Source organism: Genypterus blacodes, unplaced genomic scaffold (genome assembly GCF_046128005.1).
Source record: "Genypterus blacodes isolate CSIRO-AG114 ecotype Tasmania unplaced genomic scaffold, CSIRO-AGI_Gbla_v1 ptg000128l_1, whole genome shotgun sequence".
Classification (NCBI taxonomy): domain Eukaryota; kingdom Metazoa; phylum Chordata; class Actinopteri; order Ophidiiformes; family Ophidiidae; genus Genypterus; species Genypterus blacodes.
The window spans coordinates 65234-206708 of NW_027466930.1; the positions used below are offsets into that span (position 1 = coordinate 65234).

General features: G+C 44.9%; 9 protein-coding genes and 1 long non-coding RNA gene across 15 annotated transcripts; 5 read left to right on the forward strand and 5 right to left on the reverse strand.

Moving 5' to 3' along the window:
- Nucleotides 1–37713: 37713 nt before the first annotated feature.
- Nucleotides 37714–58944, reverse strand: LOC143010421 (uncharacterized). 3 transcript variants are annotated; one of them, XR_012964799.1, is made up of 5 exons: nucleotides 58853–58944; nucleotides 45245–45389; nucleotides 43992–44959; nucleotides 40649–43820; nucleotides 37715–38899 (listed from the first exon to the last, which is right to left on the reverse strand). It is a non-coding gene; the product is annotated as an uncharacterized LOC143010421 (long non-coding RNA). The 3 variants fall into 3 exon arrangements; XR_012964800.1 differs by having other exon boundaries at nucleotides 37715–38372; nucleotides 38646–38899; nucleotides 43992–45389; XR_012964798.1 differs by having other exon boundaries at nucleotides 37714–38899; nucleotides 43992–45389.
- nexmifb (neurite extension and migration factor b) lies at nucleotides 42927–52336 on the forward strand. Its single transcript, XM_076162724.1, has 2 exons — nucleotides 42927–43008; nucleotides 48132–52336. The coding sequence occupies exons 1-2, from the start codon at nucleotides 42927–42929 to the stop codon at nucleotides 52334–52336; spliced, it is 4287 nt and encodes a 1428-aa protein (XP_076018839.1).
- rlim (ring finger protein, LIM domain interacting) lies at nucleotides 58942–64164 on the forward strand. 2 transcript variants are annotated; one of them, XM_076162727.1, is made up of 4 exons: nucleotides 59022–59110; nucleotides 59360–59474; nucleotides 59770–59874; nucleotides 59962–64164. In XM_076162727.1, exons 2-4 carry the CDS (start codon nucleotides 59384–59386, stop codon nucleotides 61833–61835), a joined length of 2070 nt encoding a protein of 689 aa, XP_076018842.1. In that variant the 5' UTR covers nucleotides 59022–59110; nucleotides 59360–59383; the 3' UTR covers nucleotides 61836–64164. The 2 variants fall into 2 exon arrangements, with proteins under 2 accessions (XP_076018841.1, XP_076018842.1); XM_076162726.1 differs by lacking the exon at nucleotides 59360–59474 and having other exon boundaries at nucleotides 58942–59110.
- Nucleotides 64165–65356: 1192 nt separating this feature from the next.
- Nucleotides 65357–67247, forward strand: glod5 (glyoxalase domain containing 5). Its single transcript, XM_076162699.1, has 4 exons — nucleotides 65357–65496; nucleotides 65877–66035; nucleotides 66212–66367; nucleotides 66484–67247. The coding sequence occupies exons 1-4, from the start codon at nucleotides 65440–65442 to the stop codon at nucleotides 66625–66627; spliced, it is 516 nt and encodes a 171-aa protein (XP_076018814.1). The 5' UTR covers nucleotides 65357–65439; the 3' UTR covers nucleotides 66628–67247.
- A 4848-nt stretch (nucleotides 67248–72095) lies between these two features.
- Nucleotides 72096–76045, reverse strand: irg1l (immunoresponsive gene 1, like). 2 transcript variants are annotated; one of them, XM_076162744.1, is made up of 6 exons: nucleotides 75733–76045; nucleotides 75571–75625; nucleotides 75208–75395; nucleotides 74703–74795; nucleotides 74066–74271; nucleotides 72096–73421 (listed from the first exon to the last, which is right to left on the reverse strand). In XM_076162744.1, the coding sequence occupies exons 1-6, from the start codon at nucleotides 75748–75750 to the stop codon at nucleotides 72494–72496; spliced, it is 1488 nt and encodes a 495-aa protein (XP_076018859.1). In that variant the 5' UTR covers nucleotides 75751–76045; the 3' UTR covers nucleotides 72096–72493. The 2 variants fall into 2 exon arrangements, with proteins under 2 accessions (XP_076018859.1, XP_076018860.1); XM_076162745.1 differs by lacking the exon at nucleotides 75571–75625.
- Nucleotides 76046–76068: 23 nt separating this feature from the next.
- Nucleotides 76069–81158, forward strand: LOC143010435 (uncharacterized). Of its 2 annotated transcripts, none has more exons than XM_076162741.1 (11): nucleotides 76069–76179; nucleotides 76790–76975; nucleotides 77081–78583; nucleotides 78670–78762; nucleotides 78852–78956; nucleotides 79078–79187; nucleotides 79297–79488; nucleotides 79602–79764; nucleotides 80055–80220; nucleotides 80344–80438; nucleotides 80524–81158. In XM_076162741.1, the coding sequence occupies exons 2-11, from the start codon at nucleotides 76819–76821 to the stop codon at nucleotides 80607–80609; spliced, it is 2670 nt and encodes an 889-aa protein (XP_076018856.1). In that variant the 5' UTR covers nucleotides 76069–76179; nucleotides 76790–76818; the 3' UTR covers nucleotides 80610–81158. The 2 variants fall into 2 exon arrangements, with proteins under 2 accessions (XP_076018856.1, XP_076018857.1); XM_076162742.1 differs by having other exon boundaries at nucleotides 76076–76179; nucleotides 76793–76975.
- A 2766-nt stretch (nucleotides 81159–83924) lies between these two features.
- On the reverse strand, nucleotides 83925–88778 carry LOC143010443 (uncharacterized). The gene is made up of 9 exons (XM_076162757.1): nucleotides 88662–88778; nucleotides 87768–87881; nucleotides 86002–87678; nucleotides 85814–85913; nucleotides 85582–85730; nucleotides 85388–85500; nucleotides 85206–85295; nucleotides 85004–85126; nucleotides 83925–84917 (listed from the first exon to the last, which is right to left on the reverse strand). The coding sequence occupies exons 1-9, from the start codon at nucleotides 88714–88716 to the stop codon at nucleotides 84717–84719; spliced, it is 2622 nt and encodes an 873-aa protein (XP_076018872.1). The 5' UTR covers nucleotides 88717–88778; the 3' UTR covers nucleotides 83925–84716.
- Nucleotides 88779–89190: 412 nt separating this feature from the next.
- On the forward strand, nucleotides 89191–91184 carry LOC143010444 (glutamine amidotransferase-like class 1 domain-containing protein 3, mitochondrial). The gene is made up of 5 exons (XM_076162758.1): nucleotides 89191–89323; nucleotides 89945–90057; nucleotides 90237–90408; nucleotides 90511–90712; nucleotides 90805–91184. The coding sequence occupies exons 2-5, from the start codon at nucleotides 89950–89952 to the stop codon at nucleotides 90995–90997; spliced, it is 675 nt and encodes a 224-aa protein (XP_076018873.1). The 5' UTR covers nucleotides 89191–89323; nucleotides 89945–89949; the 3' UTR covers nucleotides 90998–91184.
- A 486-nt stretch (nucleotides 91185–91670) lies between these two features.
- LOC143010469 (putative alpha-ketoglutarate-dependent hypophosphite dioxygenase) lies at nucleotides 91671–93896 on the reverse strand. The gene is made up of 7 exons (XM_076162800.1): nucleotides 93783–93896; nucleotides 93186–93368; nucleotides 92620–92857; nucleotides 92442–92533; nucleotides 92211–92350; nucleotides 92023–92127; nucleotides 91671–91933 (listed from the first exon to the last, which is right to left on the reverse strand). The coding sequence occupies exons 1-7, from the start codon at nucleotides 93865–93867 to the stop codon at nucleotides 91853–91855; spliced, it is 924 nt and encodes a 307-aa protein (XP_076018915.1). The 5' UTR covers nucleotides 93868–93896; the 3' UTR covers nucleotides 91671–91852.
- Nucleotides 93897–94360: 464 nt separating this feature from the next.
- Nucleotides 94361–99831, reverse strand: LOC143010523 (uncharacterized). Its single transcript, XM_076162870.1, has 7 exons — nucleotides 99468–99831; nucleotides 97479–97626; nucleotides 96905–97048; nucleotides 96231–96359; nucleotides 95899–96150; nucleotides 95540–95665; nucleotides 94361–95283 (listed from the first exon to the last, which is right to left on the reverse strand). The coding sequence occupies exons 1-7, from the start codon at nucleotides 99614–99616 to the stop codon at nucleotides 95041–95043; spliced, it is 1191 nt and encodes a 396-aa protein (XP_076018985.1). The 5' UTR covers nucleotides 99617–99831; the 3' UTR covers nucleotides 94361–95040.
- Nucleotides 99832–141475: the final 41644 nt, after the last annotated feature.

Genomic DNA, 141475 nt, shown 5'->3' on the forward strand with positions numbered 1-141475 from the left:
CAAACAGATCCGACCGCTTCGTCTCTGTGAACCCTTTCAGCCGGATCGTGATTGAAGCAGACAATAAAATAAAAAAAACCCCATTCCTGTAACGTGACAGCCGAAAGCCCCCCCGCTGCGCTGCCTAGTGTGGCCTCCACCACCTCCCGACCAAGTCACACATTAGAGATGAAAGTCCACTTTGATAGAGGCCTGCTTAAAAGGAAGCCAACTGGATGATTGCTGGTTGGACGAGGCTCCTTTCATGCGTCAGATATCCGGGCAGATGAGTTGATGTTAATGGCGTCCTTCTAATCTAACCTAGGAAGGAGATTAGGAGACTATTCATTAGCGTCTCCCAACAATGTTCAGCTGCTGCATCGGAACAGGTGATTTGCTAATTATTCAGGGAACATAATTCACTCTGATCTGCTCCGTGTGTGAGAGAGAGAGGGCATTAGATGTTCCACAGAGGAGAGTTTTAGCATTTTTATCGTCTTTGCTCAGACAAAGCCCTGTGTGTGTGTGTGTGTGTGTGTGTGTGTGTGTGTGAGAGAGTGATGCGGTCAAGGACGTAACACTCTCAAGCATTGAAGTTACTGTTCAATAGAAATGGATTCACACAGGGATGGTATTTGCTTTCTGGCCTGTTATGTTCTAAACTGCAACACCAAATCTGTTGCTCTGTGACTTTCATTCTCCTGTGGTGTGTGTGCGCTTGTGTGTGTGTGTTATTAGTGCTGTTGTGCGCTGTTTGTCTATTTCTTCAGGAGGTAATGAGGGAGCCATCTCCTTGTTTACCATGCAGCATGATGCAGGGAGGCGCACAAAGGCCCCTAATAATGTCCTTAATATGGACCACCGCAGGATCGTCAGCTCTGATGCAAACCACGACCTTCAGATCTCTCATCCACGAAGGGAATTTACAAAGAATACGCTGCTGATGTCTGGATGGAAACGATACCTTCATGTTACACCCACTGATGTGCTGCATCTGTCTGTGCCGACTGAACGTTTGAGCGCTCTGCAATGAGTTAGATATGTAGATGGTGTAAACACGCCCGAGGAGCTGCGTCTGTGCTCCCACGGAAGCTGTCCACAGTGCACAGGTGAGTTTAGCCACACACTTCAAATCCCCCGGTGAAGCTTCCGCGGCCCACTGATCAAGTCCGACACACTGTTTTGTTTTGTTATGATGGTGATAACAGATGCAGCCGGCTGGTCCCTCTGCAACACACAGTCAGCTCTCTGCCATCCCACTACAATGGATGGAGTATGATGCCCCAGGGCGCCTGTGCCTTGATAAATATGCATTGATGCCTCAGAGAAGATGTAGTTATTTCCACAGTTTTGTGTGGGAGTGTTAATTTATGTGCGTAATCCCTGTGTGCTATATCAATGCTCCTGGTCAGAAGCAGAATGAATATTCACACATGCATGCTCTTGCACACACTGCTGATCCTTTAAAGTCAATAATGCGGGTCTAGCAGTATTTCCAGTAGATGTTTACAGTATGCAGCAGATGATGCAACGTCGCAGCAGCAGCAGAGCCTGGATGATGCAGGACACAGAGCTGTGAGACGGAGGCTTGCTCGCCGCAGACAGGTTTATGTTTCTCTTCTGAGGGGAAGTTGCGTGTGTCATGGCTTTTTTGAATTGTGCTGCGTAACCTGATTTTAACATTGCGGTTTGGGTGAGACCTCTTTGTTGTGTTTTCCAAACACTATAAGCAGCTACAGGCGGGCTTAGAACTTTGCACAGACACGGAGAGAGAAGCCAGTTTGGCTGGTATAGACTGCAGATTGTAAACGGGGAGTAAAGGCCACTCTGAAGGAAATCCACCCACAGGATTTATACGCTGCTTCTAGTGATTTTATAATAAAAAACGTTCCAGAAACAGAAATCAGAGAGCTGAAAGTTTAATGGATTGGTGGTTCTCAAACTGTGGCAGGTGTACGCCAGTAACCACAGCAACCCCGTGGTGGCATGACAGAGAACTCTGGAATATTCGGCAAAGACTCGAAATTGAATTCAGTGGAAAGTCGGTTTGTTGTTGTGGCAAATTATTCTCACACAAAGAATTCCAAAATGTTTTTCAAATTGATTATTTTTCTCTATTAATAAGAAAATAGATTGTGTCTTTCAACACAATTTTCAATACAGCGATAACTAACTAGCTTGTAACTTTGGATGGAACTTGGCAGCTAGGTTGTGTTTGGCAGGACTGTAGTCGGTTGATCTACTGAAACGTGAAGGATTTGTATTGGAATATTCTGCATTATATTTGGTCAAACTCTAATTCCGCTATCAAAGTGCGGCTCGTCTCTGAGAGCATCTCTAATGGGCACTTGGATGTTTTTCCCCTTTTACTCGCAGGGGGAATCTTGGTTCAAAATAAACCTCATAAAAGATGATGTCATCAGGTGTAATCTGGACTTGGCCACTGTCTGAAGTGGTGAATTAGTGATTCTGTGAGCTTTTTAAGTGTTTATCTCTCCTGTGTGAAGCAGAAAATGTCTTTGTGTTCCACATCATTACCACAGCCTCCCTGAACAAAGAGATTTGTTCACATTCCCAAACCAAACTCAGCTTACTTGTGAATTCTGTCTTAAACATTTGAAAGGAAAACTTACTTTGTAGACTGTTGGAATCCTTATCACGCCGTGATATGAATCCATCAAGGCAGTGTGCTATTAAAAAACACACATGTCCTTAAAGCGCCTCCTTCTGATGGAGTCTGACTTTGCCGGGAAAACCTACAACTGCAACAAATACCAACTTTAACATCTAGGGGGCAGGCAATATCAAGTGTCAATCATTTCCCCATGATACCAGATGGGAGGAGACAGACGAGGAGCTAAAAAGCTTCAGTAAATCTCACACACTGCAGTAGAAAACATCTGGGTCTTTTTTTTCATCCATACCAAACAAAGCAGTCATGGAAACTTCAAAGAGTCACACATCTGTGTTACAAGAACTTAGAACTTCCAGCTTCCAGCTGTTTGGATGTTAATACAGTGTTAGTGATGCTGGGCAGAATCACATCAATATATCAGGAGTTTTTACTCATCTTTACTAAAAACAATATAATGCTTAAAGTTTAACAAGGTCACTTTTATGTGTGTGGCCCAGTATCCCATACTACGTCTCAAAGGGCTTTACAGGCCCACACATCAACGGTTCTGACCCAAAAAAAAGGCAAAAACTCCCTCAACAGTAGATTGATTTTGTAGGATCAGTTGGAGTCCATTTCTTTAGTTAACATTCCATTTACAAGTAATGAAACTACACATACTGAAGGTGTTTTGTGTCATAGAGGTGAAACACATTTACAAAATCATCCACACTGAACAGTCTCTTCAAAACTGCATGAAATATAGTTAACTCCTACCAAACTGTAAAATACAGCAAAGTATATTAAAACTCAAAAATTATGCTTTGGTGACATAATTCATCTTAATAACATAGAGTTTATTCTCTTATACTTTAAAATATTCAATCAGACATTCTCTATTGTCTGGTTTGTCCCTTTGTTATTGGCTTACACATGCATTCATTAAGTCGTTTATTCAGCTCAACATAAATAAACCTGCATCGTGTCACTCTAATGACAAAAGGAGACAAATATCTGCCAAACACAAAGTGGTTGGTTGAGCTTACAGCTGCCCAATTCATCTCCCGGCCGTGCAAAGCTTCAGAACGTGCACAGCGTTTGTTGACACAAATAGCCTGGCCTTTATGATAATGACATTATCCTTACTGATCGATGCTTCATATCATTCACATGATGAATGGCTGCAATCCTTGTAGATTAGCTTTTTGACATTTAAACCTTTTAACTCTTCAATTCGAATTCAAACCCATATGCTTAAATATCAGAACATGTAAAAGCCTCTGCGTGTGTTATTTAACCTTGAACATCCAGTGTGAGTGTATAGACATGAAGAAGCTATGATAATGTTCTGCTCATGTCAGAGAGGAGAGGAGTTTGTTATTGCCGTGCAGGGCTAAAACAAACTGAGCCAATTTGTCTCCCATCTTTGTGGAAAACATCTGTAATGATCATTGCGGAGGGAAAATGTATCGCCAGAAACGTGGATATAATTTCTGTTACTATGGAGATCAGAAGCATAAGTCTTATTGTGATTTGTGAAAAAAGAAAGCATCGCTAATATAAAATAGGTGCTACTTATATCGCTACAAGATTCTAAGGTAAGGTACTGAGAGTGTGTGTGTGGATGTGTGTGTTTGTACTGTATGTATGTGTGTGTGCGTGTGTGCGTGTTTCAGGGAGATAACTAGATAAAGACAGAGAGATCATACGTGCTTCCCAGTCATGTTGCATGTATTTGTGTGTGTGTGTGTGTGTGTGTGTGTGTGTGTGTGTGTGTGTGTGTCAGACAGAATAAGACAGCGGTTTAATAACTGGAAATATCAATTTGCTTTTACATATAATACCCATAATGAGATCTGTGGTGGCGTCTGGGTAGGTGGGCAATTTCCCTTTGTGTTTGGCTGAAGGCCGTGATAGTTCAATCATCTACGGACAGCAAACAGCAAATGAAATGTGTTCCTCCTCCTCTTCTTTCTGTTACTTCTCTGTGTAATGTTTTGCCTTCGTTAGGCTGCGTGCCTCCTCAGGATTGATGAAGGGAAAGGAGGAAGCTTCACTCTGCCTATTTAAGGACACAAAGGCTCGTACCTGCAGATGGATCTGTGCCCTGTTTGATTATGTTTGTGTCGTATTTGTGTGTGTGTGTGTGTAGGCTGAGGTGAAGCTGTGAGCTGTCACACCATGTCACTGTGTCACATACATTCAGGAGACCTCATGTTTTAGTTCACATACTGTACTTAAAGGGGCATGACACTGATTTACACATCACATTTGGTTCGTTGACCTTAGGGATCTGACCTCTATGACATCACAAAGTTTATCTCCTATTGGTTTTACTCCCAAGATAGACCCCCCGAGTTTGATCGCTCCTTTAAGTTGAATTCAGGGCCTATTTGTGTACAAATGATCGTAAACATGAGAGTAAGTAAGGAGAAGAACACATTAACTGAGTTCTCTACATCTTATTCAAACTGAGCTCAAGTCCAAGAGCTGTTTTCTGCCTTCTGATTCCTCTGAAGCAGCTCCTGCAGCCTTGTGTGTGTGTGTCTGTGCGTCACCATTTTCCTCCGGCATAGCAGTGAGGTCGCTCTCATGATGCACTGTCCCTGGTTTCATCAGCAGGTGTAGTAATGGCATCAAACACAACTCTAATGTATATATGGCGGAATCTTTCTTTCCTCCCCGTCGATTCCTCATTTACACCGACAACGCATGGGGAAACCTGCAATCCTTGTGAAAGAGCCTCCAGCTCTCTAACGCTTACTGCTACAGACATGACATTTACTCCTAATTGTAAGAAAAGGAGCTAAGTTGCATCAGTCATAGAATTCTGACACATTTATATCTGAACATTCACTCTGAACGGCTTTCTACTGATCACTTCTGCATAAAGGTCGAGGAGTGAGCACCGAGCTGTGATGTCATAACACACAGAAAGTTCCGAACAAAATGACCCCATTCTTCAATACCTCACTCATTTAACTCTTACTGTGTTTATCGCCGCCTGATGATGATATTATGTCAATTTATTACATTATAGGCATAAGGGCCCTGTTATTTCAGTTTCTAGGGGCAGAAATGTAGAATATAGGGGTGATTTTGACCTTTGCCCCTGCACATCCTGCTGATTCTCGACTCCCGCAGTGAGACAGGCGAGGTCATCCTTCATGACTGTGCACATCTCCCTCTGCAGACACAAATACCTTCACACACTTACACAGACCAATGAAGTGAAGTGGTGGATTAGGTCACTCTCAAGTCACTCTGTCTGGATATCTGCCAGATAGTCGGACTAAAAGTGTCTACATATATAAGACTGAATTATATAGGGAGAGAGAGGGAGAGACGGAGAGAGAGAGAGAGAGAGAGAGACCCTCAAGTCTATCCCAAAAAATGCTCCCATTCCGTTAAGTGCTATGAGTGGCCTATCATCCAGCGCAGGCATACATGAGTAGCCTATTCATTATTCATGTCATTGCAGTTGCCCTGTTATGATCCAGTCCTGTTTGGAGTGGGCCACCTGATTTGCTCCGCGCGTCCGTCAGCCAGTGCGTGGCCCTGCGTCGGCTGGCTGAGCGCGCTCATAGGTCGGGCCGAGGAGGAGCGGAGGGGGAGCCGCGGAGTGCGCGCCTACGAGACTGCGCGCCGCAAGGAGGGGGAGAGGTCCAGCTGCAAAAAAAGAGAAAAAAAAAAAAGAAAAAAAAAAAAAAAAGGAAGAGAAAATACGCCGTGACAATGGCAACATCAAGCATCTCGTAAAAGGCAGAAAGCAGGCGAGGGGGGCGCCGCCAATCGGGGAGTTTGGAGACGCGACGTCCCCGGTTTTGTCCAGAGAGGAAAAAAGCGGCCGACAGCGCGGACATGCTGGCCGCCCGATAGCGCGTTTCCTGGAATACGAATTCTTCCGTAATTGAAAATGGAGCGGCGGGGGAGCGGAGAGTCGCGCTGTCTCCATCATTGAGAGGCGCGTCCACCTGCTGTATTACTGGAGGCCCGGAGCTGCCGCCGCCGCTGCTGCTGCCGCTGCTGCTGCCGCTGCCGCTGCTGCTGGAGGTGGCGGGGAGGGCGGGAGGGGGGGCATGCAGGGGAAGTGTTTGCGTTTCTGGGGAAAGACGCATCTCCAACGCCGCTGAGACGGAGCCCATTGCGACGGGGGAGAAAAACGCAGTTCGGGCGCACTCGCTCCGGAGGTAGGAACCGAGGCGTTATTATGCTGCTATCGGCGTGTGTGTGTTGTGTCTGTCTCTGCGTGCGTCTGTGTGTGTGAGTGTGTGTGCAAGGGGACAGGGATGCATGCACATGACAGCCTGATTTACACACAATCCCGCTTTTAGCCTCTTTCCTCCACCGTTTGATAGGACATTTTTTATTCCGAGGCAGAGCCCAGTGAGCGTGTATGCGGTGTAGTAAGCAGCCTCACCTCCTCGGGACAGCTGGCGGAGACATTCTACATTCGCTCGTCTCTGCTTCATCGATTACACACACATTCCCTGCGAAAAAATACCCCCAGTGATGCCCCGCACCGCCCGGACCTGCTAGCTTTAGGCTCGCAAATACAACACAAATACAGATGCCACGTGTGGTGCTTCGTAAAGCTCATTTCCACTCTGTGTGTATGTGTGTATGTGTGTGTGTGTATGTGTGTGTATGTGTGTGTGTTTTGTAGACAAACACTGGCCTATGGACGTCATTTTGAATCAACGTTATGCATCCCGAGCAGTGCCGCTCCAAAAATGAATAAGAGATGAATAAAGGAGAATAATCTATAGTCTAAACTAATCAATGATTCATGAATGGGTTATTGAAACCCAATGGGATAACACATCATCTTACAGCATAGGCCCCTCCACTGTGAGATGGCTAATAAATGATTCATAAACGATTTATACATACAAATTCCTCAAATTGGTCTAAACATGAGGGTCTGCGGGCGCTCACAGGTGTGTTTGTGTGTGTGTGTGTGTGTGGATGTGCACCCTGGGGTCACCGGATCAGCCGCTCACTCTGCTCCCTGTAAGGATTCCTCCTGACAGATGTTTACTGGGTGTCCCAGTCAGCCACACTGCAAGCCAGACAAGCCGCGCTGCAAAATAATGAGCCGCAGCCCCATAATAACAGCCTCTGTGCTCGGCTCTGTGGAGGTGTTTGAATTAGTTGTTAACTTTGTCTTAAAGAGGGTTTTAATTGGATTAAAATTTAACAAGATAGACATTTGCCCGGCTGGTGTTTATTGGAATGGGGGCTTTTACAAATAAGACTCCTGGCTTGATCGCCAAAGTAACAATGGGCTCAGCGTGCAGCTATTGACCTGAGATGACTTGATTTGATTTGTGTTTTGGTGCTTTTATAAGCTTCCATAAGAGGCAGTTACAGTTTCTTTCAGCGCTCATGGCAACTTCTTGGAGGATTCCTCGCTCAGGATTGGAAAATGTGAAATGTGACGATAACCTGACGAGGGCCAGAGGGCAGGAAGAGCCAGATGTAAATGCCTGTCAATGCCTTCTTGAAATCTTCCTCGTCTCCCTCTTCTCCATCTCTAATGTGAAGACAGCAGTGGAAACCAGATGGAAGGCCATGCGTTGATTGAGTCAAAGAGAGGCTTTAGGAGGGCCAAATTGAGTTGACACGTTGATGTGGGTGTCATTATCATGTGTGACGGCACAGTGTGCCATTGGGCCCCGAGGCTGGGTGACGTGTGGAGGGGAGAGGGCCTCCTCGGTCTGGCCGCCTGGCCTTGTTTGAAGATCATAGATGCGGAAACTGACTGAAGCCATCATATCAAACCGTGTCTTCATTCTGCGATGCACCGAGCGCACAATGGAGGTTTGTCTCTACCAACGTTTCGCCGCTCGCGTCTCCTCCCGGTCATTCTTCATCGCCTCTACCAAACTGTTATTCTTCTGTTCACTTTAAATTGGGTGAGAAATGGAGCATAATGACACATTTCAACATCTTGGCCCTGTGCCATAGAAGCAAGGACAGAGCTGGCAGGTTTTCTGAAAATGTGTTTAAAATGCTATCCCAGCGTTATGTTGCAGCAATAAAATCAGCAGCTTGTGTACATAGTCTCTTATCTTCTCCTGCCCATGTGTGCTCTGTGGCTGCTCCTCTGCCTCAGCCTCAGGCACATGTGCTGGGCCTCTACTACCCAGGCTGCCGTATGGACCAGCATCTGAATCATACAAAATGAATTGATCCTCCATCGATCATTCTATTCCTCACCCAGGAGTTGCGGCTATTATGAAGCCCTGATGAAGCTTCTGATTATTATTTTACACACACAGATTCACAATGGAGAAAGAAGAAGAGTTAGTAAAGTAAAGTTTCCCTTATAGCTTTCTTTTATCCCAGACTCATACTTTAACATATAAGGGTTATCCTGGTTTGTACGGAGCCCTGCTGAGCTTCCTCTCTCTCTCGGCGCATTCTAACCTCACATTATAGAATCACCTTCGTTCCATGTAGAAGCCCGCTGAGCCTTATCTGGGCCCGATGTAAGTTTAAGCACACTGTGTCGGTGTCAGGGCCGCTTGTATGCAGAGGCCCGCTGCGTCGACCTGAGCCCCGCGTCTGGGCTGTGACACGCTGGCTGTGGCCCAGCAGAGGCCCGTCTTCCTCTCTGCCACCCAGTTCTGTAATTAAAGGCAGAGGTAAGTCCAGGGGAGAAGGCTGGGCTCTGATTGCTTTTCATGGCTGCAAGGAGAGAGCTGCACCGTGTCCTGAGGGACTGAGGCGCTGCTGAGCTCTTTGCTGCCTCCTCTGCCCCCCCCACACACACCCTCCCTCCCTCCCAGACGAGAGCTATTCCAGGAAGACACACTCATTTGTACACGCATGCTACTGGTATATACACACACACACACAGACGCGTAAACATAGCACACACTCGTATGAAACATAGTCGCTGAGAGAGGCAAAAATTGCATCTGTAGCCGACAGGCAAACTGTGCTAATCTAATCTGAAGAATGTGCGGCTTTAGAACAGAGGAGGCAAAAGTTTTACAGTCTGCCCCTGTAATGAATAAAAAAACCCAATTAGAGACAAATTACGGGTCGCTCCCTCGTCTGGTGCATGGTCGGCTCTGACACAGCCGACGATTGTGATTGGGGTGATGTGAGCGTGGGGGGGGGGGGGGGCTGCCTGTGGTTGGCTGGGCCGGGCTGGGCGCTCTGCAGGGGGAGCTGTGCATAACCCCAGCAGCAGCCAAACTGGCAAGAGCTGTTTTGCACTCTAAGTGCCTGGCAGACAGGGGTGTGCTCACATATACTGTATGGTCTGGGTGGGCCCCAGTGCTTTTAGAGAAAATGGCCTCAGTGCTTAGCTCCTGTGATTCTCTGGTTTCATTCATGCAGCTGGCTGGTTAAAGCACACTGAGGGTTTAAATCACCGGGCTTATCGCCTCCTATATCAATGCCATTCTCTCAGAAAGCCCAAGCAACGACGGGAGATTTAAAATAACGAGTGAGCGGCAGTTAGTTGGATGCTGTTGGAATTCAACTTTTTCTCCGCCGTGTTCATGAATTAGTTCAGTCAGGATAATGAAGAAAATGCAGCAGGATTCCTGCCATTAGCAAATAAAAGTCCAATCATACTGGGGTCTATTAAGCCATTTTCCATGTTGTCTGCTTGATCTCAGTCTGTAGGATGGTGGCCAGTGGGAGCGTGAGTATGCAGGCCTGGCGTTCATCGCTCATTTCCCTCTTTCACATCAGTCTCTTATATTGCAGATGGATAGATAATGTGAAATTTCCCCTGTTCTGCCTTTATTCTCCCGGGCAATTCTTGAGACAGAACATGAGATCTGATGCTGGGAAATCTGAGAAGGAGTTGAAGGAGGCGGAGATTTAATGCAGTGGACACAGGTGCAGTGACATGAATGGTGTGAAAGCAGCATATTCACAACATGACTCGGGAGAGAGGACGCTATATGACAGAGCTGGATTTTAATTGGTTTCACACAGTGTGCTCCCATGTATTGTTCCCTTTGTAATGGCACACACAGTGGCAATAACAGCTCTGGTTTTGGTTATATAATAACCCTAATAGATTCATCACCCCTTGTCTAATTTGAACATGTTTCTTTTTGAATTCTTCCTGTTGGGACCAGAGGAGCAACATATCTGTGTTATGTTGTATATATATATAAACACTGTCCGCGTCCTGAAGGCTGGGATAATAAGCCACCTTCGTTAGCCTTAGCTTTGATTCAGGGGGCGGAAGGGGGAAGGGTTTAGATGAAGAAGAGGGGGCTGATGATGAGAAAGGGAGCACAACACAGAGTCGGATGTACAGTTAGAGGTACAAACAGAGGAGCTGCTGGAGAGAGGGGGAGGAACGCAGGAGTAAGATTACAGGAAGGTGCGGACACATAACGGGGCGAGTTCAGAGACACGAGAGGGGATAGAACAGGCAAAAGCGCGGTTGTTGTCAGCCGGTGGGGGGGTTCAGGGAGCGTCCTCCCAGCACAGCCAGTCAGAACAAACGCTTTGCCGTACAGACGCCGTCGTTTTCTAATGGGAGAGAAGCTCCTTGTGCCCTGGATGTTTCCCTGCACCTTTCATTTTCTAAATGCTGTTTTGTCTGTTCACCACTTAACAAGCCACCAGTGCCTCAGAAAAGGAACCACGCTTTATTTGCTGCTGTACATAATTACCAGCCATTCAAGACAGGCTTGTTTGCTACTCTAAATGATGTTGTGAATCTATGTGGAATGAACGGACAGGCCATATTTCCCTGTAAATCTTTTCACGGCATAGACGGCATGGATGTTTATGTCAGTGCAGTGTTCAGTCTCCGATTCATTTCAATCTAATTGTGCTGCTGTTTGCGGAGACTGCACCATTTCTGCCCCCCAATCAAACATTAGTGATAATTGAATGGAATAGCTGTTTTATCATACGCTGCAGTTCAGCTGCATGGTGTTGAGAATAGAATGACAAAACCCCGCTGAGCAGATGCAATAGTCTCTCTGTCAGATAGTCAGCTGACAAATAGTGCTTTACTTTTCATTTACCGTAGTGCGCCAGAGGCAAAACATAATCCAGGCTCCACACATTGAGGCACAAGTCAAATGAAAAATGTTCTTGAATTTCTGAATGCAGAGAATGCGAATTGGATTGCATACATGAATTTCAAGTCAGATTTGACCCTGATCGTCGGATGATGTTGCTGATGATACAACAGCATGACTGCTATTCTACTACGGGTAATAATTATAATCATTCACAGTTAGTGGTCCTTGTCACAGGAGTGGGGCACAATGGAAATAATAATTAGGACTTCTCATTTCTCATGCATCACAGAAGAGTGTATGGAGTGTGTTCTGTGCCTCTTTGACTTCTAGGATGTACAGCTGTGTGTATGTTTGCTTGTTTCCCTCTGTGTGTTTTCTCCTCTGTTCATAAGAATTTGTGCCGGCTCTGGATTTCCTTCAGCTCTGTGACTTCCGCACGTGTCGTTTCTGACAATGCATGTGTACCGCTCTCACACACATGCACATGTTTTGTTTTTGACACTGACCCAGCCTTCCCTGTCATAAACAAGTGTCTAATTGTAACATTAGGAGACATGAAGGGCAGGATGCCTGCTTGGCATTTATTTTTGGCAAGACCATGACAGCAGCATTCAGTGATGTACTGAGGCTCTGTCATGCACAAATAGACATTTTTCAACCCGCTATCTCTTGGCACTCTTGTACCCCATTTCCCAAAGTCATCATTCACTGACACTGTGACAATACAGCCCACATACATCAGGTCGGGCAAGTGAAATGCCTTCTAGAAAGAGTCAGATAGGCACCTTAGTGTGCCCACCGTCAATAAAAAAGAAGAAATAACTCATCAATCATTCTCTCAGAGGCTCACAGATTCTTTGTATTATATTATGTACGTCTGGGATATAGGATGTATTACTGGATTCACTTGAGTTCTTTCCAGACTTGTCTTAAATGCCACTATTCATGAGTTTACTCTGCTTTCACTTCACACGTTATAGTTCATTTATGTTCTTAAATCAATCAATTTTGTAAATATGTTTTCATTTTACATGATAACATATTTTGCAGGTAGAAGAAACAATTACAGTAAATCACCACATCATCATCATCTAATCTACACAAGTGTTCTCCTGCAACTTAAGCACTCAATTTACACAGCATACACACTGCCGACAAGTTCATACATCAATAGGTTCAATACATGAATTCCTATGATCCTTCCTATATATATGTGTGTATATATTAAACCTTGCGATGCCACTTGGGTAAGACAAATACCCATTAACCGCCTGGAAGTATAAATACGTCTGATGCATTGCAGAGGTTTATGACATCAAACAAAAAAGAGAAAAAGAACAACATTTATGGAGGTGCTCTCTTTATTACAATCTATTTATATATGTTTAAGTGTTATTACTGTATATTCTATTATTGATTGGTGAGCAGCTTAATAGTACTTATGGTTTGGTTTCTGCAGCACTGATTAGCATACCATGTTTGCGTGTTTGCAACAGGAAATTAAAACCTGCCCCCTCGTCCACACGGTCCACTAATGTTCACCTGAAGTATCCCTGCTTCCATCGCAGATCTCAGGGGTATTTCCAGTGTAAGTATTCCTGTCGCTGTCTCTGATACAGAGACGTTTCTGTCACCGCAGGCTAAATACTTTGGGGCGCATCAAAATACAGAGTACTTTCCCTTTTATATTCAAATGACTCTGCTCTGTATAACCTGTGCCTTTGAGATCTGTCTCTGAGGTGTGTGTATATGTTTGTGCGCTATTGCCTTTTGTGTGCACTATTTGGGATTTGCTGATGGTTTATGTATGAGTTGTTTCCACTGAGGAAAACTGTTTGTCAAAGTAGATCCTGTGTACAGTCCAAATGCACGCAGATACACAGCCACATAATCCAACAGGTTTACCTTCAGAAGTGTGGTGTTGTTGCAGTGATTGGGATACAGTGATGAGGCCTCAGGAGAGGAAGGTACTGGGTGTCTATGGCTGTGTTGTTTTGTGTGTTGATGTACGAGATGCTGTGTACTTGTGTGTGTGTGTGTGTGTGTGTAAACATATTAGGTGTGGGTGAGTTTGCTTTGAAGTAATGTCAGGATATCTCAAGGTATTTTTGCAATAACGATATTCACGACGATATGAAAAAGAATATTAAAAGTAGGCACAAATCCAATAACTCAGATTAACTTTGTCTACTGAATACAAATCAACTTGGCCTGGTAGACAGCTAACTTGAAGAGTTTCCCCTCATGGAGTTTCTACCATGTGAGCAGATCAGTCTTACTGTCTGCAGAAACCGCTCGCAAACACGATATTCAAAGAAGAATCTCAACTTTGGCTCAACAGCTGAACAGCTTCCAGGTGTTAGCTTAACATATGGTCAGGCCTAAATATGACTGAAGTGTAGCTACTAAACAATTCTGTTCTTACATACTGAGCATATTTTCTTGTCAGAATGTTTTATCTTGGGCGGAGCTTTTCGATAAGTTGCTTCAAAGACTCTCATCAACGCTTGGCTTGGTTTCATATCTTTAGCCAAACAAAAAGCCGCCACTTTGGCTAATTTTCAGCTCGCTAACTCTCTTAGCTAGTAGCATCAGAGTCACTCGCCTGCTTGTTTTGTGCTATAAATCTGCTGCTTGTGTTGGTTCTGGCGTGTGTGACTTTCTTGGCGTTCACCAGGTGTTTCTGCTTGAGGTGATGAAACTAATTTTGTCGCGTTGGCGCCAGTAGCTGACCCGCCACTGTCTTCAGGGCGCGTTTGGTATCTTCTTCTCGAGCGCGTCGTCAGAACGTGTTGTCACACCTTGGTATTGTCAATATTATAATGTGAAAACGTTTTGAACCACAGCAAAAATAATACAGGAATCAAATTAAATTAATATATAACATATTAATATCATTGCACACCACCTCTCTCTCTCTCTCTCTCTCCCGCTCTCTCTCTCTCTTTCTCTCTCTCTCTCTCTGTCTGTCCGGAGTGTGTATGTGTGTGCACATGCTTAGTTGAACCTTCTGTGTGTGCATGGAAGGTTTTGTTTGTGTATGAGCAACTTCATCTGCATTTATACAATAAGTAAATTTTTTCGTCTGACTCTGTATTATTATTATCATTATTATTGTTGTTGTTGTTGTTCAGGTAACACTGAGTGACTACATGGAGTGGAAATTCTGAGGACAAAGACTCCATTGTGGAGAGAAATGTACAAAGGTGTGTAATGATTTACACTTTGACTCCCTCTCTGGGGCTTTAGCAACTGTTAATTTAAGCTCCCCCATTATAAAATGTATTTAAATCTGACTAAAAATTAATTCCATTATTCTTGGAGCCAGCTGGGGCTCCTGTATCCGTCGAGACAGTTTGCTGCTCCCTCCTGAGACCTGTGGGTTTTCCCATCACTTTTAAAATCAATTACCTTTCTACCTCCCTCGCCTCTCCAACTCTCTCTAAGTACTCTCCTCGTGTTCTTCATTAGAAAACGCACCACTTCACCTACAGCTTGCCGCGGACGCCTCAACCGAAATTTGGTGTGTTTTTTAAGTGTCTGTGACACATTGGAGTGCCTCCCCATGATTTATGAATATGTCTTATACAGTACGCCGTAGCTGTAGGCCTGTTGGCGCAATTGTCCTCTCAGTCAGCTGCCTCCGATATAAATATCTGTGGCTGGTAAGACCTGTTAGCCTTATGTGACACTAAAGCCGCCGCAAAGATGCTGCTGTTGCTGCTGAGGTGCGGCTGCAGCCCTTGGGGAGCGATCGTGTTATTCTCCCATGTGCGCCATCTCACAAACATCTCACTGCACAAACTGAGGGGAATAAACTTAGATGGGCTTGACGGCTGCTTCCTATTTTAGTCATCAGCAGGTAGGCGGATGAGTTGAACTGCGGAGGATCTCTGTGCAGCGAAGTCTTCGTCTAATTAGTTTGTCTAATTATGTCTTTGTGCTGGAAATTTCTCAAATTAGTGGTATCGTGCAGAATGTGAGCATGCTCATTATGGTTGTCATGAGAATTGTTGCGGTGATTGGAGAAGAGAGGAGAAAGGGAGAGGGAAAGGAGGAGTGTCGCTGGAACCAAAAGCTCTCCATGGTCCAAGTCCTTTTATCAAATTCAAAATTGTCGTAATGGGAGTCGTGGTGCCCAGCTTCATCCCCAGAATTTACAGGGAAAACTCCTTTATTTTCACCTGTGAACCACTTGACTCCCTCTATATCCTCCCTGCTGGCAGACCACAAATAGTTCCCCTTTGATTCTCCTTCCTTGTGCGTCAGCTGCATAAGTGTCACAGCATCAGCGATCTCGGTCTCTCACATGGAGACAGTTTTTGATTTTCCCTCCATGTAAGGGTGTCACAGCATCAGGGATGAACACCCCCCACCCGTCACCCACCACTCTGAGCCTCTTCTCCTGGGCACCGACGCAGGACGCGCCCCCTGGATTGTCTGCCAGCGAGCCGCCATTTCCCTCCCCCCGCTCGCTGCCAGCTTCTCCTCTTTTTTTGCCTCCTTCCCCTCCCTCTCCCTCTCCCTCTCCCTCTCCCTCTCCCTCTCCCTACCATTCCTGTCTCGCATCCTCCCTTTCCCTCTATTCCTCTCCCTCTGCTTCCCCCAGTCCTGGGCCTACAGTAATTGGTATTCCGAGTGGCAGCTGGGATCCACACAAACACAGCAGACGCAGGGACAGAGAGAGAGAGAGGGCGAGAGGGAAAAGAGAGAGAGAGAGAGAGAGAGAGAGCCAGCAAGTCAATACGCTGGTTCATTAGAGCACTAAGTCACAGTGGCCGCTGCCTCGTTTGTTTGTGTTTGTCCAATACTCTGTCTTAAGCAGAGCCCACCGCTTCTTTACTGTATGCTCACACTGGCAGACCTGACAGCAACACACCCCAGGATGCTTGGCCACCTGTGGGTGGGCTTTTCTGTGCTTGTGAGTATTTAGATATACCAGCTTATGAAATAATTACCAAATCAATAACACTGCATTAAGTGAAGTGAGGTTTTCTCTCATAATTCTCACCCAAAGCTATGTATAGAACAGGCTACTAAGCCAACATGGAGCTGGTCCATGGTGTGGGCTACATGTGCTAGCCTGTTACTGTGTGTTGATCCGTCGTCAGTTTCCATGACTGATTACGTGTCAGCAACATGTGATATTTTTTGACTGGATAAACTCAGGTGTTGATGAGACACATAGCAAGGAAAAATAGCAGGGTGGATGTTAAGAGGACAGGCCCGGGCTCAGAAATGGAACTGGGGTGAAGGAGAGAAGAGAGAGAGGGTCTGACAGGAAACATAAATAGGATTGTGCGGTTATTGAAAATATGAAAGTGGCTGTTCCGAAAACAAGGACGAGGAGTGTTCTCTGGCCACACAGAGCCGAGTGCAGACCACTTGTCAGGATATTGAAAGAGAGAGATGGAGTGGGAGGGAGGGAGGGAGGGAGGTTAAGGGAAGGGCTCACAATGACCTGCTCCTCTCTTCAAGGCCTGTTTGTTTTAGAGGAAATAGTAATATGAAAGTGGCTGTGGTTGTCTGGCCAGAAGCTCTCATGGTGCACAGTGACCTCTCATTACCACTGCTTGAGGGAGCGTGAAACGGAGGAGACCACTCCAAAGGGCAGCTGTGTAGATGCGCCTAACCTTTGAAACCACCCGAATACGTCAACCATACAAATAACTCATTAACCTTATCCATTTAAATGAAAAGCTCCTACTTTTATCCCACACCCTCTGCTGCAGTATTAGATTTGTGTAATTGGCCATTGTGCATGATGGAAAATGGCAACTCCCTTTGCGACGTGGTGTGACACACAGGCAAAGGATGCAGGAAGGCAGAGGGGATTTGGCCTCCTTTGGCCCTGGAACCTAACGAGGCTGGCTTTGGTTTAAGATTTGGGGGGAGGGTAAATAGAGGGATGGGGGAGTGATAGTATGTGAATATGTCTGTGTGTGTGTGTGTGTGGTTGTTGTTTTCGGAAGTGGCCTCCAGCTCTGTCCAGTAGCACAGGAGGGCATTGATTGGAGGAGCTCGCTCAGGCCTTTTAATCACCTCGCTCAGAGGCTGCATTGTCCCACAGGCCTGGAGAATAAGCGCTGCTAATACCCCAGTGCATATGCACACAGCCACCGGCTCCCAGGCCTCTGCAGCCCCACACAGACCCACACAGCCACTAATCAATAAGCCTGATTACTAACGGGGAGGCAGACCGAGCTTTGTTCTCATTTGTCCATAGAAAAGCTTGCCAACTCACCAGAGGCTTCGCTTAGTGGTAAGACGGAATTTGGTTTCACTTAAAGACCCCAAACTGCAGTGTTTCAGTGTTATTCCAATTAGAAACGCGACCTGCTGCACTTCGAGTTAAATATGAAAAATAAATGCTGTTTCTCTCAGTACAGAATAATGTGCCATTCTGACCCAGTTGTAAAGAAAACATGTAGACTTACACATCAGCCGTCTAAAAATGGCAATTTCCTCACTCTTGCTGTGTTTTGCACTCTGCGTCTCCAGCTTTTCTCTCTCCTTCCCTCAATCTGTCTTTCTCCTTTCCTGGCTGTCATATCTCTTTATACTGTTTAGAAATGCTGTACATTGTGTTACAGGGTTGTGACTGATAGTCTGCCAATTTCAGCTGTGGCACATCAGAGAGGCCAACACCCCCAGAACACAGAGACACACATTAAAGCCGTGACAGTGTGCTCCTTTAACTGCTCGCGCTGAGCCTCTGTCGCCTGATTAAGTGTTTCACGGGAAATCAGTGTGTTTTTACCCCGATAAAGGCCACCGAAAACAAAATGGCCTAACATGCTACATGCAATCTTGATGGAGAAGAAAGAAAGAGAGAGAGGCACTCCCGGCTCATTTGGTGAATTGTGGGTGCGACGCTGCATCGCTCCAGCAACACACTAGTATTATTGTTGTTCATCAGACATTCCAAAGCCATTTATATTTCCATGCGCACGGCCTATCAATAAGCCTCTAAGCCGGGTTTCAAAAACTAATAACATCAATGACTTTAAAAGGGAAAACAAATATCAAAGGAAAGCAGAGTATTAGCAAGCAGCGATGGCGGGTGAATATTGAGATTTGAGTTTATAGATGGTCAGAAGGGCAGAGTGCTGCTTTTGTTCAACCTCCCCCCCCCCCACCCTCAAAGCAGCCTCCTTCTCCAACTGTCACCCGGCTCTGTATCGCTCTCTCCCTCTTTCTCTCTCTCTCCACCTCTCTGGATTTTCTCTCTCTCTCTCTCTCCCTGCCTCCCACCTTTCTCGCTCCCTCACTTTCCCTCTATCTCCTTCCCTGTGTCTCCTTCACACCCGCCACCGCCTGCCCCTGTCCTTTGGTTTTGAAGCCAAGAAGGGAAATAATTTGTGTCTGTGAGAACAAAGGGAAATCTTCGCTATGAGAGTAATGGGGAAAGATTTTGTGATGTTGATGCGTCTCTCCGCCTTTTAGAGTCTCATTTTGGAAAACACAAAATGCTGATAAAAGAGTTTCATTTCATTATACGGGTGTCATATTTGGATAACATGTCCGTATTTCTCACAAGTTTTGGATCTAAAGTAAAAAAAAAAGGCAAAAATGGCTATTAGCTGCTTATTTTATACAACCTTCAGTCTCCATTGTTGCAATTGTGTGTTAAAGAGATTAATAATATGTAGAAAACTGCATCAAATTCCAGCTACTGCAATTTCACTGAGAAAATGCATGTTTCAAAAGCACCATGTCCAATCCATTATGGGCATCTATTGACTGGAAAGTCTTCAAAGCCCTGGACAGACCTCCATGCTCACTTATTGAGCTGTTATCAATGAGGCTGCTTTTGTCTTGCTCAAGAGACTCGGGGTGTATTAGAGGGACATTTATTGGGTTGGAAAGGAAGAATTGTGCAGGCAGTGATGTAGTTGATCGGACTGCAGAGTGCTTAGCCGGCAGTTTCCTCGCTAGATAATTTTTTGAAACAGTGAAGCTGGGGGGAACCTTATGTTTCCCCTCGCCTTGAAACTGTACTGTCACCAGTGTGTGTCTGCATGTTCTGGGATGTGCAATTTTGGTATCAGCTGCTGCCCGAAATAAAAAACTCAACAGACCCAAGACACGTTCATGAGCGAGAAAGGCCCAGCGCCATTACATGAGTCACTGGAATTCATGTACTATTTTCTTAATAATAGGAAAAAATATAGATATACACTAGAAATAACATTCAATTCATATTTTTGCTCTCAACTGGTATGACATGTTGTGTAGAAACAGGAAGGAGAGTGGCAACAATGGCACCAAACCAGGGACCTTCTGATTATGTGGCCCACTAAGACACCAAGACATCACTATCATAGAAAATATTTTAAGAGGAACATTTGCAGTTATTCTAACACATATTCAACATAGTGCTCAAGGATTTAATGACACCTTCATAGAGTATTCGATGTGAGTTTCCCTCTCTTAACCACTTTACAAGTAACACAATAATTGAAGGGAAATAACTCATTAAAGGTGTCACCATGTTGTGACCAGAAACAAATTTCAATTTTATGAAAAGGTGAATTGAATGTATCGAGCAGCTGAGTGTGAGTGAAGCTGTGAGAAATCAGGCTTTTATTTGCAGTTTCCTGTGGTGATTTACAAATGTAGGGCAAGACATTTCATCATTTGTTTGCAATAAATGTGCCTATATCATCTATTTTACTCTTTAATATTTGCAGGAAGCGCATCACATACAAAACCAAACACAGCGTCTTTGTGGTAGTTGTTCCCCTGGTGCTAGAATGTCAGTGTCAGAGTTCAAATTTATTACCTCTGGCGATCAATAATGTCAAACCTGGTGTGAATTTCAACATTCTGTTAATCAATGGCCTTTATCAACCAGTATTGACGACTGCTTGGAATTGCAAGAATATTGACAGAATTCTGGCAAGGCAAATGTTAGCCTTAAGTCACATAGATATTGAAGTCATATAGATTGGGAACATGGCGGTAACAGGTTTCACGCAATACAAATCCGTACGCAGTGTAGTTATGGTGTTTGTGAGTGTGATGATTGTGATAACTGTCAACAAACACAAGACAAAGGCCCTCATTCAGCAAACACTTGTTGACTGTGCTGGACAGGCTGGTGAGCGATTTTTCCAGGGGAGAAAAGGTGAAGAGAGGCTCTGCTGCACTCATTTATCGCCATCATTAATACGTGTTTCATCACGGTTGGTGTAGAAAATCCTATTTTGTCAGCAAAGTAGGAAAAACAGACAACAAAGCTTTTCGTGCCATAAAAGCGGATTTGATCAGAGGTATAAAGATACTTTGGATCAAATCTGTTTTGAAAAAGGTGTCAACAGAAAACTATTAAAATGTGCTGAAATGAATTTGGCAGCTCAGATCTAAAACACAGCAAACTCGACACATAATTACGACTATTCAGTGTACAGGGATGATGAAGATTATCATCTCATCTCAATAACAGATGAGTTGTGCAACACCAAGATAATTTTTTCCATTCTCGTCTAATAGAGATAATGTATGCTAGCAGTACTGTTTACATACAACAGAAAATATTCCTGAGCAATGCAAACTGCTAATACAAAAACAGTACAGAGCTCTGTGACGGAATAATGAAAATAAGTCAGCGAGAATGAGGTGAACTAATCATTTTGTTTGTTTGTTGTTTGCAGAATAAAAAACATCATAATGGATCCGTACAATATGATGTACAAAGATATATATATGGAATAAGGAAGCTGAGGGGCTCATTTGGGCTCAGTTGATGCGATAATCCACAACAATTTCAGATGCAATCAAGTAGAAATGACAGCAGACAGCAGAAAAAAAATGCAAAAATAAAGGTCAATAGAGGGAAAATTAAACAAAATTAAGGAAGGAAACAGAAAAATAAAATATAAAAAAATATATATATTTTTCTATATATGATATGTCAATTAAATGAAACAATGAGAGGTTGTGTTACATTTGATTATAAAAAACCAATCAAATGCGATCCGCACGGACCGGCCGGGAGACTGGAGAAGTCGTTACGCCGCTAAATGAAATGCTTATCAGACAAACTTAATAACTTCTGATAATTTGTGGCGTTAACTTCAGTGCTGAGAGGAGGAAGAGGAGGCAGAGGAGGCAGGAGAGGGAGTGAAATGAGTGTGTCAGCAGGCGGAGAGTCCGGCGTGGCTCCTGCTGCCTTCCTCCATCGCAGCAGCACAAAGCTGATCAGCGGGAGCAGTGGGGCTAATGAGCTCAGCTTAGTAGAAGCTTCAGCCTCGGTGTTTGTCATCTCTAATTCTCACCCACAAATGAAACCTGCAGTGCACAAAGACAATTCACAGTTTTTTTTCAGACCACCTTAACATTGATTTGATGTGGAACTTGAAATGGAAGCTATCGATTTGTTTTTTTGGGCCCTTTTTGTCACCTATCATTACGCTTGATTTTAGCCGGGATTCTTTTTACCACATGTTAAAAACATTATGGAGCAAATTAAACTTCCTCAGCTTCTCCGTGTTTATTTAGTCCTTATATACTGACACAGTTGGTCAGCCTGTTTGAATGAATGTAGCTGTGTAATTAAAGCTGCACTTTGACCGCTAGCGACAGAATACTCCGACGCAACTCACACCAACAACACTAACAAACCATCGGATGATTAAGTTGTAACTGTACACACCAGCAGAGTCTCAGCAGTAGATTATATGTCGCACAGCGGTCAAACCCAATGCACACATACTATTTGTATTAACATTGAACCGCCTGTGACGGACCTTGGCAGCTAGCTAACGAGTTCCTTGCGGTAGCTAGCTCCTAGCACGTGCTGTATTTAGTTTGATAGCAAGCTAGTGTGGTTTCTTGTTGAATAAATGCACACAAGTAGCATTAACTCAGTTTATACTCTCATAATAATGATAGATGTGATAATAAAATCATGTATTGAAAACATTTAGCATGGAATTCATGTGGTCTATACATTATATCTTGATATTACGGATCCATCCAAGAACCATTAGCCATTAGCTTTGTCTCTATCAGGTATTTTAATGGACGTATATGACAAAACAGCCGCCTGTGGTGTCTGGTTAGACTGAACTGTGTCATGTACTATTTACAAAATATTCATTTCCAAACAATCAATGCAAGAAGAAGTAGTTTTTTTTTCATAGAACGTGGGGTCCGAGCGACACGGACCACAGCCCACGGCCCACAGCCCACGGCCATCCTCACTGACTGCAGACCCCCCCAGGCTCTTTGTGGGTCGACGCTGTAGGCGACCATTTGGCACAAAAAGCCCAGAAGCGGGTGGGGCGCTCGTTTGTTCCAGAAGGATTTTGTTCTTAGACAAAGTACGCATTCAATTCATTATAAATCTCCCTGGCTGTTTCCTCCTTGTACACATCACTCTCTCGTCCAGCATGACATGTTTGCTGCAGAGACACGGGAGAAGCTGAAGCTCTCATAAAGGTGTATGTGTTTAGATCGAAGAGGAAATATTGCAAATTGAGCAAGTCTGGCAGTGAGCTTTACATATGAGAAGTTGTCATGAATTCACAGCATTTTGAAAGCATCTTGTCTCTTTAATTTGTCCGTGTGTGAACGTATTCAGACATGTTGGCAGCATCAATAGAAAGTACAAACTAATGAGATGTATGAGTAGTAGGGAGAGGAAATGTTTTTAATTTGATTTTGAAGAGTGCAATGATTTAAAAGTCTATGATGTTTTAATGGTCAGAATTTGTAAAAACAAACAATCCATAAAATGTTGCCATTAAGGACACTTAAAGTAAACGTAAGGAGAGATTTTGATATAAATGTTCACTTTAATCATGTTCATTCCAGCCTGACCAAGATATTTTCCATAATTTCTATTTATTACTTTATTGTGTTTGATCAGTTTGTCCTCTGCAGGTTCAGTGCCTTGGTCATGAACAAGTTTGTAGAGTGTTTTTGATTAAGCATCTAGTGTAGTGTTATATTTGTGGTTTTGTATCAGTTGCCATGTTTCTATTCCAGTTTTATGCAAAACATAGTTAAAAGTCAAAGTTCAGATGTGAACTGGCAGTGTTTCCATAAAATGATGCGCAAATAAGGCTTGTGTTTTTCATCCTGTCAGGTCAACATGCAGAGGCTTTCCACAATCTTGGGAATTAATAATCATTATATCCAATGTGAGAGAAATAGGCATTCTCCGATGGTCCACGTACATTTGGCACCAGTTACATCGTCTTGATGAAGCCGCGCTCTGGTGCTATTATGGTGTTGTTGTTGTTGTTGTGCTCTTTCCTCACGCCTAGTGTAGCTGCACCTCAGTCTCAATCTCTTCTCTCTTCTTTAGTCCACCTAAAATGTGCCACGCTCATGTAGAATATCTGCCGCACCCAATCAGGAAAAGAAACAGGAGACCTATGTAACCACTAATTTGCAAAGTCTCGTGACAGTTTCTTAATTGGCTCGCAGCAACATACATCTCAAGTGAGCGTAAAGTGTTTTTTATGATACTTGAATTCCCATTTTTCAATTTGCAGTTTGAAATTGTGCAAAATGCATCGAATGGAAACCTCACTAGTGCCTCCACTGCTACAACTCTTTAATAACATATTTTGGTCAGATTGAAAAAAGCCTGTTTGGTAATGAGATGTTTGACAAAATGCATATCTAGGCTGAAATCATGACTGATTTCCTCTATGCATAATCAACCAAACATGCTTTGGATGATTTCCATTGCTGCATCATCATCCATCCATTAAAGCTGCCAATACGCGCTGATGGTGCGATCACAGCATGTCGGGTTTTTTTCCCTCCTTGTGATTTCATATTAGATACTGATTGGTCGGGGAAGAGGTCAGGAGAGTCAGCTGATCATATCTGTCAGCCCTAAAGAACACTCAAAACACTCAGCCCTCCATCCAATCTGTCACTTCTCCACGTCTCCTTCACGTCTCAGCATTCAGCGGATGCGAAACAGGGGGTTGCCCGTGCATACAACCATTAATCACAGGCCCAGGGGTAGTAAACATTCTGTGATGGTCATTAGAAAACAGTTCTATTACAGAGGTTACTGTGTCTAGCTGTTAACCTTCTCCTCTTTGATGTATAGCAGTGCAGGTTTTTAGAGGCGGGGGCGGGAGGGTATGTACACCTATAGGTCGGAATGTCCCCCTTCAGCAGCTTCTGAATCGTTGTGCAATCATTGTGCGGCCTTTTGTTTCCCTCCCCCAATGCTCCTGAACTCCCCCCCACCCCCCACCCCATTGCTCCCTCCCTCCCTCCCTCCCTCCTGTCATCTGAAATGTGCCCTGCATAAGTGGAGGCAGCTGCTTAAGTGCTGAGAGAGAGAGAGGGAGAGGGAGAGAGAGAGAAAGAGGGAGAGAGAGAGGGAGAGGGAGAGAGAGAGGGAGAGAGTGGAAGTGGAGGGAGGGAGGGAGGTAAAGGGCCAGAGAGAGCAGAGAGAAAGAGAGAGAGCAGAGAGAAAGAGAGTCTGACTCACTGTTAGCTTTGCTTTCCCTCCCTGAATGCGGCAGCATCTACTCCTCCCATTGCACTCAGTGTCTCTCTTTCTTTCTCTCACTTACACACACACATGCGCGTGCACACACACACACACATACACACACAGCATTTTGTGAGCATAAATAAGCTGGATTCTGTGTTTTATGTGAGGTTTCTGTGTTGTTGAAAATAATTCTGTTTTGTGCCTCCTTGGTGTTTTATTGACTTCAGAGGCTTCATTGTCATCGTGTTTTTTGTGATGAAATTTTAATGCAGCCCTCATAATTAGGATGGCTCCCACCCTTATCTCTCGCTGTTGTGCCTCAGTGTTAGCGGCGGTGTATGCAGGGTTGCTGGTGCAATATCATAAACAACACACGGTTAAGATAGTGACTATTGTCTGTCAATAAAATGTCAGATAAAATGCCTCTAGATCTTAAGGGCAATTTGGCAAAGGTGTGTGCATATTGCTTCAGTTCTCTCCTGGCAGTTGGCTTCATAGCTGAAAGCACCCTCCCCTCCAGTGGAATTACATAGCGACGGTGACGCCAGCAAAAGCCTAGAGCTTTTAACGGCTGTCATTCACCCAGGAGAGGCTGGATACAGGCAGCAGCAAGGCCACCGCGCCATGGCACAGGACAAAAGCCTAATACTGGGCTGTAATTGTGAGGGAAAAAAAACCCACATGTAACAAGGTCGGAGAAGCTCTGTGGAGAAGTCAGCGCACTGTTCCACTGACAAAACCACTCTGCAGTCTTGATGTGGATCAGCACATGTAGTTCCAAATTAATTGACGATATTATTCTCACATCTCACATCAGATTACTAATTACTAAGCACTAATGTAGATTCATCTGAAATGATCTGGAGATGTGAATGTGCAGGTGTCACATTCCACCCAAATACTGAATAGTGTCTGTGTAGCATATAGATATTTCTGTCATTCCTTAAGCTGCTGAAATACAAAACAATAGCTGTACTTGTATAGATAAACAATGATATATGCAGTGTTCTTTTATTAGTAACTAATGCGCTGTGTGGACCAGTATTCTAATGCTTATGGTCTCAATATCTAACAGCCTCTCTTATGTTCCAGCATTTGAGAGACTAAATCTAAATTTAAAGCCCCAGAAGCTCATTTTACATACAGTGTTCACATCAGCATTAATGTCGAGCTCGACTCTGAGGTTCTTGGTTTTGTTCCAGCACTCAGCCGCACTTTGCTGAGGCTGGAGATGCGTTAAGTAGAGTAACACTTCCAGATTTCTCCATTTTTTTGGGGGGGATGTTGTTAGTCAAAACCTATTTTTATTTAAAGAGCCAACTCAATCTGACTTGTAGATTTTACAGTTATGCATTCCTTATCCACTAACTGGTTTTACACCAAGAAGCAAGGAACTGTTTTTTTTCCGGCAAATGTTCCAATTATGTGATGTGCCTGTTTCAGGGCTTATCTGGAAGATGTGCTTTTAAATGCAACACGTGAACGCAGACATGTGGACAGCAGGAGCCAAGGTCTCTGATTTGACCGTGCTAAATTGAGAAACATTCAATGTGTGTAACGTTATTATGGATGACTTCTCTGTGTTTGTATTCTCATAAATATTCCCGTTTGGGAGCGGGCCCATAGGGTTAGTGTGGGTCCTGAGTTTCTGCTAAGGAATCACTCACAAAACATACCACAGAACAGATGGAGCTTATTATTATTATTGTTATTCTAACCTAATGTGTGATCCCATGGAATTATATAAAACGTATTTATTCATTCAGCACAGTGATTAAGTTTGTTATTTTTATGTTGATTACAGCATCAGAATTTGCGTTTTAAGGGCTCACACACCCCAATTACAAGGACCAACTCCAGGCTCAGCTTTATGTGGAAAAGAGGTTAGAGCACCGACATGAGCACCTTGTTAGCTGGAGGGAAAGCGCTGTGATAGGTGGAGCAGGGGGAGGCCCTAATAATGGCCAATCACAATTAGCTCCTTTCATCCCATTAAAGGAAAAGATAGATGTAGTAAATCGTGGGAAGGAGCTAATTATCTTGTGATATTATCTTATAACGTAAAGGGGGAGCGAGATCTCCAGGACATCATGGACATTAATTCAGGTCCAGGAGTCACTTTATACACTGTTGTCCTTGGCTACTTTAAACACACGATCAGAGAGCGAGTGCTTGCTGTTGTACGTCTCCCTGTTCTACGCTCGCTCTGCGTCGCTGTTGCCCACACGTTATCAGCCGAGGCCACATATTATTTTTTATTAACAAAGGACGTCACCTCTCCTGAGTCTGAGCCTTTTTCAGCAAAATCCGTGTTTGAGGACAAACAAAAAAAAATCCCTATTGCCATGGTTTCTTTGTGTAATGACCCCCAGTCATACTTATGACATCAGCTCCTTTCTGGCCTGCACAGCTTCCTTCAGTCCTCCACACCATGTTTAAAGTGTATTCACCTGCACACAGCCTGCATACACACTTCATTACAGGACTGCAGCTTCTATTTAGCGATCCATCATAATGGTGTTTGATGTCAGATAACAGCTACAGTGAGACGCGCGCCTGCACACACACACACACACACACACACACACACACACACACACACACACACACACAGACACACACACACACACACACACGCGCGCACGCACACTCGCTGCGTCTTCCTCATATTTGTTTCCAGAAATCATCAGTCACCCTCGTCTGTGTTTGGGTATTTTTCTGCCACTCCCTTTGGCTTCTTTGCTTTGCGCAGGAAGACGTTTCTCCTTCTCTTTTTGTTTTGTGGAAGAAATTGTGTCAAAGCCCGCTGTTAGTTTAAATCCATTATAAAAGCGGAAAAGTTTATCTGGGACTCCAGTTGATTCAAGGGGCTGAAACTCAGAAACATGTGAGACCGACACGTTATCTCATCTTCCGTGTGCCAGCTTTAGTTTGAACAGATCAAGATCAAGGCGATCCTCTAGTCTACAGAGGAGGTAAAAGGATAGGTAGAAGGATAGCCTCTCGTAGAATAAGTCACAGATTTCACCTTTAAGATGTATGATTGCATAAGGTTAGGAAGGGCCTGCCGTAATAACACTATTCACACTGCAGAGGAAGATTTTCCAGAGGAAATGGTGAAGTAGTTCCGCTCTGGTCTCAGGAAAATGTTCTGACGTCCCGCAAGATGATTTGAACAGTATAAACTGTAATTTGTGAGCAACATCTCAGCAGTCTCACCAGAGCAGAACAACATAAAGCGCTATATTGTAGCTATAGAAGTGTTCCAGTTTAGCAGATTTATTAATGAGGAGCCCTGTGTTACTGCAAAGGCAAAGAGACATTTTAATACAATTTTATACCTCTACTTCTACTGCCACTGCTTCTGCTCCGAGTTCTACCTTTGGTCTCTGGTCTTTCCGTCGCAATTGTGCAGCTCCGGTGAGAAAACGTTTCAGTTTGTTTTCTGACACCGCAGCACCAATCATACACATTAGAGACCCATTGATGTATTTAATGCAATCAATTTCTCCTCATGTTCTCTGGAAACCTGCTTTTGGCTGATTTGATGATCTGCTTCATGTCTGGAAAAGCGTTTCTAGCTGAGCAAAGGTGTAAATCAAATAATAATAAAACACAATTAGATCTGAAAAAAAGGAAACTAAAAGAGGTAAAATGGAGGAACGCGAGCGGCAAACCCTCTTCCTGCTATCAGTAACCGTGACGCTGTTTGTTTGCGGTAGACGTGCAGTAAATCCAGTTCATCCTGTGACCTTTCAGAACACGGAACATATTTGGGCCGAGGTGTGTACATGCGACGGTAATTCATAGACTGACACTTAAACAGGTCTGTCTGTCGGGTTAACATTAACCTTGGTAAGGTGGCGGAGGCAAAACTGCAATTATAGCATTGGCTTAATGTGGCGATAATGGATCCAGGCTAAGGAGGGCCGATTAACCCAGGTGCTGTAACCAACCTGCCGGCCTGTTAGAACATTAAAAAAATAATGGCAGTTATATGCGCTGGGAAAGGTGAATAAATAAAGACATGGCGAGGAAAATGCGAGGCCTGCCCATCCCCCCCCCACCCCCCCACACACACGCCCCCAGCCCCTGCCCCCCCACCCAGCGTGTGTTTTTCCAGGGTTCATCAACAACAGCTCTGCTCTGATGAGGGCACTGTGTTATTTGGTGCTGCGAGAGTTTATCTGCACCTCGCTACGAGGGGAGTGTCTCTCAATGAGCGCCCTGGGCTTCTTTTTTTTTTGTGTGTGCAGAATACGGCACGGAGCGAGCGAGCTGCAGCAAGACGCCGCCGCCGCCGCCGCTGAGAAGCAGCAACACACTGTTATTCAGCCCCCTTGGCCTGTGCTCCAGAACATTGTGTGTACATCTGTAATCTTACCTACCCCCTGGGCTCACAGGATACCCCCCACACCACCACCACCTCCTCCCCTCCCCCTCCAATACCACCACCATGTTTCTCTTTCTCTCTCTCTCTCTCTTTTGCTCTCGCTCGCTCGCTCTCATCATCGCGTCGTTCCCTTTTCTTTTTTTCCCTCCCTCTTGCACAAAGATATAGTCAAGCAAATACACCTACGCACTTTCTCACATTGACACCCATACACAAACACACCAAGGGCCTCGGAGATACACCCATGTGTGAAGATCGCACAGACTTAATGTGTCACAGCCACTATAGTCTGCTTTATATATACATTTTTTATTAATTAAACAGAATAAAGCCACAAAACAACAAATCCTGGCTTTTTCCATTTTTCCGAGGTCATCCACAGTTATGTCGCATGAGCATGACCACCATGCTGGGATCGCGTCCATTTGTACATAGGCGTGTGCGCGCATGTGTGTGTGTGTGTGTGTGTGTGTTTCAGGGGTTTTGCTGTGATGAAATTGAACCGTAGCTGGGGAGTGTTTAAATATACATGAAGGAGAAGGCTACATGAATGCGATCCTGTTCTGGATAGCGAGCAGTTATGAGCTGTGTCATGTGTCGGAGCTTTGGGCTGCACGGCGCGGCGCTTTCATCAGCCTCCGCCTCTGTCACAGAGACGTTCCCCCGCTCGCTCGCTCGCCCGCTCGGCTCCCAGCTCCACTTCACACGCTGTAATAAGGCATTCATACCCTTGCCGTAGCCTTGGCTGTTTTTTTGCTGCACCACTACATTGCAGTCCAAGTGTAAAAGACTGCTGTGTTCACTCAGCCAACGTGTGTGCGGCAGCAGCTTTTTGATATACACTGACGTTATTTTAACAGCTGTTTGTATTAACCAGTTAACCGCAGACTTGTAGGTATCATTCTGTCCATCCTTACATCTCTTGCTTGTAGGCCCGGGCGCCTTGACGTGTTGGGATAATATCCACGCTCTGTGATGTATTGTCATCATCTCCTGGTTAATATGTACGGCTGTTTCCCGGGGGATCACATGTGGCTGTCGTGCTGGAGGGTTGAACATATCACAGCTGCCGGCTGCTTTAATAATCTTCATTGTTTTCATTGTGCTACCCATCAATCATAATTCGACACAATTACTGTTGCATTTGTTAAGTCAATATCTCAACTTAAAGCAAACATATTGTTAATTTTTTTTCCCCCTCCCGTTTTGGAGTTTATGTGCTTATTTCTAATGACAGGCATTATAAAACGCAAGCATCTTTAAAGCTCCCACAGAGTTCAAAACAACAGGAATGTATTTTTCACTTGCATCTTTTCCGTTTCTCAGACAGCAGCAGCTTTTCACAATTGAATATGAATGCCATGCTTTTAGCACCAGGGTTGTTTGATTATCCACAGACATCGAGCTGTGCTGGATTCCATTCCTTTCATCATGCTTTAACCAGTGTGAGCTGGCTCCCCTGTCGTATTTTATGAGAGATGATTTTAGTGCCTTTCCTTTATGCAGATGATTTGGCTGCCTCTCCCTAGTCTTGTCTTCAAAAGGGGGATATTGGTTTTGACAAGAGAGCTCACCCCGATACCTTTGCTCTCACCACGCTGTCTTCTTGACTACTTCATCTAGCGGGGTATTCTGGGCCATATGCTAATGTAAATTAGATGTAGTTAATGGGAGAGATGCAGAACGGGGCTACAGGTGTTTCTTAACGGAGCCGCGGTGACAGGAAAATTACCCGAGGTCGCAAACCTCACTGACTGTCGCTCATAAAGAGGCAAGAGTGACTTTATATACTTCCACTGAGCCGTATATCTTCTTTTTACCACCCCCATTAATATCCACACCAGATGATTTCTACACGTGTACTGTACGCATCCGAGTGTATGGATTACAGGCTGGCACCGAGCCTGTATGTGGGAATATGCACTGCATTTACAGGATGTCTTTGATTTTGCCAAGTATTTGTGCTTCCCTCACCTAGAGCCACTGAATGGGCGCACACACACACACACACACACTATGCAGGGCTCGCTCCCATTAAATATACAAAACAAGTGAGCTGTGCAGCCTTTTCATAACTTCAAACAGTGAGCACTGCCTGTAGGATATAAACTTAGTGAATGGAGAGAATGAAGAAGTTTAATAAGTTGTCCCTGGTTCTGGTTCTGCTCTAATTATTAGAAGCACACGCAAGACAACCCTACAGCATGGTGCAACAACAACAACACTTACAACGCAATACCTGCGAGTGTGGCGTGGCGCTGTTTCGACAATCTGCTCCAAACTAAAAGGTTGCGTTTACGCTCCCCGCGAATTCCGAAAGAGCTGTCGAGAAAAAGACAGCATTCATGTGTCAAGCATTGTGTTTGGAAGACGAGGGCGATCATGTTGCTCCATTGATGCTGCTCAAACTATGAAGTCAGTCATACAGCGTGTGATAATCACGTCGCCCTCTTTCTGCCTCTCTTTCTCTGCTTTCCCATTTCACCGACTAAGTAGAGGGCTTTGCATGATTGCCTGGGTGAGTGTTTCTCCTCAACGCCGCACTGCTATTGTCCACTTGTCCCTCCTTCATCTGTATAATTGTATGCATGAAGTTTCATCTGTAAATCCCAGCTGTTGGCAGGTTGTCTGCTCCTGCGGTGCTGGGTATTCTGGAAAGCCATTGGCTGAGGGCTATTGGTTTTTCTTAAGCTGGCAAACATCATGAAAGATAACACAAAGAGGAGCTGGGTAGGTTGGGTTTTGCTCCCTCTCCGGCTGAATAGAGAGGAAAAGGGAATGCAGCATTTTGTCTCTCCTCTCTCCACTGAAACAGATAGAGTAGCTGTGTGGAAATAAAGGAGACGCTTCTCTCTCTATCACACTCCATCAGCATTATTTACCAGACCTGCCAGTTGCTTTGTACAGCACCTCTCCCTGCCAAGTAGGCGACTGGCTTGCGACCAGGGGCTAGTGACAACAGGCTACAGTGGGAAGCAAGGAGAGCTGCGTGGATGAGCCAAGTCTATTCATTCCCCTAGGCCACTGAGTGAAGCACAGAACTCTGTCTGCTCCCGCTGAGGAAAACAAGGAAGAGAAGAAGAAAAGAGGATGAAGCCAGCCTCTTTGAATCCTTCTGAAAATGCCACCGAGCCCACAGTGGTAACATTAACAGGTTTATAATGGATGTGAGTAGCCATATTTGTCAGACCTCAGTGGAAATCAAAAGGTTTTGTGTAACTGAGAGGCTTTGCTGTGTGTCCCACTGTACTGGAGGAGCAGTTACAAATGCACGTTTCCTTCCGTTTGTCATCTCCAACCATCAGTCCTCCTTATGGAACCTATAGAAACATCAGCTCTCTGGGCTCGGAAACAGAAAAGTGATTTTTTTTTTGCACTGTGTGTCACAGATGGTGGGAAAGCCTTTGTAATGCTAATATAATATCACACTGTGTCGGCCCGGCTCTGCAGTTTGCTCTGTGTACCAAGCAGCCTGGCTGTGCGGTGATTTACCGGTATGGAGAGAAAAAGACCTCCCTCGGCTCGCGCTGAAAAGGCAGCGTGGTTGGCGGGTCCTGCCGCTCGGCCTGCTGTGACCGGGCCTGCCTTGACTTTACTGATTCCACCGTCCGTCCAGAGCTGTGCGCTGTTAATTAACTCTGTCGCTGAGTGTTTCTCACATTGAGTGTGCTTAAAAGGGACATTACTAAGAGAGACTAGGAATTAACAGCAGGAAGGATATAGTAGGTGATTTTCAGAAATTGTGACAAAGGACATATTACTGCCAGAGAGACCTTACACAGGCTCGAGCCACGGAAATACAAGAGTTTGTCCCGTAAAAGGCAAATGATTTATAACACAACAGGAATTCTTGACTTCACCTCTTACTTTTCCTCTAACACGGTTTACTACCTTCACTTCAATTAAAGCTCCGCCACCTCCCTAAAAAGCAGCCAATGGCCGGTCGCTCCTGACATGGTAACCAGTGACTCGGTGCCCCGGCAGCGAGTCGGCCGCCAGGAAGCATAAGACGAGGACATTGATGTCTTCTCTAGCTGTGCCACGTCACATTGTTGTCTATTTGATTTCCCTTCCTCATCCCTGGTATTTGAATCACTAGGGGGAGCGTTTCATATCCTTGCTGGGAGAAGAAGGGGGGATCTTGTCTATCTGAAAGAGCGTGCAGGATTAAGGGGGTTATTTCCCCAGAGGGGGGGATATGAGAGTGAGTGTCACTCAGACACCACTCACTCTCACACTGCCTCTGCATGTTGCCAGGGAGCCCCCACTATGACTCTTCCCCTCTCCTCCCCTTCCTCTCCTTTATCACGGAATCCTTCGCTTTTTGCTTCCACCCCTCTCCCCCTCTCCTCCTCTTCCTCTGCCCCAATCCTCTTCCTCGTCGTCGCCACCATCTCTTCACACTCCTTTCCTCCTTCCTTCTGCCGGTTCAGCGCTGCCCTACGGGGAATGGAGAATTGCGAGGTTCTGAGAATCGTTGTTATTCCAATCACACCTCCGATGCAGCGAGGGTCCAGTAAAGTACAGAGTAATTGGCGGGTTCCAGCAGCTACAGACAGGCATTGTATTCTGGTCTGTACATACACACTCGCGTGGCTGTGTGTGTGCGCGTGTGTGTAGTTGTGATTTGATGGTGGTGGTGGGGGGAGGGGGGGATGTAGGTGCAGCATGCAGAGGTCATTTCATTAATTGCCAGCTCTTGTGGTTTGTCTCTTGTTCAGTTTGTCAGTTTGCTTAGTGATGACATGAACGAGATGACAGCAGGATTTGCTACTGGAAAAATAGAAAATAACTAATTGACGAAAGCTCGCTGATGCACAAATACAAACCCCACAACACCCTATGATGTGTTGATTAGCTGTATTAAGACTATTTGACTGTTGTTTTGGTTATCTGGCTCCATCTGTATCGGATCTTGGCGAGCATATGTGTCCCTGTTTCTCTGAACGCCACGCAAGTGGATCAGATGTTTGGTAAACATACACACCTAATCAACTCGGGTCACGCTGGGTCAGAGGGCGTAGGTCAGAGGTCGCATGTGTTCAACCCCCTGCCTTGGGAGAGTTGCTGACTGATAGGACTCCAGGGTGACCACTGATACACATCAATGGAGCCAAGCAGGGCAGCTAATCAAGCATGTGGGGTATGGGGCCGAGGACGAGTGTCAGGGAAAATAAACCAGTGCTATCTGCTGGCAAACACATTGACCCACAGACTTAATGGAACGTGTCCCATAGGTGCACTGCTCTATTGATTAGCCATTGATGGCAGTTGTAGCCAACACCGATACCGAGTGTGGTTTGGCTTTTCCCACTGTCTGCGGCTGTAGGCAGGCCTGAGTTTGCAGAGGGTGCAGCTCACTGATATAAAAAGAGTCCAGTATAGCTTCATATAGCTACAATGTAGGTGCTGTTTCATTCTAGGCTCTGATTGGCTGGTTAGAGGCCAGCACCATAGCGACCATCATCACTTCTTGTACTGATGCCCTTTAACTGTGATCCGACTTCACCTTTAAGGGCGTCTCATTATGAGGGGCTCCTACATACACACATGTGCACATATACATTGGTATGCCCATATTGAACACACACAGACACACACACACTCCAAAGAGTAAGATGCTGATGACATGGATACATTTGAAAACAGTGCTTGTCAGAAACGCTGACATCACACTCTGGCTGTCACACACAACAGAGTGCCAGGCTGTTCTCTTTACTCTCTATTTTGATCACTTGTTTGGTGTTAAATTTTGTAATATACAAGCAGCAAAGACAAAAGGCTTTACAATCAGAGCTGCTGTGGTGTGAATCGGGCCGAGCTTTGCGATGTTAGCAGCCATACAAAATACAAACGGCTGCAAATCATTCAAGTATAGCCTGAGGATGTCAATCTGATGGTCTTTGCCCTGTAAATAAAGTTAAAGCACCTTATATTCACCTTCGCTCACTCACAGCTGACAGCAGCCGTCTGCCATCTTGGCTGTCCGATAAGTACACGTATGCTGTGGGGGCAGGTAGCCTAGCGTAGCTGCTAGTTGGTTAGCGTTATGTTGGCAGCTTCTAAATTACATTATTTCTGCACTTAGTTTCCTTACAAATGGTTTGATGTGCGCCATCTGCTGGTTGGATGTCAGCATTGCACCAAAAGTGGAAAAGAAAATCAGAAGTTAACTATTTTTCAGCCCTAATTTCTCTTTTTTACACTTTTGGCGCAGGTGGAAAATTCTTTTGGTGGCCACCAAAGAATTATCTTTGCAGGAAAAACCCTGGTTCATCTAATGAGGAACACGTACACGCACACGCACACGCACACGCACGTATGCACAGACAGTCACTGGAGAAGAAAGGAGAGGCAGTAGCCCCTAAAATTGTATAAATGTCAATTATTCTCCAGCTTATGTGAGAGAGGCAGAACAAAGTGGTGGTAATAAAAAATATTGATCACTTCAACCCATAATGTGTCAGACAGGCATTGTTGTGGCAGAAACAGGCATTGACAGAGTGCCTTTTCAGCCATGTAAACCTGCAGGACATTATGTCCATGTATTAGCACTGATCACTGCGCTGTAATGGCCCCCACTCCCTCAACCCGATTTAGATTCAGCAAAGCAAATGAAGCGTTGCTCTCATAACTGCACCTGTTGGAAATATGATAATTAAATCTCACAAGGCTGACCTTTTTTTCACTGTTGCGGTAAAGATTATTGGGATGCATGCAGTGAAAGTGCGCGTGGCTTTGTTAATGCAGTAGGTCCAAGGAGGGCTGGGGGATCGGTAGTGTTGCCTTTGTATCCCTGGGATATGGATGCATGTTCTGCATTTATCTATCTAGTTACTCTTACATCAGCATATTCTGCACTGTGCTGAGTGGGACTGCTGTGTATGTAACTGTGTGTGTGTGTGTGTGTGTGTGTGTGTGTATGTGTTGTGCGGAGCCTCATTAAAGACGCAATAGTTTCATAAGACTGACCGGTCAACAGTGGTGGGTGGACCACTGATTTTTTTGTAACCAGATGAGAAAATGCATCTGTAATGATAAAGTTTATGCGTATGCCTTTGCCGTAGCTTGTGTGTGTGTGTGTATGTTTGTATCTAACATGCGTTCCCAGTCTGTGTGACTGAATGATGTCGTTTTACATGCCTCACTATTATGCTCAATCTGTTCTGTATGTTCTTGTATGGGCTCATTACAGTGAGCGTCTAAGCCAGTCTGGCTCTATTTTGTCCGTGTCATTATAAGACTATATCACTGGGTCCTGGTATACGCTCGAGTGTGCCATAGGAAGATGGCCATACACGGTGGCAGGATAGATCCATATGCTAGTGAGGATATCATTGCTTCTGTCTCATTAGCAGCACTGTTGAGGCCCTGAGCTGCTTCTTGTGCTCCATTGGGACAGCTGATGAGGCCTGACTACGTGACCTTTAACAACCTAATCAACTTTTAACACCTCGCCTAGTGTCTGCCTTATTGCCATTCTTCTCTCTGCCATTCACTGGCCAGGCCCCATCTCCATTCAAACCCCATCACCTTCTCCTAAAGCAGGATATATGCGGAAACTGATGATCTGTGGGTGCAGAAAGGGAGCAGCAGTGCAAACCTTACAGCCTTTGGTGAGGAAGAAGAGGGAGGAAGAGACGGACAACCTCTTTCTACCATGTCCTCATCTTGTCTCTGTCCTCTTCTCTTCATTTCTTGTTTGTTTCTGTCCGCTCCAGACAGCCGACTAACTCCAATAGATAGAATCTCCTGTAATCCATGTTGTGCTTCCATGTATCTCTCTAACGCGCCACATCAGTCAGACCTACTTCTACTTTGTTATTCATTTTTAACCCACTGTGGTTTAGTGTTGCAGCAGTGCAACGCAACATTAACGCAATGTCGACGTCTTTGTGTTATTCTGCACGATGAGTTGAGTGCTTATGTTAGGATCTCTCAGGAATTCCTTCTCGGATCCTTGCACCTGCACCACCACGTTGCCTTTATGTCCTTTTCTATTATTTAGTCCAGGTTGGAAAATAAGAATAATGCAAGCAAATCACCGATATTTAAAAACTTCGGAAATTTCCATAGAGATTAACACCTGCTTACACCGTGCCAAAAAATAATAATAAGCAATATGAGATTCCCAATGTAGGATTAATTCCAAGGCTTTTGGTATTTACATGTATTAATGCTGTTGAATCCAGCCCCTGTATCTGTCTGAGGAGCTGTATATACATCATAAGTCATATTTACATAAGTCAAGAAACACTTTGGTTACAGAGATCACACTGCCTTTTAATCTGTTTCAAAGGATGTTTGCGTCTGTGGGGCTAACAACCTTGAGATTTGTGAAGTTTAGCTTGTTAGCATAAAACTCTCAAGCTAATAAGTGTGTGGCAGTGTTGAGCCACTCAGAGTCACTCAGCTGGGCTCATCACAGCTGGGTTGCTTTTTGCTGTGGTTTGATATTTTGCTGATAAGGATCCATTGATTGATCGTCGCATCTCTGTAGCGCCACCTGCTGATCCACTCTGATTTGGGGGGGGAAACCTTTGAGCCCCCGAAAAATACCACAATTTACTTCATGTGCGGTTGCAACCTCAACTTCAAGTCATGTCTGATGTTGTGCGGCGGGCGGTGGGAGAGTTGCGGAGGCCGGCCCGGGGTCCAGCAGGTTGGAGGGGGGAGGAGGAGGTTTATTCCACCCACTGCACAATCTTAAAGACTGCGGCTTGAATGCACATTGAAGTGTACTTTCAGTGCATACAGGTGGTTCACTTTGTGCCCTGACATGTTCCTTGCTGCGTCTAAAGCAGATCTGAGAAGTGCTGTTGTTTCCTGCACAATAGAAGCAGGCATTTGAAGACGCTGATGTTCGGGCCTAATGAACAGGAGAAGGCTGCTTTGTGCCTGCGTGAGTCACAATGCAAATAGTATTGCTTTAGTCGGGTGTAGTGACCAAAAGCAGCAGGTTAAGCTCCACCAATGTGATGATATTTCCATGAATAAACACCAAAAAGAGAAAATCAAGTGACTGCTAGATGACTATCACGACTCCAAGGATCCACAACAGATTGATTTCCTTTTTGAAATGTCAATTATGTGTTTCATTATGGGAAATACTACAAATGAATTCTATTAAAAATGTGTAAAAGATGTAGTTTGACATTCAGAGTGCTGCACCTTCTGTTCCGAGGCCTTACAGGTGTTTACAGATGTCCGGGTGAGGATCTGCAGGTTTGTGCTACCTGGAGATACAAATCCAGTCCTGTAATCCCAATTCATAGTGCATCTACCTATCAGATGCTCCGTGGCTCTCTTCACCCATCTGCCATTGATGATGATTATCTCAAGCCGGTGCCATATCTCCTTCATCGCCACGGCCAAGTCAGGGATTGTTTGATCAAATACATCTCGGCACAGCTGACAGAGAATGCCTAGAGTGGCAGAAACACATGCAGAAGGCACTGTTGAATTAAGAGATACAGATAAGGAAGTGATTTCATTTTCTCTGTTCATGTGTCACACTAAATCGTTGACATTTATCTTTCGCTGCCACGTATTGACTGACAAGCAATCTTCACGACAGCGTTAGGCAATAGGTGTTACGCATAGAGGCGACTGAAGCAAAATGCAGGTAAAATGCCCGAGCCTCCATCGCAGAGCTCTTCAGAGAGGAGAGCTCTGACATAGCGGTTGTAAGCAGGCCTGTTGACCTTCGACAGAACAATGCTCGTGCTTGTGAGAGAGGAACAGAGCGTGAGGCGACGGTGAAAACGGGTTTCTGCTTCTTCTTCTGTGGCGTAGAGACATACAGTGTGTCGCTAACTAACAAGAGCGTGTCGCCGATTAGTTAACGACACGAGAGGGAGGACAAAATGAGCGGCGTCATGGATCAGGCGTTGTGTGCGATGTTCCCCCAAAAGGCCTGAATGTCTGCATCCAATTTCCTTAATCAAGGAGGTCTCAGATCCGGAGCTGCTCCCTGGGTGTCACTGCCTTGTTAGGACAGGTAAATGCAGGACAGGGGTGTGTGTGTGTGTGTGTGTGAATTGTACTTGCAGGATAGACGCTCTACCTCTTTGGTACTCACCATCCAAACACAGCGTGGGTTTGAGTACGGAGGCTTTTTGTCCCAGATTTAGAAATGCTGACCGATAAACATGAAAGACAGGTTCCTACCTACTAATGTGTGTGTGTGTGTGTGTGTGCGTGTGTGTGTGTGTGTGTGTGTGAGTACAGTGTGTTTGCTTTGTTTATTTGTCCTCTTTTTTTCATATGCATCTGTGTTTGCGCTTGGATTTGTGTTTCTTGGCGCTCCAGCCAGTGCCGTGGGCCCGTGAGCCCCTGAGTATTACCATCAGGTGCATGTGAAGCAGGTAGCTCAGCCGGTCTTCAGCCAGCCGGTGAACCCGCTCTGAAACTGTACACCTGCGCTGAAAGGACGAGTCGCCATTTCAGCGCTGTCTGTTTGGATCAGCGTTCCCTGTGGCGCTGTGCCGTCTTTGAGAGCCCCTCTGTTAGGAATCTATTCCTTGGCCCCTGACTCTCTCTCCCTCTGCGGGCACAATGGGCCCTTTGTACCTACACACACACACACACACACACACACTGCCACTGTAGAACCTTGCTGCGTATTTTCTGCAATTATACAGGATTCCACCTGAGCCTTTCCCCCGCTCCTTCCCGCCTCATTGGAGAGAAATGCAATCGAATCGAGGCGGAAAAACGCAGTGAAATGAGGAGCGGTGAAGAGGCTTGCAGGAATTAGATTGTGGCGTTGATAAGTTCCATATAGAGCGAGTAAACATGTTCTTATCTTGTTATCCAGCTTGCACATTAACACATAGCGTGTGGAGGAGGAGGTGCAGGAGGAGGAGGAGGAGGGTTTTGAAGGGATGAATCGAATCCATTCTGTGTGGCTTTTCCCGCTCTGCGCTCTTTGTCTCTCGTTCCTGTTTTCCCGTCCTGCACAGAACACTGGCGCACGTGCAAAGGACAACGGTGAGGTCAGAAGTAGGAGCCATTTTCCCCGGTACCTTTCTAAACGCTCCTGAAACGAGCGCGCGGTGATTACCGGCCCTAATGTGTGGCGTTTAAGGAGCGGTTTCCGAGAGCAGAGTTAAACGCCGGTGCCCTCTGTGAAGTATTAATGATGTGGATGGATGAATCGGGTCGGCACAAACCTGTTGACGACAGCCGCGGCCGCTCTCCCTCTCTTAAGGCTGCGGCCAGACATCAGGCTTAACCGCGTGGCAAATTGGACATGCTTGTTGGCTGTAGCTTCAATTTATGTGCACTCTCTATTGCAGTTAGTCCATCTTCATTATTGAAATGGCCTCTCGTCAGGTCTTGACGGAGTGGTGGAGATGGTGACGACGAGGGAGAGGGGGGGGGGGGGGGCGGGGGGGCGAGCGAGCAAGCAAGCAGGAGAATCATGAATAATGTGGAAAATAAACACATTTGAGGCATCGGAGCTGACTGTCAGGAGGGGTGTGGGGAGCCTGGCTTTCCTCTCTCTCTCTCTCTCTCTCTCTCTCTCTCTCTCTCTCTCTCTCTCTCTCTCTCTCTCCCCTCTTCTCTCACTCACTCTCTCTCTCTCTCTCTTTCTTCATGTGAGTGTTATGTACAGCCTGTGCCAGTGGATGCTGATGCTGTGGATCCTGAGCCTTGGGGCTTTGTGTAACACATACAATTTGGGTTAACCACACACACACACACACACACACGCAAGCACACGCGCACACACACACACAGTCCTCACTACTGCAGCTCTGGCAGAACCTCAGTGGCCAGACTAGCATCCCAGCTGTGTGCTTTGAATGAACTGTGCTGTGTCACCGCCGCTCTGGAGCCGCTCTGCTTGTTGGCTGCAGTCAATTTTAATAGGCTGCAGCCAACAACCTTTCCTTTCCCTCAGTCCCCCGGATTGCTGCATTAGTAAGGCCCGGGCTTAACCGAGCCTCATCTGGGTCAGTCGGTTCAGGAGGGGATATGCAATCCCATTTCATGCTTTGTCCGAGGGGATATCTTTATTGCCAGATGTAGAATTTCAATTGTCAGTATGCCGAATTGATACATCTTGACCTCAAAAGCACGTCTTAGCTCTGTAAATGCAATATGCACTTAAGCCTGAGCTCAGAGGAGAAGAGGTTTTGTTTGGCTCTAGCTACAGGGTCCTTATACCTGCTGCACACATGAGCAGATGCGATGGCTCATAAGGTAATTACCTACTGACCCAGTGTGTTTGCAACTGTAAGCAGCGCCGGGGGTTCCCCCTCCGGTAACTCGGGCCAGCCATCAACTTATGACATTTAGAAGCGGCGGGATGAAAGAGACGGCACTCCTTTGTAGTCGGCCGGACACCAGCTCTTACGTCTCAGTGTCTACCGTCTGTCTTAATCTCATAGCCGCCCCCCCCTCCCCTTCTTTCACACTACGAGGAGATCCTGTTATTAGATCCCCTCCCCTGGCTCGTTTGTCTTCCTGCAGCAGAGCTCTGGACTGCAGGAGAGAGAGAGATAGGAGGAGGAAATAGAGGAAGGAAAGCGAGAGAAATACAACGTAAACAACATCACAACCGCAACGTCAAATGTTCTTGGTTTACCTGCCAAGAGTCTCTTGTTTCCTCATTACCTTTTCACACTGGATTCAAATGCTTTTTCTTTGCGCCGTCGTGCCACCGCACCCAATTTCAGGTCTCTCTCTCTCCTTCTCTCTCCCTCTCTCCTTCTCTCTCCCTCTCTCCTTCTCTCTCCCTCTCTCCCTGCTTCAATGAATTGTTTTCCGTCACACGGTCGCCCAGTAGGCCACCCGTCCACGCACATGCAGCCGCTCAATCAACCCCCGCCCCCACTTTGCACCGCCGTCACTTGCGACAGTAAAAAAAGTATTGTCAGTGTTCTCAGTTTTCCGTCACCGCCTCAGTCACGTCTTTATTAATCTCGCCCCCCTGCGAGCGGGGTTGGTTGTCTTGCCGCCGAGGCACACAGAAGACAGGCAGTCGGCTAATTACAATAAACAAATATGCTCAGAGCCGCCTATGTAAGGTTCCCATAGGTTAACAACTGTGCTATAAATGTTAAATGAAGCTTAAAATAGGATTGTGTGGCGTACAGTTGCCATAGTGATCTCAGCTGTGATTCTTTGTGTACTTTCTTGGCAAAGTTAAAATGAATCTTGGGCGAGGATCTGCGATACAGTGACAGTAGAAATGAGTGATTGTTTGGTCCCACAGGACTTCTTTCATGTCTCTATCGTGTTTTTTTTTAAATCTCTGTAACTTTGTGATCGTCTGTTTCTACCCTCACCATCTTTCCTCTAATGAACTCTAATGTTCTGTTCCTGCTGCTCTGCTTTCTTACATGCACTGACGCATCTCTTTGTCTCTCTGTCTCTCTCTGCCTCTTCCACAGGTGGGACAGTCAGAATGATGCGTAGGAGGAGCCGCACTCAGACGTATTGATGGATGCGTTAACGGACCGCAGTCTCACTCTGATCGTGAAGACTTCAGAAGCAGATAATGCAAATTCAGCGGAGACCACAGGTGAGGACGCTTCCTCTCTCTCCACGGCCGTTGGACATAATTTCTTTTCAATTTGCTTCCCTTTTAAATCTGTCATTATTTAAACAGTTACAGGCACTTTGTGTTGAGCTAATAGAAAAAGAAAATGTAGGGATTTTGGATTATTATCACATATTCTTTAAAGTAAATGAAAGCTTAATGGAAAATGGTTCTCTGGCAGACAAGACAATTAAGAATTACCAAATAAAGTGGACCAGGCTTCCTGCAATCAGCCTTTTAACCCTACACTACTAGTTCTTACACTCTGTGACAGGATATAGAGAAAGTGAGCACATCCTGTCATTTTTTTTTGTAAGGAAAGGTGCAAAGGAACCATTAGATATTAAGCTTTTTAAGAAGCTATTGTTCCTCCTCCATGTTAAAGCCTCCGCAGCTCATAAGTACGTCGTCTACGGTTGCTCATGAAAAGGTGCAAACCTGAGGAAAAAGGTGAAACCAGTAATTCTCTCACTCTGGTCCCTGTTCATTAATATGGTGTAATGTAACATGGAAGCTAACATACATTCCTTTCTCTCCTGCGGTTTGTTTAAGTGACACGTTTGCAGTGCAGCTCTTTTCTCCCCACTGAGCTTTCAAACGCACACTGATACTCATTCGTCCTCCTCCACCCCCCCTCCCCACTATAGTTTGCCGCTCCCCAGCACCTTCCACCATTCCTGGACGGGGCTTTATCTTGATATTTCAGCTCCGGTCTGGCTAAGCGGGGGCTGACTGGTCTCCACTGAGAGAATCACACAGATTATCCCCGGCACTGTGCTGCTCCTTCAGAGGCGCTGCAAGGAAGAAAGGAAGAGAGAGAGAGAGAGGGAGAGAGAGAGAGAGATAGGACAGAGGAGGAGAGCAGGAAAAAGAGCGGGAGATGGAAGGGTGAAAACGGCTCCATTGAGCAGGAATAGGGCAGCTCTCTGAGGAGGACGGTCATGAATCATCCTGCAGTTACTCACCACTTATTATGAACATCCTGCACCGGCTGGATTGATTTCTCCTCCACCATTCACAAAATGTCATATAGTGAAGATGTAGCAGTAGGTAGCGAGCGGCTCTTGAGGCTGACCTACCAGCTGGATGAGCGAACGCCCCGGGTGGCTGAGCTGCAGAATGGCTAGCTCGGCAGTTTGTGGCCCGCTAAAAGCCTCCGTGTAACAGGGATAAGAAGGAGGGGACGGCGGAGGGGAAGGGAGATAAGCGTGAGAAGCGAGCAGGGAGGAATAGATTTCAAAAAGCCATTTACAGGAAGAAGAAGAAGAAGAAGAAGAAGAAGAAAACGTCACGTCAGCTTTTTTTCCATTTACATTATTCTTAATCATTTGATGTTTGTCTTGTTTTATTCTCTAGGCCGCACGGAATGAGCATATGGTCCTCATATGGAGACGCTTCTAGAATAGAGTTGGTCTTAAGTTGTGTGTTTGTCTTCTCTAAACACTGCAGGTGTTTAAGACTTCAACCAAAGCCCCCAATTCTGTTCAAATTTTCACAGATTCCCTGTTTTTCGTTTTTGATTATTTCTGAACTCCTCCGCCTTCTTATTTTCAATTTTTTTTATCCAATTATATCAGAAAAACTAAACCATAAAACATTAACATTGTAGCAGCAATTTATCATTATTTTGACCAAATAAAGCTACAGCCTGCTGAATTCACAACAAGTCAACAACACAATGTGTCATTATTTTGATCACAAAGCTTCACCACAGAGCATGTGTGTGTGTGTGTGTGTGTGTTTGTGTGAGGCAGTATATGCTGACTTTCTGAGTTTTTTCCACCAACTTTGCTGTCTCAGGCGGCCTTTTCGCTGCGCTCGTCTCTCTTCTCATCTCCTTTCTCCGACGCTGTTGTAATTACGCATCCACACATACGTGACGCAGCCGCTTCCCTCCATACACACACACTTCTGCGTCTGTGCTTGCTTTAATCTGACACACAAGACATAGCCGACAGTTCCACTCATGTTTTCGATGCATTTCATCCAAATTCAAACAGCGTTCAACTATAAATTCTGCTTTTATGATTGAATTCTGAGATTCCCTCTGTGTTTTCCGCATCGCTGCAGTCATAGGGCTCTCTACTAGATGCTGTGTGTGTGCAACCATTTACCTGTGCATGTGTGTGTGTGTGTGTGTGTATGTGTGTGTGTGCCCTGATGAATCCATATGCAGCATCTGACACACTAATAGATGAAGCCACGGACGCCAACTTGCCTCTCTCCTCATGTCCGTGTTCATGTCCCTCGCTATGGGCTTGTTTCCCTGCAGGGCGGCCTGGCACAGGGCGGGGCGGCCTGGCACAGGGCGGAGCGGCCTTACCTCAGGTGGAGGAAGCCCCGAATGTCACCTAGTGGAAAGACTGCAGAGAGAGAGAGAGAGAGAGAGAGAGAGAGAGAGAGAGAGCTCAGAGTGCTAACTGGTCTGGTCTGGTCTGGTCTAGTTTGGCGGTGGTCTGGCTGTCTAGCATGGCTGCGATTGGCAGGGCTGGGGATCAGAAGATCACCACCACCTGCCAGCAGCCAGGGTCGGTCCATATGCTCGGTGGTGAATGTCAACGCCAGCTTGCATGGGCTGTGTCACATCCAGCTTCAGCTCCCATTCAAGCAGCACTCTGCCAAGTAATTGTGAAACTATAACTCACAGTTTTCTCAGGATGTATGTTGCTTGTAGGTAATTAGGATATGAGCTGTTCCCTCTGTCGGCTCGATATTAAATTCTGGCAGCCGTATGTATTTTGGTTGTTTCTCTTGTTTATGTTTACCAGCTTAGATGCGGTAGAGTAACATTACGCTGCACCGTATCCCAGAATATGAGGCTGCCATTCCCCCTTTGACCTCTAATGTCAAACTCGATTTGTCAGCTACAGTCATTGCTGTGAGACCCTTCTGTGTGTGAGAGCCAGTGTGTGTGCGTGAGTGTGTGTGTGTACCTGTCTGACTGACTGATCTGCAGCACATTCTGAACAGCTGAAGAACTAATGGTCCAGCTGGAGACAGATGGCCTCTCGATAACACTATACCCCCAAGCCAATACTCACACTGTATCACTCTCCTCCTCGTGCACACACACACACACACGCAGACACACACACACACACACACACGCATGTATACAAGCCCACACATACACACCAAGCGACCGCGCACATGCACACACTGGATAGGATAGATTGTTAATCCATTTTAAACCCTAAGGAAACACATTTCTCCAAATTAGTTTAATGTTTCACAGCTATTTTGAACATTCTTTTGGCAGGATTAGGTGACAGCTTAAGTTTCATGCGAGCGCTGGGGGATAACCGAAGTTTATTTCTCCCCCTTTTGTAATTTTCTTTCTGCTGTAGCGTTGCTTTTGTGTCAGACTAATGAAAGAGATTCAGAGTCATTTCTTTCTTTGTCTTTTGATGTTGGGGAAATATTTGTAGATACACAAACGCTGCTTTTTACCACAATTTCACTTTGTCCATGCTTTGGACATCATATATGATATCTGAGTGCGCCGGCTAGCCATCACCTTTCACACAGTGGCCAAGGCTAAGTATAAAATGCACTTCAGAATGCAGTTAAGATTGTTCAATGGAGGAAAGTGCATGTCTGTCCTTCTGAGTCGACACAGAACATGTTTTAATAACATGCCTTTGTGCAGCGGTCATTATTGCCGGCAGATTGAAGGGAAGGGGACTGATGCCTAATGTCTCTCTGTGCTGCGGCAGAGGAGGAGTCTCTTCCTGCTAAGAGGTCTTCCATGAAGGATTGACAGTAGCAGCATTGTATGTTTGTCTCCATGTTCCGGTTGCTCCCGTGTGTCTGGAGGCCGCAGACCCAGAGGGAAATTTCATTACCCCGTTAAATCACTTTTTAAATCATATCCATATTCAAAGATTTACTCAGCCACGTTTAATATCGCTGTATCCGCAAGCACTTACCACCACCCCCAATATGATGAGGTGAATCCACTCCAAAAATGGGGCGGGGGAATTCTATTTAACCTTTATGAAGGTACAAAATATTGAGGTTGTATTTCTGGCGTGGCCTTAAAGAAAGTGTGAGGCAGCAGCAGCAGCTTGGGGAGTATAGAGGGAGGCAGGTGTAGATGATAAGATGATATTGGTTGTACAGTTTCCAACATATGGGCCTGTCGTGTCCCATGTGTACGTACCTGCCTCCACTGCTGTCATCTAATTATGCAGAGCAAACAAAGCTATCTGCCTGCTGCTACAAGCCCTCTTCTGTGGGTTTTGATTGTTTCTCATCAGATGGATCTCTTCAACTGATTAAGACACTGTCACAATCCACGCGTAGAAAATCACCAAATCCTACTTTCAATTGAGTCATTACGGCTATTGTTGCCGCCAATCAGGGTAATTTGTGGTATCGGGTTGCTAAGAACAAAGTTGGATCTGCTGGCGTTCTAATGAAATGGTTAAAGGACGAGGGAGGAAAGCAAGATGGCTGAATTAATTTGATACTATATATTGATTTCGCATGGACGCAGAAAAACTCCGATGCCTTAGCAAGACTTCATTTTTGTGAAGTATCATATTTCTGTTTTAACATCATTAGTAACTCAATTTCCAACACTTGGTTTCGTGTCCTTTAATGAAAACTGCCGTATTCCATCCTGATCCAAACCCTGTTATCATCCCAGTTAATTGCTTATATCAAAGTATTTGTCAATATTTACAAGCAAATCATATTTTTCTACCCCTTTTATTTACATTACAGCATTACAAATAAAGATCCTAAGAGTCCAGCCTACAGAAACCCACTGCCTCCACTCCTGACTCACTTCCTGTTGTATCTGAGTTACTACATCTTTCCTTTTGTTCCACTTTTACATTAATAAGCATGCAACTGTCATTATCTAACTTGACATTGCTAATAACTCTTTTTGAAATCTTGTACCAAAACTGAATTATAAATGTTGAAGCCTGGCATCACAAAGTGACATTTTATGCTCTAGGGGGTTAATTGACACTAATTGCGTTTCACCAGCCCAGAGGGAATGTCAGTGGAGCTGCAGAGTAAAAACAGTGGGATTTAACTTCAGACGTATTTACTTTTCTGAAGAGTTGAAACCTTTCTGTGTCATTTTTTTCCAGGGGTATGTGAGCAGAGTGGTGATCTGAGTCTGAGTGGACCCGTGGATGCTGCTCTTCCTCCGTCCTCGCCTCCTGCTGCTGCTGCAGAGACATCACAGAGGGCCTGCACAACACAGAGGACCACGCCCACATCGCCAACCCTTCCCCTGCCTCTTGGCACCGACCCTTCTCTTGGCCTGGCTGTGGCCCCCTGCCTGCCTTCCCATGAGGTCCCAGCTATAGCCCCCCACCTCCCCGCTACTACATCACTTTCTACTCCGCCCGTATCCTCCTGGAGCCCAACGAGCGACACCCAGAAGACCTCTCTGCCACTGCCCATCACGCTCCCTCTGTCTACTACAATGATGGAGCCTAGCACTGTGTCAGCCCTGACAGAGGAGTGTCTTCTGCAGCCTAGTCGCACCTGCCTCGGCTGCTTTATTGAGACGCGGGATGCCACCGACCCCAATTCCATCCCGAATACGCCTCACGACCCTATCACCAACCCTGACCCAGAGACCGGGCTAAGTGTTAGGATAGGGGATGTGGGTCGGGAGGACTTCTCTGACATCAACAATATCAGCATTCAGTGCCTGAGCCATGCTGGGGAGGCAGTGAGTCACTATGGAGAGCAGCTCCTCTCTGATCAGCTGCTTAGCTTTCCTCTGCCTAAAGCCCCCGGTGAGGGTAAAAGAGCGGATGGGAACAAAACAACTGAGGACTGCGATGACCCTGAGGATGACGCAACAGCAAAGAACTTGTACGAAGGGCTGTTGCTAGACAAGGTGAGCGGAGAAGAGGTTCTGTTAGCAAACGCGGGTCAGGACTGGGGCTACTTTGAGTCCTTTATAAGTGAGAGCAAGATGGAACTGTTGGACCTTTGTTCTAAGAATGAACTGTCAGTCAATCTCTTCTCAGAGGAAGACGTTGACAATCTGTTTGACGATGAAGATGATGACTCTACTTTGAGCAGTGATGTTTGTTCACTGAAAATCCGTTACGAGTCTTTCCAGGACAACATGAGGGAAAAGACCAACGTGCTCCAGGAGGAGACGCAGTTCAACTTTTTCCCCAGCGTCCTGGCCAACTGTGCCAAGAAAGAGGAAGGAGGAGGAGTAGGAGTCCTGAGGAGGAGTGGCGAAGAGCTTCAGCCCAAAAGTGACGAGCTGATCCTGGGGACGGGGCAGGAAGCGAAGGCGGGGGACTGCAGCGGTGGAAGCCCTCTGGATGGCTCCCAAGGATCGCCCATGTCCACTCCCAAAGTTAGCTACCTAATAGACTTCAATTCCACAGAGGAGTCTGGTGAATTCAGTGATGACAGCTCCTGCACGGGCTCCTCCTTAGACACCCTGCAGGAGGGCAAACTGAAAAAAGGCCACTCAAAGAGATTCCTCAGCCCCTCCAACCCTCTCAACTATGGCTTACGCTCCAAAAGGAAGGTTCGATACAGTGAGGACTACTTATATGATGTTGACTCGCTTGAAAGTGAGAAGAACGCAGAGAAAAAAGAGAAAGCTCCCACTGGTCAGAAAGAGGAGGAAGATGTAGACTGGTGCCCCAAAAAGCGCCGGAAATCCTGTCGTAAGGAGCCGCCTGTGGTCATCAAGTATATCATCATAAACAGGTTCAAAGGGGAGAGACACATGTCAGTGAAAGTGGGCAAATTGGACCCTGTGGAAGAGGTGAGCTTAAGCACTGACGCAGTGAGCAAGTATAAGACACTGGCTCCTCTGAAGGATTTCTGGCAGGAGAGGCAAAGAGAGAGACAGGAACAGCTTAAACTGGCTGGCAGAGATAAACAACAGCGCGGTTTTCATCTAAATGGGCGCCATCATCGGCCTTTTAATTCCAGTCATCCCAAAAGGAAATACAAGATAGCAAACAGGCTTAAGGTACAGAGGATCCACACTGTGGAGCAATCAGTAACAGCACAGGTCTCCTCACTCTGTGATCAGGGCCAGGGAGGTGTGACTAAAGAGGAGACCACCCCCGCCGCAGGAGGAATAACAGCAGTACCAGGCCTCCCAGTCACATTGGACACAAACTCCATCACGTACACAGTCAAAGCCAAGAGCCGCTCCCTGGAGAGGGAGGAGAGGGAGGGGAGGAGATTGGGAGGAAGTAAAACAGTCAGGATAAGGAAATTCAAAAGTGAAGCAAGGCTGAGGAGCCAGAAAATGAAACAGGCAGAAGGGAAAGAGGGGAGGAGCGTGACAAATGAAACGGATGCCTGTGTCGCTGCAGCACAGATTGAGGACCCTACTGCTGGGTTACAAGAGGCAGGCGTCAGCTCAACCACAGTCAACCCCCATTTCTCTGACAGTGCCACCCCGGCTCACACATCCGAGGAGAAATTCTCCTTTGTTTCCTCCACATGTTCTCCCGAAAAAGCACCCACCTCAGAGGAGGTGGAGGCGGGTGTCCCTGTCATCCCGGGGGGCTACCTGCAGACCCTGTTAGATGCTACAGACTCCTCTGGTGGAGCAGCTATCTCCTATTTCCCCCAGCAGCCCTCTAGGCAGCAGTATCCTCTGGGCCTGTCCCTGGAGGAGAAACAGTTTTCTTCTCTGCAGCTGGCTCAGAGCTGTGTCCTCTCTCCCCCCTCCGAGTCAGAGCTCCAGCAGTCTCCCCAGAATTGCCCCAGCTTCCCCCAGATGTGGCACCCGCAGCCCTGCACAAGTCACAGCCAGAGCTTTGGGCCCGAGACCCCCGAGACTTCCATCTTACCGAGCAACTTCCCCGCTGCAGTGCCCCTGAATGACAACCTGCCAGTGTCTAACTACAGCCAGCTGAGTCCTGAGGCTGACAGGTTGCTTTATGAGAAGAGCTACCTGGCCGATGCTGGGCTACAGCCTGGGGCAGATCTGCAAGTGTGTCAGTCTGCCTGTGTGGATGGCCAGGTGCAATACCAGAGAGGGTCCCTGTGCACAGACAATGGCAGGCTTATCAGCTATGACTCAGTGGGCTCTCTGTCAGCCTCCTCTAGCAATTACAGCTCCCTCAGCCTCAAGTCCTGTGAGCGAGAGGGTGAGGAAGAGGGCCGAGACAGCTTCCTAGCTCACTGCAGTCCTAAAGTGGTGATTCAGCAGAGTGTGGATGCCCTTACCCCACTACGGGAGTCCTCCGACCTGCTAGATATCTCCAACTTCACCCCGGACAAGTTTAGACACTCGTCACTGTCAGAGCTTTCCCCTCCCGAGACCCCCAACCTGTCCCCCCAGGTGGTGGGGCGTGAGATGAAGATGACAGGGAATGTTGGAGAATACCAAGACATGAATGATATGAATATTGACTGCAATAGGGAGGTAAAGTGGAACTGTGACGTTATGCAGCAACAAGAGCACACAGGAAACGCTTACACAGTGGAGGACAGTCAGTTTACGCTGCACAACTTTAACAGCCAGGATGTCATATGTTTAGATAAGAAAGAGTTTGATGAACAGACTGGTGAGATGTTAGATGGGGTGAAAAGTATAAAGTCAAAGAGGAAAGGCAATTGCAAACAGGCAACTGCAGGACAGGGCCCAAAGAAAGTACGAGCTCCCAGAGCTCCCAAGTCCGAAAAGGTCAAAGCCCCTAAACAGAACTCACGTTCCACCAAAAAGATAAAGGCCATGTTAGAGGGGAAAGCAGCAAAGAACCAGGCAGGTGGTGGTGGTGGCCCATCCCTGACTGACAGTAGCAGCACTGGGGACTGGTCTGGCACAGGCTGGTCAGAGAGCAACAGTCTGGTTGGGGATGACCAGAGAGAATTTGAGGAGCCCTCCAACATTCTGTCCAACATTGTCTCTGGCATGGCCGAGGTCCAGAGATTCATGATGGCCTCTATTGAGCCACTGTGGAACCCCATGTCTGAGGCCTGTATGCCCTCCGAGGCCAATAGCCTCAACCTAAAGACTCTGAAAATCTTGGCAGGCACCGAGGCAGACCTGAAGAAAAAAGGAGCTGGGCTAACAGGCGCCGGGAGAGGCAGAAAGACAGGGGGAAAGGGAGGGAAGAACCAGGCCAAATTTAACCCCTCGCACCCCTTATTCCCACAGCTGGCTTTGGGCTGTAACATGTTTGATAAACCCAACTTTATTAACCCCGGGCCTGCACACAAAAAGCTGTACCGCCACAAGACCAGTGCAAAGTTCCCACGGATCGAGACACTGAAGGGGAAGCGAGCTGAGAGAGACCCAAATAAGGACATAGCACTGATGACCTCTTTTGAGAAACTGAGGTAATATTTTGTTATCAGCTGCTGTTGCACCCCCCTCTCACTCCCTCCCCAACCCCACCCACCCACCCCAGCGCCCCGCCCTGCCCTGCCCCGCCCCGCCCCGCCCCACCCTGCCCCACCCCGCCCCCACTACCTGCTCAGCCCTCCCTCCCAAGCATACCTACACTGACGCTATGCCAGAGCTGCATGAATACTACGCCCCCCCCTGCCCCCCACCCCTCCGATTACTCCCACTTCCTTTTAACCCCTGAAGAGGAAATTAATATCTGCATGAAAAACTTCTTGTACTTTGCAAACTACCTATTGAGTGATTGTGTCAAGCTTGATTGAGATTTGAAATGACCATGGCTGCATTTTTTCTTGCTTTTGTTGTTTCTGCTTTGTTTGTTTTTTATAGTCGTTTTGATTTTGATTTTTGTCTGAAAAAAAGAATAAGCCTTGAAAACAGTTCTGTCGCCTTTTGAGGAACTTTGTTTTTGTATTTTCTCAGCAAAACTAGCTACCCTGAATTATGTATTTATTCCCCCTTTCCCTAAAGATGTAGCTATATACATAAATGCATTGAGTGACATCTACGCACCCCCTCCTCCTCATCTGTTTTTGTATGCAGAATATGGATGTCCTGTTGTTGCTGTCCTTCATACACTGCCTGGCTCATTTCAAGAGGGAAACCTTAACCTTAATGAGCCCTATTTAAGCCCGAGACATCTTGAATACACAAGATGGGACCATTTTGTATTGATGACATATCAGACGTTGTCTTTTATCCCTCAAAGTTGGAACGACACCCCGTTTGCTTTTATCTTGCATTTCTGTTTCTCCTTGAGTTGAGAGGAACTGGTTATCTAAATTAACATTTTTACACCTTGCAAATTCATAAAAGCGCCACCCTCAGAGTATTTTTGTCAATGTTGTTGTACAGGGACATGCAATATTTGCAAAAAAGATGATTATAAACTTAAAATCAATGTGCCAAAAGTAACAATGCTGTGTAAATGACCTCTTATACTATATGCGTAAATATTGGCTGTTCCTCTTTTCTATCCATTGGAATATTGGCTGCTTGGGTTGGAGACTCCTTACAGAGACTTGCCACTCCAGGAATTCTTCATTTGGGACTTTTCTCTCTTCTCTGATGAAAGGCACCAACAGCTGGCAGTGGTACACCACCACTCACTAAACCAAATCAGAAAGACTCTGAATTCTCTGTGTTTCCCCCACTTTGTTTGCCAAATTCAATTTACCTCAACATCGCCTGGCATGAAGAAGCAACAAAAGAGAGGCAAAGGGGAGAACTGCTCTGAAGGCTACTGTGAAGGAGGAAGATGAGAAAATAGATGTTGGAACGAGCTTTCTCTGGACCAAGGAGAGTGTAGTGCAGATGTTTGAGGGTAAGCAAGGAAATGATTTGTCAGTCGGGGCTGTGCCTCACTGAATGGCTGTTTTGTATTGCAAATTCAAGGCAGTTTATTACTCATATGGATGCTGATGCACGCATCAGTCATAAATGGACTTTGCATTACATTACATTTTTGCAGTTAGATTTAATGTGAATGTGAAAGCAGTTTTCAATACAAATGGAATCAGTAATATTGTAAATGAAGGAAAGCATGTCTTTGCATTAGCTCCACATGAGAATCTTACTCCTATCATACCCGAAATGGTAATATGAACAGTAATTTTGAAAATATTCTCATGTATTTTATTTTCTAACACTGCCATATTTCATCTGTTTTTATTTTAGTTTGTCAAAATCACTGAATACACTTTATTTCTTATCTGTGCTTATCTCATATTGGATGGTTCAAATCATTTGGCAGAAATGACACCATTAATTGAAGCCAAATAAGGACAAAAAGTGTAATATTACTATCTGGTCCTGTTTTTTAAGGCCAAATTAAATGAATTGCAATGTTTGGGCTTGTTTACCACCCACTGCTTTGAAATGGACATCGTCAGAAATCCATCTTAAAATGGACCATACATTGAGGTTTAGTCTGTTATAATTTGCTGAAAACAAAAGGCACTTCTATACTAAAGGGCCTTCAGGTGAAACATGGAGAGCATTCAGTGCTTACTGGTGTGAATATGTCTTTTCCAAACATGTACACACGGCTCGAGTCTGTTCTTTCACTCGTCAACAATAAATGCTGCTCTGAATGCAGCAGTAATCAAATAAGACCCGCGGAAATGTGCCAACACGTTAAAGCTTGATTTAAATAGAAATACAGGCTATGTCACACAGGTGATGGGAATTGATTCCGTCCATATGGCAAGAATCATAATGTTTTTCTGTCTCTTTTTTTTTCTTCTCTTCTCTCTGCCATGATCCTCTGTTTCTTTTCTCCAGTGTATCAGGGTTAGGACCAAGACAAGCTGCTGATGGGAAGCTCCACATGGGCTGCAAGCCTATTTAGTCTGCCTTCTCTCATTTCTGCCTATTGTCAAATTGAATGTACTTCTCTTGAGTTCATGGAGTTTCTTTAATTCTTTTTTTTTTTGTTTTGAAAACGTGCCACTGTTGAGCTGCCTCATGTTAATGGTGCTAAGAAAGCTGACAATTGTTTTTGTTTTGTTTTTGTTTTGTTTTTTTGTTTATTTTCCCAGCATTATCAAAAAAGAAATGCAAAATAGATTAGGTACCTAACCCTCATTATGAATGTATATTATATTGTTATGTTTGATGTATTCACTTCATGATTCTTTGACATTGATTGGAATTACTTTTGCTCTTTTCATTAAAAGAATACCGAGCTTTATATATACTGTCTAGAGTTGTTACCAGAAGGAATCTTAATGAACTCTTGACACTACAAAATCTTGTATATTTTTTGTGTGCCAATTTGTAACATATTTTGTAAGTGTATATTTTTCTTAGAAAGTGCTGTGAAGTATTTGTGTGTGTGAGTAACCTTTTATGCGCCTCTCTGGGCAGTGGAAAGGATATACAATGACAAGCTCTGGTTTTAAAAACCAAAATATGAAAGTATCAACAGAAAATTAGAAATATTTACATTTTGTTGGGAGTTTTGTAATAAGACCATGATCTTGTTGTGAGAGTGTTGTGTTACTGTGCAAAACACAAATAAGCAAAGAAAAAAAAGGAAAACTTGGAAAAAATATAATTTGTGAACAATTTGCTGTTTTATAGATTTTCATGTAAATTATTTGAGTATTATTTTGTTTTTTGTTTTGTTGTAACTGTTGCAAAGGTTTTAAATATTTGTGATCAAGCCTGTATGGTGATAATGTAATATTGGTAACTTGCTGAGTTTTGTAATAATGTTTATGGAGTAAATATACAAATTAAAATAAGATTTTGAATGCTGCTTTCTGAAGAGCGTTGGGCTGTGTTCTTTCCACTCACCCATTACTGTGGACATTAAAATCTCTACTATAAACCTACTTAGTCTATTGGAATTCCTAATTACAAAAGGTGGTTAGGGCATCCAATTTAGTGAAAACAAAACCATTTCGAAGATTGAAATCGTACCAAACTCCATCCCCATTATACAGTCCTATTACTAAAGCAGAATATTCTGTTATAGCTCATGCTCTTGCCAGAAATGTGTTAGGTGTAAATGTAGCTGTAATATTTACAATTAGTCTACCGCTGTTGGTTATATTAGAAGATTCTTGGACGGAAGGCGTTTTAGTTTCTGCTTGACTCCAGCTTCAGCTCATGTTATTTTAATGTCGTATCTAATTAGCACTCAGGGTCAGGCATTGCTGGAGTGACTGCTCATCCATAACTCTGAGCTGGGCTGCGGTGGTCCACACTGCAACTCATTCTGGCATGCTTAATTGGAGCTGGAGATACTGTCTTAGACCATAAACAGATCCTGTGATGTATGCCTCCAAAATTGTCAGGTGGTATTAGCATTGTTTTTGTTCTTTAGTCACCCATAACAGATGAGGGAACAGGCAAATTATAAGATGGAATGTCTAATGCAATGGATCAGGTACACCTGCGGTTATTAAATGAGACCCCGGTTGTTTTGTCAGTGGTGTTCACATTGCTTAGACAGCCATAAATGACTCTCTCCTGAGGACAAATGTTTCCTTTTAGACATTACTCACATGATAGTGTTAGATCTTTCAACAGATGTGTGTCTATTTTGAAAGACTTATTCTTTATCTACAAAGAAGAAAATTACAGATTTAATGTAAAACCCAGGTACACACAGATTTGTTGTTTTCAATCGCTTAAAGATACAGTAACATAGATTTCCATGGAGGTGTTTTTTTCGTCCACTGCGATTTGCACATGTAATTTCTTGTAAAAATAGTTCAACTAGATTGCTGATAATTAACACGAGTGGACCAGTGAAGAGCACGATGCTGTGGCCTTTAGAGGAGGGTTAGATATGACGCAAGGAGAGAAAGGCTGTGATATTGTTTCCAAATGCCCTGAATAATTTACTTGGTCATTAATAGTAATACATTGGTGTTATTATAGAGTCTCATAGCTACAACTGTATGCATAATATTGAAGATGTGCAGCTTGTGTTGTGGTTTTTTTGGCACACCTTTATTGTTTGCCAAACATTTAGTTATCTTCCAGTTTTTATCCATTTTTAATCTTTCTACTGTGCTTCCATGCGTTCTTTATCTTCTGACACTCAGTTTAGTAGAAGTAACCTTTTAATTAAAGAGTGTACTTTTTAATTAGAAAGTAGAATTGGAAACAATGTTAGAAAAAAAATTATAATAACAACCCAAAATAATTAAGCTATTTTTCCTTTTTTATTTCAATAATATTGCTGTGGTAAACACCTCATAATTAGCTAGGAAAGGGTCAAATAATATAAAATAGAATGACCCTTTGATATGATCACAATACTTTGATCTCAATAACATTCTTTATTTAGTGCTGTTTATGCTGAGGCTAGCTTGTAACGTTTTAACTCTCACTGCCTTGACCACAAGATCTCTGGTTTTAACTATCGGCGCTCCGAATACGTTACAATTGACACAATAATGTAAAATAGAATCATTTGTATTTCAAACCGCATAGCGGCGCTACAGCTGAGTAGCGGCACGCCGTCCAAAACACCGTTTTCCTCGTGCATGGTCAGGATGACTACTTCCCCGGGCTCAGTCTTTCAGGCACATCTTCCTATGAGGCGGCGTACATGCTACATAGCCCCGCCTCATTCTGCATGACTGACAGAAGCAACAGCCAATCGTTACTCTGAACCGCCGGGGCATTTTGTGCTGGAAGTACCTGCGAGATTTCACTCAGGGGGGAAATATGACCTTTTTCCTAGTTTCCGGAAGATCTTTGTAGCTACTAAAAGAAAGAAAATGGAATCTTGAAATCGCACTCAGCTAAACGTCCAAGCAGATCCCACAGATTACCAGGCGAACATCTGGATAGTTACGATCACATTCCTACTGTTAGTACCCAACAGGTAACGTGATGCTTGTTTTTGAAATTTAGTGGCAGCTTGTTTATCCTTTTCAGCCTTTACTTACGCTAGCTAGTCTGCTAACGTTAGCTAGCCTGCGTTCACGGACATCATTAGTTGACGTCGTTGATTACTTAGCTCGCGGTGATGCTAACGTAACACTGACAGAGACGTAATGTGTTTATAAAACGACGTTGATGTCTTCCACCAATACCTGATTGTGACGAACACATGTAGAAGAACTGGTTAAATGAGCGTTTATTCCACAGATGTAAGCTAGTTAACAGAGAAATGCTAGGTTGGCGATAGCTTGACAGTTGAGCTACTAGGCTAGGTTATGTAGAAGCTAAGTGCTATCCAAACAAACCCGGTTGTGTGACATTCACTACGTATCCTGCCGTAACTCGGCCAAAGTGGGGGCAAATCTGTCACTTAACTTCGTGGCGTCTGTAGTTATGTGTCAGCAGTCTTCTCTGTCCCAACCTGTCGCTTATTTGCTAAAGCTTGTGTTTGAGAGACGATAGACCTAGCAGCCGTGTTAGCACGCTAAACGCTGGCTAACGTTAGCTAAAGTAGACGGTGCCATTTTGTTTTTAGCAATCTTGACTTTGACTAACTTACAGTTTCTGTCAAAGGATTAAGCAAAGCACAAATGTCACAGATTTACAGATTGACGTCACAGCGTAACGATTTCAACACCGGTATGTTTTCATCAGCTGAGCCTTCTAAACTGTTCCTATGGCTACCGTGTATTCCGTTAATGTTAGCGTGTCACTGCTTTGTTACTTCATAGATGTAAACAGGCCGGACATTAATAGTTGTTGTTGTTTTGTCGTGAGTGACCCATGGTAAACTCTGTGATGAGCCCGAGGCCTCCCGTGTTGACTTGACCTTTGGCAGTCAGTCACACTGAATGGAGTCACTAGTTTGGAAGCATCAAGGTGGCATGGACGTGGTTTAGGTGCAGATGCTTGATTAGTGAAGCACAATAAATAAGTTTGGTGCCCGGAGTGATATTTCTAGTGATGTAGTGTCAATCTGTGAGCAACTTTGCCTGTAGACACGCATGTTTAGATGGAGGAATCTAAGCGTATCAATCAGTTACTCACTTATATATTGATTCTTCACTCTTCTCTTTGCAGTAACGGGGATTGCTGGTGACTGGAGAACCTTCCTGGACCCTCACCCTTCTGTATCAATGGAAGGGTCTGACAGTTTAGAGCAGAATGGCAGCGACCAGCCGGAGTCCCAGCGTAGATGGCAGCTGGACCGCTTGGACCGGGAGGAGGCCTTCTACCAGTTTGTCAACAATCTTAGTGACGAGGATTACCGACTCATGAGAGACAACAATCTGCTCGGAACTCCAGGTAATCATTGTGTGACTTTGGCTGACCAATCACTGACTTGTGTGTCACTTTAGGCAGTTGACACACACCGAGGCACAGAAGTTAGTCAAAAGTTTCAGAAGAGTTCCACTGCCCTTGGATTAGATATCTTTGTTTAGGTTTTGGGTCACCTCACATGTTTTTTCAAATGTACATAAATCCTAGTTTCCCAATGGAATCAGATCTTTTCCTCTAAGAGAGCTGCCTTGGTTTTGTTACTTTGCTTTAAAGGCAACAGGCTGTGGACCGCTGAAGATGCCCAGTGAGAGAGGAAATGTTAGTTTGGTGCATCCTTTAGCAGAGCGTCCGGCAGCGGAGGGCTCTGAATGGACAGTGGCGTGTCCTGGTAAGTCTGGAGGTCTTGTCCTGTCACTGTGTTCAAAGAGACAAAGCAGCTCTATGGCTCAATACGGTACACATATCGTCATTGTGTTTTGCAATGTGTTAAGCTGTCACTCCCCCCCCCCCCCCCCCCCTGTAGTGGCGTTCTCTTAGCTCTATGCTGAGTGTCATAAAAAGTGGAAGTGAGTGAATCACTTGACACCACTTTCCAGGAAAGGGAAACCTACAACGACAGAGAGAGATTCTGTTTCGCAAAAATCTATAATTGACGGCGGTTGTTTTCAAACCTTTTCTTTCAGGCGAGGTCACGGAGGACGAGCTGTTCAGCCGACTTCAGCAAATCAAAGATGGCCCAGAGCAGCAGACCAACCCCCCCAGCACAGAGAGGGCAGACGACACGGGCGGTAAGAGTTGAGCCTTTTTCTGCCGTGTGGTTTCAAGTTCAGATCTACGTTGTCTCTTATTTCCCACTTCACTACATCCATTTTCAGAGCCAGCAGAAGCCCCAGAGGATCCTGCCAGTGGAGATAGTCTCCTGGATTGGCTGAATACGGTGAGGCGCACAGGAAACACAACCAGAACAGGTCACCGTGGTAACCAGTCATGGCGGGCTGTGAGCCAGACCAACCCTAACAGTGGAGACTTCCGCTTCAGCCTGGAAATTAGTGTAAACCGCAACCTGGCTGAACAACAGGCAGGTGCTGAGGGGGCGCAGGAGTCTCCAGAAGGCCCCGAGGTCACGGCCATCGCCCAACCACCGGTCCCAATGGAGACGGAAGTAGTGGAAGAACCAGTTGTAGAAGAGTTGGCTGTCATTGTGGAACCGGAGCCTGAATTAGAAGAGGTAGTCCCACAGGAGATGCTTACAGAGCCTCCCAGCTCACCTCCTGGCCAAGCAGTCCAGGCCCCAGCAGCCCCTGCCCCGGCAGTCCAGCCCCCGGCCCCAGCGGTCCAGCCCCCGGCCCCAGCGGTCCAGCTCCCGGCCCCGGCCCCAGCAGTCCAACCCCCGGCCCCAGCAGTCCAACCCCCGGCCCCAGCAGTCCAACCCCCGGCCCCGGCCCCAGCAGTCCAGGCCCCAGCTGTCCAGCCCCTGGCCCAGCCCCCGGCCCAGTCCCCGGCTCAGCCCCCGGTCCAGGCCCCAGTTTCTCCACCCCGCAGAGGACAAAGGAGAGCTCGCAGTCCCAGTCCAGAACCACGTAGAACTAGGGCCCGTACAGCTAGGAGCCGCTCCCCTCTCAATTTAGATCAGTTGGACGGTCTCCCTAATCCACGTCACACACTACGTTCTCAAGCCCCAACTCCAGCACCCAACGCTCCCGCTGTGCTTCCAGTGGAGGGCAGTTCAAGGACTCGACAACATGTTCTCACCAGGCAGGGTGCTACTGACTATGATGTCCAACCCTCTCGGGCTGAGGCAGAGTCGGCCCCAGAGGCCCCGAACGCTGCCGCCCAGGAAGAAGACAGCGCGGCAGCGGCCGCTGGGCGACGCCCGCCCACCATCATGCTGGATCTCCAGGTGCGTCGCGTGCGTCCAGGTGAATATCGACAGAGGGACAGCATTGCCAGTCGTACCCGTTCACGTTCCCAGAACTCAAACAACACCTTTTTGTATGAGAGTGAGCGCGGTGGTTTTCGCAGGACTTTCTCCCGCTCGGAGCGAGCTGGTGTGAGGACCTATGTCAGCACCATCCGCATCCCTATTCGTAGAATCTCTGATGCAGGTTTGGGAGAGGCGACCTCAGTGGCACTTCAGTCTATGATTCGGCAGATCATGACAGGTTTTGGTGAACTCAGCTACCTCATGGATTCGGACTCTGATTCTTCAGATTCAAACCGTGGTGGAGCTAACACACCAGTGGATTTGGCCGAAACCCTCAATAACCCAGATGCTGCTGCTTCCGCTGCTACGGCTCCCGCTCCCGACGTGGACGCACCGGCAGCGGCTACTGGAGTCAGAGCAAGGACAGACGAGACGTATGCAGATGAGGGCCTAGCGACCGGTTCAACTACTGCCGGTGGCAGAGCCCGACCTAGACCACCCATCAGCCTAGAGGAGCCCAGCTCACTGCCCTTCCTTCGCCTTGCACATTTCTTCCTCCTAAATGATGATGATGAGGACCAGCCCCAAGGGCTGACCAAGGAGCAGATTGACAACCTCTCCATGCGCAATTTTGGAGAGAGCGATGCCTTGAAGACTTGCAGTGTCTGTATAACGGAGTATGCAGAAGGTAACAAGCTACGGAAGCTGCCCTGCTCTCATGAGTACCACGTGCACTGCATCGATCGCTGGCTGTCAGAAAACTCCACCTGCCCCATCTGCCGCAGGGCTGTGCTGGTGTCTGCCAACAGAGAGAGTGTGGTGTAGTGCCAGGAGTGGGACAGGCTTACACAACTGGCCAAGGCATTCTCTAAAGAGAGAACACACTTTTTATCTCACCTTAAATAGTAATAAATAGTAATAAAAGTAAATATCTCAAGTCAATAAGAGGTTCTGCGGAAGTCTGTCCTTGCTGTTGCTGAAACTTATTTCCCATCATACCATGTGAGTTTTATCATAATGTAGTCACAGGTTTTACTTTGGGTGCTTCACTCACTGGCAGATGTAGAATCTCTGTTGAAGCAGTGATTTACTGGCTGCTTGTGATAAAGCGGCCCGGCGTAAGAGACGAGCAATGCATGCTGTTTGTATCAACCTTTAGAGACCAAGCAGTTTGTCGTATTGCACGAAGCCATGTTCACTAACTCAGACACCACAGACCTGTTTGTCAAAGCGAAGAACCCCCCTGGGTACAGATACATCAGGCACTTCATTACTGATTTGTATAAGCTCTCCTCTATGCGCTTTGTATACTGTAAGGTGGGTACTGGTACATTTCTAAGTTACTCGCATCAGTTCAAAGTATTAGCTGTAAATAAGCTTGTAAAAAGAATTCTGAAACGTAGTTTGTATAATTTAATAGGTGTTAAATTGTTATGGCCGAGCTCATTAAGATTTGGATTGTATTGGCCACATTTTCAAATAACCATCCAGACATTTGTTGTGAAATATGCAAGTGGTATCAGTAAACACAAAGCAGATTTATTTAGACATGTCAGTCCAAGGTTAGTGGGAGAGAGAGAGAGGGAGAGAGACCTCGCTCTTCTCCCTTAGTCCGCCTGACAAACCCTTTGGAGTGGCATAGACCCTTAAAGTGTCATTGTGTGCTGAATTGTTTTGGAACATGGATTTTTTGTACAGGCATAAGGAAAAAGATGAATGCAGCAAATTACTTTTTTGGAATCCATACATTTGTTTTGGAATCGTGTAGTATCTTTATTTGCTGACTGTGCCGAGTTGTGTTCATTCCTAACCTAAGGGATGTCTCAGTATGAGCAGTATAGATAACAGGGTTATCAAGTTCAATTCTTAGCATGTGAATTTTGAAACTACAAAAATAAACATGATGGCATTTGCTTCCCCCCGTTCTCACTTTTAAAATGATTTTCTTTCTATTTTGTTTGTGTTAATAATGTGGAATGATTTCTCAGTTGTTGTCTGATCCTGTATTCTTCCACACAAATAATGGTTCCTCTGTTATTGACTGACAAGTTCTCTGAGCTGGTATTGGCACTGAGTGAAATGACCTAAAAAACCATTGAGAATTCATTGAAATACAGGCATGCCTTAAGTTAAGATAGAACCAATTCTGTATATACCACCTCTATGTCCGCCGCCCTGTTGTACATGTTTATCTTTTCTGTTTATTAATCCAAAGGTTTGAGTTTTGGACGCTTACCAAGTCTGAGATAATCACATCTTTGTCCTTTTTCTGTCTCGGTCTGTGAGGCTCCAGCCGGGCCCACCTTCTGTCCCGTGAGCAAATGCTTCATATCAGTGTGCAATACATACAAATGCATAAGCGAAAGTTGGGGAATACAAACATGATATAAATGTATACTATTGTTTTAAACTGCTAATGGTTAAAAATCTTAAATGAAGACTTATTACTTTTTAAAAAAAATGTTTTGAAGTTCCTTATTTTATTCATAAGTTCTCTAGGTTTTATAGCACTGTTGAACAGGAACACTGTCTTAAGGAAGAAAAAGGGCATCACTCTCATGCCACCCTGTCATGTTTCTCGTTTCACAGTTTGATGTCTTTGCCATAGTTATATTGCCCCTTTGTGGGATATTATGGTTGAAATACAAGAAGTTGTCATTGTCGATTACCATCAATTTGTAAATGTACAGTATGTTACCCTGTTGGCCATGATTCCCTACTTCTTGGCCTTGTTCTTCTGTGACTTACCCGGTGCAGTATGTGGACTGGGTGTTACCTGCAACTAACCTCTGAATTAAACAAGTGTTTATGCTAAAAATATTTTTTAGGCATGCATTCTATACACTCACTGTGCTCATTCTATAATGAACAAGACTTTATTCTGCATTCAGGAGCATACGGTTTTAGTTTTGCCCTTTATTCTTTTGCTGTATGTTCATTTTCCTCTTTGCCTCAGCTAGACTGGTCCTGTTCATATTTTTTTAGCTGTTCATACTTGGGAGTTTTCCTATTTATTACACACTCTTCTTAAATTTGATTCTAAAAATTGTGAAATATGAGCCTAATGTTAGTGTTGAGTGCAAGAAGAGGGTGGTTGAAGTGTTTGTTTCCCACCAGTGTTAACAGTATTAAAGATCACAGCCATGTTGCTTCACATGATTCATTTTGTCCACTGACGCTCGGAGAAGGAAAGCCCTCCTACATTTTTGAAAGGAGAAAAAAAACACACCAAGAACTTCCAGGAACATCATTACAGCACCGGAAACCAGAATTGGAATGATTCATTTTTGCTTCCAGAGAAACACTGGAGGCGTTTCCTCAATCTAAATCAACACGATTAGAAGTAATTTAATAATGAGTTCCAGATTAAACTGCGTGTCAGCACCAGAAGAGTTTTTGATGTAACATTGCTGGATCAAATCTCATCGGATTGTTGTCTCGTCATTTACGAGGTCATAATGATCTTGTAGGACGTAACTAGTCGTATCCTATTCATTGTCACCTTTGACGAAACCGCTCCTACATTTACAGTGCACCCGTATTCTGGCCTTTGTGGTAAATGCATTGAAACGGAACTTGGCGAAGTTAGCGCAAGGATACACAGGTGACTATGTCCGTTTTCCAGAATAAGGGCAAGATTAGCGTGAGGATACACAAGCGACAAGTTTCAAGTTTATTTGTCGTTTGCACAGTAAAACACAGGGACATACTGTACATTGCAATTCTTTGTGACGTGGCAACAGCATTTGTGTGCAATTTGTGCAAAGTACTACGCATTAAAGAAAATGGAATAAAAGTGCAGACCAGACTGAATAACAACAGAATGAAAAAGTGTATATACAGACTATTACGAATAAATAAATCTAAAGTGGGCTGAGTTCCAATAAAAACAGAGTGCAAAGGGATAATATAAATAAATATAAAGTCACTCGTTCAAGGAGCCTGATGACCCGGGGGAAGAAACTGTTTATGAGTCTGGTATCGGTGCCCGGATGCTCCATTAGTGTCTACCAGATGGCAGAAGGGTAAATTTTATTGAATGAATTTAGTGAATTTTATTTTACAGCCACTTACATTTGCACACATCTAGTCAGACTTTAACTTTAAAACAGTCTCAATATGACACTTAAAGTACCTGGTTTTGTTTAAGTGTGTAGTCACAGTTGTATACCTTGAATTACCATCTCATTTTAAAAAACAGATGTTATCAGTTTTCAGTTTATTCTGAAAAACGGACGTAGTCACCTGTGTATCAAGTTCCGTTTCAATGCATTTACCACAAAGGCTAGAATACGCGTGCCCTGTAAATACAGACTGTCATGGAGGTGCAAAAGACGGCTGGCTTGACCGCACGTATATTTTATGTTTTACGGTAAAGTTTGCATAGTAGTAACAATAAGGAAATGCTGCTGACAAACTCTTCGCATCAATGGCGTTTCGAGCAGCTGGAAGCGGTTTGGCGCACATTCAGCGTGTTTATTTCAAGGTAATTCGTGTTAGGAGCATAAAGTCCGTAATACATATTCGCGTTTGGCACTAATTAGGAAATATGAATAAAGCTCAAAATGAACCGTCTGAGACTAAAGTGTAGATACAATTTGTGAATGTGTCATAATGAAATATTATTTTTTTAAACGTACACTCACATGATACAGTGGGAAACACGTGGATTCAAAGCGTGAACTCGGGATGTTTATAAAGTTACAAATGAGTTTACCGTAATTACCCAAATATCAGACGCGTACAGAATGCAGTAAGTAACTTCAGTAAACATACAGTGGCGCTGCTTATGATGAAATAAATAGCCATCTTTGATCACATTAAGCCTCGTTTGGTCCGTGTGATTGCATGTCTTTCCTCTTGTAGAGTCTCCTCTCCTGCCAAACAGCGGCGGGCTTCAGATCCAAAGGTACCTGTCCGGTCCAAGTGAGCCACTTGGACCATCTGGTGCTCACAGTGAGAAGTGTGCCAAACACCATCAACTTCTACTCCTCGGTTCTTGGCATGGAGGTCATCACTTTCAAGGTAAGCCAGCTTCACAGCACATCACACAGGCAATAGTTTACACTTAATACAGCAAAACATTCAAATGTATTGACAACGGCCACTAGGTGGCAGGCTAAGAGTGTCATCCAATAGAAAACCTCTCAGTCTACTTACTTATGAGGGACATTCAGACACTTCAACCCTCCATCCACCAGGGCAACCGCAAGGCTCTGGGGTTTGGGCAGCAGAAGTTTAACCTTCACCAGGTGGGCCAAGAGTTTGAGCCTAAAGCCAAGCGACCAACCTCAGGCTCAGCAGATCTGTGCCTCATCACCAAAACCCCTCTGGTCACGGTCGCTGCACATCTCAAGGTATCTCATCATCATCATCATCATCTCATCATCATCATCAGCACAATTCATTTCAATATCTGGGATTCACGTAAATGCCGCTGGTATGCTCATGATGGTCTCTGATGTCTCTGCAGGATTGTGGGGTCAGGGTGGAGGAGGGCCCAGTGGAGAGGAGTGGAGCTGTGGGCACCATCACGTCTCTCTACTTCAGAGATCCAGATGACAATCTCATCGAAGTATCAAATTATAACCAGTCAGCATCAGAGGGAACATCTTAAGACTTACATTGTTGTACTAATGCACTCGCCTCAGACTGAAGGGGATCATATCAGGTGTATAAGTCTACACACCATTGGTTGGTATTTTAATTATGCCTGAAAGATTTTATGTGATTTTCTTATAGACGTAATACAATTTAATCGTTTCAGGTGAAGATATCAAATAGGTTTTAAGAAAGACACTGTGTGTGCACAGAAAGAGCAGTAATCAGAAACACTGCTCAGTGGGAAAATCTAATGTTCCTCTTCAAAATGAGAAGAATGAAAGCTTCTCTTATTTCATTTTCCGATGGGTGCCGGTGCAATTTTGAAGCCTCTTTGGAAGGAAACATACATCAGTGGCATGCTTGTGCTATTTGTGTTTGTGGTATTCTTGTTTGTTGTTTCATTTTGGGATACGAACCCGTTTGCCATTTATAAGCCAGTTACAGTGACAATACTTCTTTGTGATTGTTGATCAAACTACAGACAATGTAAGACTTAAAGAGAACAAAATAATTCATTTATCTCAGTATTTAGTCCAAATCCAACACCTTCTCTTTTAATACATATGTGTGCCGTATGAAACCATGCACAGGCTTCACATGAGAACACAGTCAAATGTAATAAAGTGATGACAACACTGGAGTTGGACTCAGACTCTTCTGTTTACGCTGCAGCAGGCCGGATATTTGAGTCTGCGTCTGGGTAAATATGTGAGTTTTTGCCGTCATTTTCCAGCTACCTGCTCAAACGCAGAGACGCAGTGTGACTAAGGCAGACACAAAGAGCATGTGAACACACTCATAATCATAATCCTGAGCACTGCATTTAAAACCTAAAAAAACCCTGCAGTAAAATAGAAAAATAATCTGAATTGTACCCATGGCACCTTGAAAATACTGTACAGAGGAAACAAGTAGTATAATTACTCTCTCCAACCTGCTATTTTTCTAGCACTTAAAATTCAATTATTCACTTCACAGTTCCACATATTAGTCACTTTTACTGACATAATCCCCCCTAATAGAAACACACAGCTGGACTGTAGTTTCCTAGAAACAGACATCACAGCTCTTTGTGAACCTTCAGCCTCTCAGCAGCTCTGCACTTTGTTATCTTGGTGATAGATGACACCACTGACGACCCACTTCCTTGCTCTGGCCATTCTTTAAACCCACAAAAGTAACCATAGGATGTGGGTGTGTTATTGTATTAGGACACAATACGTCACGAGAGGGAAAGGACAGTCACACGTCCAAGTCGTGCACCTTAACATTATCACTTTATCAGAGGATTCCCTATCGCCGTTCCCGTATTGTTGTATGGAAATTCCATCCACGTCACAGCCTGCAGCCAACATCAGGCCTTTGGAGAGAGGTTGTGTTTCACTACCAACATCTATTCTTTTTCACTGGGTTTTATGGGCGAACTCTCTCTTTTTGTAGTAAACTGGGTCCTAACACAAAGGAGCTTTGGTTTTGTTACACTAATCCTATAAGCTGACCAGCGGTTTTGTCTTCATTCTTGTTTTCCCCCTCTGAAGCGTTTCTTCACAGATCCACAGATGAAATACAATACAGTGTATTCATTGATTTGGTTCATTGTTCATTGTTGCAGCATGCACTGATGTAGACGTGCTCATGTATCCTTTTAGCATTTTAGAAGACATTATTTTGTCGATTAAAAATATGAAAAGTATTTATAATTGAAACAAATGAGGCTCGGTTCCTTATTTCGGTAATCCTCACATTGTATTTTCAATTATTTTTAAAAAGAATATTTAAAATAGATAATAGATAAATTAATATTACTGTCGTTTTGCCTCTCTTGAGAATGGAAGTTCTTCCTAAATACTGCAATAACAACACTGACATGTAGAGGACCATGGAAACTCTTGATTCATGTCCTTTTATTGATAGCTTAATATTGTTTTTGTACCGGAGAAATCACTGTATTTTCCATCTATGTTTTGTACTGTAAAGGTACAATCTGTGGTATCACCCCGCCCACAAAAACACAGTCAAACTGACAATGTGTTGTTTTAACCTTCTTTTATCAGGGTCGAAGACAAAGGGAAGGATGTCATACTTTCTAACACACCTAATGTCCTCCTCTCAAATTCACAAGAAACGTATGAGGAAGGAGGCCTTTGTTTAATGACCACCTGTACTTTGCAGCCCCAAGCGTTTTTGTGGTGATGATGATGACAAGCAGGAACAGAGACACTGTGTTCAGGTGTTTTGGAACTATTTATTCTAGTGACTAAAGTATTATTTACTGTCCCGTCCATCATTCTGGTGTCACAGTTGTACAAGTACCCTTTAGTGTACATGTAGCCTTGTTGCTTCTTTTCTGTAATCTTCACATTGTATTTTCAATTCAATTTTTTTAAACAAAATTTGAAAAAAGATAACAGATAATTTAATATTAATGCATTTTGTGTCTCTTGAAAATGACATCTTTGTTTTGTACTTTAAAGATACAATTTGTGGTATCGCCCCGCCTTCTTCATTAAGATGGAGAGACAAAGGGAAGGATGTCATACTTTCTAACACACCTAATGTCCTCCTCTCAAATTCACAAGAAACGTATGAGGAAGGAGGCCTTTGTTTAATGACCACCTGTACTTATCAGCCCCAAGCGTTTTTGTGGTGATGATGATGATAAGCAGGAACAGAGACACTGTGTTCAGGTGTTTTGGAAATATTTATTCTAGTGACTAATATTTTTCAGAGTGTTCTCCTGGAACATATGCAATGGAATGAAGATGGAGAGACAAAGGGAATGATGTCTTACTTTCTGACACACTTGATGTCCTCCTGACAAATTCACAAGAAACGTATAAACCTGACATTTGAGACAAAGGGAATGATATCATCATTTCTGACACTGTGCTAATCAATAAAACCAAACTTGCCTTCCGTGTTTAAGTGTTTCCTTGCACTCATATTCATCTAGAATGCACTGATAATTACATACTTTGCAGCCCCAAGCGTGCTTGTGGTGATGGTGATGAGAAGTAGGAACAGAGACGCTTTAGTCAGGTGTTTTGGAACTATTTTTCCAGTGACTAAAGTATTATTTACTGTCCCGTCCATCATTCTGGTGTCACAGTTGTACAAGTACCCTTTAGTGTACATGTAGCCTTGTTGCTTCTTTTCTGTAATCTTCACATTGTATTTTCAATTCAATTTTTTTAAACAAAATTTGAAAAAGATAACAGATAATTTAATATTAATGCATTTTGTGTCTCTTGAAAATGACATCTTTGTTTTGTACTTTAAAGATACAATTTGTGGTATCGCCCCGCCTTCTTCATTAAGATGGAGAGACAAAGGGAAGGATGTCATACTTTCTAACACACCTAATGTCCTCCTCTCAAATTCACAAGAAACGTATGAGGAAGGAGGCCTTTGTTTAATGACCACCTGTACTTAGCAGCCCAAGCGTTTTTGTGGTGATGATGATGATAAGCAGAAACAGAGACACTGTGTTCAGGTGTTTTGGAACTATTTATTCTAGTGACTAATATTTTTCAGAGTGTTTTCCTGGAACATATGCAATGGAATGAAGATGGAGAGACAAAGGGAATGATGTCTTACTTTCTGACACACTTAATGTCCTCCTGACAAATTCACAAGAAACATATAAACCTGACGTTTTAGGAAACACTGCATTGTTTTCCCAGCATCACTCTGCACCTCTAAGGCCTTTGTTTGATGCACACCTATACATACTTGGCAGCCCCAAGCATGTTTGTGCTAATCAGTAAAACCAAACTTGCCTTCTGTGTTTAAGTGTTTCCATGCACTGTGATCTGGAACGCACTGATGTTTACTCAATACCTCATGTTTCCCCAACAGCCACTGTTTCCCCAACAGCCACTGGAATATGCAATGTAAATTTTATCAGCTAACACTCCCAAGTTTTGCGTACTCTCGTCCTTTCTATGGTCTCAGTGTTTTATTTAAGTGCTCATGTTGGAGCTTTTACAGTCCAAGATAGAGATGACACACATTCCAATTTTCCAAGTTTGTAATTTTATTTAATAAGGTAAATCTACAGATGAAATACAATACAGTGTATTCATTGATTTGGTTCATTGTTCATTGTTGCAGCATGCACTGATGTAGACGTGCTCATGTATCCTTTTAGCATTTTAGAAGACATTATTTTGTCGAATTAAAAATATAAATGTATTTATAATTGAAATAAATGAGGCTCGGTTCCTTATTTCGGTAATCCTCACATTGTATTTTCAATTATTTTTAAAAAGAATATTTAAAATAGATAATAGATAAATTAATATTACTGTCGTTTTGCCTCTCTTGAGAATGGAAGTTCTTCCTAAATACTGCAATAACAACACTGACATGTAGAGGAACATGGAAACTCTTGATACATGTCCTTTTATTGATAGCTTAATATTGTTTTTGTACCGGAGAAATCACTGTATTTTCCATCTATGTTTTGTACTGTAAATATACAATCTGTGGTTTCACCCCGCCCACAAAAACACAGTCAAACTGACAATGTGTTGTTTGAACCTTCTTTCATCGGAGCTGGAGAGACAAAGGGAATGATATCATCATTTCTGACACTGTGCTAATCAATAAAACCAAACTTGCCTTCCGTGTTTAAGTGTTTCCTTGCACTCATATTCATCTGGAATGCACTGATAATTACGTACTTTGCAGCCCCAAGCGTGTTTGTGGTGATGGTGATGAGAAGTAGGAACAGAGACGCTTTAGTCAGGTGTTTTGGAACTCCAGTATTATTTACTGTCCCGTCCATCATTCTGGTGTCACAGTTGTACAAGTACCCTTTAGTGTTCATGTAGGCTTGCTGCTTCATTTCTGTAATCTTCACATTGTATTTTCAATTCTATTTTTTCAAACAAAATTTGAAAAAGATAACTAATATTAATGTATTTTGTGTCTCTTGAAAATGACATCTTTGTTTTGTACTTTAAAGATACAATCTGTGGTATCGCCCCGCACAAAACACAGTCAGACTGACAATATGTTGTTTCAACCTTCTTTCATTAAGGTCGAAGATGGAGAGACAAACGGAATGATGTCATACTTTCTAACACACCTAATGTTCTCCTGTCCAAATTTACAAGAAACGTATGAGGAAACGACAATAAGGAAGAACAGCATTGTTTTCCCAGCATCACTCTGTATCTCTTTGGCCTTTGTTTGATGCACACCAGTACTTAGCAACCCCAAGCATGTTTGTGCTAATCAGTAAAACCAAACTTGCCTTCTGTGTTCATGTGTTTCCATGCACTGTGACGTGGAACGCATTGATGTTTACCCAATGTCTCATGTTTCCCCAACAGCCACTGGAATAGTCAATGTAAATTTTATCAGCTAACACTCCCAAGTTTTGCGTAATCTCGTCCTTTCTATGGTCTCAGTGTTTTATTTGAGTGCTCATGTTGGAGCTTTAACAGTCCGAGATAGAGAGGCCACACATTCCAATTTTCAGTAGAAGCTTGCAATTTTATTTAATAAGGTAAATATACATAGTCAAAAAACAATACATTTGTGTAATAAAATGTTGTACGAACAGAAAATGTCATATTTACATTTACAAACATCCAGCAGTTCACACAAACCTTTAAACCACAGACTTGGTCAAAATGATCCTTAATTTAACCAGTAAGGAAGAAAGAAACACATTTTAAAAGATCTCAAGGATTTAAATGAGATTAAATAATGAAGTACAAGTGACCAGCCCGGCTGGAAATCCCAACATACAATATGGTGTAATTTAATCAATGGTACATGAGATGAATAAATATGTTGAATGATTTACAGTTCAGGGTTTGTATTTATTTAGAGTATGTATTTTTGCTGTTGTGTATGTCTGTGAGTCTTCACTGCAGCCATGACAGTAGAGGAGTGCAGTCCCCACATGTGTCCAGCTCCTCCACCACCTCAATCAGCCCCTCCACCTTCTCTGAGGGAAGCACAGCCCCAGCGTTGTTCCTGAACTTCTTCCTCAGGCTCTCATCGGTCAGTGGGTTGCGCCAGTGTCCGTAGAAGGTGTCACAGCGTCCCCTTAGGATGTCTCCGTCTACACGCGTCACCTGGACTTCCCCATACATTCGGTTGAAATTCGCCACGTTGTCATGGGGATGCTCCACACGAACGCGGCGCAGCAGAGCGAGCAGGTCGGTGCGTCTCATGGCAGAAGGAGAGAAGGATTGAACTGTTACCTCCCCGTCCAAGAGAGCGCTGCAAGCATTGAACTGAAAGGAGTGGCGAGCCTCATGCTCTGACTCAGGGAGAGGCCTGTTTATATACTTAGATTGGGGGATTCTGAGCAGGATCTCCTGGATTTGGTCTGGAGAGACAGTGCCCTGCTCAACCCCCACCAGGAGCTTATGAACCGAAGCTGCAGCATCTGCCACCCAGTGCATCCCCAGATGGGCAGGGAAGCGCTTAAAGGCCATATCCTGCTCCTCTAGCAGGAACACATGGCCACCATCTTCGGGGGATTTCAAAGGCTGTGGAACGTAGTCTTCATAAAAAGCACTGAAGCCTGACACCCCTGTGACGGCATCCAGGACAAGAGGACTGGCCTCCAGACCCCGGGAGGCCAGCAGAGCAGCCTCGAGCCCCAACCGTGAAGCATTGCCAATATGGAGAGGTTTGGACTGAGTGGCGGCGTTAGCCATCGGTGCTCCGGAAAGAGAAGCGGCGATGGCCAAGGCGTGGCTGCACTGGGAGGGATCCAAAGACAAGAGGCGGGCACAGGCGGCTGCACTCCCCATGGTCCCGACCACACTGGGAGGGTGAAACCTGGGGAAGGAGAAGCAGGAACAGAGACACTTTGGTCAGATGTTTTGGAACTATTTATTCTAGTGACTAACTTTACTGCCCCGGCCTTCATTACGGTGTCCAGGCTGTACAAGTACTTTATTGTGTGTATGTAGCGACACTCTATATCAGGAGTGCGAAAGGAAATAACAGCTTTTTAGTCATTTCAGTATTAATAAAGCCAATGTGGTGGGTCATTTGACTCTGCGTAAACACCTGCCAAATGCAGCCCTCTGTGATATTCTTCTCCACATGGCTAATTGTGCAAACGCAACCCACAGAGCCTCTGCTGTCCCTGAGAGAACATAATAACAAGCTTTTCACAGCTCATTGACACCACTAAGAGCCTGCACATTACACTGCACAGACCTCCTTGTAAACCACAGTGCAGAGATCAGCAGAGTCAAATATGGATCTCTCTAACTGCCGACACAGACACTTGTTCTCAGTGTAGGATACGATAAACATCACTGAATTGGCTTTATATGCGTAAAACGGTCACCCGGGGACGGCGAATATGTGCTGAGTCCACCTGAACCCAATAATGCCCACTGCACGTCTCGGAAAATCGATTGCAACATTGCTAACTTAATGTCTAATTCTCTCCACGCTCCGCAGCGCCTCACCTCTTGGGGATGTTGTGAGCCTGATTAGAGAATCTCATCAGTCGGCCCTGGACCTCAATGCCGACATTGAAAGCCAGCAGGAAGTCCGAGCTGCTGGGTTTGCTGTTTGCCGGCATCATGTCACTGAGAGCGAGCACAGCGGGAAGGACGGCTCCTGAGGGATGAGTGGCAGGGTGCCACGTATCATCAAAGTCCATGGAGTGAGTCTGCAGGAAAAAGGACAACTGAATGGTTACTCACAGTGCACAGAATTATTTATAATACAGAGGAGATGATTCACTTATTACTTTTAACAGATATATTAGATTTTCCGCATGAAGTAAATCATGGAACGCTGCTTCTGTCCTTGCACATGCACTCTATATCTGTGGTTGCATGTTGAGTGGCACTTTAAGTCCCATCAGTGAAAAGGTCTCTACTCCCATCTCCTATCTCTAAATCTAAGAAACTGTAATTACTGTCACAGGCTTAACCATGTGAGACAAATGCGGCCCGCACAAATGGGCTCGGAACCCTCAGACGATGCTGATGTGAGGATGAACGTTTCTGTGGTTGAGGTAAGGTGAGTGTGATAAAGTTCTGGCCTTTATAAGTTAGTGCATGGTGATGAGACATCTCTCCCGGTATTTATACTCACCGCCACGCCGTTAACGAACGCTGCCAACGTCGGCGAGAGCCTGGTGCCTCTGCGTCCGTAGACAGAGCTGATGTCATCACGAGCATACATGTGCTGAGGAGAGAGAGAGAAGGAGGCGGCTAATCAGAGAAATGTCACATTTGACGTTTTTTAAATTAAAATCTCATAGTTACAGTCTGTCATCACACTCTCTAACATATGCACACAATAAGGGATCTCTTCTGATATTATTGGGCATATCTATCTTCAGCTGGTGAAGGCTGAATAAGTGTCTTTGTAAGGTATTAATCAATGAGGGGGGGAAAGGTCATGAGACAGGGACTTATAGAAAAAGGTGTCTGTGCCCAAGTTATATGTCTTAATTCGCTATTGCCTCATTTCATCTGCTATAATACACCCGTTGAAATCACAGTCATGAGGTATAAGGTCAGCTCATATCAGCTCATATCAGCAGAAGTCTGTGAGGGAAAGTTCTGCTCTTCTTTGTTTCTTTATCTTTCCTCACCTGGCAGTGATGCAGGATCATTTCAAAGACATTAGTGGTGCTGCCAATCAGACCCACACCAATGCTGTCCAGCACCATCCTCTTACTGCGGTGGAGCACCACGGAGGACAAGTGCTGGGGCTTTGTCTCGCTGATGAACTTTCCAAAGCTGGCAGTGACGGTTTCATTGGGGGAGGGGCTCTTCAAGACTGCAGGGAGACAAGAGGGCAGAGGAGTGAAGAGGGGAGGAGGACAGGAGGGAGACAGAGGAGAGGAGCCATGAATACCAAAGATGAAGGGTTGTGGTTGAGGAATTAAAATGAAAAACAGTGCAATTGAAGAGATTTTTGAGATTATTGAGGAAGAATAAATAGTTGAGTTTACCCTCCAATGCTGACTTATGCATTCCTCTGACAGCTAACACTGGCCTGAGGGTTTTCTGTGTGACACAGAGGATTGAAGCTTGAAGACAAAGTATTTTTGCTTACTCAAAAATCAGCTTAACTAAATAAAAAGGTGTAAAAACATAAATAAATCAGATTTTACCTGAAGTTTGGACATCATGGCTTCAAGATGATCACGTTGTCACTTGTCTGATGAAGAATCTTGCAGTGGAGATGTGCTGATAGCTGCTGTTATACCTAAGGTGAGATGGTGAATGCCTTATATAGGCCAACACTCACAATAGCCACTGATCCTGGCCTGGGAGGAACAGGGAAGGTGTGTCGTCACAAAAACACCTAAGAGTATGAGGAAATTCCCGGATTGTCACCATTGATAACTCGGTCACCATCAATATCAGAAGAGGAGGAGGAAGGTGCAGCACCATATAGAGTAGTGGAGGTGTAAGGCAGTGATGTAATGTCATTGGTGGCAGAAATTTTCACTGAACTCCTCCTCCACCCAGCAAAGCTTCATTTACAACCCACTTACAACTTTGTGTCAGTGCTGGAGGTGACATCAACTCTTCATCTGTCCAGACTTCAAGACAAGGTAGAGTTTAACTTCAACATTTTATTCATACTTTCCTACTTTTACTCCTACTTTCTCTATACATGTGTTACATCACTGGCTGTGATACTTTTCATGTGAGGTGTACCTGATGAGAATTACATGGTGAGCAGTTCAATCTGTATATGCAGGTTTTCTCTTTGGCTTTAATCTCTGTGTTTTGGATTCATTTCAAAGCTGTAAACACACACTTGCTGCTTATTATACAGAGAAGCTTAGTAACCTTTCTTATCTGTGTCGCTTTCTACTATCACAATGTAAACATGGATCTGTCCACATGCGTGACCTGATGCGTGACCTGATAAAAAAGCACAAAGTGCGAAAAACTTCCAGTTTTGACAATTACCTTATCTTCATTTGGAATGAAGCCAACAGGAAGCACTTGGCTCACATGTCACTTTTTTCCAGGGTAATTATTACAGTATGCACTCAATTATTGTAATTAGTGACATAACATTGTTTCCTCCTTCTACAACACCATTTACCAGACAGTAACGTCTTGTGTACCCTCGTGACTGTAACAATACCATGCAAAAACAAGCTGTCATAATTACGAATATCATTTCCTACATTTCTCTGCTGTTTCTTTTAGAAGAACTACAATTTCAACACAAAAACAGTATGGCCACATCAGAAGGTTTTCCAGCCAGTTTCTATGGTGAACCAGGAGTGCTCGGCATGTTAGCCAATGGGATCAGTGCTTTCCTTGTACTTCTGCAGAACTTCAATACAGCCCACACCGGCATCGCACCAGTAGGGGTGGAGAACATCCTTGCAGGTAAACCCTCAACTACAAAAAGACCTAAAGCAGCAGCACACGATAAAACCTTATAATAAAATACATTTTATATAATAAGAATAATTTACAAATGCATTTTTACAGGGGTTCATCTGATCCTTATTGGTGGTATATGCCAACTGGTGGCTGGTCTGCTTTCATTCCGTAAGTACGATCATCTGAGTGGCACCGCCTTCATTGGCTATGCAGCTCTGTGGGCCAGTTATGGTGCCACCCGAATCTACAATGGTGCACTGGGTGGATCTTCCACAACAGCAGACTTACCACATGAGATGATGACCAATATGTCCACCAACCTGACGAACAATGTGTCTCTGACCAATGTGAGCTCAGTGTGTTATCTCTGTCTGTCCATGAACGAGTCTGCTATCGCTGGCCTGGTACCCTACATCCTCCTCTCCTTTATCCTAGCTTTTTGCTCTGCTACAGTCAATTACATCATGCCATTTGTTTTTGGGGCCATTACCTTCACCTTAGTTTTTGAAGCAGCAGGCCTGGTGGCAAACTCCTGGGCTCTCGTCGTCTCTGGGGTTCTGGAGTTGCTCATCCTGATCTTTGCGATCTATGGTTCAGCGGCACTACTTGTCAAAGGGCTGACTCAGCGTCTAGCACTTAAAGGGTTTGGTACTCCTCTTTTTAATGTTCTCCTGTTGGGGACCGCCAACTCAGCAAGTGCTCAGAGCATTGGCCAAGAGAAGAAGAAGAACACAAAATATGCAGAGCCCATGGCCTTGGGTTTCTTCTGTGATGCCGTTGCTCCCTTCATATTCGCTTTCTACAGCTTTGGATACATGAAATCCTTTGGTTTAGCTGCTGCATGGGTCTCAATCATCTCCATTGCCCAGCTGTTCTCAAGCTACTATGCCCATCTCCGCCACGATTGCTACCACACCACTAAGGCTGGTCTCCATGCTACGTATTGGCTGATTAAAGCCTGGGATGAGTTTGTGGCCTCTGTTTTGATAGTGGCGGACAATAAAGTGGCCTCAGCGAGGGAACACATGGTAGGAGACTGGTTCTTTGTTGTGGCAGCCCTGGTGCTCTGCGTTGGAAGCCTGAACATGGACGTCCTCGAACTGATCCACAATGCACTCTTTTTGCTGATCACAGTGTCTACAATCCCCCAGATCCCTCTGCAGGGATACTACATTTTTTGGGGCGTAGCTTGTTCCCTGTTCACCGCTACCTCCTTCTATGGTACGTTCTCCCGTCTCATCAACACCATTGCAGAGAAGTCCCTAATACCTGTAGGCCGCCAGCCAATCTCTACCAACAATCTTACCAAGGCTTTGAAGTTCGGCAGACCCAAACAGGGAGACCAGGAGGATGCGCTCTATGCTGAACAGACTCCAGATGCTCTGTTCTACATGTCAAATGGTGTAGCAGCTCTCTCAGCTCTCCATGCCAGCGTATCCAGATCAAATCCCTCCTTTCTCCATTTGACCGTCCCTTGGGTCCTGATCTCTGGAGCTATCATCCAGGTCTATGTCAGCCGACTGCAGGTGAGAGGAGGAGGGCGCTTTGGGTCAGTCATCCCGTCTGTTTATGTGGCAGTATGGGCAACCTGGACCTGGTTCAGGTTTTCAGGTATGTTAGTACCAACATATGAGCAAATTCAAAAATTGAAACTCAAATTTTGCACAAAATTCTAATAATGAGTAATTTTGTTTCAGGGAACTTGCTTCAGCTTCCCAGCGAGGCAGACACTGCTTTTACAGCGGGGGCCATTGCTTTCCTAATCATCAACGCTTTCCTCATGCTGATTGGTAAGGCTAAGTAGATCTTTACAAAAAATCTTTGAATTTCCTTTCTTTATTTTGGAGCTAACCGTCATCCCTTCCATGGCCTCTGTCAGCTGCATATAGGAACCTGGTTTTGCTGTGCCTCACAGCAGTCATGGAGGTTGTACTGGTGTGTTTCCTGCTTTCCACCCTGGATCAGCTGCCATATCAACTAGAAAGTAAGGATTGATTCACGTTAAACCTGCCTCATTAAAACTGTCCTAATTAGAAATAGGCTTGCATTATAATTCTGTGAAACATGACATAGATAGTTAAACATTGTGACTTTTTTTTTCTCAGTGGCAATGCTCGCACTGGTTTCAATAATTTGTATTTATGGAGCGCTGGCATCATTGGTCAACGGCATCTTCTCACAGAAACTTCTACCTATGGGCCCTCCCATATTAAAGGTGAGCAATTAAAATATTTGACTTATATTCCTGCTTCTCTGTTGGCAGCTGTTATACCTGTGTCCTGTTCTTCTTATGGATACTCTCCCTCTTCGGTGTCCTTTCTTAGGAAGAAAAGAAGCAGGAGACAGCTGCAGAGCTGCTCTGTCCTGTTGCCAACTCAAGACAAACCAGCGGTTTACTGAAGATCGCCAGCCTGCTGGAGGAAGGGGGAGTGTGCGGCATTCCCACAGACACCGTTTATGCCCTGGCTGCCTCCTGCAAGAACCCTCAGGCTATAGAGAAAATCTACAACATAAAGGTAAGACTGCAAATAAGATGCCAGTTTGTGATGTGGCATACGTGAGGAGGTTACCGGTAAATCCCTTTTCAGGGATTTGGTGCTTGACGTTAAATGAATGTGACCTGTTCCAGGACCGACCTGCAGAGAAGCCCATCTGCATTTGCATCTCTAGCGTGGAGCAGCTGGTGGCGGCAAAACCTCCCTTCAGTCTTTTGCTGTGGGAGTTCATGAGGAACGTTTACCCAGGAGGCATCAGCTGCATCGTCAGCAAAGGAGACTGGCTGTCCAAACTTGGTACAATCAAACACCCTCATGCTGTAATAGGAGAATAAATTTTTTACATTACATTACAATCATTTGGCAGACGCTTTTATCCAAAGCGACTTACATTACATTATATTACCACCCTTCGCAGAGGGGGGAGCAATTGAGGGTTCGGTGCCCTGCTCAGGGGCACCTCGGCAGGGACTCGAACCGGCAACCCTCCGGTTCTTAAGCGGAAGCTCTACCCACTCGACTACTGCCTCCCTATAGAATAGCAGTTATTAAAATTGATCTCACCTTTTTAAATTGAACCTGTACAGGCGTGGGACCAGCCTATGACCGTGTTGGTACCAGGGACAGCATCATGATCCGCGTCCCTGATCACACGCCGACCAGCCATCTGTGTAACATCACTGGACCTCTAGCCATTACATCAGCCAATCCCAGTGGAGAGCCAGACAGCACCCACCACAGCATGGTGATCAGGTAGGATCCCTGCTCAAGCACGTCTGCTGTTGTCCCTTTAACACAGATTAATGTGATCATGTCGAGACGTCTTCACTGATCACTTTCAGTTAACTCCTTCTACTCCCGTCTGTTTATCCACAGTCGACTAGGACACAAGATCCAGGGGGTCCTGTGTGATGGAGAGTCAAATGAAGTGGTGGCCTCCACTGTGGTCAACTGCCTGAAGATTGATGAAGGTACACAATGCAAAATCAATGCAAAGTCAATTATATTCTCCCTTATTTCGCTGTAACACTCAAACGTGTCTCATTTTTACAACAGGGACCATCAGCATTGTGAGAGAGGGCTGCGTCCCTGCAGAGAAGGTCCGACAGATCTTTGAAAGAGTGAAGAACAATATGCTGTGATGAATATGCTGTGTGTGTATGCAGTTCCTCTTCACTCCTGTTACCTAACAAGCCTCTTCAGCCTCACCGGCTCTATTCCCAGACTCAGGGACATTTAAGGATCTAAAATGCCTTACGAAGGAAAATACGTTACTGTTGTGTTACATATGTGTTGTTGCTGTCTTTGTATTTATTGAAATGAAGTACTAAATAAGTGATGTGCATGCTTTAAACTCTTAATAAATGACATAAACAGCCATTTGCCCAATAGTTTAGTGTAAAATAACAGCTACTCCATGAAACCTGATGAATGTATCAAGGAAGACACCACAAAGTACAAAAACTTTATGTTAACCTAAAAAATATGAATATGAAATAAGTGTGAAATGAAACTTTTGAGCTATTCTGTAAATATGCATCTTATAGTTGAAATAACAGTGTACATTAGTATTGATTAAGATATTAATTATATGCAATGAAGAAATACTCCTACTGTATATTTTTGTATGTTAACTGCAGTCTAATACTTAATAATCCTGTGAATACAAATAAACTAACTTGTGCAAATGAGTGATATGTGATAACTTTTGTGTGTTCACTTGCTATAATAAAAAAGCCACTTGGGATATAAGTTTGAAGCTATGAGGAAGAAATATTCTTTACTTGAAGAAGGGGCAAAAGGACACATTTACCTTTGTTTGCACTAAATGCATGTTCATGAATCCAAGTGCCACAGGGATGTTGTGTATGAATTTCTGGCTTTTTGTTTCTTTTCCTCGTCCAAAAAATGTCAAATTTGATAAGGGCCCCCCTTACCTTTTTCGAAAATTTCACAAAAAATTTCTTCAAACTTATGCCAATGGATCCTCATGCCCGGCTGGCTGTGAGCAAACAACATTGTTTCAGTCTAACGTTGGCTTTTGTCAGAGACGAAGGCTGCAAGCTGTGGAGGTGATGAAACAACTCAGGCTCCTTTTGGTTCTTCAGTCGCTTTCACGCTGAGATTAATACCTTATCAAATTTGACATTTTTGGGAGATTCATACACAACATCCCAGTGGCGATATGGACTCATTGGTGCAATTTTGGAGCAATTCTGACAATTTTGACCAAATTCTTTAAAAGCCCATATCTTGGACAAGGAAGGAGGTAGAGAGCCAGAACTCCACACACAGCCTCTGGGGGCCACAAGGATCCATGACAGTTCCATGACAATTCTACAGCTATGCACTGTGGCTATTCTTGCTCTCTAGCTCCTTCTTTGTCCAAGATATGGGATTTTTAAATATGATGGACGGGCCGGGCCAGTTTGAACTAATATAAATTTCCTGTAAAAGCTATTGCATACATTACATACACATGGCTCAGATGTCTGTATATGTCTCTTAGTTTTAACTGACCCGTATCGCTCTCTCTGCTTTCTTATGTCTTGCCCCTCACTCAATCAGCTGTCTGCATGTAGAGTCACAATGTTTACCGACAAAATGCACAAAACTGATTAGCTGAGTAGTATCACATGGGATGGCTTATAAAAACTGAACTTCTCATCTGTGAGATAATAAACGTGGAGACAATACACCATTCCCCAGACGGAGCTGGTGGGGTCATGTTGCAACTTATAGTATTGGCTGTCTTGAAAGCCTCCAAGGTGGGAAAAGGTGATGAATATAATAAAATTCCTTCCTGTGATCAATGAACAAAGAATTTTTACCCACATGGACATACTAAAGCAAACAGTGTGGGAAGTCCCTGTTAAATGAATACAATTGAAATTGAGTCATAAGGAAACAAAACCCAATGAACAACTCCCTACCAGTTAATATGACATGCTATATCAAACATGTTTGTTTAAGCAGAACTTCCTGATGTCTAAGTGTCACACACAAGGAACAAGGTCTTGTCCAGGACAAGGAAGGAGGTAGAGAGCTAAAACTCCACACACAGCCTCTGGCAGGCATGAGGATCCTTTGGCCTTTGTTTCCTTCAACAGAAATATTCATTCCCCCTGTTTAGGGGGCAGTGGCTCAGTGGGCAGAGCTTCCGCCTGGGAACCGGAGGGTTGCAGGTTCGAGCCCCTGCCGAGGTGCCCCTGAGCAAGGCACCGAACCCTCAATTGCTCCCTCCTCTGTAATGGGTGGTAATGTAATGTAAGTCGCTTTGGATAAAAGCGTCTGCCAAATGATCGTAATGTAATGTTTAATGAATACAAATGGGCCATAAGGAAACAAAACCTACTTAACACCGCCTCAGTAAATATGACAAGCTACATTAAATTCCTATTTGTTTAAGCAGAACTTCCTGATCTTTAAGTGTCACACACGCAACCTTTCCATGAAAGCTTCATCTGTCATTAGTCACAGAGGGCAGCAGGTCAAGGAGATAAAGCTGGACAGACTTACTCATTGACTGGACAATGGAGGGAATATCAGCTTAAACTCAGGGCTGATCTACTGACTGTGATGGTTAATCGGCAGCTTCCTCATTCTATTGCGTGGTCATGTTGATACTTCACCTGATGATAAAGTTATCTATCTTGTGTCATGTGACCACGATTGACCGGGTTTTAAGGACAAAGCAACAATGATAAAGCGGTGTTGGTTTAAGGTTTCTCAGGAAGTGTACAGTTACCGTGGCTATCTTAGTGGCGTACATGTGACATATCAAGGTCAATGATAACTCACTCACTTATTTTCTGCTTCTGTTTTTCTCAAGTCTGTGCAGACCCTAACGCTCCATTTTTGAAATTCTGACATTAATCCACACTCACTCACTAAAATTTTATTATTATTATTATTATTTATTTCAAGTATCTGTATTATAAATTAGGGATAATATGTTGACTGCTGGAAGTGGAACTGTGAAATAAAGGATGCATGTATGAACTGCACATACTGTAAGATGTTAGTCCTTCCTGAATAACCATAATGTGTATTTATGAATATAACTTTGTAGAGAAAATTGTTTTACAAAACTCTATTATTGTAATATAAATAGATAATTTACATCAGTGGATCTGGAAGAGGCGGTATCTACAAATACTACCAAGACAAAGACAACCTCCATAAATATTTGAATTTCTATAAGCACACGTCTTCCTATGACCCGTCACTAACACAGGACTAACACATAATGTGCTTCATTCTGGATGAGTGGGTGTCTTTTATTTTAACAACTCTACAAATGAGTTATCACAGCAACATTATCAAGCATTGTAAACGTAGAAAATAGCATTCATCACCCTTCTCCTTTTAATTAAATCTCTAAGTAAGGTGCCATTTATGTGCATTTACAGTGCGGTCAGATAACAAACATGTTGCGCAATGATTACAGCACAGGGAAGGAATGAATTGTTTATAAGTGTTACAGATGGATGGAATATAGAGATCATATTATTTTATGTAATTTTAAAGTACATTTAGTTAAGAATTAAGTCGGAATAAAAAATGATTCCAACATGACATTTAATCATATTTCCCAAAATATTTCATTCATGGTATGTTAGAATTCTATACACAGTCTATTTTAAATATTTACTGTCTAACATCCAATCCATTACTCTATAGAACTCATACGGTTCTGGTGCTATAGCTCCATTATCATTTCCACGGTAACCCCATATTTATGTGCTTAAAGAACTTCCCTCATTCCCTGTTTGTGTGCTGTGGCGGGCCTGACTGTGACACTAAGGCCCAGGTCTTCATTAAAAAGGTGTTCATTACAAAAATACCACAAAATGCAAATATATTTTACAACACATAACTATCATTCATCAAAATACAGCATCATCTGGATCTTCAAATGCTGGACTGGTGACAAAAGAAATATAACTCGTGCCTAAAAATGTCACATAATTACAATGATTGAGCTATTATTTCATGTATTTGTATTCATTATGGTGTTGAATAAGTGTGGCAAGAATAAAGGTAGGAAATAAACATAAAGACACAACACATATTAGAATCATAACAAAAATATAGTCACATATTCATCTTGTAAATTACATTGCATTTGCAGTTGTATGTACAGTACATATACACATCTAAAAATGTTGAATAATATATAAAGATTGATTTGTCTTGACACCATATTACAATATTAACATTAAAGTGAGCATTTGTTCACTGTAACACTACGAGCCATTTCTAAGGACTGGACTTTGGTTGGGTGAAACTGTGCTTGGTGTTGAGATTGCGCTTCCTCCTCCTGACTCCGCTGTGTTGTTCTCTCTTGGCCGCGTGTGTCCTTCTGTGTCTGACAAATCGTATTCAAACGCAGGATTGGTCTGCCCCAGTCTGTGCCGCCTCTGAACCTCCTGAAAGATCTGGAGAACCTGGAGAACGACAGAAACCGGGTGTAAGTGTCACAAACAAAGCAAAAAAAGTGAAGACCAACGGAGTCACGAGACGTTAATAATACCTTAGATTTAGGGATGAGACCCACTCTGAAGAAACCAATATGACCGGTTTCAATCTTAGTGCAGTCCACCACAGTTGAAGCGATGTTCTCTGGAGACGGCCCATCACACAGCACACCATCCACCTATGCAAAATACTCACATTAACTCACTTTAAAAGAAGATTGACTATTATACTTAGCAACACTGAAATGTTGTCCTCACCTTGTCACCCAGTTTGGCATAAACTTGATTGTGGTGCGTGGTGTCGGCCTCGCCTGTGGGGTTGGCTGAGGTCACAGCGATGGGCCCCACCTGTAAGGACAAATGTGTTATTTGCTCTAGTTGCGTTTTTACCAAACAACCCCAGTTTCATTCTAAACCTTAGGACATGCGGTGATCATTACCAGGTTAATGAGGTGTGTGGCCACGGTGCAGTCTGGGTTTCTGATCGCGATGCTTTGTGGAGTTCCTATGTGTTTGGCTGCTTCTCCTAAACCAAAGGTGTCCATCCAAGGGCCTGCGTGAGAAAACAAACCCAGGAGTAAAACCATCTAAGCCACACAGTCAAGTATGAACACCAACACAGACCAACACACACCTCTGAGTATAACCATGCTGATGGAGGAAGGCCACGCAGCCTCCATGAAGTCCAGAAGCAGAGGGCTCAGCAGGTGTCTGACTGGCTCAAGCTGCTTGATGGAGGAGATCCACATGGACATGGGCCGGTCCTCTGCCTGCTTCTTCACCCTGCGGTCACACACAATAATGAGAGAGTCATAAGAATGAATCAGCAGAGGAGTAAAGACAAAGGGAGAAGAGGAAATACTCACTTGTAAGCTTTGATCACTGCGTCGGGCCTGTTGCAAGCTGCCACCAGCACATAGACGGTGTCAGTGGGCATTCCACATATGCCACCGTTTTTCATGATTTCTGCAGAAAGGAGAAGACAAATGAAACCTACGTAAACAGCTGTGTTCCTTATTAACCAGTTTAAACCAGATCTCTCATAATGTCTCACCTGCAATCTGCTGTACAGACGTGGCCTTGCGTGCCGGCACATGAGGGCAGAGATCCTCGCCTCCCCCGACCCCACTCAGCTTAACTAGAGATCTCCCCATTGGGATCTGCGGGGACTGGAAGGTGTCGTTGAAGATGTGCGCCAGAAAACAATAAAAACTGACAAGGCCAAAGATGATGGTGACTCCTATGTCGTAACCATAGGGGAGAGCACCTAACGCGTCCAGCAGGAAGCTGATGAGGATGAGCTGGAAGGTGACGGTGTAGGCAAACCAAGCAATGTTGCGGAACAGTGCTGCAGCTGTCACTAAACAGTTAAACAGCATGAAGCCAATGACCCCCACAGCCAGATTGAAGCCTCTGGTTTCCCCGTACAGGCCCCCGTATCGTGTCAACCCCCACACCGTCCACATCACGCCATAGAGAATAAAAGCTGTGCTCTCGAACGTTTTACCGCGAGCGAAAGCCACCGAACCACAGAGCAGCTGGAGCGCCCCGCCAGCCACCAGCACCCATGGCAGGATCAACACGTGGAGAGGATTCCTCTCACCTACAGTGGCTGTGACAGCAAACGCAGCCAGGACACTGCAGGCATGTCCAAGCATCTCTGCATCGGCATATTTGGAGTATCCCAGGTGAGGTGTGTGTAGATCCTTATCATTGGCCCTGAGAGTCAGACCTTTCATCCTGGTTACTACACTTTTGAATAAGCCCTGCCCTGTGGGAATCATCCTAGCGGCGACCATATTGTACGCTGTCACTAAAAGTATGGCGGCAGAGGCGACAAATATAGCCGCCTGCACGCCCTGGGGGCCGCTTTGGAAGAAGCCTTGAGGTTGGGCAGCAATGGCAATGCAGTACGCCACAAAGAAAAGTTGGTAGAGCCCGTCCATCAAGCTCTTCTGACAGCTGAACAGAGCCAGGATGGAGAAAAGAACAGAGAAGACGACAGGGAAAGGCACAGGGGAGGAAGGCTGGATGGAGTAGAACGACAGGAGAGCGCTGTAGCCCTCTGCAAATTTCAGCAGAGCCGTAAAGCCGTAGAAAGTGGCAGCCAGCGTGTCCATGGCTCGGTAGAGGAGGACACACAAGCCCAGCTGGAAGACTCCCGCTGTCCACAACCAGGGGACATGACCGACTGAGAGCTGAGGGACAACGCCTAACAGGGGACAGGCTAACACAGAGGCAGAGAGCAGATTCATCACCAGACCCACTGAGGCCAAGTCGCCACAGCCTGGTTTCTGGGCTGATTGTCCCTCTGTGTTTGTCTTCAGGCCAGTGCCAGGAGGAGCCACTTTACCGTGAGTGATAGTGGAGAGCAAGCGCCCAAAACCAAAATAAACCCCCACTAGACAGACGAGGAGGTAGTTAGCCGCAGCAGCAGACTGGCCAAAACCAGCTGCTGACAGACCAGCAATCTGATGGGCACAGGCTAAGCTAATGCCTAGAGCTAGGATGAATAGAACCGCTTTCTTTACTAAGAGAGCCACAGTGCCTATGAGCAGCAGGGCCAGGGTGAACGCTGCCAGGCCGGGCACCAGAGAGGATCTGAGCTCTGTGGGCTGCAGGACTTCCTGCCCCACCAGGATGTACACCAGGCCAGAGCCGCACCACAAGGCGGATACACATAGACACAGAGTGGAAAACAGACGGGCGTGGGTCAGACTATGACGTACACCTGCAGGAGAAACAGAGAACAAAGACTTTCACACACAAATACATAAACTAAATAAAGAGAGAAAACTGATAACCGCAATAAAAACAAACCTGCATAAGCTAAGAGGGCTGCGGTGATGATGAGCAGAACGCCCAATGCAGTGTGAGGGATGAAGTCTTTCTCAGGAGAGCTGGCATAGTTGTTTACCAAAAGTAGAAGAGCACCTATACAATTAAAAAAACAAAACTTCCGTCAAAATCATCTTACTAAAATGCAAGCAGGTGCGATTTGGCGCCCTCTAAAGGCAGAGATGCACACTGCAGGTCCTGAATGCAGTAAGGATTGACGAAGAAGTTTCCTATACACTATAATGAACATTTTAAATATTTAAACTACCAACATCAACAAATTTAATTACAATTAATTTAATCCCGGTTAACAAAAACCGTTTGAAAAGTGTTTACTATTGTGTGCCGAAATTTAAGTTGATATATCCAAAATATTTCACATATTTGCAGGCAATCATTACTTAATGGCTAAATATCAATATATGTCTAGTTTAGTAAGTCTGTGAAATAATTATGATATTCATGTCATAACTGCTTTTACAGACTTATTTACAGCTCAAACATCTCATAACACACATCTCATTGCTCACCACGGGGACATTAATACAGAATTATTTATTACAGTTTGACAGCAAATTAAGACGTCCGGCAAACATACGAAATCACTTTTATTGTTGGTAGCATTATTTATTTATATTGCACTATAACAGGGCGTAAGTGCATAATTATCATATCAATTAAAATAAATGAAGACCAAAGACGTTTTTTTAAATCACAGAAAAACAAACAAATGTGTGAAATACGAACAATAAATTGTAAAGTGACTTTTTAAAGACCTAGGCAATAAATCTTTACGCGCTACTTTGAGTGAGTCTATGTCTTCTGTTGTCCTAAACTACAGCGCGCTGACAGACGCGGTACGTAAACGCATCTTACCGCCTGAGATCCCTATGATGCCCACGGACATGTGCAGGGAGCGAACCGGAGCCATCGTGGCCGTGAGGAGTGACTGAGGATGAGGAAGGTTCAAATTATACAGCTGCGTGTGACGTCACCTGGCACCTTGGAGTAAGGCTGTCGCTCGCGGGGAAAACCCCTTTTGAGAATACTGAACAATATCAAAATGATCCCGTGACGTAATAACAGGAACGAAGATTTCTATATATTTTTAAGCTTTATCATCTTTATTATGAGCTGCTAATAATCTAAACGCTAACAAGCTAATGTAAACCAATTTATCTAACTATCCATCAAATCTATCAAGATGGAGAATATAAACAATCTAATTTAAGACATTTCTGAAACGATGCACACACAGTTTATTTATATATATTCTAAATGAACAGCTTTTATCTTTTTTTTTCTTTTATATAGAAGTAAGTGAGTTACTGAGAGGAATGACTCAGCTCATTTCAGCTCCAGGGTTACGTGCAACTACCTGCGTCCCGGAAGGAACAAGATATGGTCACGTCAGCATGTGGGAGGAGACAGTGAGACTATAAAGATTCTATCTCAGCGCTCACACAGACAGCACCTGGACGACAGCACAGATACACACACACTCACACACAGCAGAGCCGTCTACGTACCTGCAACAGGTGAGAGAATCTATCCACACTATCTTTATCTTTGTGAGAGATGTCAGAGATGAACTGGGTGATGGTACTTCATAAAGATGTAGACTCTCTTAAGATGTAGACTACAATTGAGTCATGTATAAATGTAGCTTTGACATTGAATTTGCACATTTTCTAATGAAACACTGAAGCGGAAGTTGCTCCACGACCTCATAGTGACACACTTACATGGAAGCAAGACGAGGTGCCATTTTGATCTGTCTGGACCTGTAAGCAACACGCTCTCCTCATCTTGTAGGGAGAGAGGTGGTGGTTATCTTAACACACCTTAAATGCAGACAGAAGCAAGACGACTACACACCTTGAACATCGCAAATTTGAAACATTTGTAGGATGGTGTGTATCAATTTTGTTGCATTTACTAAGTCAACATCTGACAGCACCACCCAATCTTCACGGGGTCCTCTGTCACCAAGTGCATTTTTAATGGGAACATGAGCATGACTCAGCTGTTCAGATACTGTATGTTCCTTATCACAGATGGGGCCAGAACCTGCTGATGTGTAATTAAAGATGGATTCAATGCCTTCAACACAGATTAGATATACTGAAGCTTTGTGTTTGTACATGTGTGTTTTGCAGTAACCATGGCAAAGCGCGTCGCTGTCATTCTGTCCGGCTGTGGAGTTTACGACGGCACCGAGGTCCACGAGGCGTCTGCCGTTCTGGTCCACCTGAGTCGAGCTGGAGCTAAAGTATGAGCACTCACAGAGACTGAAGAAGCTTTAAGTGAAAGAGACTGAAAGCACAACGTTTAATTCAAACACTTATCCAGACCAACAGGAGGAAATCCAAGAACTCCTGATTGGTTTTTCTGTCACAGCAAGAAAGATTTACCTCTTTTATGTTTGGTTTCTCTCCTAAACCCTGCCAGGTGCAGATGTTTGCTCCCAGTGCAGATCAGATGCACGTCGTCAATCACTGCGAGGGAAAACCTACGGAGGAGAAACGAAACATCCTGCAGGAAAGCGCTCGCATCGCCAGGGGTGATGTCACTGATCTGGCCAAGTTAGATGTCTCGGCTTTTGATGCCGCCATCATTCCTGGTGAGGGAGACTGAAGCCATAAATGCGCACTCACTGGTTTCCTTGCCTCAGTTTTACTATCTGCTAAGGGAATATTTTGTGTGTGTGTGTGTGTTTGCTCAGGGGGCTTTGGAGTTGCCAAGAACCTGAGCAACTGGGCTGTAAAGGGCAAGGATTTCACCATCCAGCCTGATGTAGAAAAGATCATCAAGGCTCTTCACAAGGCCGGGAAGCCTCTGGGGATGTGCTGCATCTCCCCCGTCCTGGCTGCCAAAGCTCTGCCTGGCTGTGAGCTCACTGTGGGCCAGGACAAAGAGTGTGAAAAGTGTGTTATTGTTCTACATTGGGCTTGTGTTGGGGTTGGGTGTTGAGACGCTGGCACCGTAGGGTTAACTTCCTCTGTCTCGTCCCTGTCAGGTGGCCGTACGCTCAGACGGCCGGTACCATGAAGGAGATGGGCTGCAAACACGTCAACACAGAGGTGGGCCAGGTTCACGTGGACGTCAAAAACAAGCTGGTCACCACCTCTGCCTTCATGTGCAAGGCCCCCATTCATCAAGTGTATGATGGAGTTGGTGTCATGGTTACAGAGGTGCTCAAACTGGCTTAGATAAAGAACCAATGTCACCACAGATGTTTGTTTTTGTGTACAAAACTCATCTAAATAACCATTTTCAAAACATATTCTCATTCATGTCTTGATGTTTTTAAATGTACAATAAAGTTGATGTCATCTGAGAACTGCACTTACTGTGTATAAATTCTTGCTGTGTTGAAATAAAGGATATTTATACAAACCATTGTGGCCTGGAAACTGAGTGATTACGCAATAAACCGTCTAAATGTGAACGGTAACTTTGAAGCAGAGTGGCACACACACTGGGGAAGTGCTGCATGTGGTTTAAAGGTGCTGTTGCTTAGTGATGCTTTACTTCCCCTCCTGTTGTGTAGAAATTATATTCGGTCTATTAGGCTGGGTGGCGTAGTGGTTAAGTGGTAAAGGTGAGGGTTAAAATCCCTCTATCCCTCCCGCTTTTTGTATAGGCACACTTTTCCTCCCAGAGTGCAAAGACCTCTGCAGGTTCTTCCTCTGTCCTTCTTCTGCATGTTTATTGGGCGATCCCAGGTATTGTTCATTCAGAATGTACAGTTTACTTTAGTTGTGAAGTTAAAGTTATAAAAACTAAAACGTTGAGATTGGCCAGTGATTCTCTGTCAGTGAAACTTTTTATTTGTGCTCAATCCAAATCTCTGTTTGTCACAAAATACAAAATGTCCATATATTATGTACAGAGAAGTAAACTTTATTAATTTTCAGGAGAAAGCAGAACACAAACAGTTTCAGTAACACATCAGTACAAATAATTGCTTTCCTGCACTGTTAAAGAGTCAAAGAGTTCTTATGATAAATAGACGAAAGATTTGCTTAAAGGTTTGCAGGAGAGTCGTCATCAACATTCAGCAGCTACTTGTTGGAGAAATGGTTGAATTGATCCGTCCCACAAATCAACATTGTGGCGTGGAATTTTCTGGGACGGTCAGGATCCTGAACGGGAACAAGAAATATCAACATGTTAACACAGTGTCATTATAATCCAGACAGCAGGAGCACATTGTGGTTCAGGTCTCTCTCACCTGTATGGGATAAGCACAGGTGGGGACGTAACGGATCACAAACCCACATCGCCTCTTCTCAGACATGTTTGGGTCACTGGCATGAACCAGGAGGCCATCGTGAATCTATGAAAACAGATAGAAATTACAATTCATTTCACCTGTAATTCCCCGTAAACGTCAAATTAACCCTGTCATCCTCAACTCACAGACATCTGCCCGGCCAACAGGGGACAGAGTATGGCTTCCTCAGCAGCCACCAGCTCCTCCGGGATCTCCTGGTTCACTGACAGCATGTTGCCGGCGCGGACGGCCTCGCGATGAGGCAACATTCCGGAGGCGTGGCTCCCTACAGAGACAAGGGACAGACATCAGGACTACAGCACAGAGAGGGGAGGAGTCTGGAGAAACACCGTGAAGGCGGAGGAGAGATGCAGTACCTGGGATGACCTGTAAGGCACCGTTCTCTTCAAGCGAGTCATCGAAAGCGAGCCACACAGACAGAACCGGACCACCGGCGATACCCCAGTACCTGCGAGCACAAGAGTGATGCTCAGACATCAGATACGAGCAGGGACACATACTCAGGATTCTGCACCTGGTTGGTTCTGAACCCACCTCATGTCCTGGTGCCAGGCCACGTACGGCAGGCTGCTGCTCCCCTCCTCCTCCTCTCCATCTTCCTTCAGGTTTGCAGGTATTGGGTATTTACAGATGAAGCGGGAGTCCAGCAGGATGACGTCAGGGCCAAGGACGTCTTGGAGCACTTGTAGGATGCGAGGGTGTTTGGTCAGACCCATCACCCACTGATACTGGAGGTGAACATTGTGCAGGCTGTACTGGGTGTAATCTTCACCTGTTACATGCAAACACAGACAGAAGTGAGGGTTGATACAATCTGTTTAATGAATGCACCATAAATTAATTAATTCATGTTGAAAATCCCTGAAAAAGAAGAGAAAATGTTCTGAAGTTATGGGTATTTTAATGCTCTCAGGTCTGGTGTTGCTGAGTAAAAAGCCTCATATTTCCTTATGTTATGTAGAGGAGAAACACAAGTTAAGAAACGACAATATGGAAATAAAAAGCTAAATATTTAAACATTAAACATGGGGAGATGAAGCAGACTCACACACACAAACACACATGCACACATTCCTGTTCTCTCTTCTTCAGTCACTCACCAAATTCCCCCTCCAGCTCGGCAAAAGCGTTCCTTGCCTCCCTCAGCTCCGTCTCACTCAGCACGGGCAGAGACGTGAGGAAGCCCTGCTGGTTGTAGGTCTCCTGTAGTTTGGGCACGGACGTAGTCATCTTCTGTCTGTCTGCTTGGCTGCTTCGTGTGTGTGCTGGTGGTGGGATATAGTCTAGGTGGAAGGAAAGACAAAGAACTCAACAGGTTAATCCTGCTTTTCGTCAAGATTTCCAGAGAAGAAGAAGAAATCCCATTGGGCCAGCTGGTGTGATGGCAACATCTCAGCACCTTTGGGCAGCTCACAATGTGCACTTCTTTGTCCCACCCCACCCTGTCCACAAAAACTTTGTCCCATAATTCAGTACGGCCCCTGCGGGCTGATGGCGACATCAAAATGGCCCGCGACAGGAAAAAGGTTCCCCACCCCTGCTTTAAGCCCAATATAACCCCGGCCAATGCACCATCGTGCTTTTCTGGAGCACTAACATGAGTCTCTTCACTTTTCTGTTACTGTGTGTTCACTTCCAGCAAAACCAACAATGTGCCTTTGTTAATGAGCAATTATGGTTATTAGTATTTTCTTTACCTGGGTTAGGGTTAGGGTTGCTGCTTCTCTGGTCTCGTTGTGTTCCCTCAGTGTGAGCGCTAAGGCTGAAATATGACAATTCCATACTGTCCAGGCTTATATACTGTGCGGCTCCACGTCTGGAGTGTCCGACTCATACCTATAACTTTATGCAAGAGCTCATAATGTGTCAGGTGTGGCCTAACAGAACAATGGCGTTATAGCCTCTAGGGAAACGCCATGACATCATGAAAGGAAATCATGACCTTTTCCCATCAGACTTGTCATACCAATCATCACACACCTATTAAACTTTGCTTTCTTTGACCAGTCACATTCCAGTAAAGGGACAATCTAATCTTTGCCTGTATTTACATTGAATCATTATTCTGCATGAAGGGGAGAAGCAGAGAATGAGGAAATCATTACCACCTTACTGCTTCTTTTCATGTTTCTTCCAGAACACTCCTGTCTGTGCCGGCTGATTAGCTGGAAGCAGCCAGGAAACAACAAGGGGGAGAAAAACATTTGATCTGTGTGTGTTTGTCAAACCAGGCCAATCAATTCACCATTCTCAATAAATTGCTAAAAAATGTATATATATAAGTGCTTTTGAACACATTTATTAATACATGTAACTGAAATACGCTTCATTTAATGTACAGGAAAAAGTTAAGGAAGGAGTCTTTGACCACAAGGATGCTTCAGAGATCAGCACAGATGGGAAAACCCCACGTTAGCTATCACTGCATTAACATGAGCCGTATCAGTTGAGTTCAGTGACCTGCATACAGAAGCAGTAACATCAAACATTAACATTGACTGTGGTGTGCCGGTTTACAAGAAAACGTATAAAATGCTTTGGCTCGATCAACCAGACGAACAGTTCACTCATCAGCAGCTCAATCATGTCGTTCCTTATCATTATAATTAAACTGCAGACAAATTATAATTGATTCTTTATTTTAATTTGTTAAAAAAAACACTCATTGAATTTCACTGGACAAAGTCTTAATAGTCTTCAACCTGTAAATGAACCCGTATGTAGTATCAGTTGTTGATATGACAATGTTTGTATTTTTAATATGTATATATATATATATATATATATATATATAATTCATTTTTAAAGGATAATACATGTTGTCTTTTGATGTGTTGAATTTCTGGTCATAGCAGCTCCAAAATATTCAGAATTCAGAGTAACAATTGATTTTAATATTCATTAGTTCACATTCTAAAACGTCATATATTGTGTGTGTGTGTGTGTGTGTGTGTGTCAGGCTGACTCTCCTTTGTCCCTGTTGTGTTTGGGGCACAGTGGATGGTGCTGCTTCCTTTGCAGCTGTGAATAAACTTGCTCTCCCCTTTCTGTGCCGTTGTTTCCCTCTAGTGGCTGCTGCTCGTTGTTACAGCGGTGGATGAGCACCGGCTCCTTGCTTGGCGCTGACTTCTTTAAGAGCCTCTGCAGCATCTGTTTGTCCGAGCGCTCCCGTCTGAAGTCATCCTCATACAGCTTCAGCTGGAGCCACACAGGCAGGGAAGGAACAGGACAAATACAAATTTGAGATAATTCAATGATTCGTCCAACAATTTCACATGTAAACAGCTAATACACTCCATATGAACCCATCATACACTGAGACGTGGTCCGTTTGTCTGATTTGCTGTAATAATAAGTTTATAGGTAACCAAACAACCATCATTTATGTTGTTGTCACACACACTTTTGACAGTGTGTGTGTGTGTGTGACATACCCATGTCACTTTGCTCTCACCTGCTCTTGCAGCAGCGCCACCTGCTGGCGCGTCTCCTCCCTCTTCTTCCTCAGCCTCCGATTCTCCTGCAGGGTGTGTTTGTGGTCTTTATGCTCCGTCTGATATTCGGCTTCATAAATCTGGGTCTGTTGACACAAAGCATCAGTGTGACACCCAGCACCTCGTCAGCCTCAGCCTGTGATCAGCATGCAGATTTAGGGGGAATAAAGCGACCACTTGGTGGTGCAGTTCACCATCTTATTCACTTCCTCTGAACATCTCTCCCTGGCAACAGTGCACTGACATCCGTTCTGCTCTTATCATACAACAAAATGGAACGTCAACATAAGTCCACGCTGTAGTTTAAGAAACAACCCACCTGATATCTCAGTGCCTCCAGCTGCTTCCTTAGCTCCCGCATCTCTTGCTGGGAGTCTTCCACTTCTCCCAGTGGAACACTGCTGCTCTGGCTTTTACCCTCTAGTCCCGACTCCAAGTTGGGAGGAGGTGGGAAGAAACAAGACGGGGAGCTGAAGGCTGTAGAGTCGTGGCTGGACGTCAGGGCGGGACCACCCGGAGCCAAGCCGGTGGGACAGGGGACAGAGCTGTGCACCGCAGCATTCAGGCTGCCCTATAAGGACACAGTGTCACCATGGAGACAGTATCCAAATGGACAATCTGATTACATAACAGACCCTCAGAGGTTCCTACCTGTTTGGCAGGTGTGTGTTCTCTGTTGGTGTGATGCACTCTGGCCTCCAGCACCCTGATGTATTCCTGCAGGTCTTGGTTCTTCTTGAGCTCCTGTATCAGAGCCTGCTGGTAATACTCCTTAGCTGCCTGGGATACCAAAAGCAAAAGCAGAAGTAAATAGCAAACGTATAACCACAGTTAGTTACCAACTAAAACCACAATCCACTGCTCAGGACGTCACTCAAGTCACACCTGTTACACATCTGACATGAACAGATCAGGTTCCAACGAGTTTTTGCTGTCAAACCTGATCGATGTCATTTATGAAGGAACGATTGCACCCGGGCGACTTTATAGCTGCAGTGTGAACGCAGCCTTTGACATTCTGGTTTATCGGAGGCAGAATCGGCAGGATTTATTGGCGCGGCTGGGGATTCTTCCTCACCGAGGGAGGAGCCAGGGAAAGATTGAATCAAGTTTATGAGGCTCATAGGCACTTCTGACGCTCCCAACTACAAGTGCTGATAATTATGTGGGGAAGATTCATTAGGTCTGCTGTCACACCTCCTGTACGTACAGGGTGATAACAGTGGGCTTGCTTCTATGAAGTTATTACCCCTGTTCTCTTACACATTATGTCCTAATCTAGTGTTAGGTGTTATTAAGTTTCATTGCAGGAGTTCAGTCTTTACCTGCTCGCACTCCACTTTCAGCAGCAGTCTGTTGTTGAGCTGCTTGATGGTGGAGTTCTCCAGCTCCACAGCCTCCAGTCTGTGCTGCAGGCCGAACGTGGCGCTGCGATACACCTGGTCCCAGTCGTCGTTCAGCTTCATCAGCTGCAACACAACCATCCAACAACACATCACATCAGCGCTACCATGGCTACCACAGTTACCATGTTACCCTGCAGTTCTGTCGTCCTCACCACTGTCACCACAACAGTGTGGGCGTACGCAGGTCGGCGAGGTGAGCTACTCCACTCCTCTACGAGCTCATTCTCTCTCTCTAAATGCTTTAACGCTACAGCACTCCAGAGAATCATTTTCCCTCATCCCTCCTTTCTATCGGGCAGTGTCTGATTAAAATCAGGAGGTGAAGGTTGTGTAATTGTGAAAAATGTTACATTAATGTTGATTCTTCACAGCTCGCCCACACAGACCTGCTCTGGAATTCACAAAGAACCAAATGTAATTGCTATCAGAAATACAAATGCTCGGTGAGTGAGCAGAGTGAGTGTGTGTGTGCCAGGTTTCTGCTGATGCTCACCTCTTTGTTGACGCGGCGGAGCTCAGTGTTCTTGTTGAGGAGCAGCAGTTTCTCCTGATCACTGGAGGTGACGCTCATACTCTCAGTGATCAGAGTCACCTGCTCACCAGACAGAAGCCTCTGTCCCACAGGGCTCACATCCTCCGTCCTAAAACACACACACACACACACACACACACACACACACACACACACACACGAGGAGCCATAAATAAAATCATGATGAATTAGAGGAGGATTTCCAGTAATAAGCCAACACATGGACACGCTAAAGAACGTCAGGGTCCTTTTGAACACCCACTCGCATAGAGAGCACTTACAGGAAATCAAATCTGAGCTATTATGCGCACCCACCCACCCACACACACACACATGCACGCACACACACACACACACACACACACACACACACACACACTATCACATTATGCGCGCACACACAGAGGATCTATTTTCCCTGCATCTGCTCTTCCACCCAATCAAAATCTTTGTTTACTATCGCCGTATTTGCATATTTGTAGCCCGTGGAAACAAAGGGGTAATGATCTCTGGAAAGTGTAGATTTCTTCTGGACTCAAATGACGGCAGAAGAGAAAATATTTGCAAAGATTAATTAGTCAAACTAGCTTTTGTGCCACAAAAGCCTGCAGTGAGGTCTTGGCTAATAGGAAAAGCCAGTGGGTAGGGAGAGAGGCACGTAAAGGCCCAGTGGGGTTTGTACTCATGGAGGAACACGCCAAGGAGATCAAACTCTGCGTGTAGCCCTCAGGGTTTCTCCTCACAAACATGTTACAAGACTGACGGAGGCTACGAGAGCCAACAGCAACCAGAAATCACAAATCTGCAATCACCTCTCATCTCCCTCAAGGCTGAACTCCCCCGCAAAACACACGCTTTCATCCACTTACCAACAGTGTCCTGCCATGTGAACAAAACTGCCTTACACAATTTCACAGAGTTGTTTTCTCAGGCCAAAGGATTTAACCAAAAGGAAGGTTTTGGACCCCATTAAACACAAAATGCTACGCGAGCAAGAGCACCATCTGTGAACCCTATAGAACGTCCACCCAGAAGTAGAAATAACAGAAATTAAGCTCAGCCAGAGTCAGAATGTGTGTAAATTTGCTCTGTGCCTCATCTGTAATCCCTCTGGGCTCAACAGGCGAGAGAGGGACGTCTGTTTGTCTGTGTGTGTTTGTCACTAATGAGTGAGTTCTTCCAATGGCTCTGTAGTCTGGCAAGCGCCTGGATGAAGGCAGAAGTTGAAGCTCCGCCATCAAAATGAAACAAAACGCCATTCAGTCAAATTTTAATGGCCAACGCGAGGAAACACGACAACTCAGCACCGTGTAATCAGACAAACCACCGGTTCCACATCTCCTCTCTCTTTCTCTTTCTCTTTCTCTATACGAGCAACGTTACCGAGCTTCGACAGACGTCAGAGAGGCCGATCTCCCCCTCTGTGCCGGTGACAAACATCCCTCTAAGAAACATCAATCTGGGGAAAAGACGTGGAAAGTTTGCAAAGTTTCTATCATGTTCGTGGGAGTAGGTTGTGGTTACCAAGACGACCCACATTTCTAAGAACGATGACGGGTCTGTAAGCGAAAGTAACCACGTAAACACATGCAGATCTAGTTTAATAGGAGGGTATGATGTTATATTTGGACCCTTTCTGCTTTGTTACTTCTCTGAAATAGCTTTGCAGTGCTGTGAAATACATTATGATTCATATCAATAGCATCATTTCAGTTCATGTCCTCGACGTCATGGGGAAGTCCAGCGTCGCTCCTTATTCCTCTTCTTGCTTACGTGAGTCGCATTAAACTCTACACAAGCACATCAATGGAATAATAAATAAAATAAAAGCCACAAAATAACCCGTGGCTTCAATTAGATTAAAGAATACTAGAGAAACAATATGTGAGGCTTTCGTTTGTGTCCTGTGTGTAGAAACGGAAATGAGGAAAAACAAATTCATACACACACCATAAGTCTCCAGTTGATTTGGGTCCCTGTTGGCTCTGAAGGGGGCTGCTGTCACTCTTCTCCCTCGCCGCCGATGCTGCTGCTGATGCTGCTGGCGGCAAGAACGAGGATGATGAGGACGACGACAAAGACAACACGTCTCCATCCATAACTGATCCGATCCCGACACAGGCACTGAAACACGGTGAGACGCAGGTTTGAAGCCCCACCGCCGAGCTCAGCTTGTCCCGGAGAGTAAACAGTGTCGTCAGAGCCGAAACGCAGCGAAAGAGGAACAAGTCTTAACCAAACCCCACATGATGCAGAGTTAGAGTGAGAATAGGAAGTGACACGGGAGGTTGAACTTTATGTAAGCGAAGGCCCCCAAAACTCACTCACAGCTTCTTTTGTTGCATAGAGAGAATTAGTCAGTTGTGTTGTTTGAAGATGACACCAGAGAGGAAAACCCCACTCATCCCTCTGTGTGTATGTGTAGGTGGTGTGTAGGTTTGTGTGTTTCTGTCTGTAATAATGAGTAATTGAGGAACAGGCTGAGCAGATACATGCATAATTCCTCTGTGATTACACATTGCAGGACATGTAATTGATAATAGTAATGCATACATTTATTCATACCCAGTAATGATAGGGTCATGGCCCAGCATGCACCACTCTACCCACCACTGGAATTGGGTTGTAACAGGTTAATTAGTAAATCACATGCTCCTCTAAGAGACAAGCAAGTGAATTAAAGGATTTTGGTTAATTATGTTCCTCTAAGTCAGGCTAAGCTGGCTTGTATTAACACTAAGAACATTAATGTGCCAACCTCCTTCTCCAGACATTCTCTCCCAGCTGAGTCCAACCACATCCAAAGCTGCTGGTGGGAAGAAAAAGAGGATTTAATCTGTGTGACACTTACGAGCTGCCCCAATGACAACACTCAGGGGAGAGGTGAAAGGTCAGGACTCAGCACTTCTATTCACGCTGAAATACAATTGTCGTAAATAAGAGTTTCCCCTTACAGTGGGCTTTTGTGAGCAGAGTTTGGACTTGCAGGGGGGGAAGGATAAACAAAGTCTGGCTGGTGGAGGCAGAGGTACACAGTTGGTTATTATCTGCTGTGGTACCCAGAGGGCTCGGGGCAAAGTTGTAGGGATTTTTTCTCCATCTGATGGCCTGACATGAGATAAAAAGAGAGGAGAGGAGGGTAGGGGGTGGGCGATATAATGTGTCAGCGCTGCCCAGTGGCTTCGTCTTGCTCCGCCGGTTCCATTCCTACGACTGTGCCATCGATCATGGATGCCAGTCAGAGTATTGCTGTGCCAAGCAGAGGCTTCACTGGGAGGCCCCGGGTGAGGAGAGCGAGGGGGCCGCGAGGCTGCAGCGCCTTTATTGACCCGAGCTTCTGTCACAGCCAAGGACAAATGGGTCTGCCGCTGCACTGGGGGATTGATTTCTGCCCCCGCCACAGATAGTGGAGCAGGAAAAGAGAGGCTCCCACGGAGAGCTGGGATGGGACTCCTGGATTTTTTTTGGGATCTGAAGGGAATACTTCATCCCCGGCTGAAACCGTGGAAGTCTGTGTGTGTCTGCAGCTGGAATGGAAGGAGAACACTTTACTCTTTTACTGTTATAGTCTCCAGCTGTGAGAGTTTGACAACTCAACCAGGGTTAGTGATTGAGCGACTGACCTGTAAGCCTCTAAAGTGATATGAGCCAGCATGTCTGCTTGCCTCATGTATCAGAGAGCAAACAGCCACAGTTGAGGGCTGGCATCACGTGTGTGTATGTGTGTGTGTGTGTGTGTGTGTGTGTGAGAGAGAGAGTTATTGTCTAAAATGATTTTGCATGCATGACCACAGGTGAGTCTGTGCCTGGAATTGAACGCCCAGGAGAGGATCTGTTAAAACACAAAGCATGAGCCTGCCATTCTGACCGCAGAGAGAAGTCACACACACATTTACAGGCTGGCAAACTTACACATGCAACTGTGCTTTTACTCACGCACACACTCCAAGTGCCCGCTGTTTTCACTAAAGTGGGTTTAACCAGCAAGTCACGAAATGACTGACAGTTCAGAGAATCCACTGTGATTCACAAAGTGGAATTCTGTATTTAAATTGGTTTTATATGTATAAGACTGTCACATCAAATACATCTATTCAGAGAGAGAGAGAGAGAGAGAGAGAGAGAGAGAGAGAGAGAGAGAGACAGAGAGACAGAGAGACAGACGCATAAATCATTATTGTCCTCCAAAGAAGACAGATTTGACAACTGAAGGTCGTTTTAAATGCAGTCAATAATGTAAAGGCCCTTAAATTATCTGGTGGCATGAAGAGTATCATCAAAATAAAAGCAACTCCTCACCAGTGGATAATATACTGTTGTTCAATAGTGACGATGATGGAAACTCCTGAACTTTAGCCTGATATTTAATCAGAAATGCACAGAGAACGTAGATCAGCTCACATATGTTGATTTAGGGATTCACTCATCAGATTAGTTTAGAGCTCAATAATTCATGAACCACCTCCACTTTTAAGACACGAATGAGAAGGTAACGAGTGCAAAAGCTTCGGTCGGAGCGTTTCAGGATGAATTTCAGCCCGGTTGTGTAAACTCAGGTGTGATGTAATGTCTGCCAGCACATTCACTTTGGGACTAATGTGTGAGTGCAGATGGATGGCTTTGCATTGCGGGGAAGCAATACTGAGTTCAGCAAAGTTTTAATGTGACACTCCCTATTAATTTGGCCAGTTAATCACAAAAGCTCACTACTCCCCATTAACTAAGCTTTTAATGCTTCCATTAAGGATTAATGTGACCCAAACTCTGCACTTCAACATGGGTGAGCTCATTAGAGGGGAAATCTCTCAACATAGATCTTCTCTGCACGGCTATGACACAAAAGCCCCCAACACTGTTTACATTATCCTCCTTTCCTTTCCTTTCCTTTCCTTTCCCGTGTACACTATATAAGTGAGCATATCTAAATGTATTTTACTTGCAGTTCAACTATAATATTCATCACCACATGCAGTTAATCATTGATGGTCTTTTCCAACAGGGATGTTTAATTAAAAACGTCAGCGGCTTTTGTTAGAGGAGATCAATGCGGTGAATTATAGTGACGCGATGAAGAAGCGAGAGCGACCAGAAAGAAAGAACAAAACTCATCATAAGGACTCACAACAATGGAAGTGGAAAGATGGCGGACCAGATGTATTATGCAAGTCATGCAAGGACCTGGAAAATTGAAGGAGGGGAGGATGGATGAACTGGGGGAATTGGGACGCACCTAGTCTTTCCCTCTGGCAGGACACGAGACGGAGAGAGAGACAAGACCTTTGCATACCCGCCCTACACCTCCACTGTTTAGTTACGACCCCTATTTATCAGGGGGGGGGGAATGGAGCAGCTGACAAAAAGATGGAGCACGGCCGTGTTCTTCCCTTGCTTTTGCTGTGAACCACCATCATAGTGCAATGGGAGAGCCGAGATGAAATGCTGCCTGGATCTGTTTCATTTAATTAGAAATGGCGGCGAGCTGAAGTGGATCTACCTATCAGACTAAGACGAGGGGAGCAATGAGCCACAGAAGCATCCATCAACACACCTGTCTGTGTTTGTGTAGAGCTCCTGAGAGTACTTATGTAAAGAACAAAATACTGCACAAGTAAAAAGTGTGTGTTTATGTGTGTGTGTGTGTGTGTGTGTGTGTGTAATATCGCTGCAGCACTACATCCAAAAAGTTTCATTTTCCAGATCTCCTTGCATCCAAATCGTGCCTCCTACCACATTTAAACATAACGGCTGACAGTTTCAGACCAATTCAGCACATTTCAAATGTCTGCACATTCTCATGCATCCATATGCATGAGTGTATGTTCTGTAATTCTGTCATTCCCATAAAGTGTCTCCTCTCACACACTCACGCCAGCTGATACCGAAAGTGTGAACCAAACACAATGTGATAACGAGTAATTAGCTGAGGCCATTTACACCACGACCATCACTTGGCCATAATGTGACCTTAGCCACAATGAAGCTGACATATTGATTCAAGCCTGCAGCAGCATTCATAATGACCGCACCAATAAACGTTCTCACACACACTCGCTGATCTCACCACCAGTGATGGTTTGGGGTAATTGTACGACATGTCATATTTCCCAGAAAGCCCCCCCTGCTGATGTACAATTGCTCAGCCTTACAATCGAAAGCACGGAGCTGCTCGTATTTGCTGAGACAACAGAAATTCCTATTATATTTATTTCAGAACAGTGTGTGGCCATTACGGGGCAGAAGCTAAATAAATAGGAGTTCCATGACCTGTGAAATATGCATTTATATGCTGCACACTGTGCTGGTAGCACTGTGAAATGCTTTGTGTGTTTATGTCTTTTTGATGTATGGCCAAGGGATGTGAACTGAGAGGGGGGGGGGGGCGATGAGGCTGCAGGCTTCGGATCAGCTTGACAGAATCAATGGGATCAATTAACATGCGAGACCAACTGAAAGCAAACACTATATCAAATCCATCAGTAATCCACTATGTGTTTCATCACTGTGTGTGTGTTGGCGAAAGTGAATGCTTGAAGGATCAGCACAGCGTGGAGCAAAAGAGAAAGAGACAGAGAGAGAGAGAGAGAAGACTGTAAATTCCCCTCAATGGCAGCAGAGGGAGATTCTGATGAGTGATAAAGAGAAATAAAGAGTTTTTTACAAAATTCTAACACAATCAGGTCGATTGAGGTTTAATGTTTTAGTAGTACTGAGCGCCCTTGTCCACCAAGTTTGGTCACATTAGACTGATTCATTCATGAGATGTAGCGCTGTATAATGAATGAGCCTCACCTAGCCAATTATCACTAAATGGTAAGAAATATAAAATGTCCAGATTCCACATTTTACACGGTCAAGTGTTTCTCAATTGAAACTAAATAGTAGGAGAAGATACAAAAAATCCCCAAGGGCATCCAGGGAATGTAATTATAGATTTTATGACTTATGGTCCAGAAGTTCCAGGCCAAAACATAAAAGTTGTAATTACCTAAATGTTATGGGTTCTTTCCTGAATTACATCCAACAAGCCCAGCAAGTGCCATTAAAATCCATTAATAACTTAAAGGAGATAAAAATTCTAACACAAAAATAGGAGATAAACACAAGTGAGGAAGTAAAGTCGTTTCCACGGGGATCAGATATGTCTAAGTGACGATCCCTTACAGTCACGTGTGTTTGTGAGGAAACAGCTGAGCAAGGTGAGACTCACTGTAGGTCTCATGTGGGTCGTTTAAAGGGAACTTATAATTGTTTTGTTCCAGATTCAGATAAAGCTTCCCGGAGACAAACGCCGGCTTTGGGGCGGCGATGGTATACGAGGGCAATATCCTCCCCTCCTTGGTTCCAGACAGTTAGTTTCTGCCTTTTGCCTGCCTCTCATTTGCTCAAAGCTCAATATGAGTATTTATGTGGGGGAGCCTCGAATGATAAATGACGGCGTGATGCTTCATAAATATGAAACCCCTGGATCATTAGCTGGATTAGATTGGAAGGAAAAGTGCATAATCAGCCCGTGCATGCACACTAGTTGGGGAGTCATCGATATTAGTGCATCAGCTAACTTTAGAGAGCGACGGAGAGAGGGAGGGAGAGAGAGAGAGAGAGAGAGAGAGAGGGAGAGGATGCTTTCAGGATGGACAGCATGTAGGTCGAGGCAATTACAGAATATTCCTGTCTATTTAGCATCAGGATGGGATTGCTTTTGACGTGGACGACGGGCCACTTACTCAGCCTTGGTGCAGTATGAGGGCACGTGGAGGAGAAAAACACAGAGTTGAACGCTTCCTCTCAGCAGAATGGTTAGAGGGAGGGAGGGGGGGAGGGAGGAGGGCGCCAGGGAGAAAGAGAGGAAACCAAGACGTGCTTTTCCTGTGTTGTCAAACTGTGTTGTGCTGACATGGCCTTCCATGTGCTGAATCTCTCTTACCTCCAGGCCTCTCTGGCTAAGGGCTCAGACATGGCGGTGAAGTTGTTGCTTTGGGGCTTGAATGCTGCAGCGGTCCATCCTTCCAGCCCTCTGACAGGACAGTCAATGTGTTTAATCAAGCAAAGACACGCTAGAAGGGAGACAGAGCTCTGCATCAAAGAAGTGCTGATACATAGAATGGCCTCACCTCCAGCCGTAACAGAGCGCCGGGTGCAGCATCATGCGTACAGTCAGGCCACAATGGGCACAGAGAGGAGAAGGACCAGTGTGGTGAGACAATATTGAATAGGAACAAGAGGAAGTGTGTAGTTGTTGGATCAATACGTTCTTTAAGAAATTCAAGTGTTCTACCTTCTAAACAGGCTGGAATTGATTCAGCTTTCTAGTTTAATCTGCCGAGTCACAATTTCGAACCTTTGTCCTGAAGCTTTAATACTCCTCCAACAATGGAAACGTCTCAGAGGTGAGATACACAGCCTGACTTTGATCTGCTCACACACACACACACACACACACACACACACACACACACACACACATTCTAAACCACTTCACCAAAGCACGCAAATGAGGCAATATCACTTTCTCTGCTTCTTCGACTCAAATAATTCTCTGATTCGCTTTCAGTGCAACCAAGTGGATTATAAAGATGAACAATCACAAGGCAAAACATTTCCCAGGTTAGTTTCTTTGAGAGATAAATGTGATGGTAAAGAGGAGACACCATCCCCCCCTCCCCCACACACCGACACGATATTCAAAAATGAGCTTCAGAGTGTGACCGAGATCAGACTTCCTCTTCCTCACCTCCTCCATACGCTGTGTGTCTCCCCAGTCTCAGAACAGGGCTAATGGAGGCACTGCTGCAATGCTCCTGGTCTCCGTTCTCGTCCCACTGCCCCTCACCCCGGCCGAGCATCGTTAGCTCACCACGGGCTTAATTGGGCTGTGTCTAATAACTGCACACCCTAGGGTGTTGCGCTAATGAATAGAGAATATAATTAATGCCACAGTGACGGATATTGGCTCACAACCCCGAGGCAAGACCTGTTCAGCATTCCACTTCTCCACCAACTTGTCGTCTGGCTCTCTGTGCCTGCTTCACAGTCAGCTCACTGCCAGATCCATTTCAGCGAGCGGCCACAGAATCTGAATTGTGTATTCAATGAAACCTCGCTCACCCTTTGGGCTGCACTTCAGACTGACTGTTGTTGAAGAGTTACAGATGCGTAAATTTCCATTTGAGATAGGCGAGTGCAGCAGTGAAATTGCTTGGTATTACTCTGATATTAATCCTGCTGTAAACAATGATGTGGTCCTCTGCTTCCCTCCACCCCTCCTCTCTCCTCTCTCCTGCCTCTGCGCTCCGGCTCTTCCTATTTCAGGGCCTACAATGAATTTTAATGCTGTTTGTTTGTCAGCGGCGGCGGTGGGTGGATGTATGAGCGTGTGGTAACACTGCTGTGTCAGCGTGTGTGTCAATGGGGCATTCAGGTGAATCCAACAAAAGACAGAGGGATGAAGCGCCAGCTGCTCTGCCGCTCAGTGAACGCACCTACAGGCATCCATCTATCTGTCCAGCGCCGTGTCGTGCCTCACACAGAGAGGCTGATGGATTCACCCTCCGTCCTGCCCTCTCGCTTCTCTCTCTCTCTACATCTCTCTTCCCTGCCCTCCCGCCTCCATCTGTCTGCCATCTGCTCCATCCTTTCAGCCTTCACACTCCCATACCTTGTGTTTGAGTTTAAACTCAGCTCTCTCTGCTTGGTAGTAAAGTAAGTTAGTAACTAGAATGTCATCAACTCCTCTTAACTCAGTGCCTTATTCTGTTCTTACACTGCTGAAATATAGCAGAGGTTAATATTTGTGAGCTTCTGATCACTCTCCTGCGTACGGGAGCTATACATTAGGATAGGCAAGGACGCTTTGTGGCATGCTATCGCCCCCCAGTGGCAAAGAGTCACACCTACACCTGAAAGGCAGGATGACTTCCAGTTTGACTGGCAGCAGAGCTGGCCAGGCATGGGTCCAGGGTAAGCGCTTGATGAGCCTCCAGCAGGGAACAAAATGAGAGCAGAGAGGAGTGGTGGATAAGAGGAACTGGCAGAGGAGAGGGAGAACGAGAGAGAGACAGGCAGGGAGAGAGAGAGAGAGTGAGGGGAACAAGTTGGCAGGAAAGCGAACTGCAGTGAGTGTGTGAGAGTGAGAACGAAAGCTGAAAAATGGTTATAACGAGGTGTTGCTCAGTAGCTGGAGTGTTAAGCCAGTCTGGTATGTAATGCTTTGGCAGGATTAGAGGGACCAATAGCAGATCTCTGCACACTGAGGGGAGACATGCTCACAAATGCCGGGGATGTTGACACACACGTCCCTGCTTTACCCTCCTGTCTTCTCCTCGTCAGCATGTATGTCATGCATTCCCCCGAGTGTATCCTTCCCCCGGTTGCCGTGGCGCGCGTTCCTCTTGACTGACAGGTCATTAATGAACGTGTAATCCCATTTATCAACCGAGAGAGTCGAGCCAAAACATTATGTTAAAAAATATTAACAGGCGGTGGATTTATAATATGCATGGCTTCCGGCTTGGAATATAAATAAATAAATGGATTAAATTAAGAATTCAATCATCCTGCTCTTTATCTGGCATAAATGCATTACATCACACAATTTCACACAGGGTTTTGGGCATCGGCGCTATATTTCAGTGTGATGATAATAATGGCTTTGTTCAAATGAAATGCTCTCCCCACGCATACGAGTGTGTGTGTGTGTGTGTGTGTGTGTGTGTGTGTGTGTGTGTGTGTGTGTGTGTGTGTGCACTTAGACGAGATGCTATAAAAGCTCCATTCAACATCTTAACATCACAGCACACTCTACTGCGCTGACCTTGGCTGTAATTGCAGGAGGACCTTTTCTTTTATGCAACGGTCACCAGGATAGAGAAATGAAATGTCAGCCAAGCCCGAGGCGGCAGAAGAAATGGATTGCACCGGAATCTGACCAAAATGTCGAGTATTCATCCCCACACACTCCTCGTCTGAGCATGTATACACACACGCGCACACACACACGCGCCAGAGAGTATTTATCTATAATTCAATTCTACAGAGGATTACCTAATTGATGGGAAAATGCAGAAAATGTTGGCTATTGGCACACACACGACACACACGCACACACACACAAACACACACACACACACACACACACACACACACACACACACACACAGATGCCTCAACAGAAGATAGAGGGGTTGAGTATTCACATTTGGGGAGGAAATAGAGCATGTGGTGACAGCAGAGTGGTGTGAGCGTCCAGAGGGAGTGGGTGGTGTGCAGCAGAGGGGAACAGTTTAGAGTCAAGGTTTCACAGAGCGACACAGAGCGACCTCCGCTCTCTGAGAGGCTTCGCTGATTCATCAAGGGTTCAACAGCCTTTTGGGTTTTTTTCATTCCCATCCACTCAAGTTTTATTCCACCAGCCCATTTGACAAATGTTTGGCCTCCATGGAGGAGATATTGATTTAACATTGGAGGTATTTTCTGGTGTGCTGGCTGATTTGATGAGAACTCCCTCCTTTTCTCAGGTGAAGTTTGAAGGAGTCACCAAAATCCACAATAATAGAGTTAAGTAAGAACAACACAACTATCAGAAATCTAATTTGACAGCATATGTGAGGGGGCTTATACGGGTTTATTATGGGAGTGTGTGTAGGGCCTTTATGTGAGTGAAATACCAAATAACATTATATTTATATGAAATTTGGATTACATTTTGGCAGATCGTTTAATCTGCTGCAAGACCCTAACATCACAAGTAAACTATATAGCACAAAACAGCTTAAACCACCATTATCCCCATGTTCCTAATATGGCCCAGCACACAGGAAGGACCCAGAGGTAAGACCCTCAATGGGTGTTTGAACCTCTGAGGACTCCCTTCCCTTTTACTTTATCTTATTTCCTTAATCCAGTTATTTATATCCCTCTTGGCGTCACCTACATACTTTCCAGTTATGTTTTCCAGACCACCAAACATCAAAAATAGAAGCTTTTGCATTGAGGAAGCGAGCATTTTGGACATTAAAGCCCAGAGGTCTTATTATGAATCTGCCTCAAAGCAGAAACAGGCAGAAGGGAGAATTAGATGAATGACGCTGACAGCAGAATGAAATGCAGGCACATGAGCTGATGAAACATCACTATCATCCATCAAGAGAAATATGCATGAGAAGGACTTGTTAGGGAGAAAAAGTTTGCTCCATTCTAAAATTCTTTGAAATTAAACAGATTTCTGCAAAAGTACATCGCTGAAAGGGAGCTACACAGTATCTGTGAGTGTATGTGCGTGTTTTTCCTCAACTGAAACTTTCCTTAACACTGAATGACACAGTTAAAGTCAGGTCAGTTCATCACATGTGGATGGAAATGTCTCTGCAGGAGGTCTGATGATGCAAAAGTTGGAAATACAAGCTATTAATATCTGCTATCAAACAGGTGTAAAGCTGTATACTGGGGTGGTGACGTCAATCTGCAACTGTGGAATAGAAATTGTGTTTCCAAAATATCACAATATCAGACCTGCTGCTGATATTGTGATGCATGTAAAGGGACGAGTAAAGATCTTAAGAATGAGGAAATGAGGTAATGAGTCTAGGTCAGAATGTGATCATGGAATTCCCTCTCCAGGTTTGCATCATTCTCTGTCCTGTGTATCACATCTAGATCACCATTCCACTTTATGATACTCGGCTTATAGGTGCATTAAGTATGTGTGTTATTTGTGTAACACACACACACACACACTCACACCGGGGGCTCACACATGTTCATACACAGCCTAACATGAGCACGATGCTGTCAATGTTGCCAATAAAGAAGCGGTGCGGTTCCGTCTTTATGCAATTCTATACTTTAACAACTCCCCATGCGCCATAATAATTGTGTTTACATGAGGCCATTTTGTGCGCGCAAGAGATTATATTGTAAACGTCAGTGGAATATCATTAATGAGGGGCAGAAGATTGAGTTTACCTGTAAGCGCTGCTGTTTGCAGCTTTCAGCACCTTATGCGATGTATAACATGTGCTAAAGTGCCCATTCAGCTCAGTAAACATTATGCCTCCCTTCAAAGTCCACATAACATGATGAGCTGGGCCCATTTGCAAGTTCTAAAGGACCTGGGGGTGCAGTTAAAGTGGCAGGAAAGAAGACATCAGGGAGGGAAAACAGGAAAGAAGAAAGTTCTTGCAGCACTTTTCAGTCGAGCAAAGAGAAAAACATAGATTGTGTCGGTTTATGTATTCATTCATTTACTTCGTCCAATTGAATATGTCTGGCTGCGAGTGCTGACTGGCTTCCATTAGGACGGAGGTGAAAACAAATATCACAATAAAATCCCCATAAATGCAACAATAAAAGCAGACATCAAGTTGTAAAGTCGAGAAGAATCTGTAACATTCAGCTCCATCATTAGGTGGAGTCACAGGCAGTATTGATGATTAATAGTTTAGAGAGGTAATTTCATCTATTTCCTCTTTCTACGTCTGAAACAAATCCAGAAATTATCGAGTGTGAAGTCCTCAGCAGTGCCGGTCCCACTGAGAATCAACACAGTCTGCACTTCTTTACAAGTTGCAGCGACTTTCCCTTTCCAAAATATGTTTCAAACAGCTACACACACACACACACACACACACACAAACACACACACACACACACACACACACACACACACACACACACACACACACACACACACAGATATGAAGACAGATATGATGCTCATGAATCTCATAAATATCTCAAACCTCAGCTTCAATTCTCTGCAAAAACCAACATTTAAAACAGGAACAGGATTGCTGTGTTTGTGTTTGCTTGAGCTCAATCAGACATGCAGGTCAAAAAGTTGAAAATAGACCCAGTCCTTCTTTTATGTCAGTAGAATTAGTATTCCACATATGTTACAGTGACTACTTAGACTTTGATTGAGAGTCTAATCAAAGTTATACAATCAGACGGTGGTGTTTACGCTGCTTGGCATCCATCAGAGCCTTAATTGCATTATTATCATATTTTTTATGTGCATTAGACTGCTGGGGAAGCCTTGAAAAAAAGTTACACAAACATAATTTAGCTGTGTAGTGACATTGCGGCGTTCCATCAGCCGTATAACACGATCATGGACTTTAATGTCAACCGCTGCAACGCCAGTAAAGCATAAGAGAGAGAGGAGAGATAGAGAGGGGAGAGAGGAGAGAGAGAGGGGAAAGTGATGGAGCCAGACAAGGTGTGAGAGTGCCAGGGAGATAAGACGGGGATACTGAGAGAGATACAGCTCCAGAAATCATCTCTGAGTCGATGCTGTGACTCTCTGGCTGAATGAGAATTCATATGAAAGCGCCACATATTTACATAATCCATCCATTTGTTACAATTCAAGACTTTGTCTGTCTGGGGCTCTTATATCCTCTGTAGTCGCCAACTGTGCGGTGTGTTGCTGCACGGGCTCCATACATTCAAAGAGTGTGTGATTACGTATGGAACTCACTGCTTAATTGGGATAAACGTGAACGCAGAGCAGGTGAGTAAAAGGATGTTCATTATAACATTCAGGCTCATTACGCGCTTGATTAAATCATCTGCTACTCAGATTATCAAGTTTGCATGAGAGCAGCTTCACACAGAGCAGTGGAGCCATCGCAGTCTGACTCAGACCTTCAGTCAGACCGAGATGGGATCAACTCAGGCTCAGCTCACTCCAGCTCATAATAGCCAAAGTATCTAGGCTGTAAGTGGACGTGCAAACCTTTATGCTACACAAAACGTATCTGAAGTTCCCCCAATAGGAGTAGAATCTAACTTCCAACACTGTAAACAGCCATCGGTGACTGTGGAGATGAAATACACGTGTTTAAAATATGACATCATTGATTTATGTGTGAGTGTATTTGTGACGGAGGAGGTTTCTCAGCTTTGAGTCGCAGTCACAGTCTCAGCCTCATGAGAGATTGATCAGCCTGCAGCCATAACAGGCTCTGATAAACACCAAACACTGGATTATAGATGGAACCGCAGGCCGTGTGTGTGTGTGTGTGTGTGTGTGTGTGTGTTTCCGTGTGTATCCAGGTGGTTACAAGAGCTGAAGTGTGTCTATATACTGTATTTAAGTGTAACACCCAGATGCGATTGAATGCGTCCTTGACTAAAAGTAGTGTATCACTCGGTGTGTGTGTGTGTGTGTCTGTGTGTGCGTGTGTCGCCGCTGCTCTCTCGTATTCTCTGGCTCGCCTCTCCTCCCTGAGATCGATATCCATTTCTAGAAATGGAATTCACAGGGGAAATTGAAGTGCTTATTAAAAGCAAAGGTGCCAGACTCCGGGCCAGAGTTGCATAAAGATCCCTTCTTTGTGCAAGGATGAATGCATGGATAACCACACCCAAACACACACACACACAGAAACAGACACACAGACACACAGACACACACACACCCTGCCATGTGAAGTCATTTACACATTTTTGAAGTCCTCAAGAGAGGGCCTGTGTTCCTATGACCTCCACTGAATGCCACCGATGAAGACATACTATACATTATCTGTCACACACACACACGCACACACACTTCCCCTCTCATCCCACCCCCCGATTATTACTGGTGGGTAACAACGTCACGCTCCTGCTGCCTGGCAACACCTCTTCACTGGAGGACGAAAGTGTCTCATTGTTTTTCCACCATTCACAGCAGCTGTCTCAAGGTCCCTGCCTCCAAGCCGGAGGAGGACACCTTTACTTTTTTTTCTCCTTGTGCATCTGCACTTGTGGGAATCAACCAGTGTGTACTTGTGCGTGAGTGAGTGTGACGGGGGGGCATTCACAATATGAAACACCATGGCAGACCCTGGGGCACCCGGGAGGGATGCAGCGTATCCAAGGTCTCTGCATTATATTGGACCAGCTCGCTTTTGTCTCCTACGTCTCCGTGTTTAATGAGATACAGAGTTGTTTTAGACTTCCACTGTAACCCTGAGGGAGAGAAAGATCAGAGGCACAGAGAGAGAGAGAGAGAGAGACAGATGCACATGCAAGAGAGAGAGAGAGAGAGAGAGAGATGGAGGGAGAGAGAGAGAGCGGGAGAAAAAGCTAATCGTTGTCACAAATTAAGTGTCCAATCACGTAAAGCTACTTCAGCCACGTCCTGCTCAGCTTCAACTTGGCCTGCAAATCAATTCTTACACTAACCCTGATTATTACTGATTACGTCTTTAACTCTCTCTCTCTCTCTATCTCTCTATCTCTCTCTCTCTCTCTCTCTCTCTCTCTCTCTCTCCAATACGGGATTCCAGGCAACCGTCTCATCCCCCTTCAAAGTCGGTGGTTTTGTCTGGGGAAATTCTTCTAGTTTGACCCTGGAATCTCACCAACACCACCCAAAGCAACAACAGTGTGTGTGTGTGTGTGTGTTGTATGCAAACACAATCTAAGGAGATGAGAACTCACACAAGCACGTACACGCCGCCGATTCCTACAAAAGCGAGCAAGTTCTCAGAGGGACCACAGAAAAGAGGAAACACTCTCCGCTCTAGACCTTCAATATTAAAGCATCTCTTTCAGACTTTCTCTCTCCCTCTCTCTTTCTTTCTGAGGCCAGTAAATTGGAGAAAGATGGAGAGAATATAGCTTATCTCCCTCCAGCATGCAGCCGTTCCTTTGTGTTCATTTTTGCCGGCTTCAGAGAGAGAGACTGGTGTCTGAGATAATAGGAGCTCAGTGTCAGACACTTTCACCTCCATTTATAGGGGCATTATTACTCTTTCATAGAGGAAGGAAGAGCAGCGAGGTGTGGGCTGTTTATAGCTGTTACCAGGCAGGAGTAAACAAGATCTTACCCAATGCAAGAAATCTAGGTGTGATTAAGTAGCCATGATGAAATTGGGGTTCAATAAGACGACGGATGAATGACCTTTGAGGAAAAACACTGTTAAGCTGATTTATGTTCATGTGGGTTAACAGAGCAGGAGAGAGGAGCCAAAACAAGTGCAACCTCCTGAAAATCACCTGAAAATGAATGTTCCCATGCTTTCACTGCTTCAGCCTTGAATGCATCGTTTTGTTTCACATGCTGAGGAGTCCACTTCCTCTAACGTCTACGACTTCCTCTTCACGCAATGTAAATCATTACAACATTACTACGTCGGCAGAAAGGATGTGAGCCAAAGCTTTAGAACCAAATCGGCAGCCGGACTGTTGAGTTGAAATTCCCATCACATTCCAACATAACCGCAGGACCTGTAAGCGGTTATGGCACAGTGTGTAATAATTAAAGGTCATTGTTTTCGCTGTGCAATTCAAGTTAATCGACTGAAGCTTTCCAGCAGAATGGTTTCATCTGAGCACAGAGAGCTAATTACACACCGGAAAAAAGTTTCAACCCCATAACTTGGCGATAAGGGGACGCCGTCCCCAAGAATCTGATACGGTTTGGTTTAAATTAAAGCCCTGTAGCAATTGTTTCATTTGACTAAATAAACATGAGGGTCCTACAAGGTCGTGGATTCAACAGTGTTGCTGAAAAGCCGCTGAGTAATTTGAGTCTGAACGGCCTCGGACCATTTAGAGTTTAAACAAATGATTGATGGCCGGTTCTGCTGCCTTGAAACACACTTTTAGAAGGAACTCAACAAGAGGAGGAACAAACTATGTTGTACTTAGAGAGATAGAGATCAAAGCAGAAGAAAAGCACAGGCAGAGAGTCACAGCGCGCCGCTAAAACCCCCAACAAAGCCTCGGTAATGAACTAAACATTTATTCTGAACTGTTTTATAATCCTGATTTTACACTCGGGCTAAAGGAAGCAATTAGCGACTTGAGTTAAACCCTAAAGACCAGATTTAGATGAGATCTGACCACAACGGGACATCTTTTAGTCTGATTCGAAGCATTAGCATAGAAACTCCATTACCATAATCAGACAGTGAAATATGAGAGAATTATCAGGCTTCAGTTCTTAGGAAGTGACTGTTCTTAGAAGCTTATGAGCTCGTGGGTGGGCAAGCTACACTTCACCGTGTTCAGACGGAAAACAAGGGAAATTATTCCAAACGCCCCCTATTTTCATTAGCACTGATATAAATATTTATCGTCGTTGCAGCACTTTACTTTTTACTTAGTTTTGATGAACAGCAAACATGAATTTTATGCGTTTCTTAGTTCAGAGAGCAGACAAACTAATGTGAGTGTTGGGAAATGATGGATAATTCCGCCAACCCGTAACGAAAGAGTACAAACTTTTCACTGATTTATGGTGGTAGTTAAAGGAAACAGGAACTTTTCAGGTAAAGCTCCGACTAATGATGTATTAGACGCATCAGGTGAACATTCTGGGAAATCTGAACCAGATATGTACTTCGTACCACCCTTATTGTTTGTACTTATCTTGTACTTATTATCTGCTTGCTTTCTTGCACTTTTCATTATTGCACTAGTTGGGTGATTTCTGATTTCTGGGTCTTGTTTTTTCATGCTGTACTGTAACTGTTGCACAGTAATTTCCCTCGGGATAATAAAATTTCATCTTATCTTATCTTATCTTATAAACAAAGAATTAAACCTCACAAATCAATCTTTAAATCGTGTGTTTTGCAGTCCATTTCTTACTTTTCTGTCTTTTTCCATCTTGTATTCTCTTCTCGTTTTCTTCTCAGCCCTCCTCAGCATTTTCCCGTTGACCCTGTCCGTCTTGTTGTCTCCATCTCGTATTCTTCTCTTGTTTGCTGCCCTATCCGGCTCCTTGTTTGCTTGTTTGCTTGTTTGCTTCTCGGTTGCAGCTTCTTGGTTCCATCCCCTCCTATACTCTTCCTATTTCTATTTGCTAAATTGTTTGCTTAAAGTTTGAAAACAACTGCAGACATTTTGCACTTTGGATTGAAAAGTCTAACCAGCGTTTTATTTAAGTTTCAATAATTTAAGTACAATTTAAGTGCCAATCTAGACAAATAAAAAATGTATGAGTGACATAGAAATTGCCAGTTAAAAAGCAATACGACCGGTAAAGACCATAAATAAAAGAGTGTGCGTCTGCAAAAACTGCACTCATATCCGGTGCAGATTTCCCTTTTTAATTCCACCGTACGTATCTGTGTTTATTTTGACTGAATAAGCTGTAAGCTGCTAAACAGATGTAATCATAAAATAAACAGCTTGGCTTTTCACAGTAACACCCACCAGTAATTTTATGTGTTTGTTCAGAATTTGATGACTGGATTGGGATTGGGACCATTGCTGCATAGTATAAAGTTTGATGCTCCAAGCTGGGGACCAAGAATAAGTGCACCAAGATGGAACTCTGGAGTGGTTTGCTGATTTGGTAAAATAACACTAAAGCTCTATAAAGGTTTTGTATCGACATGGAATAAAGCAACTACAGACAGATGGTTGGCTGGTAAAACAACAATAATCTGTCTTTAATAGAGTTTAGAAGAAGAATAACCTATTTGAATCCCAGCATCGGCATTACGGGAGCAAACAAACACGGGAAGAAGTCACCTGGAAACCTGCAGGTGAGGTCCAGTAGATGTTTGGGCTTTAACATGCTGGTCATCGCGGCACTTAAGTTGAACTATGCAGGTTGAAAAGTCCACTAGAGTCGAATGTGTGGGTGAGTGTGTGTATTTGTGGGTGTGTACTCTGTTTCGGGACACCCTTGGGTTTCAGGGAATAGAGATGACGGATTCTGAGGGGCCAGGATGTGAAGGCAGAGTCTATCTCCGAGTGTGTCGGTGGTGAAATGAGACGAGGGTTTAAGTTCTTCTTTACTGTCACTGAGTCGCTCCCTGTGTGGAGGATTGGGTCCCTGTGTTGGAGCTGTCTGATAAGTTTCCTCTATCAAAAAGACCCAGCCAGAAGTGAAGTTCTTCTCCCATGTGGGTTCTCAGATTGTGCTGCTGATGCAATTCAGTCTGACTTCCACTCATGAGCGGACTGGTTCACCCCACAGCACACGCAGCCTTTAGGGGATGTGAACCAGTCTTGAGTTAAGTCAGCGCTAAGCAAACTTTAAAGCAGTGACATTATAACAGTTGGTAATGGTGTGAGTTGGTGAGAGTGGAATGATGTACTGCGTGCCACCGTTACCCTTTAACACAGCGACTGATGCAGGTGCTGGGGCCAAATTGCAGACTGGTCAGAACATTTCCACTACTTTTCTTCTTACTTTCTTTAAAACCAGCAGGTATGATGAGCCTCGTTTCAGCTTGGGAATGAGCTGCACAAGAAATCACAACTAACAGCTAAGATGAAGAAGTTCCAGGAGCACAGAGGAAGGTGCTTGATGCATGAGGCAGAAACAAAGCTGGCTTGTATTATGACACGGAGAGCCAAGCACCAGCTGAGCACTGGCACCAGTCACCGCCACAGAAATGTTTTCCCATTTCCTCTGTTACTAACTGGAAGTCTGTGTGCCATATCTCCCTTTTTATCTTCCACCACCAATAATACGGCTAATTCCTCTGGGGGCTTGTTCGGAAATTTGTGTTATGGATTGACTGGTATTTAATTAAATACTGTGGCCCTGGTGTCACGCCTGCTAGGATGTCGATCACGATACCCAAACGTATAGGACATGCCCAGACTAGTCCTGGTTCTATGTGCGAGCCCCATGTGCCTCAGTGTTCCTCAGCTCAGCTCAGCTCAGACACGGGATCGCTTCTGTAGCTTTTTGAATCCAGCTCGTCCAAATATCGAATTCATGTCTGCATCCAGATTGTGATGGAACAAAGCGAGCATGGTTGTTTAGGTTTATGGTCCAATCTCTCTCTATCATGTCTGACTCCTGGTCCCTCTCTGAACGTCCCCCTCATTCTTCGCCAGCTTGTGCTGAAATAATAGTATTAGATTTGATTTTGATTGCCTCTATTTCACTACTGCTTCTCTGCAGTTTGTGCCAGTCTGCTGTATTTCTCACACATCTCTAACTGCTTAGATTCAACCCGTTCAACAGACTCAGAACTCTACGCAGACTCAAACTGACAGCAGAGAAAAGCTGGCACACACAATTTGATGCTGAGAACTAAACATACAAAATGGCTTTCCACCCACAATGTTTATTCACGATATCCTGACACCCGGCAAGTCGTCCGTGACATTTTCTTTCCCGACTCTGAAAGATGGAGGGCAGGTGAAGAGCACAATTAAAACACAGCTTTTGTGAGGGAATGTATGAATGTATTTTTGGAAAAATGAAAATAAATGATACTAAAATGTCAGTAAGAGAGAGAGAGAGAGAGAGAGAGAGAGAGAGAGAGAGAGAGAGAGAGAGAGAGAGAGAGAGAGCGAGAGAGAGAGAGAGCGAGAGAGAGAGAGAGAGAGAGAGAGAGAGAGAGAGAGAGAGAGAGCAGGAGATTGTTTAGCACGATCCATTCAGTGACAGAAATGAGACAATCAATCCTCTCCTTCCAATTATGATAGACTTTAAATCCATCAGCACCCTTGAATCTGCCAGGAAGCCATGAATACTAAACTTCTACATCCATTTATTCATAACCATACAACTGATGCGTCCCAAGGAAATCCAAATAAAGAGGAAGAGGTACAGCGTATCAGTGGGGCAAATATAAATATTAGACTGATAAGAATGTGCAAATAAGAGCACTATGAGGTGTTCTGACGGAGGGGAAGCAGCATTGTTTTACAAAGCCTCCTAACGTTTACAAAAGATCCAGCTTTAGGGAGATTATCTTGCTTACTGTGAGTCAGCATGTTTGCATAACAAATTACTTTGCATTACAGATCCATTTGTAAAGTAAACATTTCATTTAGAAAAGGCACCCTGAGGATACTAATCAGGAAAGACTGTATCACACAAGGACTGTTAGCAGGGTTCAAGGTCTAGCGGTAGAATGTTGCACTAAAGCAACACATCGGTCCATTTCCACTTCCTCTCTGGTTCCAGTTCAGCAAGCGGCACAGAGAAGCCGGTGACAATGAACTTGTCATGCAGAGGTGCCAGTGCTGGTGAAGCAGAAGCAGGAGAGGTGATCAGGGTTGACAGCTGGAGCAGTAGTTGCTCTTGCCGGTGTACTCAGACAGACAGTACATGGGTTTCACAACCTCATGGGACACGGGAAGAGACACACTAGGGCTGCTCTGCCATCGTCTAGACCGCCTTGACCTCTCAGATAAGGCTTCAGGGTCATAATTAGCTGGAAAGTGACTTCGCACGGCTGTCTGGAGTGATCACCACATGGCTGAGGAGGGAACTGGACAGGCACAAAGAGCGAAAATGAGCGAGCTTCCACTAGAGGCTGTACTCATACGTGACCTGAGGGCCTTCGCTCAAAGGTTGTTGCCCCGGGTGTCAACAAAATAATGACCTCGCTCCCAACCTTCAGACAAAGGGGGCATTGCTCTGTTCACCGCAGAGTTGTGTTACTGGTTGACGAAGTACACTCATCATTATAGTCGACATGCCAGTATGGAGGCAGCAGGCTGAGCAAAGTTGCCCTGTGGTCCCTCTCCCTAGCCACACCCCCCAGCTTTTTGCACCGGGACACAAACACATTCCCAGCCAGATGGAACACACTGTGTGATCCCTCCAGCGCCTTCTCCGTCTGCCCCGCCGTCTCACTGCAGCTGGATGAGCCTACAATACTTTCCCGAGGGGGGAGGTGTCCAGGAGGCAGCGTTATATAAGGATTTTAGCCATGACTGCATCAAAGCCAGAAAATAACAGGAATGTTACACACACACACACACCCGAGGAGGGGACGCTGGTCACATGCAACGCCTTTCCTCCACGAGTGCAAATGACACCTCTGCATGATAATGGAACGCAATTAGTCTACGGAAGTCCTTGAACGCACCCATGGGAGAGATAGACCAGGACAGGTTCATTTTGTCCGCCTGCCCGCTCGGTTAAATATTGATGCCCTGGGTTCCGTCTCAGGCAATTGTTTTGTCTAACTGTATTGTACCGTCATCAGGTTACACCACTGAGGCTGGAGCGCCGTAAACAGGCCGTCCCCAGTGTGTCGGCTAACCTGCGTTGCGATGTCACTCGGTCTAATCAGATACTGCAGGCTCTTTGTTCTCTGTCATGGCTTCCTCACACTGAGCCAACAGCTGATTGAGCCCTGCGTTGATTGCTGAGAATTTAATGGGCTTGTCAATCATGAAACCTGTGGGCGCCGCACCAGTTTAAAGTGAAGCTGTCACATCTCCGGTGTTGCGTTTCAGCAGTTAGCCGTCAACACCGCCTAGAAAGATATTGTTCTCGGCTAAACTTGCGTCGGAAGACATTCTTCCTGAAATTGATTGAGCGGTTCAAGAAGAAGAATTGTCACAAAAGTCCCTGGGTAACATCTGCATGTCTTTCTTTGAAGTGGCAGAAATGGAGTCTGTGTTTTGCTTTTTGTTTTCATTTCACTTTGTTGTTTCCAGTGAGTTTAGTTCACAGAGTTGGCTGCTTTCCTCAGTTTCAATTGGTGAAATACTTTATAGTCTCCATCACTCCAGCTGAGGCGAGCTGAAAGGAACCAGACTACATAACTGTGAGGTGAACTTCTTTAACTACCTAACTCGATACACTCCAGAGGTATCAGCACCTCCTGGTTCCCTGTGGTGTTGTTGTAAAGCCTCAGTCTCTGTCTGGGCCACATTCTGAGGATCTGGAGAGAGAATAAACCCGGTTCCACTTTGAATGATGAGGTCATTAGCAGAGATAATGGGCCTTTGCTGTAACAATGTTGAAAGTGGGCTAACACATCACTTTTTAAAAAGCTGATCTGCACAACTGGACCATAACTCACAGGCCTCATTGTCTCACTCAGATCTCACCGACACATCTCCTCACCACGGTCAAACACTGCTAACACTCGTCTGTGCTGCACAATCTCTGCTCCTGGCAAGGCTGCACACACACACACACACACTGCATCTTCACCTTCATACTCTCCAGTCCCATGTGAGTTAAAAATGTTTCTTTGGTTTAGTAGTTGTATAGACATACTCATTAATTGGATAATTAATGAGTATGTCTCTCTCTCTCTCTCTCTCTCTCTCTCTCTCTCTCTCTCTCTCTCTCTCTCTCTCTCTCTCTCTCTCTCCTCACAAACCAGTTTACTGTACAGAGGTGAGTTTTCTGGCAGCCAATTACTCCAGGCCTGTGGGAGGTGGAGCGTGCTGGTCAGGCTTGGCTCTGAGCTGCTGACCCTTGGGAGCCTCGGCTGAACCTCAGACCTAAAAGAAGGCGCCCTGAAACACTGACCTAAACCCTGTTTGCACAAAACCACAACCACTCAGAGACGTCATGAGATTTACCCCCAAACACACCTTCATGCTGCTGAGAGGCTTAATGAGGAGCATCAGAGACTTTCTCCTTATGTCCTCGTTCACTGTAGACTTAAATATAGTGGAGAAAATACTGCCATTGACACACACACACACACACACACACACACACACACACACACACACACACACACACCCAATATAGAATAATGAAATCCGGCCCAGTTCACTGACACCAGCTGGCTGAGACACGGTTCACACAGGGATCACACTGACAGATGGAATAAAGCCCAGGTTTACATATTCATGCATTGTTCGTGTATGTATATTATCTTCCCTGCAGCCGCCGGGTGTGAGAGAATGACCTTCTGGCTGGTATTCACATTCAGAGTGCTGCGCGGCGGCGAGTGCCACGGCAGAATACTCTTCAATCTGTAGATAAACAACACCAGACACGCAAAAGCAGTGAGGGCGTGCAAGTGAGAGATACTATTCCACTGGTGGCACGGCAACAGAAATGAGATGTCAAAGATGTATGAGAGAACAAAATGCATATATGAAGATATGTACATGTTTATGCAGCTGCAGTGTGTGTGTGTTTCCTCTGACCTTGCAGGCTCCAGTGGAAGAAGGCTCTGGTGGTCGACTAGGAAGGTCAACCACCCACCGGGGGAGCGAGTGAGAGCGGCGAGTTCTGCTTGAGTGATGACCGGGTTCTTTGGATCATGACAGCCAGGAGCCCGGTCATGACAAAGAGCAAAAGCGCAGCATTGGAGAAAGGGCAGGGCGACCCTCCAGGTGTGTGTGTGTGTGTGTGGATCAAGCTCCAGATGTTACGTGTCGGCTCTCTGATAACACTGTACCTCCTTGTAGCACCTTGCAGGTGCAATCACACCAATCGTCCCGCTGAAGCAGCTCAAACACACGCTGGAGTATTTACTTTTACAGTTTAGCTCCTCTGTGACAGGTGAGAACGATGAACCCGGGCACTGTGCGGGCTGAAAATACGGCTTTGGTTCCTATCCAAGCAAACTGCGTGGCACTTTGTTTACCAGGGTGGCGTGGGACTGATGGAGGCTGCAGGCTTTGTTTTCTTACCTGAACGGACCAAAGCCCTGACATTGAGCTACAGCGACCATAATCTGGTTTTGTTTGCCATCCAGGTACCTGCCCTTTATGATTTGTTAACCCTGTGCAGCTCGACCCTCAACCCAACTCCACTACAAATCAACCTGTGACCCCCCCTAAACATAAAGCTGTGGACATTTCTAGCTACTAACAGGCCAGCAGATTGTTTATCATGCTCATTTATCTTGTCAGCTCTATTGGTCATTGTGGGGCTGTATGATAGATGACGGGACAGATACGCAGCAGGACTTACATCCCACCATTAATCATCAGCCAGCTGGTATTTACAGACCAGGAGAGCCGTTAACAACCAGAGGCAGAGGTGAGGAAGAGCTTTACAGATTACTACGCTGTTTCTCAATACCTGCCATGTTTGCTCTTCCACTGATAAGTTGTTATTAATATCACAAGGCGGATGGACCTGTTCAATTACACTTCATACACCACCACACACACACACACACACACACACACACACACACACACCATCTGCCTTTCAACAATAGAGTCCAGGGCAGCAGAGGAATGAAAACCTGTCATCCTTCATTCACAACTTCCTCACGAGCGTATCGACACGAATATTAAACTTTTTACTTATCAATTCACATAGAAACATTGACGCGCAAACATCAATCAGCAGCGTGTTTGCAGAGCGAGACGTGAGACAGGAGTCAGAGCCAAAGCCCCGTACGATACAGACAGAAACGCCTCGAGAGTTGCTTTTTTTAATCTGATTTTAGAGACGGGATTATAGCCGTCGATATCACTTTCATCCGATCCTTTATGATGTGGAGGAATGTCAGCAATCTTCCATGCCAGAGGGATTAAGCATCGTATAATGGAAAGGTTATAAAAACAGGATACAGAGCAGAGATTTTTTGAGAGAAAAGGGTGAAAAACGGTGCTCTGGTCGAGTTTTTTGACTATGATTAGAAGAGAAAAGATGAAGGGGACTCTGAATCTATGTTAGCAGCCGAGGGACAGCGGAAAGTTCTATGCTAAACTGTCAGATCTCTTATAAGAGGAATCAAACAGAAGAGCTATTGCCTCACACTGGATATTAACAGTTGTGTCTGGTTCATTCCGATCAGTTAAAGGCAACGAGTGTCATTTCTGTGACGGGATACAAATCTAATCATTTAGCAACAACAATTGGACTGGGACGGCTCAGGAGCTAGAGGCCGTGTTTACCCTCTATGATGTAATGATTACCAATTTCCCAATGAGGAAATGCATTTTATTTCTGGCTATTAATTCAGGACAGCATCAGGAATCAGGATCCTCTGTAGCCTCCCTGTGTACATTACTGCACGACGACAATCAGGTTAGGAGCTTATGAATCCGACACAAATACAAACACCATAGCTGTGTCTCTTTAAGGCCTTTTTGTGAAAATTAAGTCAGTGAGTGTGTGCACTTGGGGAGGACCTCTTTAATGGATTTAACATACTCCACCTTGACGTCGCCTAATTAAGGCTGTGGACTCGCATTTGCCAGCCATTGATTTCACAATAGCAGAGAGCCTGATGTTGTGTCGGAGCAAACTGCAAAGGGACAACACAACAACGGCAGGGCGGCTGACAGGTAATAAGGAAGTGCTGCAACCCAAGAAAAGGTCTGTGATTAATTGGTATCTGGTGACAATGATCAACCAATAGCATGACTCCTTGAACACCAACTAGAGTGTTCGCAGTGTTTAATTAGAGACTGACCACACTCGTCAGAATCTGAGCTAAATTATAAAGTTAGACAAGGCAAAGTTTCACAAACAAGGAGAGCGCACAAACACTTGGGAGATTGTTTGTGCAAGACTATGATGGGGGTTTGGCTGACTGAACCAAACAGGGATAAATGCAAATATAACTATGTAAGCCGCAGCATGGTGTGTGTCAAGCTGCGGCCTGTGTGCTCTCACTGGGCTTTTATGGGTTTCCTCCTGCTGCTCAGGCCTCCTCCCACCGTCCGAACACATTCAGGTTAGGCCAAGTGGAAACTCTAAGTTGTCTACAGGCATTAATGAGTGTGAATGAGTTTGTCTGCCTGAGTTAGAGCTGTGAACGCTGGGATGAATCTCCAGTCTCCTGTGACCCTGCACAGGATACGTTGGTATCAAGGATGAATGGATCCATGTATGTATGGATGTATGTGTGTGTGTGTGTGTGTGTGTGTGTGTGTATTTATGTATGTGTGTGTGTGTGTGTGTGTGTGTGTGTCTGTGCGTCTATATAATCAACTATAATGACAGATTTCTTCTAAATGATTTCTCCGTCATTATTGTCACATTCATTTCAAGTCAAATTTAAAACACCAACAGGATTTAGGTTCAGGTCTCCCCCGCAGTTGGTTTTGGCTTCAGATCAATACTTTTTTAAGTCAGAGGGTCAAGTTCAGCAGCAGAAATCGAATGGATTGTTCTCTGGCCCGAGGCATCTGTGCCCACCAGATCATAGAAACCCTTTTTATAGACTTGTTCAAGCTCCTGCTGACAAACACGTAAACAAACTCAGAGGTGTTAAAGACACAAACACACAGTCAGAAATTAAAGAATATATGCAGTAAATACCCTTATTACGACCTAATGACTAATGTTACTACAAACATAGTCCCGTCTGGCTCTGTAGTATCTGATCAAGCCAAGTTGTCAGCTTCATGGGCCCACAGCATGTAAGAGAGCCAGACCCATGCAGGGAGCTGTAGGTGGGAAGAGACGCAATCACTGAGAACCAAACAAAGCTGTACCAGGAGCAACAACAACAACAATATCGAGCTATAGTCTGGAAAAAGCATCTCACCAGGTCAAATGTAGCAGATCCAATTTAAGAAGTCTTATAAAAGTTTAGGACACGTTCCAGTCCAGAGTCCAGAGATATAAAAAGTCTGTCAAGCTACAACGAATACGTCCAAAAAAGCAAATTGCCAATCTTAAATCAAGTCCCATATTGTTACAAATGACAATTTACAGCTTGAAATCAATCTTCTGCTCGCAGCACGCCAAATACTTCCACCAGCAATCTGAATGGTGGCGAAATGGAAAAGCTATTTTGAAATGGAATAGCACAGCAAAATTGGAGCCGACTGGGGAAGTAACTATAGGCAACAAACGGCCCTGTTAAGGTAATTAAGACAGACGGACGCTTCAGACATGCGTCGCAGAAAAACGATCGTATCAAAGTCGATGTCTTATCTCTAAAAGGGCCACAAAATAAGGAAGCTTTGGCTGAACATGTGTTTGTGTGGTCAGTAAGTAGACTGTGTGGATCCTGAGCACGTCTGAGCGGCGCTGTCATGGGGTAATGGCAGTCGGCTCAGACAGCATCACAGTGACAAAGCTCCATGAAAATGCCATGCTTGTCTGTAGGCATTAACATCAAAAGTTGACCCCATAACCCAGACGTAGAAAAAAAGCCACTTAGACGCAGCTATGAGCGGCCATTTCCTGTATTTTACCTTCCAATCCCCCCCCCCCCCCCCTCTCACTCTCCCCTACCAATGGGAATTCCAGCCGCGGCCCAGACTTGGATTTATATGATTGGAGGGGAGACTTGTCAGTGTTGGAGCGATCTTGAATTCTGGTCAGTCCCTCTGCAGACAGGTTCGGCGGCGTTGTGGGTCTGGCAAAGCGACTCTGGCCACTTCGCTCTTGTCTCCGCGCATCCGTCACTGCCAGAGCCAAACGGAACGCACTCAACTCCGAAAATAAAGGGTCACGGCGGAGAGACGGCGGCGGCGCTCCTGAGGCCTGACGCGAAACGGAGCGGTGCATTTCTCAAAACTTCAGCCAAAAGTTGTCAAGTTGCGTTTGAGAAAAGTTAGTCGCCTTTTCCAATTAACGATGAGAGGTCGAGATAATCTCAGCTGTCTCTCTCTCTCTCTTTCTCTCTCTCTCTCTCTCTTTGTCTCTCTCCGTCTCCACGTCTCTCCAGCGATCACTCGGCCTTTTCTCTCCCTCCATTTCTATCTTTGTTTTTCTTACAAAATCAATAATTTCTAATAGATTCAGGCCATGATTGAGTGTCGGTGTCAGCTGGGCTCAGACTGGAGGAGAAGCGTATTAATCACACCAAATGTCTTTTTATTATTTTGCGACATCAAGCCCCACGTCGCCTCCTCCAGAGAGCCTCTGGGCACAAACTAATTGAAGTGTGTTTGTTTATGGGTGTGTACGTCAACATGTGTGTGTGTGTGTGTGTCGTATCTTTATGTGATTTGACGCAAAACCAGGTATTGCCGATTAATTAGATATAATTACAAATGGAGGTTCTTTAAATGAGGCGTCTGTCTTGATTCCTTACGACTAGTTGTGTAAAAGTTGTTTGCTTTGTTTACCAAACGGCATGATGGCTTTGGGCTTATTGGATAAAGCAGATTGACCTTTCAGATGGACAGTTTATCCTTTAAGAGACACAAAGTGCACAGCAGGAACAGCGTCTCCACGTTGAGTATCAAACCTGTCGGCCAGGAGAAACTAAAGAGCCAGAGTCCGTTCGGCGAACAGCAGGCCAGATGTTTCCCAACACAAAGGCTGGAGCCGGAGCCATTTCTCTCTCTCTCATCTGCCACCCAGCTGCTGCTTTGAAGCTCCTGTGCCGTCCTGTACCAATCAAGGGTAAAAGCAAGCCCATCTGAGACGGCGGTGAACACGCGGCGCTGATGTGATGTGAAGACGTGTGAAAGTGAAGACGCTGATGTGTGAATTAGATCAAGATGAAGAAGAAGAAGCCTCACGCTGGCCAGACCACATGGCAGACGCGAAGCTAGAAGATGCTAACAGGCTCCTGCCAACAATGGCCATTATTTGCTGGGCACAGGAGCAGGAAACAAGGATAAACGAACTGGCCTGCTTGTTCCACAGACACACACACACACACACACACACACACACACACACACACACACACACACAAGTGACGGTCACTATAGCACCAGCAAATCCCACACGCTGACACGCTGTTGATGATAATTGTGCAGGTTAGACCACAGTGACATGCTGCGTCGAAGTCAAGACAGGGAAGCAGATGGAAATGGAATGTGTGTGTGTGTCTGTGTAAAAGAGTAAGAGAGAGAGAGAGAGAGAGAGAGAGAGAGAGAGAGAGAGAGAGCGGGAGGAGGCGTCTGCATGTAAACAACTCTATTAGCGTGCCGTCCTTGGTTGGCAGTGAGAGCCGGAGCCTCTGTGGGACGTATCGAGCCTTCTGCGACCGCACTCCACTTTTCTTTAACTCCTCATTTAGGCGGCACAAGATGGCGCATAATGGAGCACTTAACAGGCGGCGGGGGTCTTTAGCGTTCGCCGTGTCACCTTTCATCCATCCGCCGCTGTAAGGAGCGCAGGCACTGTGCGGGCAAGAGCTCCACTTGTGACACCGCGTCATCGGCCTTCTGTTCCCGACGAGCGTTTGACATTCTGCATTTGCGCTCGCTGTTATTTTATTATTCACTCCCGCACCTCAAAATCACATTACTGTCAAAAGCTCACTTTGTGCCCCGACGTCTCTTATTCTCATGTTTCTCTTTGACAACGAGCCAGCGGTGTGATGAGCGGCGTTCTCAGCTCGGCGAGGGAGAAGGGGAGGGAGGGGAGGGCAGAGAAGAAAAGGGACGGAGGGGAGTTAGACAAGGAAAGAAAGAGTGGAACAGAGTGACGAGATAAGAGCTGGAAAGGTTTGAGGGCGAGGAAACAGACGAGGGCGACAATGCTGGATAATTAGAAACGTGAAGTAAAAGGAAACGTGGAGGAGAAGAGGAGGAGGAGGAAGAGGAGGAGAGGTTCAGCTGTCACGCCGAGGATGAATTCACATCTCGGCCTTCCTTCCTTCCTTCCTTCTCTCTCTTCTTCCTCCTCTTCTCCTGCCTGCCTCAGCCTTCCAGCACAGCCGTCTGCTTCACGCTCCACCTTCAGCTGCTCGACGCTTCATCAGTTCATGTAAGACTTCCTCTAATCTCCAACTCCCCTGCAGCTTGCACGAGTCTAACAGCTCTTCATCATCATCCCAAGCACCGCACAGAAAGCAGAGATAATACTGTAAGAAATCTCCTCTCGCCGCCAACGTAGCCCAGATACGGCTGACCACATAATGCAAATGTTTCACCTTGGACCGCTTAGATACCGACGCATTATATCCAGGCACTGAGGCGTAAATTAATGACAACACCAATAAGATAGGTTGTGTGTTGAATGCGCAGTTATCTCTCATTCCCGTACGTTACAGTAATGCCTCGCTCTTCTATCAGGTTGTTTGCTGTTGAACGAACCTATTTAACAGACTAAATGTGTTACGTACAAACACACACACACACACACACACACACACACACGCTGCAAACTGTATGTTATCTATATGCGTAGCCTCTGATGAGCGGCCCTCAGCCCAGAGGAAGGTGACCACACGGAATTGAGGCTCTCACGGGAAACAATCTATGTTATCTGTGTTATCTCCTCCCCCCAGCCGGGCCCGGCGCCACACAAGAACGCGGCGGCGGCGGTGGCCGCGGGCGATCGATGCTTCTCCGCTATTCAACAGAGCAGATGGAGCGGTTGTCAGAATGTGTAAGCGACTTCTCACATCAGCCGTACGCTCAGACACAAACGCCTGCCTACACCTTTTGTTTCCTGTTCAGTCATCACAAACGCTGTTACGATCCGCCGGGAAGGTCAAACGCAGCAAAGGTCGCAGCGGCTCACGGGGAGGGGAACTTTATTATGCCGATATGCTGGATGGATGCGTTTGATTACGTTTGTGTCGTGTCACAAACGGCAGCGAGAAAGAGCGGCGCCGTCAGCCTTAAAACAGCCTGTGTGTGTGTGTGTGTGTGTGTGTGGTGCCTCTCCGACTCCATACAACGATCATTTCACAAACCCTCTTCTCCCCTCAGATATCCCAGAATTTATTTACTCTACCGGCAGCATTTAAGAAAAAAACGTGTATTTTTCTGTCTCTCCTCTATTTCCTTGGTGATTCTTTACCCTTTACCTCCTCAACAAAGACAAACAAGGTCTTGTAATGAAAACGAGAAGCGCCTTGGGGGGAGCGTCTCTGACAGGCCGTGTCGGGTCGGGTTTGCGGGTTTCACAGTGTACACGTTTTGTGTAGTTTGTGTTGTGGGTTGTGAGATCGGCCGCCCCTGCTCGGGCTGAGCGTCATGATTAAAGGCCTGTGGCAGCGTCGACTCGTTTAATCTCACTCTCTGTCTGCTCTCGCTCCTCCATTACTGCAGCCTGTGCGAGAAACTCTCTCCACCGGCCAAACTTTGAATTCTGCCGCATCCCGAAAGAGCCTCGGAAAAACAAACAGTACCAGGAATTATGCAACACAATAACACGCCTATTTACACGGAATAGCATCGGGATTGTTTCCTATTGGGACGAGAGAAGAGAAGAAGAAGGAGAAGAGAGAGAGAAGAGAGAAGAATGGTGGAAGATGGGAACTAAATTGAGTTAGACTAGTCGAGTGAGAGGCCCCATCAAGTTAAGAACTATATCTCCTACTTGGGTAATTGAATTTCTCTCTCTCTCTACCTCTTTCTCTCTTCCCCTCTCTCTATCCCCCCCTCTCTCTCTATCCCCGGTGGAGAATAAAAGAGAAACCTGTGATTAAGTTGAAGGTGAGTGTGAAAGAGCGGAAAATAAATTTCGCAATTAACCAGCACATTAGATTTAATTTAGACAGCGTCTCGCGGTATTCCCCCCGTTTGTGAAAGGCAGAGCTGCGGGTTAATGGAGACAAACACCCGTAATCACTGCCACCACAAGCATCTGGCCACGCTACAACTCCAACACACACTCCATGATCTGACAGTCCCAGCGTCTTTCTCTTTATGTAAATAAAGACATCCTGTCATATTGACCCGGCTTACAGAGAGAGAGGGGGAGAGGGAGAGGGAGAGAGAGAGAGAGAGAGAGGGAGAGAGTGAGAGAGAGGAAGGGAGAGGGAGAGGGAGAGGGAGAGAAGGAGAGTTTGGGAGAGAGGGAGAGTGAGGGAGAGAGAGAGGATGGAGCCTCTGAGGGCAAGATGTGACAAAACAAAACCCAGAATGTGTAGTCAGAGGCTTCACTCGGCTTTAACCAGATGAAGAGATGTGTGTGTGTGTGTGTGTGTGTGTGTGTGTGTGTAAGAGAGAGAAAAGATATAACGAGCACATAGTCTCATCAACTCTTACTTACTCACATACATACTGCAGGTATTAAAATCAACATTGTCTTGTCGGTTCACAAATGGAGATTTGATTTGTTGGCGTGATGGCAGGAGGAGAGTCTACACACACACACACACACACACACACACACACACACACACATTACTGAGCCTCACCGTGGATATTTCTGCCTCTGATTAAGACGCCAAGATGCTGAAGGCAAAGCTATTAGGCGGCGCCTGTAGGGAGAGCCGAGCAGAGATAAAGCCACGGCTCCGAGTCTCTGAGGTGTTCAGGCGGATTCTTTTGTAAACACGCATTACAGTACACTTTCAAACACGCTGGCATCTCAGAAATGAATGAATGTACATCATACATACATTACAGCAGCTCTGAAGGGCCACAGACAGTGTTTGTCCAATACAACACCGGAAAACACGACTATCAGTGTCATTTACTCCTGCAAATGGAGCGGAGAGTTTGGGATACTTTGGGCAGTTTGTTTGAAGAGCTGCAAGGACATCGTGCACCTTCATCACATTTCCAATCAGAGGTGTCTGAATGCTGCACGGAGATGCACAGACGAGGTGTTGATTCTCAGTGGGATTGACAAGTGACACGCTGACATGACAGAGAAGCTGCTTGAGTCCAGCACGCTTACACCCGCCTGCCATTTCCAATCAGAACTAATCAATAACCATCTCATTGGCTGCCTGCTTGCCTGATTGTACAAGATCCTTTAAAGTTTTTTACTTTTTTTTTTATTTTTACCTCACCTGCTCGTTCTTTTCAGTCTGAATCCGTAAAGAAACTCATTATAGATTAAACTGCAAAGCTTAAATTGCGGTTTAATGTAAATCAGATTGGGTCAGATTGCGTTTAAATTTCACAGAAACTGTCCCTTAAGTTTGAAAGTTTGCTGACATCACCTCTTTTTAATATCGCCACAGTGTTAACAGCTAATTAATCAGGGTTTGTAACGATTCAGGGGGAAAAAGGAGTGAAAACGTTCATCGTCATCAATCACCCCTGCGTCTCGTCTTCATCACTCTGTTGGTTCGCTCCAGCGATACAACCATTTCCACAACAATGTAACATAAACCCTCTTTCTGCAGTTTTGGCATGTAGGTCGCTTTATAACAGACAATAAACGTCTCTGTAATCTGACAGGGGCAGATGATTGTTTATTTCACAGCTGAGACGCTGCATAGAGTGCCATTTTGCATTTTCTTGCTCCACTCGCGTAAATGAGCTGTCATCTGTCACCACCACAGGCTGCCAGAGAGTGTGTGTGCGTCTGTGTGTGCGTGTGTGTGCGTGTGTGTGACAGAGGTATTTTTTCTGGATTATAGAGCTCTGTCTGTGTATATTGCTTTGTAACAGTGCCGATTTAGCAAATGAACATGAAGTACATCACCACACACACACACACGCTTAGTATAATCCCAACACGCCTGGAATTCAACATGTCAGTTTAACAAACTGATAAACAACAACTCGGAAAGTATCCCGGAGCAAATCGCAGCCAAAAAACACACACGTGTGAAAGTGTGTGAAAAGCTGCAGGATACCAGGAACACTGCTCACTTTGAAGACGATGGATTCACCTTAGAGGAGGGAATAACAAGAGGAGGAGGAGGAGGAGGAGAGATGGTTTAAGCTTGAAGGGATGACTTGTCAGCAAAGCTATCAGATGTATCATATGAGGCCGTATAATATAAAGTCAAAAGACAAATACTTGCACACACACACACTTCTCTGTCTCTCTCTGTCACACACATTCATCAAACACATTTGCCCTATAAACTGCAGGCGCTTGCAGAGGCACAGAGGAGCACCAATGAGGGCAGATTAATAAATGAATAAATAAACATATTGACACTGTTGACTTATTCATGTTGTACTTGCAGTCACTGAAATAAACTCTTCAGCTTCACAGATGCCATCAAATAACCTTGATCAACCCGAGCTGGGTGACAAATGCGTCCCCGTCTCGTCGCCCCCCTGCACCAAGAACAGTCAAGGTCTGGTGTCTCACCAAAGAACAAATGCATTAGATTCACTCTCTCGGAGCATCAGCTGGCTTCTTTTTCCAAACGAACAGGTCAATGAAAAGAGTTTGGGCTTCTCTTACGTGTGTTTAATCCCAATGAGACCAGGGGCTGTTATGTTGGCAAGCAACACATAGAATATTCACTCAACCCGTTGTGCTGCACGGAACACAAACACATTCGTTTAGATGCCGTGCGTTCCACTTCAGCTGTTTAACATCATGTTCCAGAGGGGAAAAGCTACATTACATCGTCTATTGTCCCTCGATGGGAATAAGAAAAAACTAGCAGCACTGAATCACACGCTGAAGAATTTTCTCTCCCTTTTCTTTCCCTTTTTCTTATTTGATGCCCATGCAGCGGCTGGTGGTGTTGCCTAGGGTACCACATGTGGATGAACCTGCAGTTCATCTCCAGAATCTGAGAGAGCATCGAGGGGAGAGGCAATAAAAAATGGAGCTTTACTTTATAACAAAATAGAGCAAAGAAAGCATCCAGAATAGAGACGAGATTAAAGTATATACAGTAGGCTAGAGATCACCATCAACACCTCCAGTCATCAATGTCACTGTCACTGACCTCAGACGGGCAGAAAGCAGGTTTGAGACGTGCAATCTGAAATAAATACAAACAAGATAAGAGAAGCTTTCACACACAGCAGATAAATATATTTATTACTAAAGCTCCAAGCAAACAGACACACAAAAACATGAATACATTGACTCTGTTTGAGCAGAAGGGGAAAACAACACACACACACACACACACACGCACACACACACTAAATTCTCCATCAACACAAAAGCCTTGATAAATGTTTTCCTCTCTAATTGCAACAAGCAGTCAATACCAAAGCAGAAACAGGTCTGATATGAACTATCGCTGTATCGTGCAATTTCCTCATTGGAACAGATAAGCCATTATTGCAATCAAAGGATCAGTGGCAGTGTTTACTGTGCGAAAGATCTCATGAATAAGACGAAGGAGGCCCCCTCGTACAACGTAGCAGATTAATAAAGCAAAGCACCCAACAGGTCGCACATCTGGGACAAAAGTGGGATCGGATAAGGAAAAGACAACATGACGAGGAAGATTCCATCTGCAGTGTTTTAATCGGGATGTTCATGTAGTTTTCCTCATATTCCCGATCTCCTGAGACCCGCTGTCCTCATATGTGGACATTATGGAAGCAGGATATCCCTTGTGTGTTAGTGGAGCAGCACTGAGTATCAATGTTAAATCTGCTGCTTATTTTATTGGTAGGGAATCGTTACAGACTCGGAACAGAAGCTCGCGGTTCACATTCCACTACTCAGAGGTGAGATTTGTTTTAGAGGCAATCTGTTGTTTCTAACGAGGGGCCTAAAAAAAAAAAGCAGCGGCCCGCAAATAGTCCGATGTATTTCCGTCCCCAGTGTGACACAGCGCTTCTCGTTTTAGACGCGTGTAAGCACCATCACGTCCAAACCCAATCACAGCCAAAGTGAAGGAAAAGCTCTGCGGCTGTTTGCTGCCTCCAGCTTGTTTACATCAAACTGGCTTTTTGGAGGTAAAATGCTGTGATGAAATGATGATGTAACCCCCCCCTCGAAGAAAAACCTTGTTGCATAAGCTTTGGCATATTGTCTGAAGGACCTCCATTCAGAAATTTGTGTATTTGACAGATTTTGTACCTTTACCTTCCCTGCTGTTGCCATATTGTAGAGCTACAGGTCACGAGGCGGAGCAAACTTAGGAACGCAATTCATAACGGCTTGAAAGAAATGACTGAACTTACTAGAGCTGCTGATGTCGGCAAAAACGAGGTAATTGCGGGCCTCTGATCCATCCTTTAACGGAAGAGTGGAAACTTTTAAGCACTTTCCATAACTAAGTTTCAGGCGTTTTCAGCCATCGCTCTCTCTAAGCTGTTTTCCGTCAATAATAGGGCGACTGTGGAAAAACTCTCCTCTTCTTCTTCCAACATTTATTGTAAATGCGTCCAAACAGTGTTTCCAACCTTTTCGTGACCTTTCCAGTATCGACAAAGAATTTATTTTAACACAGCATTTTGTCGTTGTTAAACATTACACACCATTTCCATTTTTATCATCTATATCGACAAACGCTGAGAGAACAGCTGTACTGCACATCACATCGCCATGGAGCCCAGAAAGCGGCGTGAATACAACCCTGTTAAAACAGTGATTTTGTGCAGCTCCTGGGCTCATTCAGTGGATTTATGAACCAAGTGGCTCACTGCACCAACACAGAGCTCCAATTTAAAAAGAGCACATCATAACAAAGCTCCAGAGCTGCACAGTCCTGCTGATCAGAGGCGTGTGCTGCTATGATGTGAATGTTAAAAAGAAAGGCTTCTTACCGCATGCAGGAAAGTCTCGTAAGTTAAAGCCAGTACGGGGAGGATAATTAGCAGGAGAGCAGTCTTAGTGCGGCCCTCCCGTTCTGCTCCATTAGAGGGAGACAGCGGCGTCGGCCTAATGTGTCCAGTCACAGCTGCAGAAGAAGAAAGAGCTGTCTGAAGTGAACGCGCTAATGAGCTGCTTTTATAGGCCCACAGACCCACAACTGGACAGTGCACAGAGGCTTTAGGGGGATAATACGCACTACACAAACACAAGCAAAGAGGTACAAACGCAGACACACACACCACAGTGCAAAGACACCGAGTGGCCAACTTATTAGAGCAAACCAAAGCTGTCTCCTGGACTAATGAGAGAAGAGGAGGGCTAGAATCAAAGAGGATGGGAGCGAGAATAAAACATCAGAGGAAGTAAAAGAGGGCAGAGGCTGAGGGATTGGAACAGATGACAAGACACCCCCAGATCCAAAAAGGAAAAAAAAAAATCCCCCTGTGATGTTTTGGCAGAGCGACGGCTGCCTGGAACGCCGCACATTTGTCCCTGCCGCCCCCTGGGGGCCGTCTGGCTGGATCCTGCTGAGAGACGCCCATCATGATGGGAGAATGAGACAGGGTGGGAAAACCAAGGACACTCTCACTCTCACACACAGACGCAAACAAACACACGTTGGACACACACACACCAGCACACACACACACACAATCTGCCCACGCATCCAAGGGCAAAGTCATCGTATGCAAATGAAAGTGCTTTAGAGTCTCAACAGTCCCTTTGAGCTCCTCCATCAGTGGAAATTGTAGAATTTACTTTAATTTTCCCACACATTTGTTTTCATTAGCATTTGAAAACTGACATCTGTGCCATATTTGATCTTTATTTTGTTTGAATAGCAGATATATGCAAATCAAAAAACACTGTTTTTAAAGGACATGATGTTTCCTTCCATTCAAAATGCAGAACTTCTGATTGATCAATAACTATCAACTGGCTTATCGGGTCAAGTTCAGATGTGACGATTCAACTGAAATCATCCACATATCGACTGACTTCTATGATATTTGTGCCTCCTCTGTGTCAGATTAACATAATTTGCAAACAGAAGTGACATCATATTTTAGTTGTGTCTCACAGAGTGACAAACGCCCGCACAGTCCTCCACAAACTCCTTTACAATTCACTCCTTCTCGTCCTTTGTGGTGACAGCCAGCCGTCTGTGCTGTCATGGCGATTTACGCCAGGAGATGACACACACATACACACACTGACACAGACACAGACACACACACTGACCCCCCCAGGACAGCGCGCTGACCCCACACTCCCGCCGCCATAGTTAGTGCAACACACCCCCGGCCGGAGCAAATTCCACCGCGGTCGACTATACTAACTAGTTCAGTTTGGGAATGGCAGTAATAAAGGTCGAGTGACATCATCGCTGTCCTGCTGTGACAGTGACTGTCGGCGGGTCCCAGGCGCCGGCCCAGACAGCAGATGGCTGAAGTCAGAAGGTTTTTAGATCTGCTGAGGGGCGTTAGACACTGACAGACGGGGCAGAGAGTCTGTGCTCAAAAAAACATTCATACACACACACAATTCACACATATAAGAACATAAGGAGGTAGTTAATAACTGAAATAGATGCCAGGGGAATGTAAATAAGGCTCAGACGGGGAGCGAGCAAACGCTGTTATATTCTCTCTGCTGTTCAACTCAAATGTGTTGACATCAAAGCAAACCAAAGCCGCTCGTTCTCTCGTTCTGTCTAAGTCACACACACACATACATACACATGTGGGTGTTGGCACGGGGTGTGTTTGTTGTCAGAACTCGATGCAACGATCCGTCAGCCGGCAGCCTCAGAGGGACGAGACTCATCAGCCTGCAGGTTAACTGGCAGGCTAATATCTCTGTCACCATTATCACTTTTCTCTAAGGACTCATTATTTGGGTCTTTGCCCTTAAAGTCCTTTGAATAATCTGTAATTACTGAATAAATAAACATTGATCAGATCATTAGTTAAATTACCGTCTACAGCAAGCGCTTCATAGTTTGAGAGCATTGCTTTGGTGTTGAGATAAAGCCGGCTGTATTGTTCACTTTGACTTCTTAGTAATTATTTATAATCGCACTTTATTAATCATGGCGTTATCTCCTGTGTTGCAGTTTGATGTGACGCTCTCCATCTGACTGAGGTTTCCATTATAGTCCGTCGACGCACACGTTCCACTTTTTTGCACCGACTACACTCGCCTCTCGTGGAAGGCAGCGGCAACTTGACCTTGGAAAAATCAATTCTTCTTCTTTTTTTACTATGAGATAAGAAGATAATTAAGTCATTACTCTGAGATAAGGAGAGGGAAACGTGTGAGGAGTGAGAGCTGTGCACGGGGCAGCCCAAGTCACAGATTACCAAACAAAAATACTTCACTTACAACCCCACTTCCTCTTTTGACACAAAGGTCGGTTATGTTTTCAACCTTCTTCTTCACTTCTGTTGCTTTCAAAAACCAAAATGAAGCCGTTTGGGGGGAACCTGGAGGAAACCTGCAGCGTGATTGAGAGAAAAACTAATCAAATTTTAGTGCAGGCTTGGATCCAAGGGCACATCCTGCAGCTCTTCAGATGGTGTCTTATTATTGCGAGACAGGGCCAAAGTCACTTATATCAGTATGGGGGGAAAAAAAAAATCTAATATATATTTGATCTCCTAACAGATGATAATCAGCGGTGCAGTTGGTTTCATATCGGGATGCGATGCACGTTTGGCCACTGTCAGCCACTAATGCATAGCTGAGCCTCCACTTACTCAGTTCCATGCAAGTGGTTCTGACATCTACTTAAAAGTAACAGAGATCCATCCATAAATAAATACTGACTTTATAATAGCTCCTTTCTCTTCAGACCAGTATGCTATCTTGTCTTTGGAAGGAGGAAAATTAAAACCTTCACACTACGATCGATCATTGAACTCTGATTACAGGATCTAAACCATCCGGAGCTTTGAAGGAAAACACCTTCATCATCTAGTCTCACATTATGTAATTGACTGGTTCAGTTTATAATCCCCCTCTGTGTGATCTGGCTACCTGTGCAGGCCGCCGCCCGCTCTATTTATGTCCTCTGACAGGAATATTAGCCAGGATTTATCGGGCGGACAGTGTGTGAAACGTGTTCCGTCGGGCAGCTGTGCAGATTGCGATCGTGTGGTGGTGGGGGGGAGTAGGGGGGGTAATTGTTTTGCGTACAATCAAACCGATCAAATTCATTCTGGGAGCCAGGATCCCCAAGAGGTGGAGGCTGGTTTGAAGCGTTTTGGTGGTGACTTTCATGTCTGCTCTCTGGCTGCCTGTCTAATACGCTGCTCGGTGACTGACTGGAGTCCCAGAGGTTATTTTTAGACTCATTCCCCTGATAATAACAGCCGGGTCCTTGATCTGCCTGTAAAGAGCGGAGAACGATCTTGTATTGGCTGTAAATGTGACCGGTATAGTTTCCCTCCTCAGGATGGTGCCCGTATGCTTTTATTGCTTTAGTGCAGCACAATTGATTTTACTTTAAAACACGAGCAGACACGCAGACACGATTGCACGAGTCTCCTCTTTCCTGTTTTGTTTCCTGTTAAGGATTGGGTGGATGACTGCGAACGCAGCTGGTACCCAGTGGGAAACACTGCGCTTCATGTTCTTCTCTTTCTTCTGTTTTTGTAGGCGGCTTTGGAACGTTATACTTCAACAACTGGGGAGCCTGGCAAAATAAAGATTATAAATGTGGACCAGACACTCAGTGAAACCTTTACCGAGGCATGTGGAGAGGTAGATAACATTCACTGCTTTCCCCATTGGCCCTGTGCGGATGTTTCATTTCACTGGCAAAAAATCTGAAATAGCGGGGAACCTCTTCCTCCGTATCAATACATCAAATCAATACATGAAAGAGCTGAAAATCACAAAGCGCTCGGTGGTTAATGTGTTCCACCGGCGCTCTTTACTACCTGAGAGAAGAGACAGATCACAGTGGTTCAGGTGGAAAGCCTGTGTGTGTTTTCACTCCGGTGTTTGTCTCCATTCAATCAGAGCAGTCGGTCAATACGCCATTAGGAAATACAGCTGGGTGTCATGTGGGTTCACCCTGAGGTCAGCGCTGATATTAACTGTCTCATTTCTCATTCCCATTTCATTGCTTAGCCATTCGTGTAATCCAATACGCACGACGACGAAACCGCTGGAACCCTGCTGTGACATCTGCCCCCCCGAAAATGATGAGGAGGATGAGAATGAAGGGGAGGAAGATTGACTTGTGTGAACATAAATCTGATGTGCAAATTTGACCTGTGAAGGTTGATGGTGGAGGCGTTGTCTTGTGGTGGATCGTTGATTGTGTGTGTGTGTGTGTGTGTGTGTGTTCATACCGAGTGCACAAGCTGTAACATTGCAAACCACTGGGATCGGAGGAGATCAAAGGGTTAATTGACTGCTAAGCCTGTGTGCTGTAAAGATCAAAGAGTTTTTTTGAGTGTTACGATCCCAATCAGCTCCTCCTCCAAGCCCGAGCGTCTCTGCTAAGGTCACACTGAGAGAATGTCAGATTTAGAATCTATCTGGCTGTTTCGGTGTGTTTGCATATACGTGCGTGTGTGTGTGTGTGTGTGTGTGTGTGTGTGTGTGTTTGTCTCAGAGTGGGTGTGTGAGACGACCCGGAAAGGTCTGGATGCCCCCGTCACACACAGGAGACGAAGCCTTTTAGAGTTAGACTTTGTAATTTAAGGCTTATGTAAATGTGAGTATTATTAACTGCATCATCATTCATTCATGTTCTTCTATGTGAACCAAGTATGCAGCATGGAAGCCAATTACAGTAAAAGCTTCACTCTGGGATGCTGCAGCAGCTCTAACTCACTGTTTCCCCTGTAGCAGCACAGCGGAGTATGTTCAAATTGGACGCCTATGACTGCTTGGGCACATCTGCACGAGAGAGAGTTATGATGTGTGTGTGGGAGAGAGTGTATGTGTGTGTATCGGTACATCAGTAATCCTGAGGTCTGCCAGGAGTGCAGGGAATTAGCATCTGTTAGTCCTCTGCCAGCAGCCGACGCAGTGCTAACCACCTTCCTTATGCATAATTACCCTCACACACACACACACTCTCTGTTAGCTGGCTGCCCGCTCGCGCCTTGGACTTGGATCAACGTGGCCGAGGTGATTTGACGCGGCGAGCGATTGCTTCTGAAGTCAAAACCCGAGTTGGTGCAGAGATGGGAGCGTGAGTCGTCTCCTTAAAGAGGACGGATCGCACACACATCTACATGTCCGCTTTCATTTAAAGATCTTTTTCTCGGAAACCTGTCTAATGTGCCAATGTACCAAAAAAAATGCATCCATCTCCTTTGCTGCTGCAGCACCGCTCTGCACACAGAGGGAAAATGGGCCATTTTCAGTACTTTGAGACTAAACGGCTGTGCCTGGCTTTGATTGGCCAGCTGTGTCGAGTCGGAGCTGGCAACACCAGAAGACGGCAAAAACACAGATGGTGGCCACAACTCTCACACACACTCGTCTCGTACCTCCGGGACGCGTCTAACTAGGTGTGTAGGTGTGTAGGTGTGTAAATTCAAAAGGTGATATATGCTGACGTCACCAAACTACAGAGTTCACAAACTGCATTCACCTTCTATATGACTGAGCAGTGGTCTACTCTAAAGCATCTGTGTGTGTGTGTGGGTGTGTGGGTGTGTGTGAGACCTGCAAGATCTGGGTTCAGGCTGGACATTATAAACAGATGGTAAGAGTTTGTGTGGGTTCTTGTGTTGTTGTGTAGTGGTGTGGGCCTATTTAGTCAGACCTGTCACCACTGTCACATAATGCTGCACAGCACGGCCATCTGCACCCCCGAACTCCTGCAAGGAAAGACTGTTTCTACTGCTGGTAATGAGTGTGTGTGTGTGTGTGTGTGTGTGTGTGTGTGTGTGTGTGTGTGTGTGTGTGTGTGTGTGTGTGTGTGTGTGGCGGTCTCACTAGTTTGAATTTGCAGAGAGTCTGTCAATAGTTATTTCAGTCAGGTTGACACTGCTAACCG

Excerpts from the sequence above, each read along its gene's own strand:
- nexmifb (XM_076162724.1), top strand. The coding sequence starts at position 42,927 with ATGGATGCGTTAACGGACCGCAGTCTCACTCTGATCGTGAAGACTTCA. Across the intron at positions 43,009-48,131 it reads AAATTCAGCGGAGACCACAG|GGGTATGTGAGCAGAGTGGT; the intron begins GTGAGGACGCTT and ends ATTTTTTTCCAG.
- rlim (XM_076162726.1), top strand. The coding sequence starts at position 58,942 with ATGGAAGGGTCTGACAGTTTAGAGCAGAATGGCAGCGACCAGCCGGAG. Across the intron at positions 59,111-59,769 it reads CAATCTGCTCGGAACTCCAG|GCGAGGTCACGGAGGACGAG; the intron begins GTAATCATTGTG and ends CTTTTCTTTCAG. Across the intron at positions 59,875-59,961 it reads GAGGGCAGACGACACGGGCG|AGCCAGCAGAAGCCCCAGAG; the intron begins GTAAGAGTTGAG and ends ATCCATTTTCAG.
- glod5 (XM_076162699.1), top strand. The coding sequence starts at position 65,440 with ATGGCGTTTCGAGCAGCTGGAAGCGGTTTGGCGCACATTCAGCGTGTT. Across the intron at positions 65,497-65,876 it reads TTCAGCGTGTTTATTTCAAG|AGTCTCCTCTCCTGCCAAAC; the intron begins GTAATTCGTGTT and ends TTCCTCTTGTAG. Across the intron at positions 66,036-66,211 it reads TGGAGGTCATCACTTTCAAG|GGCAACCGCAAGGCTCTGGG; the intron begins GTAAGCCAGCTT and ends TCCATCCACCAG.
- irg1l (XM_076162744.1), bottom strand. Across the intron at positions 75,396-75,570 it reads GCATAAGTCAGCATTGGAGG|TCTTGAAGAGCCCCTCCCCC; the intron begins GTAAACTCAACT and ends GTCTCCCTGCAG. Across the intron at positions 74,796-75,207 it reads TGATCCTGCATCACTGCCAG|CACATGTATGCTCGTGATGA; the intron begins GTGAGGAAAGAT and ends CTCTCTCCTCAG.
- LOC143010435 (XM_076162741.1), top strand. The coding sequence starts at position 76,819 with ATGGCCACATCAGAAGGTTTTCCAGCCAGTTTCTATGGTGAACCAGGA. Across the intron at positions 78,763-78,851 it reads CGCTTTCCTCATGCTGATTG|CTGCATATAGGAACCTGGTT; the intron begins GTAAGGCTAAGT and ends GGCCTCTGTCAG. Across the intron at positions 79,188-79,296 it reads TGGGCCCTCCCATATTAAAG|GAAGAAAAGAAGCAGGAGAC; the intron begins GTGAGCAATTAA and ends GTCCTTTCTTAG.
- LOC143010443 (XM_076162757.1), bottom strand. The coding sequence starts at position 88,716 with ATGGCTCCGGTTCGCTCCCTGCACATGTCCGTGGGCATCATAGGGATC. Across the intron at positions 85,914-86,001 it reads GTCTGTACAGCAGATTGCAG|AAATCATGAAAAACGGTGGC; the intron begins GTGAGACATTAT and ends TCCTTTCTGCAG. Across the intron at positions 85,127-85,205 it reads ATGCCAAACTGGGTGACAAG|GTGGATGGTGTGCTGTGTGA; the intron begins GTGAGGACAACA and ends TATTTTGCATAG.
- LOC143010444 (XM_076162758.1), top strand. The coding sequence starts at position 89,950 with ATGGCAAAGCGCGTCGCTGTCATTCTGTCCGGCTGTGGAGTTTACGAC. Across the intron at positions 90,058-90,236 it reads TGAGTCGAGCTGGAGCTAAA|GTGCAGATGTTTGCTCCCAG; the intron begins GTATGAGCACTC and ends AAACCCTGCCAG. Across the intron at positions 90,713-90,804 it reads CAGGACAAAGAGTGTGAAAA|GTGGCCGTACGCTCAGACGG; the intron begins GTGTGTTATTGT and ends CGTCCCTGTCAG.
- LOC143010469 (XM_076162800.1), bottom strand. The coding sequence starts at position 93,867 with ATGGAATTGTCATATTTCAGCCTTAGCGCTCACACTGAGGGAACACAA. Across the intron at positions 92,858-93,185 it reads CGAGCTGGAGGGGGAATTTG|GTGAAGATTACACCCAGTAC; the intron begins GTGAGTGACTGA and ends TGCATGTAACAG. Across the intron at positions 92,534-92,619 it reads GCCTGGCACCAGGACATGAG|GTACTGGGGTATCGCCGGTG; the intron begins GTGGGTTCAGAA and ends TTGTGCTCGCAG.
- LOC143010523 (XM_076162870.1), bottom strand. The coding sequence starts at position 99,616 with ATGGATGGAGACGTGTTGTCTTTGTCGTCGTCCTCATCATCCTCGTTC. Across the intron at positions 97,049-97,478 it reads TCCGCCGCGTCAACAAAGAG|CTGATGAAGCTGAACGACGA; the intron begins GTGAGCATCAGC and ends GTTGTGTTGCAG. Across the intron at positions 96,360-96,904 it reads TGAAAGTGGAGTGCGAGCAG|GCAGCTAAGGAGTATTACCA; the intron begins GTAAAGACTGAA and ends TTGGTATCCCAG.